General features: G+C 40.3%; 2 protein-coding genes and 1 long non-coding RNA gene across 4 annotated transcripts in view; all 3 read left to right on the top strand.

The window, feature by feature from the left end:
* The first annotated feature begins 2,290 nt into the window (after positions 1 to 2,290).
* On the top strand, positions 2,291 to 8,821 carry med18 (mediator of RNA polymerase II transcription, subunit 18 homolog (yeast)). Of its 2 annotated transcripts, none has more exons than XM_053631846.1 (3): positions 2,291 to 2,643; positions 2,772 to 2,851; positions 7,958 to 8,821. In XM_053631846.1, exons 2-3 carry the CDS (start codon positions 2,779 to 2,781, stop codon positions 8,509 to 8,511), a joined length of 627 nt encoding a protein of 208 aa, XP_053487821.1. In that variant the 5' UTR covers positions 2,291 to 2,643; positions 2,772 to 2,778; the 3' UTR covers positions 8,512 to 8,821. The 2 variants fall into 2 exon arrangements, with proteins under 2 accessions (XP_053487821.1, XP_053487813.1); XM_053631838.1 differs by having other exon boundaries at positions 2,292 to 2,544.
* A 4,797-nt stretch (positions 8,822 to 13,618) lies between these two features.
* Positions 13,619 to 41,301, top strand: foxo6a (forkhead box O6 a). Its single transcript, XM_053631824.1, has 2 exons — positions 13,619 to 14,355; positions 38,987 to 41,301. The coding sequence occupies exons 1-2, from the start codon at positions 13,882 to 13,884 to the stop codon at positions 40,574 to 40,576; spliced, it is 2,064 nt and encodes a 687-aa protein (XP_053487799.1). The 5' UTR covers positions 13,619 to 13,881; the 3' UTR covers positions 40,577 to 41,301.
* A 74,573-nt stretch (positions 41,302 to 115,874) lies between these two features.
* The window catches only part of LOC128611933 (uncharacterized), a 7,090-nt gene continuing 1,068 nt past the window's right edge, over positions 115,875 to 121,896 (top strand). The window contains exons 1-5 of the long non-coding RNA XR_008386647.1: positions 115,875 to 116,499; positions 119,658 to 119,707; positions 121,008 to 121,198; positions 121,338 to 121,374; positions 121,451 to 121,896. The exon at positions 121,451 to 121,896 is cut by the window's right edge and continues 1,068 nt beyond it. This is a non-coding gene — a long non-coding RNA (uncharacterized LOC128611933). The remainder of the gene's footprint in view (positions 116,500 to 119,657; positions 119,708 to 121,007; positions 121,199 to 121,337; positions 121,375 to 121,450) is intronic.

Here is a 121,896-nt window from a genome sequence, read left to right as displayed (position 1 = left end):
TCAGGCACAAGGCAGGGTACACCCTAGACAGGGTGCCAATCCATCGCAGGGCACAATCACATACACACTACAGACACATGCCATTCAACCTACCATGCATGTCTTTGGACTGGGGGAGGAAACCAGAGTATGGGGAGAACATGCCAACTCCGCACACACAGGGCCACAGTGGGAATTGAACCCCCAACCCTGGAGGTGTGAGGCAAACATGCTAACCACTAAGCCACCGTGCGCCCGCCAATAAAGAATAATCTTTCAATTTACAAGGACGTTTACAGGGGACCATTTCACAGATATCTGCATTTTAATTGTATATTTTTTTCTTATATCATGCCATATTATTTATACAGATGTATATATAAATGTCCTTGTGTTTTAAATGGAACAGAACCACACAGTTGAAAGGATGTGGCCAGAGATAAATAATAGGGCTAATTATCCACTCAAATCTGTACTTGTAGAGCTAGCTGACCAGGAAATCTTGGACAGGGAGGACAATCTTGTCAGATACTGTGTCTCCAACTTCACGTGCCAGCTATGTCATCTTGGCATGAGTCAAGTTGTGTAAGCTTGGAATGAACACAGGATTCCAGGTATGCTGAAAGAAACTTTATTAAAGCAAAATCAAGAGCTGTTTAATACCAACCAGTCTGACTTGAACCTATTGCTGCTCTAGGGAAAGGTATTCCCTATGTGTTGGTAGAGGGTGGATGTCTAAAGAAAATCCCAGAGGATCTGTTGCCTCATGCCAAGGAGGCAGCAAACCTTTATGACAGAGTTAGGCTCTTCACTAACTAGACATTCAACATTTGGAACAGATCCCTTCTCTTCCATGAGACAAAGGGCATGTGAGGAACACCACTCACATTTCTACATGTTATAACTATGCTGTGAACAGAGACTTCACATCTTTCAAACTAGCTTTGTTAGATCTTATCAACACAACCAGAAGATACACTTAACATGGACAATAATCATAAAAAGCAGAAAAGCAGAAATTACTAATTAGCAAACATTAGCTCTTAAACAGTTTAGTGAACAGAATTAATGTCCTCCAGAGCAGACAATGCATCAGAAAGGCCAGTGACTTCATAAACATTACTAAACACTTGTCTACATTTTAGACACTGTGTAGAAGTTTCCTGCCACTGCAGCACACACACTTTACATTCAACAAGGCTTCTGCATCAGACTGCATACATTGGATGCTGGAATGGTCCTGTGAAGTAAGATGTTCACAAAGTTTGTCAATAAAGTGACTGATGTTCCCTGTACTAAGAAATTTTTAGTCCATCTGTAACGGCCCAGTCTAGGTTGGGCCACACAGAGTAACCAGCTTAGGATTCAATGGATTGATCTTTAAATATTAAATGAGGTCGCCAGGAATAACAACACAACAAGGTTGTTCAAAAAGGTTATGGTATATTATATCAGACAATATATACATATAACTATACAAATGAACCAAAACAGGCATATCTTCAGGGTGGGCCAAGGCCAAAATAATAAACCAAAGAATTCTATTGTTTAGGTAGCTAGGTTACCTAAAAGGAAATGAAAGAAAAATATAGGGATTCTTCCCGATCTACCTAAACAAAGAAACAGAGTCAAACGGAACCCTCTCCCAAATGAAATGGCAGCCACACCCCTACTGCCAGTGAACTAAGTGAACATGTATATATATACACAAGTGAAGAGAATGTACAAAAACAATATAGGGACAACCAAACTCAAACTTGAAAAACCAGGCAAAAGTCAAAACCAGAACAGCAATCAAAATACAGCGTTAGCCACAAGAGCAAGCAACACAAACCAAACAATCTCCTAACAAGAAATCACACATTCTCACTCCGTCTTCCTCTTTAAAAATGGCCGCCAATCAGTGAGGTCATTCTGGAGGCAGGAGCAAGGCAGGCTAGGGCAGGCTGGAAAGTCTCCGCTTCTCATAACTCTCCAGTCGTAACTGGTATTTTGTTTTTGAATATTAAAACAAAACATGAATGAACACGTCATCGTTTGTTTTTCATTTATCAATTTTGAAACCAAAAAACAAATGAACGCGACTTACACGGACCTAAAACATTTTGCAATTTCAAATATTAAGTTGAAAATGTTAACATTTTACAATCTTATAATCATAGTTTATAACTCACTTCATCACGATATCCTAGAAAAGTGTATTCAGATAGTCGTATAATTTCATGTGTCGCAAAACAGAAAAATTACGTTTTGTTTTCACTTTTCCTCAACAGAACTTCAGAATATCTATTTTCGTTTTTTTGGACATCTTTCCCGGACCTGGCAACCCCGACCGATGTAAACTGAGCATGCGCATGATAAAGGCCGCTAAAATTAACCAGCTAGGTAGTTATCGTGTACAGATGGATTAATTTAACTAGTTGAATGTGGTGCGAGTTTTAGTCACGTATCTTTATACGTTAATGCTTTTAAATAATACAATTTTGTAATAGTCTTCCGTGGTGGTTGCTGATTATTTTTGACTTGCCTCACTGCACTGCAGACGGCGCGGCCTTCTCATCCTCGGTGTGTATTTAAGCGCTTGGCCGATCAGAGCGCCGTAACGCTGCAGGACACCACGCTGTGGTTCTGCTATAGGACTCTTCCGGACCAGATACATTTAAAGTGAAATACCCGTGCCATTGTTTTGTCTCTAAAGCTAATAAATAAGCATTTTTGGCTGTCTGTATTTTGGATGTAAGCGAGTTATCTTAACATCCTCACGGTGCTGTTTGCTTTTCTACACTGAACAGTTGAACAATGGAAGCTCCACCAGTCACTGTCATGCCTGTTACAGGGGGCACAATTAATATGATGGAGTACTTATTACAAGGTAAGTTACATTCTTTTCTTGATAACTGGTTTTAAAATTTATCTGCCACAGGACCCCCCCAGTTATGGTACTGGCGCGCCAGAGTGCAGCACAGTGTAGTGGTTTTCTTTCCCACATCTTTGACCCAGCTCTGCATTAATTCAATGATTTGGGAACCTCGATCTACCGGAATACAGAGCTGCCAACAACAAACCCTAGTACGCAGAAAGAGGGGAAAAAAACCTCTTGAAACCACAAAACCCCAAGCTTATGTAGATGGACCAGATGACAACACACTTACTGCGTAACTCGCAGATTCCTTACTCTGGTCCTGGAGGACATTATCCTGCACATGAGTGTTTATCTGCTCTAACAAAGCCACGTCAACTCAGAAAGGGCCACATATTTATGTTTAGCAGGACAAACACTAAAATGTACAGTTGCATTCAAAATTATTCAACCTCCATTGCAAATCAGGTTGATTATCAAAATTTACAGACTTTATGCTGTTTGCAATGAACAAATCAAACACAAGCAATTGAAATAGTTCAACACAAGTGCTTCAAGTGGTTTCCCCCCATTCAACTGAACAGGAGGCCATTGCTCATGAGGAATGGCCTAAGATTCCTCAGGAATGCTGTCAGAAGCTATGCATCTCATTTCCAGCAGGTCATAACAGCAAAAGGGTGCTTATTAAGTACTAAAGATGCCTGCCATGAAGGTGTTGAATAATTTTGAGACTGGAGAAATCATTGTAAGTTGCATTTTCAGTTGAATTTGGGGAAACCACTTGAAGCATTTGTTGTTTAGCTATTTCAATTGCTTGTTTGATTTGTTCATTGCAAATAGCTGAAAGTCTGTAAATTGACAAACTTGGGTTGAATAATTTTGATTGAAACCGTATGTTACAAGGGGCACTCAAGTACCAGGGTTGGGAACCTGTGGCATAAATGATAGACATGTAGCGGTTGAACTGATCTTTCACTGCAATATGCAGAAAAGTTTGCTTTTGTAATCAATTAGCTGAGTGTATAAGCTTACTATATACAATTATTGCAAAATTAACATAAGTGCATGTCTGGACTGCAGGCTGGTCAATGTCCATGTTATGTTGCACATTATATCAAACTATCAACTGTAGTGATATTTAAAGTTCATTTTATTTATAAACATTTCTAGGTCTAAGCATCAGTACAGTATAAAATTGGTCTTTCTGCTTCTATTATTGACATGAATGGAAAATATCAAAGAAACAACTTGTCTGCGAAACAAAAAACAATAAATATATTAAAGTAAAATTGACAGCCTAAATGCTATAAGAAAATATTAAATGGAGAGACACGGCATATCCTACCCTGTTCTTTTATTATTGAGCAACCTGTCTGTTGATTTAATGTGTCTGAAAAGTGAGGAACTAATGGGAATATGTTGATTCAATTATGTTGAACTGAGAAAATGTCTAGTGCGTAAAAGGGTGAGTATGTAGAGCACATGTTGTAAATAATATACTTTTCAGGTCTCCCTGTAGCTATGGCCAATGCTCATTTTTATTTTATTTATTTATTTATTTTTATATTTAAAACCTGATAAAGCACATGCCACCTTTTTGCATGGCATTTACCCATTTGAATATTCCCACTCGGATCCAGCCAGACTGTGTGTTTGTTTTGGTGGATGGGATTTTGGAGAGTATACACAGGTGCAGCTCAAAAAATCGTGGAAAAGTTAATTTTTCTCCTTTAATTTAATTCAAAAAGTGGAACTTTCATATATTGTAGATTCATTACACATAAAGTGAAATATTTCAAGACCTTTTTTTGTTTCAGTCTTGATGCTTACAGCTCATGGAAATAAAAAAAAAAATCTAGTATATCAAATTATTAGAATAAAGAATTTATAATACAGAAATTTTGACCTTCTGAAAAGTATGTTAATTTATGCATTTAATACTTGGTCTGGGCTCCTTTTGTACGAATTACTGCATCAATGTGGCGTGGCATGGAGGCGATTAACCTGTGGCACTGCTGAGGTGTTATGGAAGCCCAGGTTGCTTTGATGGCAGCCTTCAGCTGGTTTGTATTGTTGGGTCTGGTGTGTCTCATTTTCCTCTTGACAATACATGTCAATACAACAGTCAGGCGAGTTGTCTGGCCAGTCAAGCACAGTAATACCATGGTCAGCAAACCAGTTACTAGTAGTTTTGACACTGTGGGCAGGTGCCAAGTCCTGCTGATTTCCTTTTCCAGCATCTCCATAAAGCTTGTCAGCAGATGGAAGCATGAAGTGCTCTACAGTCTCCTGGTAGATGCTGCATTGACTCTTGACTTGAGAAAACACAGTGGACCAACACCAGCAGATGATATGGCACCCAAAATCATCACTGACTGTGGAAACTTCACACTGGACTTCAAGAAACTTGGATTCTGTGTCTCCTCCCTCTTCCTCCAGACCCTGGGACTTTGATTTCCAAATGAAATGCAAAATTTACTTTCATCTGAAAATTGATTGTGGTTGTGTGTACTGAACCAGACTGTGAGATTAAAGGCTCAGGAAACCTTTGCAGGTGTTTAGAGTTAATTATCTACTTAGAGCTCTTCTCAGGTCCACATTTCTGTATTATAAATTCTTTATTCTAATATTTTGAGATACTGGATGCTTGATTTCCATGAGCTGTAAGCCATAATCAAGATTAAAACAAAAAAGGCTTGAAAATTTTCACTTTAAGTTCCACTTTTTTTAATTAAATTACTAAAAAAAGAGAAATTTTCCATGGTATTCAAATTTTAACGTGTAAGGTTAAATTTTTTTGAAAAAGGATTGTAAAAAGTCCTTCATCACAGTTCACCTAGATAAAAAGTGAAAGCAACCACTAACCATAATAAATGCGTCTGTCCGACCTGCATCATTTACCCTTAAATGATTTGGCTTTTCCACCAGGTGAAATGTATGTGTTTGGGCTGCCAACTTAGCTGAAATAGTAGAAAAGTTTGTGTTCTGTATAACTCTAGGTTTAAAGACCATAAATGCTATCGCTAAACTGTAAATTTTGGCACCTCCTTTATAATGTATACATTTGTATGCAACTATGGCATTAATTTTCCATCAAAAGTATTGTGGTCATGGATCAAAAAATAATAAGTGTGAATCAAACATTTAAAAACGCATGTAAAAATATATTGTATAAAACTGAAACACGAATTAAAAATTTTCTTAATCGTGCACACAATCATGTTTTCCTTGGTTATATTACTCTGTTTTTTGTGCTGTTTGATATTTTCTGCTTTTTTTGAATGTTTATGCTGTTTTTCCCTTCGCACTTGTTTCCATGTTTTCCGTTTGTTTTTCCAAATGTTGCAGTTCGAGTTTCATGTAAATCAGGGTGGGCTTTAGCGTCACCATTGGTCCACTACAGCTCCTCCTCTAGCCAGTCAATCGAAGAGGGGAGTTGATGTCACTCCATTGTGACTCATGGCTGTTGTGTTCATAAACATACGTAGACGCCGCATTGGCTGCTGGATCGTAGGTCAACATCGCCACCGTATTAGTCCGGGCAACAGTAAGTCTCAGATTATATTATAGTTTATATTATAAACTAAATTGCAAACTGACTTTTATGACAAGCTCCTCATTTAGGCTGAGCGACTGACATATTTTGCATCTTAATGTAGTTAGTTGGCTAGTTACCTTTTCTCACACTATGAAGGTTTCCCAAAGAGAAACAGTTGAGGCGGTGGGAAGGAGCTATTAGAAGGGAAGGTGCTTCCGCAAGTGAGTCTTTCGTACTATGCAGTGAACACTTTGAGTAGGAGAACGTTGACAGGACAGATTACGGACTGTCAGGATTAGGGATGGAGCTAAACCACCTGACTACGGTTTCCCCACTCATCTCCAAACAGTATCGATATGCTTTAATGATTGAATAGCTCGTCATCAAATTGTGGCTATTATTATTATTATTATTATTATTATTATTATTATTATTATCACCACAAATGTTTTTACCACCGTAACTATAAATGTTTTACCAGGTCCATAAAGGATTATTTTATAATTATCTTTGTAATTGTTTGAGTATATTGGTATCCTTTTTGTGCTCAGAAAATATAGAAAGCAGACTGACTGCCAGTGTCTCACTATTTGACTTTTATTTGCCGATTTTGTTCCATTTGTATACAATGATAGTCTATTATTAGTACTTAAAGATGCCCTATTTCATTTTCTTTCAGTATTTAAAAATGAACAAGCTTTAAGAGTTCTGACCTGGAGCACAAGCAAAAGCTAAAAGATGGGGTTGAAGACAGAAAAATCCATTTTCACAATGGAAAAAACTTCATGCACAGTTCATGTACATTACATTATATTACATTAAGGACGTCTCAGCATTTATTAACCAAGAAAAATAAGCCAAATCTATGCTTGACAAGTGTGAGTTTTCACAGGCCTGATGACAATTAATAATTTTTTCCAAGTTTAACTATCTAGATTCTAAGTAACTGGAGACTTTTTTTTTTTTTTGTACTCCATGTAAATCATAAACCATTGAAATTGTTTGAGAAATGTAAATGTTATTATGCTTTTTATCCAGAAAAATCCAGCTCCCCCCATTTACTTCTGTTTGTTTATAGGGCAGTCTTGCCTGGATCAATATGGTGGTGACGTTGACCTACGATTCAGCAGCCAGTGTGGCATCTACGTATGTTTATGAACACAACAGCCGGGAGTTGCATTGGAGTGACGTCAACTCCCTTCTTTGGTTGATTGGCTAGAGGAGGAGCTGTAGTGGACCAATGGTGATGCTAAAGCCTGCCCTGATTTACATGAAACTCGACTGCAACATTTAGAAAACCAAGCGGAGAATTAGGAAAGGAGTGCGAAGGGAAGCATTCAAAAAAAGAAAAACATGAGCAGAAAATGTCAGAGCACAAAAAAAGTTTAATATAACCAAGGAAAACATGATTTTGTGTGTGATTCAGAAAACTTTGAATTCATGTTTAATTTTTTTGCAATATAATTGTAAATGCATTTTTAAACGTTTGATTCACGCGTATTATTTTTTTGATCCGTGACCACAGTACTTTTGACTGAAAATTAATCCCATATGCAACATTTTGCACTTTCTTTCCTCAGGCAGTGTACTGGACCAGTCTTTGGACAGTCTGCTCCATCGGCTTAGAGGTTTATGTGACAACATTGAGCCAGAAAGCTTTGCCGATCACGAGCTTGTATACCTTCTGAAAGGTCAGCAGGGAAATCCATTCATCCTGCGAGCCAGACGGTCACTCGCTCACCCTACTGCTCCCTGGCACCTACGTTACCTTGGGCAGCCGGAGGTGGGTGATAAGAGTCGTCATGCCTTGGTACGGAACTGTGTGGATGTCGCAGCCTCACATAGTCTGCCTGACTTCCTCAATGAGATGGGCTTCCGAATGGATCATGAGTTTGTGGCCAAAGGGCATATTTTCCGCAAAGGGGCCCTCAAGGTGGTTGTAAGCAAACTGTCTCGAGTGCTTGTGCCAGGCAACACGGAGAACACTGAACCTCTGTCTTTGTCCTACCTAGTGGAACTTAGTGTGTTGGCACCAGCTGGACAGGACACAGTGTCTGAGGACATGCGTAGCTTTGCAGAACAGCTTAAGCCACTGGTACACTTGGAGAAAATCGACCCCAAAAGGCTCATGTAGGTGCCAGAAACCATCCTGACTGAACTTGGAGTGTCAGTTTGAATTATTTTGAAGAAGGTGGCATCACTCTAAATATCAAGTCTTGAAATAGTAAAGTGTGCTAGATTGCAAGGTGTGTTTAATTTACAACTGAATAATTTATCCATGCCAACAGAATGGTACTTTTGTAAACGATTTGCTTTCTATGGATAAAATATGCAATTTTGGATATCAGTGTGTTATTTAGTCTTTTCAGTAGTTTGACTACAGGAGGATGTAAATGTTATTTTCAGAATTAAAAAAAAAATATGCCTCATTTACTATTGCACAATTCCTGTTACAGATGCCATTTTTCTATGTTTGTTTTTACACTGTTTTTGCACTAGGTGGCTCTCTTATCCTGTTTGATACTTTTCCTGTTTCCTCATTGAGTGGCATGTCTTTTATACCTCACAAGTGAGAGATGCAGTTGCTATGGCAATAATTAGAGATCTGCACCCCAACCCCCCAGTATCTCTAATTAGCTTTCTCAATTGCTTAATGATACATCGACCTGTGAAAGCTCTTCTTTCTTCCCTGTCAGAAAAGTGGAGATATTTTTTTTCTCTTATCTGCTCTCATCTCCACTATTAACTCATGAGAGCTGACACCAGAGATGGCAGCTAGAGATGAGGCCATTACTCTTCCGGTGCTCCAACTGGGATCCCACTATTTAAAATGTATGAGAGAATTTACCATTAATTCCTGTTTTAGTACATACACTCATTTGAATGGAGATAGAAATTACTGGAGTGCTCATGTTTGTCTCAGATGAATTGAATTGATGTTGGCTTCCTTTCATAAAGAGGTGGGTTGGGTATGTAGTATGTATGGTGCTGCAGAATCCCATTGGCCCTGTGCTGTCTTGTTAGTCAGTTTCATACCACCTTATAGTCATGAGTGACTTTAATGATGCAAAGCTTTAAAAATATTTTTTATTTTTTGTTTTAAATTCTGAAAGAGTAGTACTTTAAATAAAAAACAACAACTCACTATTACTAAGCTTGAGTACATTTCTCCTCAGTTGTACAGCACTAGGTTGTATTGAATTATTAAAGTCACATTTAGAAGTATTTTTTTTATTTATATCTTAAAATTAAACACTTAAGCCTGATTAGATCTGATAACTACTTCCTGCAAATGAATAGACTTAAATGCATTCACTTTTCACCTTTAATAACACTTCCTGTATTATCAGTAGTCCCTATAGAGCATATTTCCATATGCTGTATCTTCAGCTTATGTTAATGTTGCCAGAATGGAAATTAATATTGCACTGGGACCAAAAAGTCCCTTCACCTGTGAGCATATACTAAAATGGTATCATTCCAAATTTCCTCCTCCCTTGGAAGCTCGATCACTGTGCTAGTGTTATATTTGTGAATGTGGTAAGAGGTGTGTGAGTGTATCACATGAGTTAACTCTCTCAATGCCTCATGTGTGAAGAGTTTTTAAAAACATTTTTTTTTTTTATAGCAGTCAGCTATTTTCAAACTTGTCACCTTGTTTTAAATGAACCTCCCCATGCATACCTTTCATCTCGGAGCTGTTTGTGAATATCGGGAGTAATCAGTGCCAGTATTGCTAGCATGATTAACTGAGTGTTGCAGGTCCACTCACTGGGAGTATGTATAGGGGCATTATGTAAAATTGTGCATGCTATAGGTAGATCTAATTAAACCAGTCCGTACAGGATTTTGCAGAGTTTTTGTGATTTTTGCAGCCAAAAATGCTGTAACAAACCACCCCGAACCCCCCCCCCCCAACATTTGCGATGCAACTTGTAGTTTTTTTGTGTGCTTTTTTTGCAGGATGTGTTGACACAGTGGTGTTTGTTGGTAAATGAGTCCTTTTATCAGTACTCATGTTCGACGCATACGAGTTGAAGAGGGCTTTGTCTGAATGCATGTTGTGATGATGTCACATGACGTGTCTTGGCCCAAATCTGTGGAAAATCTGCGGTAATTTGGAAACATTGCAAGCTCCAGAATATTTCGGTCTTTACTTGATTGTGTGTTAATTTCTACGATCGCGAACTCACTAAATCCTGTAGGGACTGTTAAATGTGTTTTTGTCAGAAATGTTTTCATGATTAGAAACTGATTTGTGAAATGAAGTCTAACTTGAAGCCATTATACCATGAGATTAGAAGTCTGCTGAGTGCAACACTGTTTTGGTATTCACACCCAAGCCAACCCTGCTGGAATGTCTGGTAAGGAGTGTGTGAAGCAGTATTCCTGAAGATGCCTTGATGCTCAGACGCTGCCCTGGTCTGCAGCCTCCACAACTAGTGCACTATACTCCTTTTGACTTGGGCTTTCAATTTATGCATTTATTTCAGTCAATAATCCACAAACAGGTTCACTTTAGTGGATTATTGCACATACTTGATTCTTATCTGACTATCTTAACTGGGTCTACTCCAATAATTTTTCTGCATCTCTCAATACACCCCATGGTAAAAGTGCCTTTTCTAATCTAAATATTCTTTTGTTTGGCATGTTATTAGATGCAGAAAATTCAGATTGTGGTTTGCTAAATTCTTGGTACCCAAGTCCCAAGAGAATGCTGAACTCTAGGTTGCATATGACTCATCAGAACACCTCATACCTGTTCTATGTTTAGCATGTGCAATAACACAGTTGTAATTTCCTAAGTAAATGGCACCACACATTGAAGATTCAGTGGGTGTATTGTGTAACTGAGTGTGTCCAAATCGTAGGTGTGTTGGGTGAGGGTGGGTAAGAATTCATGCGTGTGTATGGACGTAATTTGTGGATTTAAGAAGTGGTAACTTTTGTCACTTGTGGAATGTCCAAGTGCATTATGTTTTACCCTCAAAATACAGATCTTTCATTATATGTGAAGGAAACAAATATTTGCCATCTTATCAATTCTGAATAATGTTTAATATTAAATAATATCAAGTAAAATGTACATGTATGCTATAGAGGAAGGTGAAATTTTTCATGCAGTGGTGTTTTTTTCCAGAATAGTTTACATATAATTTCCATTGACTATGCAATATTTTGTGACTTGGGTCTTTATTTAAGACATGGGATATTTGGGCATTAAAAAAAAAAAACCATCGCAAATTGAGTGTATTTTGTATCATGGGAAAGGCCTGTGTGTGTCTCTCTCTCTCTCACACACACACGTGCATCACTTATTCATAATAATAATCATTATTTAATTGATTATTAATAATTTACTTGTCATGCATGACAAAAACAAATCAAAAGATATCTTGATATTATTCTGATGCTAAAATTGACAAGCAAGGAAAACTGACATGATCGCAGAATTGTAGTTAGTTCAATTATTTGTGATAAAAATGTTAAGGTTAATCTTTTTTTGTGGAAACAGAAATCTTATTTAAAGGTGTAACAATTGGCTTCTGTACATTGGCTTAGATAAAATACCTGTATGTTCTATAGAAAACATAGAGAAATTAAAGAGAAATAAAATGTTAATTTGAATACAGTGTGGTGACTTGGCTACAGCAGTGGTATTTGAAGTCACCACCTGTAGGCCTATGTTCGGCTCTTAGTAAAGCTACTGTAACAGCAAATGTTTTGTAAGGTTCTTGTTTCAGTGGTCATTACCACATACACATTTTCTGAAAGTCTCAAAATCTAGACTGCAACAATTAAAATTAACCCTGATCCTCCCTATATAAGAACAGACTCTGGAGATAACTAATCCATGATGATCTCACTTAAATCTGTTTATCAAAAAACTGTAGACTATCCCGGTGAAATATCCAGCTTGGTGGTGAACTCTCTGTACCATCTCTTCACACCAATGAAGGAACAGACCAAGGTCTGATATGGAGCAACAGCCAGTGTGCTGAGTTAACTCTGCTGCTTCATTTTTCTACTTGTCCTGATGGACTCAAATAAAATTGCTGTTTTGTAATGTGGCTGATGGTTATCAAGCACAGGCACCGTTTGATCCTACAGGATATACACCTATAGTAACCTGCAATGCTGGTGTAATTTCCTCTATACAATCTCAGAAAAAGGGTACCAGACTGTATCCTTATCGATGGAGTCAGGCACTCAAGGGTACACATTTTATAACTCACCTGTGTATACCTCGAAAGATGAATGTCGTGTACGTTTAAAGCTTTACTCTATAAGCTAATTATGATCTATCTATATGTCTTAAATTATTTTACCCACTAGGTAAACATATTAAAGGTATAAAATACAGTATGTAAATTGAGAGTACCAATCCAGGGACAAAGGAAGGTACAGTTTAGTACTATTTTTTTTTTAGGCATACAACTGTAAATAATAATGTGATGTTATAGTACTGTGTTAGATACGCTCGCAAGCAGTTTGAGAGGTCTTTAAGTTCTCTCAGTGGAGCCACTCAGGGCATGCATGCTGTTCGTGTGATTATAAAGACCGTGGGAGAGACGTCTGTGGAAACTTCCATCACCCAAAGCTCATGAGTGTAAATCTGGGATTTGTTTGACGAAGATGTACAGACCGTCATCGATCGAAACATCTTAAAGCATTTGTTCAACATTAATCTCCTCCATCGGAATAGGTGGGCATGGCCTCGCACCCTCCTCACTGGCCAATTATGGGCGAGCTGCGTTTCTTCAACTCCACACCGCCGGTGCGTCATCCTTCTACAACCGCCAAAAGGGCCGAGCGTAGCGGCGCGTGAACGGGATCTCAACGGACCAAAGTGATCCACTGAAGAGAGGAAGACCTGCTCAGGCGATAAAGAGTCTTTTTAAACTGAGCTTTTAAACTAAGAGGAACCTGGACTGGATTTGAGCCACGCAGTTGTCTCCATACACAGGCTAATAATGAACGCATGACTGTGCATACTCCACTCAGACTGAAGAATTTCTAATGGGATTTCGCTCTGTTCAGTGGCCATGGCATAATGATTCATCGAGGACTTCTCCACACTTGACCTTCTTAATAGAAAGTAAAGATGCAACTTTTCAGAGCGCTTAGGATCAATCACAGCCTGGTCGCATCATAGATATCATCTGTTGCTGCAGCCGGTTTAATTAAAAACCCAAACAGATTACAAAGCTCTTCAAATCACTGAGTGCATTTAATCTGGACTGACTGTAGCGTGAATGTGCTTGGTGGATTCATTTAACTCTTCGTATTGTCATTTTAGCAGGGGGGAAATGGAATGTCTAATATTGTCTAATCGAAGATCGTTTCTACGTGTCGGTTTCTGAGAGCTGTCAGTTGGAGATGCCGTGTTTCTTCGCTTGCCGGTTCACTGTCCTCCCACTGAAGTAGACATTTCGGCTCAGGTGTCGGATAGTGTGGACGCCGCGGAGTCACGCTTCCATCGAATTTACTGCTGTGGACGATGATGGTGGAGGACGAGGAGCTGGATGCGCGTGCACTTGACCTGGACTCGGACTTAGAGCCGCGCAGCCGGCCTCGCTCGTGCACCTGGCCACTGCCGTGTCCTGAGGACTTCCCCGCGGCCGTAGAGCTCAACGGAGCTCCTTGTCCACTGCTGAAGACGGAAGCCGAGATCGGCCCGCCGTGCAGATCAGGGAGGAAGAGTGTGAACCCCGCCGAGGTGAAGCGCGAACCCGGAGCCACGCCGTTGCCATGTATGAGCGGCGCTGCACTCGATGTCGCCGGGCAGCTGCGCAAAGCCAAGTCCTCACGACGCAACGCGTGGGGGAACCTGTCATACGCGGACCTGATCACCCGCGCCATCGAGAGCACGCCCGAGAAAAGGCTCACCCTGTCGCAGATATACGAATGGATGGTGCGATACGTACCTTATTTCAAAGATAAAGGAGACAGCAACAGCTCGGCCGGATGGAAGGTAAAACGCACGTGCACGCATACGCAGATTTACTAGGGTACAAGCACCAAGTACACGTTCTTCTTGAATTCTGCATTTTGGGCTTGCATCTGTATTGTATTTTGTTCCTTACTCTCTTAGTCTATTAAGAGAGTTAGTTTTTATAGGCTACTCCAACATCAAGCATAAAGAACACTAGAAGTTTGTCTGTCGCTTGATCTGCCTGAGCATTACTGAGATGCTCAGGAAGTAAAAATATTTTGTAAAGACAACGATAGTGTCAGAAGTGCTTGGGACTCCTGCGGTAGTATACTCATTGTATTGTGGAGTATCATTAGCAGTCATTCTTACATACACACATCACACTGCCCTACTTGAACACATTTTACAAATTATTTATCACGTGTAGTCTTTTTTGTCTTAATAATTAGTTTCAGAGGTCCAGGTCTACACTACAATAAAGCATACTCATCATTATCATTGTTATTCTTTAGCATCATTTGTTTGCTTTAGATCATATGTTAAAACATTTTGATTTCCACAGCCAACTATAGCGGACGACTAAGCAGTATACTAAGAATTCTACAAACCATTCATTAAACAATCAAACAAACAAGCAAACAAACAAAACAAAAAAACAACAAACATTAGTGATAGGTTGACTGTTCTGAAAATGTCCACTGATGGGAGACAAATGCGCATTGAAGACCCAACCATGACCACTGCACTGTGGCTCACCGCTCTGTGGGCTGTGGGAAGAAAAAAGACCTGAGCATAACTCCAAACCCATAAGTGTTCAATGGACTTGTAGTTTCCTTGGCTTAGGCACCTGGGTCTGATGTAAGGTTATCTAGTTTAAATAATGTGTGCTGAGGTGTGTCTACAGGTGTCTGAGCTCCATTATCCCTTCACTGTGACAAGACACTGTACTAGTCAACCACAGAGTGGCCTCCATATCTTTAGCACTACTGTCCCAGTGCAGGCTTGCGTAAGGGCAAATTAAGGGGTTTACCACAAGCACTGTTAGTCTACTACTGCAGCAATTTTTAGAGCTTGTCCAGACATAGCCTGAGCCCAGGTAATGAAGGTGATTAGGCATGCTTTTAAAAGCACACTTGTGCTCAGTTATAGATTTGACCCGGTTTCCGGTAGAAAAAATAGGAATAGTGTTTCAAAAATATACCCTAAACACAGACATATAGGCTGCATACTGTAGGGACCATTCAAACTGGCATTTCCTAAGTAGTGTTGACTAACACACTCCCTTTTTGTGATGAGTAACTCATTGGTGATTTATCATTGATAATCTATCTTAGTTAAATAGCACCAAATTACTCCCTGAGATCCTTCTGTGGCAGTTTATGTATGATTAGCACTTCAGAGGCAGTGGACCATATTCACTATAAGAAGAACACTTGAAAATGCCTTTAAAAACAGCATGCAAATAACAGTATAATAAGCCATTCTGAGAAGGTTCTGGATTATTTTCTTTGACCGTGTGGACCCTAAGAGTGTAAAGTACATATTATGACATTGCTACCATGGAAAAAAAATCCTGTTAAATAATTTCATTACGAACTTGACCTATGTCCCTGTGCTCTGGTTTAGTAGGTCAGGTGTATTTTTGTGTATAGGTACCAGTAATCATGCCACATCAGATTGACATGTTTTCTCTTTTGTTTGTGTTACATTTACACAGTTTGAGACTATGCAAACCTACAGGTTAGCAAAGCGCTTTCGACAGCCAAAAGTGGCTCTCTGGAATTCCTGAGATTTGAGCTCAGAACCTTTGGATTACTGGTGCAGAACCTTAACCACTGAACCACTACTATTCTGTTTGTGGTGGTGTAATTATGTTGACCATGTGTTAGTTGAGCCCTACTGACACTGCTGAGGAAGTGGTGTCGTATTCTGTAGACGTATGTGTAGGGGGATCCTCTGATCAGTGTGACAGCATGCCATCGCTGCGGATTATGTGCTGCTCACATGTTTTTTTTTGTTTTGTTTTTGTGTGTACCAGTGCATGTGTGAAGGAAAGTATTTAAAAGAAAGAAAATGCTGTGGATATTTGTGAGAATGCAAGTGTCAGATTAGTTAATTGCTTTTGCTGCAGTGTACTGTGATTTCTTTCTTTGCAAATATCTGAAATTATTGCCTTAACTGTGTGTGTGTGTGTGAGAGAGAGAGAGGGAGAGGGAGCGTGCAAGTGATGAAGTGTATGAGTGTCTGACCGCTGGTGTTCTGGTGCCAGAGGATTGCAAGTCAGGTCAGAGCATGTGCCAAGCAGTCAGTCAGACGCTCTAATCTGAAGTGACGAGAGCGTTATTTATAACGTGTCTTTAGGTATGAGCACAGGCCAGCAGTGCAAAGGGTCAGCAGCCTGCCATTGCATGCAGTCTGTCAAAATGAGAGCAAGCAAGTCAGTTAGAATAGAAAGAGTGTGAGAGAAGGAGAAGGAAACACTGAAACACTGATGGGAATAAGGAGTCTATTTTAAATATTCTAATAATTTTATTATTGATATAATAATATTTATTAATTGGTAGAGTTATGATTCTAAATCTAATTCAGAAAGACATGATGCAAAGAGATATATGGGATATACGTTATTGTTTTTCAGTGTAGATCTTGCGTTTGCTATTTTGGTTCACCATAACCCGAAGTCCATGCCTTTATGGTGTAATATTTACAAGTCATACAAGTCATGTTCGCCTCACACCACCAGGTTTGCAGGTTCGATTCCTGCCGCGGCCCTGTGTATGCAGAGTTTGCATGTTCTCTCCGTCCTGTGGGGGTTTCCTCCAGGTACTCCGGTTTCCTCCCCCAGTCCAAAGACATGCATAGTAGGCTGATTGGCATGTCCAGTGTGTCCGTAGTGTATATATGGGTGTATGAATGTGTATGTGATGGTGCCCTGCGATGGACTGGCACCCTGTCCAGGGTGCCCCATGCTCCCTGGGATAGGCTCCAGGTTCCCCTTGGCCCAGTATAGAAAATGGATGGATGGATAAAAACAATTATTGTAAATGGTCTCTTAGCACTCTGAAGTGGTTACACTGTGTGCGTGAGTGAAACTATAAGCACTGAAGCTCATTCTTCAGGGCAGGAATCAAAGATTAAAGATAGAAAGTAAGCTAAGGTCTTATCCATATTTTATTGGTGCTAGTGAGCAGAGCTGACAAATGATGAAGATGAAGCATCTAAGTGAGAAACAGAAATATAATTTCTGGTGAGTGTAATTACATTGCGATTATGTCATTTACTGAGGTTACATACTGTGCTCAAAGGGGAATATCAGTGGCTGAACTGGACTCGTCCAAGCCATGACACATAGCCCCTGGCTTCACATGGCTTCTCACTAGTCTTCAAAGCCACACATGGTGCACAGATTACACAGGATGTTGCAGAGCCAGAGCAGAACTCAGACTCAAATCCCTGTTCTCTGTAGTCATAGAATATTTGAGTTACTCATGCATATTTCATCTGTGAGTAATTTGACTAGATTAGACTCTATAAAATGCACCATTCTCTGCTTAGGTTTAACTTATTAGCTTTAATTTATTTAGAACGTTAAATATTGGTGCAAACACTAAGAAATGCAGTGCAGAAAGTGATCCAGGATCAGGATTTACAGATTGTTTGATCAGGATTTGCTCTTGCATTCTGAAACAGCTTGATTGCTGCTTTTTACTGCTGCTTCTTCCTTCATTTTTAAAATTATTGCTCTGGAGGTGTGTGTTGTGAGGTTTTGATGTGTCTCCTTAGATTTGGTGCTGTTTTTCTGGCTCTTTGGATTGGACTGGTGCACTAGGACTTTATGAGCACAATGTGGATGGAGTAACACATGTCCATGCCAAGCTTAGAGTGCAGCCATACTAGTAACTGGGAGATGGAAAGCAGGCAGGCAGAGAGGGTTGACCTTGGAGAGGGTGCTTAAGTTGTAATGACTGTTTTGGCCAAGTTGTCTTTGTTCACTTGCTGTATATGAAGTGTTATAATGTGTGAGGAGAATAAACTGCATTGTGCGCAAATTCCAAGAGACCAACAAAAGGAAGAATGTGTGGGCACATGCCAACCAGATGGTTGTACGCAGAACCCTGAGGTACACTGGACCCACAGAGCCATAAGTGTAGGCCTTGAGTGCAGTTTGCTTCTTAGCGCTTAACATTATTTTCCCAAGCTCTGCCTTTTACCCTGCTCACACACAGGCAGGAGTGTGTGAGGCGTCATAGAGAAGAAATTATGTAGTGCTTCAGAATAGTTTGGAAAGATCTGTCCAGTTATCCAAACCATCACTCAGATCCTGATGATTCCAGACGTCTTATGAAAAGGCTGTATGCTCTTCACTTTCTAACTTCAGTAAACTTTTAAACATTATTCTATTGAAAGGTGCCATGAAGAGGTCAGGAAATGTTTCAACTGGATAAGAAGCAAGGACAAGGTGTTCTGTCTATGAAGGTGGATGATTTCAATAAAGCCTTAATTTGCTCCTCAGTATATGTTCAGACTAGGTGCAACTTAAAGGGATTTGGGTGCAAAATGGATTAGAGTAAAATCTGTATTTAGAAATCTAAAGAAATCGAAAGTATAGGGCATTTAAAAAGTGTGTGCCTATGCATAACAAGCAGACAGAACATATACAGTGCCCTTCACTAATTATTGCACACCTATATTTAACAAAGATTTTTTTTGATAAACCTGTGTTTTGTTTTATCTATCTATCTATCTATCTATCTATCTATGTATATGTATATATTAACATACAAGGACACATTGCATGCAAGACAGATAAACAGTGCAATTGTGTTTTACATGTAGAAGTCTCTGTGAACTATTGAAATGTTTTTGTGGTTCCCATCTCTCCGTCTGTGATTTTATCATGACCTTTCACATAGTTGGTCTTGAAGGCTTCTTTTGTGTGTGGGCATTCTGTGGATATTGAAGGTTGCACATTTCAGCCAGTGGGTGAGTGCCTGACGGGAGCAAGTGTTTAGATGTGCCACAATGTGTGTGTGTGTGTCTCTGTATGTCTGTGTGTGTGTCTGGGTGTGTCTGTGTGTGTGTGTGTGTCTATGTGTCTGTCTGTCTGTCTGTCTGTCTGTCTGTGTGTGTCTATGTATTTGTCGGTCCATTGAGTAGGCTGTTACCTACGTCTATGCGTGTGTGAGAGACAGAGGCACTGTAAGTGCATGTGTGTATATGTGTGTGCACCTGTATTCATGTGAATGTTTGTATGTGTGTGTGTGTGTGTGTGTGTGTGTATATGTATGTGTGTGTGTGTGTGTGTGTGTGTGTGTGTGTGTGTGTGTGCGCATGTGCGTGTGTGTTGATGGGCTCAGTGGGAGACTGGGTCCTGGGGGAATAACTCTCGTTAATAATTCAGACGAGGCTCATTATCAAGGCAGTGCAGATTTCTCCCTGATTTCACCTTAATTGCAGGCAGCCTGCTCCACTCAGGCAGTCTGTAGTCACGCTGTGCTCTCTTGCTCTCTCTCTACCTCTTTCTCATTGAACACACTCAAATTTATATACATATATGCAGATTTGGAATGAAAGCCTATGAGGATAAAATGAACAGTGTTCTTTCTAATTGGACGGTATCTATATTATTGTACAACTATATAAGGATCACAGTCCTTTTTATACATAATGGCCATTATTATGATGTCATTAGTAATTAACAAATTAGCATTAAATAAAATGGTTGTGTTTAGTAATTGGTTGTAATTCTAATCAATAACCGAATAAAATCTGTGACTTTTAGGATTAACAGATGCTTAGTATCTTTTCTGGTGATGCTCTTCCAGAACTGGAATGGAGCAATTTTTGGCTTGTTTCTGGGTTGTATTCAGTTTCTTAAGTCTTGTATTCAGTAAGATCTCAAGTTAAATACATGTTTAATGATGTTCAAGCCCCCCCTCAGCACTATGTTAGCACATACAGTACAAAATTTTGAGCAGTTAAGGTGCTTTCATACACTTAAGAATTCATCCTGCTGCTGTCTTTGGTACTCACAAGTGAGAATATTTTATTTGCAATCATAGATAACTGTGTCACCAGGCTTTTGAGAAACCTTATATTTTGTCTAAGTTTCTGATTTAGCCTCCTGATAGTCTGCAAGAATTGATGTTTTGCTGAGAATAAACAGCATGCACTACATATAAATCCTTCATTCAGATTCAACTCAAATAAATGACTGAGCAGCCAATTGTCCGATTAATAAAAGTCTTCTGAAATTAGGTGCTATGTACAAAACGGATTCTAATGTGGTTGACCCAAACAAATGGATCAAGTCCATATATATATAAAATGTGTGTGTGTGTGTGTGTGTTTTCTTGACCTGATTTTCTACATATATGTGTATGGGAATCATATAGTGAAGATACTTTGCACTTTAGGGAATATACTGCTTCAGCATATTCTCCTTATTGCATGTCTCAAGCCCATGCGTGGAGACCTATGAAAACAGTTCACACGGTAAAATTTTGACCTTTTTAATTTATTTGTAATTCTAAAATTAAAAGTTCTCTGAGACTGAGATTTGAAGTCTGTTTACCCACAGAAATTCAAACACATTCATTGATTGTATCTAGAAGCAATTGACATAATATATATTAAGTTAATTTGAGTCATTTTATTTAAACATAACTAACTATTAATTGATGCGCTGAATACGTGGGCATTAGCCTACAAGTTTTGCAATCAAACATGGTGTAAATGATAGGAGGACAGTTAATTATCTCACCTCCGTAGCCCGGGTTTGATTCCCGGGCAGGGAACCCCAGCCACTGGAGGTTGTACTCAGTACCTGTCCCAAGCCCGGATAAAAATGGGAGGGTTGCGTCAGGAAGGGCATCCGGCCAAATCAAATATGCGGACCATTTATCCGCTGAAGCGGACCCTGCCATAGCGCGGGAATAACGCTAGGAAGTAGAAAGAATTGTACTACTAATTCTTAATTGTTTAAATCTGAATATTCAAGACTTAAATTGCAAAATGGTAAGAGGCCCATCATATACAGATTTACTCTTTCAAAAAATATTTACAGCATTGAGAGTTGAGGCTCTAACATTTCAATAATTTACTCTTAAGATACTTTATTGTTTTCTTAGCTAGCCAACCTCATTTATTATGCTAGCTTTATTATTATCTTCTAAAAGTGTTCTAGCCAAATTTAGAGAGCAGAAATATTTTGCCTACAACAGAAAAAAACATATTTTTTTGTCAAAATAGCTATTTTTACTTAATTTGTTATGTTACTTCAGAAGCAACATGTAGCAGGTTTTCCCACATTGCCTCACATATGTAACATATGTAACATTTCTGTGTTCTTCAGTTAGTGTTTGACTTAGACTTGAGGTAATCACAGCTTGTTCCTTCTTACAGATTCTTCTGTCTTCTTACAGAGACGAAATGATGGAATGACTCCCATTCTTTCTTCCCAGACGTCCACAAAATCAGTCCAGCTACTCATGTAGATGTGAAATTACATGTCATGCTAATCCACAGAATTTTTAATCCTCTGCATTCCTGGCTCAAAATTTGCACAAGATGCAGTGTTGCCATGACTAAGTACAAGTGCATCTCAAATTCAATCACAATGGTTGAGAGTCTACCAAAGTTCAGATTCCACGCACAACATTATTGAGCTTCTCTGTACCCATTGCCAGCTAGGTTCTAATTATCAGCATGTTAGTACTCACATGAACACTCATGTATCAGGGAAAGAATGTGGAAATCTGAGAAAGTGTGAAATGATCGTAGCAGCTTGACAGCATGCATTTGGGAGCGCGCTGAGATGTGTGGATTGATTCAGACCCAGCGACATGGCTTTCGCTCGTAGGATGCTGCTGAGTGCTGATTGATGGCTATTAATGTGTCTTGTGAGGAACCTGAGGTGATTTATGCCTTAGAGAGTGCCATATCTCACGCTGCTCTCCTTTCCAGATGAAGCATACTGACAGGCTTAGGAAGGCTAGGCACACTCGCCAAGGTGATGTGCAGCTCTCCTATGTTATGTGAAATTCTGAACCTGGGTTCATAAGAATACCTGAACTGAAGCTCTGGTCTAGGATCAGCTATGACTCCATCAGATCAGGCATCATTGATTATGTGCGCAGCAGCTTAACTGGAGCAGAAATAATGCATCAGTTCAGATCCTGTACTCCAGTTGCAGGAGTGGGAGAGGAATATGAAGTGTGACATCTCAATGTCAGTCTGTATGGTAGAGAGCAGGCCAAGGGAGGGCATGTTGGCTGTGGTTAATATGAGAACTGTTTACCCTTGTCATCTGCTGACTCTGCGTTCATGTTGGTCTTTCTCCTGGGTTGAAGATAATATGTGCAAGGAAGGACACAAGAACTATCGGATAATCCTAGACCTGACGCTTGCTGTATAGATGCAGATTTGTACTCCTGTGTTAAGTAAGCCACATAAATAAAAATAGTTGGCTAGGAGCACATTTAGAGTAACCAAAATAGAGTGTCTGGTTCAAGTGTCTGGTCCACAAACTATTCACTTTCCTGGCCAGCAAGTCCAAACATTTGGTAAATATCCAGTAAACTTTCATGATTGCTTTAAGGTGGCCATATGTTGAATGTTGAATACAAACCAAACTACTCAACACCAGATCCCACATATCTATAGCAAGATTTGCTATTTTGGGGACAGCTGTAAAATTGCTATCACCCACAACATCCAAACCCCTCTAAATGGTATTTTTAAAGTCTGCTCTATTCTGTGTAGCAAGCAGTTTGATTTTGTTTTATGGATGTGTAGGAGCAATATTTAGCAGGACTAGTGGGTTGTGGATGTGGCATGTGGTCAGACTTGGGTAAGGGAGCACAGTAGGAGCCAATGTCAGACCTATTATAAGTGGGACAGTTTTTGGCATAGAAGGTGTAATCCATTGGAAGTGACACAACTGTGGTTTCACTATTTTACAGGGTTTGCTTCTTAAGGATTTAATGCAGTCACTAGGTAGCAGGAGTGTTTTGCTTAGGCAGTAGGTCACTATTTGGCCAGGGTGATGGTGGAGTAATTGGGGGGACATGGCGGTGAGTCAGATGGTTAAGACGTGGCAGTCCTATGTGGATTTGAGTGTCACTGTGGATGAAAGTAGGTCAGTATCTGAGCATATGTTTAATATTCTGACCATATGAACGCTAAACTATGAGACGACAGATAGCCCGTCATGAACCCAGCCTGTTTTTCGCTATCTCTATTCATCCTTCTGTTCCCTCTCTCCCTCACTTTCTTAGGCTTGTAGTCTCCTGTGTTTTTTCCCCTCACACTTTTCAGTCTCCAAATCTTCATCTTTATTTGTTTCCCCCTCTCGTTTAGCATTCTTCTCACTATTTCTGCGCACTCTAAGAATCTATAAATCCCTGACTCATCCATCTCCTTCATTCCCCCCAGTTCTCGCTCTGTTTCTCTCAGTCTCACTCCACTGCTTTCTATGTCTTCTTGCTGTCTGCTGGTTAGTGTGCAAACTCGAGACCCCTAAACCTACTGTGCATCGAATGTCTCGCTATGCTTCCACCTCTTTTCATGAGTGACATTTATGGACAGCTCCTGACAGTGTGCACAGTCTTCAGTGCTCTCTCCCTCTCTCTCTCTCTCTCTCTCTCTCTCTTTATCTCTCTCTCTCTCTTTCTCTTTCTCTCTCTCTCTCTACCCCTGAGATGCACCTCAGTTTATGTCTAGATAGGGTGCGTTGGTGACCTGGTAGTGCACAGTGACAGAGAGCAAGCATGTGTTACAGGCTCAGGGATTCTGGCTGCAGCCTTCTACTGTCCTCACGTTTTCAGTGATTTAGAAAGGTCAGGGCTGGGGTTGTCTCACCCTCCACACTGCCAGGAGGTGACTGCTGCTTTGGAGCAGGGTACTAGCCTAGGCTTCCAAATGCTCCTACCACTTTTTTCCTGTTGAGAGAAGAGTGGAGTTAGAAGAAATAGTAGGAGAGGGATGTGGATAGAGTTGCAGGTGAGGTAGAAGGAGGGAAATAGCACACTTCAAATCAAGTGTGTATCCATTAGTGAGCTCTTTCTCTCTCTCTCTCTCTCTCTCTCTCTCTCTCTCTCTCTCTCACACACACACACACACACACACACACATTATGGCACATCTACACACTTGCTCCCAACAGGCACTCACCCACTGGCTGAAATGTGCATGGTTTGTACACCAGACAACCAGATTGCAAAGCTTCCAGTATAAATCAATAATTAGATGAATGCAATAACAGCTCATAAAAGGAAGGCCTTGCGATTAAGCGCAAAATGGGTGATTGGCATGAAGTGATGGAGCTGTAAGGAAGAGTGGTATTTTGGGAATGCACAGTCTCCATTATGTAGGGAAGGCCATGGCTTGAGAATGGCAGCATGCATTTGTGCAATGTTAATCTATCTTCCCTAAGCAAGCAGGTTAGTGAAGAAATTCTCCAGTTCTCACAAGTGATTCAAACAAAAAGGCTGATGGGGAAATATAGTTCTCAGAAGAAAGGCTTGTGTTTTCAGATAGGAGGATCATTTCATTGTGTGCTTGCTTTGTGTGCGTGCTCATTCTTAAGTATGAAACCATGATGGCATATAGCACAAAAGGGCATGGAATAAGGGCAGTATCAGTATTGTGCTGCCATGAACTAGGAAGAGTACATATGAAACAGTGGTTCACCCGGAAGCTGTTTGAGTTTGTACTGATATGTGTGTGTGTCTAAAATGTACTTCAGTTGCTTGTCCTCTGGTACCTGCTGAATCATATGATGCTGGTGAAGCTGAAAGGGAATATACATGTGTGTTTTTTCTAACTTTTCTTCTTTTACTTGATCACTTGGGGCCTTCATGGATCGGACTTGTTTGTCCAGCACATCCCACAGATGCTTGTTTGGATTGAGATCTGGGGAATTTGGAGGCCAAGTTAACACCTTGAATTCTGTTTCATGTTCCTCAATCCATCCCTGAACATTTTTGCTGTATGGCAGGGTGCATTATCCTGTTGAAAGAGGCCACTGCCATTAGGGAATACCATTGCCATGAAGGGGTGTACTTGGTCTGCAACAATGTTTAGGTACATGGTACATGTCAAAGTAACATCTACATGAATGCCAGGACACAACGTTTCCCAGCAGAACATTGCCCAGAGCATCACACTTCCTTTCCTGGTTTGCCTTCTTCCCATAGTGCATCCTGATGCCATCTCTTCCCCAGGTAAGGACGCACAATCACTCAGCCATCCACATGATGTAAAAGAAAATATCAGACCAGGCCACCTTCTTCTATTGCTCCATGGTCCAGTTCTTATTGTAGGCTCTTTTGGCAGTGGAAAGGGGTCAGCATGGGCACTCTGTCTGGACTGCGGCTACGCAGCTCCATACGCAGTAAGCTGCGATGTGCAGTGTGTACTGACACCTTTTTATCATAGACAGCATGAACTTTTTCATCAATTTGTGCTACAGTAGCTCTTCTATTTGATCAGACCAGACAGGCTAACCTTCACTCCCCATGTGCATCAATGAGTCTTGGATGCCCATGACTCTGTCCTTCTTTGGACCACTTTTGGTAGGTACTAACCACTGCATACCGGGAACACCCCACATGACCTGCTGTTTTGGATATGCTCAGACCCTAGTCGTCTAGGCATCACAATCTGGTCCTCGTCAAAGTCACAAAGTCACACACGCTTGCTCATTTTTCCTGTTTCCAACACATCAACTTTGAGAACTGACTGTACACTTGCTGCCTATGTAAGGAGATAATCAGTGTTACTCACTTCACCTGTCAGTGGTTTTAATTATGGCTAATTGTTCTCTCTCTCTCTCTCTCTATCTCTCTCTCTCTCTGTGTGTGTGTGTGTGTGTGTGTGTGTGTGTGTGTGTGTGTGTGTGTAATTTTAGATCTTAAACTTTGTTTAATAAAACCTTTTGAATGGATTTGACCACTGTGATGAGAGATGGCTGTTTTCTGCTCATTTGACTGTTTAGTAATATATGAAAATATTAGCCATTATGTTTATTAATTGTGTTCATTTTGATATTTAGCATAGTCAAAGAGAGACAGGGAGACTAAATGGATTTACAGGAGACAAGATGTAGGTTTTGGAATGTCTTCTCAGCACCACAAAGAGCAAATTGAGACAAGGGGTGTGAGTCAGAAGAGAAAATATTGTAAACAAGCAAAGTCAGAGATAAGGGTAGTAGAAAGAAAGAGGGAGAGAGAGGGAGAAGAAGAGAGTCACAGGAAGCAGTGATTTGGAGTAAGCTCAGAACGGTGATTTATATGATAGGATAAAGGGATGAAGAGAAATGGGTGGTGGAGACAGGCTAGTATAAAGTGAAAGGGGAGGAGAGTGATGATTGCGTGACTGAGAGGAAAGTGCATAGCTCTGTGTGTAATGCTCTCAAGTTAGATATTAAAAGGAGCTTGCCTCCTCTCCAGTCCTCCTCGCTCTCTCTCTCTCTCTCTCTCTCTCTCTCTCTCTCTGTGTATGTGTGTCTCCCCCTCTTTCTTCCTCCTGCTACCCCTCTCTGCTCCCTATCCATCTGCACTAATGATCCACACTCCCTGCCACACGGCCAGGCTGAGTGATGCCCACTGACAGTATCACTCAAGTGGAAACATTGCAGTCGCTGGCCAGAAGACGATTCTTACACACACACACACACACACACACACACACACACACACACACACACACATTGACCAATTCCCCAGTTTCTTAATGACAATACTGTATTAGGCGCTGTTGCGATACTGTGATATGTCAACACACTGGAAGAGGTGATTTAATTATAATGCAAGTAGTGAGAAGCATCTCTATACCAGACAAATTGGCTGTAACTCACTTTGGATATACAAAATTTTCTCTATCACAGACTTTAATGCAAAAAGAACTATAATAACTTAATAATAAGTTATTTTTAATTTATGTAACAAGAATCAGCACTAACAATTACATAAGAATGATATAAGCTTTTACAAGAACACATTAATTATAAATTCAACAATTAATATAATCTATTGTCACAGACATGTTGTCAGATTAACCTTAGTTATCCTAAATTTCATCATGGTAATCATATCAAACAAAGAAGTCAGCAGTACTCAATCACAAATACAGAAACTAATAATAACATAACACTTATTACCAAATATTAGAAAATTAGGTCAACTTAAAGATAAAAGAAACAGTACTGAACAGTAAACTAAACATAGACAGCAGATTTGATATTCTCTCATATAAAATGAGACATGCATATGCAGATCTTTCACCTTTCTCCTATTTTTCTTATGGTAATGGTTCTCACACCAAAATTCTGCACAGTGACCTGACATTTTTGGAGAAAATACTCATGCTCTAAATTCAATTGAAGTCAATGAGACAATAAGCCACCTAAATTATCACATGTTTATATGTGTTAGTAGAAATTCATCCTGTGGTAATGCATAAAAGGTCAAACTTGCACCCATGTGAAGGAGCTCTTCATCCAGATGTATTTTACAGCTTTAGTTTTCTTCGTAGTTGTAGTCAATTATGTAACTTATAAACTCTTCTATTGCTTGGGTTCTGCAAAATTGAGCAACATTTCTCAAACATATTCACATGTATAACCGAACAAATCTCAATAATGGCTAATCTAGAATTCAAACTCAATAATGCCTTGAGTGCTGTTAATGACAACAAAATTGAGTGTTCCTGTTCTGTAATAGAGAGGTTAGGCAAGAAACCTTGAAAAGAGACACACTGTGACAATGAGTCATGACATGATTCTCACAACCTCGGAAACCAGATAAGCAATCCATAATAATGCTAGTATTAATGTTAACATCATGTCTTATACATATATTCCTGAGTGGCAGCGGGATGGCTAATTGGCTCATTTAAAAAAGTCAAAAAGATCAAAAGTTTTTTGCCTGTGGTATCCAGAAGCACAAAATTGGGCAACCTTGTGAAAAGAAAAAAACATAATCACAAAATAAACATAAAAAAAGAGGCTGAATAAGCTGATGTTGTCTTTTATTTAAAATGACTAATTGTACAGTTTTAACGTGTTTATCATGTATTACATTTACATTTATCGCATTTGGCTGACACCCTTATCTAGAGCAACGTTATTTACAATTGAGCAGTTGAGGGTTAAGAGCCTTGCTCATGGGCCCAGCAGTGCCAGTCACCTTCTTTCGCTAGTTCAAGGTCGCATGGAAATATTGTAACACCAGTGTTACCTGCTCAGAATTTACATGCACAGCCCTGACCCAACCAATTCCAGTAGCATGCCTCATAACATCAGTTCTTATGAAGTTATTCAGCTTGCTTGTTGATGTACATTTATAACCAAGATGTGGTAATGGCCTCCACCTGTTTCCTGTCTGTGGCACAGCAAGGCTCTTGGTTCCTGCTGAACTGCATGACAGTTGAGGAGATAAGCAGAAGGTTTGAATTTAGGTCGTGGCAACTCTTTTCTCCAGCGTGCGTGTATTTGTGTGTGTGTGCGCGTGTGGACCCCGCATCCATTGGCCCCTATGTCCTAATCCTGATTTGGCCTGTATGCTAATTGAGAGACATGATAGTTATAAAATAACCCATGTTCCCATGCTTCATGTGCATATTCATAATCCAGAGCTGCTCATACTCAACACATGTCCCAGCTCTGCTGCTGCCCTTGTCTGCGCAGTTAGGACCAGATGTATCAGAGGCCTCCTACGCGTGGCTCAGTTCGCTTCTGGGAAATTGGAAGTATGTCATTCTTCACTAAGCTTCCTTTCGACTCTCTTTATTGTGCCATCTGTCAAACTGTGTCATGCATAGTGAATGTTATATGCATCATATTATAACGCCAGATATTAGTGAAAATAATGTAATCACAGAAAACATCTCAGACATGTTCACTTTAGATAATGGTTCAAAATTCAAAAAGTACTAACTGTACAAAAGTATAGTTCAATATCAATTAAATCACATTTATTTATATAGCACAATTAGAGACAACAAGTGTCAGCCAAAGTGCTGTACAACATCATGAGGCCAATTAACTAAATAAATGCAAATAAAATTAAACAACAACAACAAAAAAAACAATAACAGGCAAAACTACAGATTAAAAGACAGGACAAAACAGAAGACTCATTACTATGGCGTATACTACAAACCCTGGGAGAATAAATAAATTTTTAAATTTAATTTAAAAATGTCAAATGTAAGGGATGCCTATATAAAAAACGTAAAGCCTGGTTACCTGGAAAAGTTAAAAGTAGATCTTGAAGCTCTGTAGAATGAGAACAGAGGAGGTCAGTGATGTAGTTTGGTGTCAAATTGTGCAGAGATTTAAAAACAAACAACTCTTTACCAAATGACTAATTAGGCCAATTGCCTCCCTGAAATTTTTAGTTAAATCCCTGAAGTATTGCAAAACATTTATTTTCACCAGTTGAGTGAACTTAAAAGCCATCGTTCTTGAATCTGTGAAGCCAATTAGATCGAAAATCAAGCAATATATGTATGATAGGTGTGCTACTAGAATCCAGTCTAATCTCCATTCAGATTTATTCTGCTAAAAAAAAAGAATTGCACCTGCTTTATATATTCCCATAATTAAATATAATTCACTGACAACTTTACATACAGTATGTTCCTGGCTTCTTTTTTGCTGTGCATTTGTACTATAGAAGAAAGCTATCCTGCTTTCATAATCACAATACTTTGCAGAGACACTTGAGGCACCTCATGTACTTCATCTGCAACTTGCTCACACATGGAGGGTGGCACTAATCCAAAACTTAGAATTAGTTGTCAGTTTAACTTTTGGACTTGAATCATTATCTTTTTATTAATATGATAATCCTCAATAGTACATACATTTGCTTTTGCAAAATATATTTCTTCAACTTACCCCTGTTCTCAGACTGTCCATTGTATTCTAACACTTCAAATCATCCATTGTGTTTTATTGGAGGGAGATGTTGATGCTACATCAGTGAGGTAGCACCAAGAAAGATGCAATCGCCATGTCATGAATCGCCTTTAACATACGCAAATAAACCTGTTTGTCTCACATAGCTGTTCTGTGTAGTTGTTCATCACCTTAAAACATCCATATGAAACATTAGTCCACGACATTGTATTAATGATGACATTGAACATTGGAACAGAAATCTATGGTCTTAAGCCGCTTATCGTATTGATGACAACATACGGACCACTAGGTGGTCCAGATACTATGTAAGAGCAGTGGTTCACATCAATTATTCTCTTTGTCCTTGTCATTTTTAAACCATACCAGGACTGAGTTTTGCAAGTTTCATAAATGCTTTCCTACCTCTTCTCTGATAAAGGTCAAGGACTGTGTTCAGGAAATAGTAGGAGAGCTGACATAAGACCAGATGTCCCTCTGTCTATACTGTAAGATAATCAGTTAGAATTAATTCAGGAACAATATTGTTTTTCATATTCAAGCTTCTTGAATACTGTGTGCATGGAAGTTTGCAATGGAGGCAGGAGAAAGAGGGTTGGGGGATAAAGGGTTACAGCAGCATAAGATGACAGGAATAAGACTGTCCTTATTAAGTTTTAAGGAGACTGTAAAAGGTCGAAGCATGCCCCAACATCCATATCCCGCCTCCTGAAAGCACCACCCAAATCTCCTTTACCTCTCCATCAGGCGCTCCTGTGGGGCCATTAGCCATTCACATTCCCTCTCATTAGAGCAAGAGTTTTACTTAAGCCATTGGACTCAGCAGTCTGCGGCTGCAGCACACATTAATATTTTAGCAGCTCCTGTTGAGGAGCTGAGAGCCAATTGCCCCTTTTGGAGTATAGAGCATCTACTCACTCACCCTCTTTCTCTCACTTATTCTCTCACTATTGTTCCTTTTCCATCTTCCATCTCTGTCCTCTATATCATACAGGCCTCTTTTTTACTGGTCCCACACTCTTTTGCCCCTCTTCCTTTTTCTCATTCTCTCCCTCATTCCACTCCCACCAAAAGACTTTAACACAAAGTAACTTAATTGGGCTTTTTTTGTGTCTACAAATGGCTAAAGAGGGGTATCTATTCATTTCCCCCACTTTTTGTCTTTAAACGGATAAAGAATAATTGCTTTCTTTCCTTCCTCCTTCCTATCCCCTATCTTTCTCACAGCCTCTACTAACTTTGGACCAGCTGGTTGAAATCTGAAATTTTATCTAATCACTGTGATTTAACAGCCAAGTGTGTCATTATCATGACATGCTGATTAGGTCATACTTAATGAGTGTTTGAGAATACGTGACTTATCAATGAGCCCAAAATTGGTCTTGGGGTATTGAATGAGAAGAGCAGAGTCAACTGACCACTGCACCTATCACACACTATTAGTCTAATAAAATTGGGAGTTGTGTCTCCTATAATATTTTAACATGTAATTATTTGATCTGATACAGGAACTAAAGAAACTCCAACTGTTCCAACTTATTTATTTATTTTTAATTTGGAGAACCATTTGTTGGGATTGTACAAAGATTATAACTCAGCATTTCAGTATTCATCTCAACATAACATCCATACACACATCCATCTATCCATCTTCTATACCACTTATCCTTCCTTCAGGGTCACAGGAAACCTGGAGCCTATCCCAGGGAGCATTGGGCACAAGGTGGGGTACACCCTGGACAGGGTACCAATCCATCGCAGGGCACAATCACATACACATACACTACGGACACTTTGGACATGCGAATCAACCTACCATGCATGTCTTTGGACTGGGGAAGTTGTTTGTTTTTAAACCGGAGTACCCGGAGGAAACCCCCGCAGCACGGGGAGAACATGCCCGCACACACAGGGCCACGGTGGGAATTGAACCCCCGACCCTGGAGGTGTGAGTTAACATTAAACAACAATGACAACAATAGATTGATAGCAGTGAGGTAACTCCTTCTAATGTGTAACTGATGTGCCAGAACAGGGTTCCTTTAACATGTTCTGTACAATCTATGTATAAAAGTAAGTTATTACACAGTACAGGAATGAAAAGAAAAGAAGGTTCTTCAGGAGTGTTGGTGATCACATGATTCTGTACTGGAGTTTAAAAATGTTCTCTAAGGCCCATTTCCATTAATGAGTTTGAACAGCCACTGGAAAGAAACTGTTCTTATATCTGGTTGTTTTAGGACTCAGTGCTTTGTTGCATCTGCCAGAAGGAAGAAGTTCGAATAAGGATCATTTTTAGCCATTCTTAGCTTTTATAATGCCATTGTCATGGATCACTTAGTGAAATCCTGTTTCAAGAGGAATAGGAATGGAAAATGCTTCAAGAGATCTGCTCTGAATACTGCACAGGGATCAACTCAGACTCTCAGTGTGAGCTGTATGAGCATGGAACAGAAACAGAGATTATTCAAGGTATTTATTAAAGTGTCTGAAATTAAAACCAGTAATTGATAATGATGGGAGAATTATCAGTTGGTACATGCATTTTATTTATGTATTTTTTACTGGATCATTCTCCTAACTTGGGTTCACAAATAAAATACTTTACCAATGTATCATAAAGATTTATCTGCAGTTAAATTTTTAATATGTTATTTTTGCTCAGCTATCTCTGTATGAACTTGAATGTTAATATATACTTTATGTTGTTATAGATGGTGAATTGTACATCATGTACTTGGAGATTCAGTATACCTTTAATTCCCACCTCTCTCTCTCTCTCTCTCTCTCTCAAAATGTCTTTTACTTAAGTAAACTCCCCTGGTCTGCCTCCCTTCCCCCAAATTCCCCCATGTCACTCCCTTGGGGAGGGATAGTTGGATGGGAGAGAACTGGCTGCTATGGCAACAAGAGCCCTCCCTTTCCCATGGGTCTCCTTAGCAACTGGTCGCTGGGTACTTCTCCTTTAAGTGTGCCCCGTGTGCCAGGCTTGTGTGTGCATGTATATGTTGATTGTGTTGCAGAGTTTGCTGCTCACCAATGCATGACCTGGTCATCAGCTGCATGTGTGAACATGCCTGTATGCTGCTCCTAGGTTTGCTTTATTTCTAAGAAGGTGATTTTGAAAGGAGTCAAAACTGCCTGGCCAAGTCATCAGAATGAATTGCAAACACATATTCATAAGGGTTTGAGTTCATCTAGCTACCTGAGTCTTTGACTATAGATTGAACGTGCGTGAGTGCGTGTAAATGTAGGGGGTCCAAGCGTCTGATTGCAACAGCGTATTCCCAAGCTCTGAAACTAAAACAATTAAATCAGTGATTGTATAAATTTTGCATGCTGAACACATGTCTTGCAAATGAGTTTCCTGCTCTGGTGAAATTAAATTAAACCCAGAGAATGATCTGTATTAAAGTCTGATCAGAGGTGTGTGCTGACCTTTAGGATGTGGGAAATGAAATTCTTATGACTATAAATGAGATTATGATGAGAGAGAAGGAAAAAAGGCTGCCTGCATTTGTCCTATTGTTGCTTGTCCATTTTTATGTGTATGGCAGATGAAGGTTGCAATATAATCAAATCCTTGCACACTGCCTGTGGGCTATTAAATAGACCAACCTTGCACACGCACACATATACACATACACAGAGCTGTGCACTGATACTTACTTACAGCCTTTCCTTGTAAAATCCTGCAGTTAAAAACCTGTTCAAAAATGTGCACGACTTAACAAGGTATATGGCAAGCACTGTGGAAAATGTGAGTCGAGTTCACAAAGAAGGTGTGTGGGCGTGTGTATGTGTGTGTGCACATGGTTGGAGCAATCAAGAGCTCCCACAGGTGTACCACTCCTGCACCTGTTGTGTGAATACTCCCTGGGGGGTGGAGGGAAGGTCTGGCGTGATCTGGCAGACCAGTGCTGGAAAAGCTGCCCTCATACTGCGCTCGTGATGCACACCCAGCTGATTTTGACTGGGCTGGAAGATGCGAGGATCCCAGGTTGCTCCTTGCCCTGTTCCACAGATAAAGCATGGCTACTCTTGTGCTGGGTGGGGGATTTTCCGATCCCCTGTCCAGCTCTCAGATGCTCAGCTAAGCTGGCACTGCTATTTTTATCCATTCAGCCCACGCAGGCTTGTATCCACACCCAACCACCCGCCATCCACCCAGCCTGCAGGAAACACAGCCTGGGCTCTGCAATTATCACACAACCAAGCAGGAATCACCCACCAACCCCATTACCCTCACAGCAGAGTGGCTGTCAGTTTCTGACCACAGAGCTGGCAGACATGTGCATCTCCGTTTTTGTCTCTGCCTTTAAATACACCATATTTACACAGAATTTTGAGAATATTGTGTTATTTCCAGATGATGTGATTGTATGTACGTATATTTTAGAGACAATTCCTTTCAAGCTTTCCTATCCACATAATAATATATGGTAAATTGTAAATAATATTTTGGCAGATTAACTAAACTAATTGATTTAATCTCTTGGTGATTAGATACATGTTTTACATATTTCGTCTGTGTATGCTGTGTTGTCAGTTGAACAGGCAAATTCTTTTTCCTTCGGTTACTGTGCTAACTGCATGAGCTGAAGTCTGGATTTCTATGCTCCTTGTCAGAATCCCCCTCCCTGTGAGAAACGTGTGAATACATTTACCCCCCAGTTTCCATTAATCTGTGTGCCACTGCATTCTTTATTTTCCTTCAAAGGGACAAGCCCAGCCGTGACATCAATCACAGGATGTGAATATTTATCCGCTGCTAATTTCCATCAATAGCCTAGAGACAGGCTTTGCTGACAAAACTCATTCCTGTGCTGAACAAAACCTCTTGCATGAAGTTGCCCCCATACACCCACCCCACCCCTGTCTTTGCTGTTAAAAGAAAACATTTCACAGTAAATGCAGTTAATAGTACCCTCACCCCCACAACACACACACACACACACTTGGTGCTTATCAAACTAATGGGGTGTATAGAGAGACAGTACTGTATATAATGGCTGATGACATATGAAATGGCTTAATAATGACTGGTTGAAGATCCCTAGTCTTGTCTGGCAGATGCTGCTCTGTGTGTTATGGTATAGCAACTTTCTTTTGTGTGGTAATATTATCTGAACTGAGTGAGAGGTTTCATTCCTTTGTTACATGCTTCTGTCTCAATCTCATCAGGCTGTTCTTTTAGTTGTGATTATATACCCAGCAAGTTGGACCTAAATAGTTTGACCTGTTTCATGGGCCCACTTGAGTTAACAGTGGGAGGTAGCAGATTGAAGCGGGAGGGAGTGGTATTTGTGGAAGGCAACTCCATTGTGTCACTTAGATGGTTCTCACAGTGGACCCCAAGCTGTACCCTCACATTCCCACCCCATCCCCCACACATCTGCCCTCTATGCCAGTCTGAAGGGGCTGAGTGCCTGCCTAGAAGCAATGGCATAGGGGCAGATGGCACACAGCCAAGCTTGTGAACTGGGTACTGTCACAGATCTCACGCAAAGCTTCATACTGTCTGATAGAGTAGATGTGATCATCACTAGAAGATTCATCTTGGCTCTTGGTGAATACAACCAAGGGAAGTGGTGACTGAATTTCCTTTCATGCCACCGTCTTTATTCTTATGGCATGGATTTCACTGTCCTGCATAGTTTAAACATTTAGGGCAAAAGTGCAGGACAGCGGGCCTCCTTCAGGCCAGCCATTGAAAACTCTTTCCATCTTGTTGTCATGGTGTTTCCTGATGATTATTTTGTGTTGACCCTGAGCTCTCAAAAACTGGATTTTATTTTTGTCAAATTGGTTGAATCCGTTCTTAATGTTGATGTTCCCATTCTGAATATTAGATGAAACTGGGTGGGGGTGTGGCATTGAGCAGGAATCTATTTGAATAGGGTACATAATGGGTGAAAAGAAGGACAAGAGGAAGACAGGGAGAGATTAATTCTCTGTTCTGATAATGGGTACAAAGCAAGGCTTCTTGAAACAGGAAGTCTGAACCTTTGGCTCTAAACATATGCATGCTCTTGGAAAAGCCCATTTAGTGCCAAGGCCACCTGTGCTTTGGAAAAAAGTGCAAACTTGTCAGACTGGGAGGTTAGTAGGTCTTAAGCTCTTAATCTTATGACAAAGAAGACTTGGGTGAGGAGGTGTGGAGATGGAAGCTGCATCACTAATAGAACTATCAGGATTGTAGTCCCTAATGAGAACCGAGTTCAAACACTTTCAGAAAGGGCCAACTGGGATGTTGGACTCGTTTTTCAGTTGAGCAAGAGCTGTCCTCAAGTCTCTTTGTTTCCTGATTGTGTTGTCAGGCACTGGTGTATGTGTGCATGCAGTTAATTAACAGTGTCTGAAAGTGGTTTATTGGTGGGAAAATAGGTGAAGGCTCTGATTTTACGGCCCTTGATATAGGCTCTGAGCTCTCTTTTAATAGCAGTGGGAAGCATCGCTGATACTTAGCTTATACCTGCTCCCTAGGGATGTAAATGGAGTGTGTGGGCCTTTGTACACAGATTGAGTGATATATCTCGTTTCGTTTATGCTATACTTATTACATTAAGAAATATAATATATTAAACAATTTAGTAGCATTCAAGAACTTGATTATTTCAAGTTGATTATTTTATATTACATCATCATCATTTCTGCACATTATAGTATCTTCTCTGCAATAGGCTGGAATCACAAAGGTAGCAGGGCATGCACTTCAGCCCTAACAGTGGGATCCACCTATCTGGGAGTGCCCATGAGTTAACTAGGATTAGACTATGATTGTCTGGGATTATGTGGAATGGAGCAGGGATTAATGCTGATTGCCAGTTTCTGGGGTGTGAGAGGTCTGGGATGCCCAAACAGCCCCTGACTCATCTTCTGATCGTCTGATTTCTACACACAGAAAGAAGCTTGCAAAATGATTTAGAAGATTTTAGCACAAGAATGACAGACAGGTGTCACAGTCAACATAAGGAGCATAACTGTTTCAGTACATGAGGCACAACAGAAAATATTATAATAATAATAATAATAATAATAATAATAATAATAATATAATCATGATGGTCTTTGGTCTTTGGCAGAGATGATAGAACAGACAAATATTTTGAGTTCAGATGCGATTAAGTCAATGAATATCATCATCATGAATAGTATTAGCATAGTGGAGATGGACAATTGGACCTTAACCTGTAGTGCCACAGTAATGATATTTTGACTCTCTTGTTGCTGATGTTCTGAGCAAGTCCTACCACAGGCCTGGTTGCTTGATGAAAGGCTGTGGGGAGCTCAGGTGCAGCTTCAAAAAGCAACTCTTTCCTCCTCCCTCTTCATAAGCAAACCCCACAACAAATTCGTGCTTTATTTTGTGTTCACGTTTACCCTGTTTCCATGGTTACCCTACTCAGTTGGAGGTGCTACCTTGAGGAGCCATTCTTCGATCACCTGACAGGAGATGCTGATTTATTTATTTATTTATTTATTTGGTCTTTTCATTCAACCACATCTTGGTAGTACATGCATACACTGAGATTTTTAAATAAAATATGGAAACATATTCCATATTATTTAAATCATTTAGAATATGTCTCTATATTTTATATCGTAATCATCACTCCTTCGCTTTCTGGGAAAACACATTATTAAATGTGTCTTTCTGGCTACACACACTATAAGTTGAAACAATTATTGTTAAATCACTTCCCAGCACATGTGGGAAACATGCAGATTGGTTGTGATATAAGTGATCAGCAATTAAGAGTATTATTTTTTAATAACTAGTTAAATGTTGCACACTTTTTATATGCCGGATTGTTTCTGCCAGATTTGTGCAATAAATGCATCATCAAATTAGCAACATTGACAATGTATTTTTTTTACAAGACACACCCAGAAAGGTTCCCAGGTTGGTTCAGTTGGATAACAAGTAATGTTGTATGTCTAGCCCTATATCTAGCAAATGGAAATATGGTCAATTTAATTATTTCAGTGCATGCACACAATAAGTGTTAATATGTACACTTCAGTGATTTCCCTAGATATAGTAGAGCAGTGTTTTACTGTTTTACTGTGCAACCTACAGCTAACAGTTTGAGTGTTAACTAAATTGCAAGACTAAAGACAGTAGACTTGACTCAAACTTCAGCTTGGAGACTTGAGACCTGACTTGGACTTGGGAAAGTGACTTGTCAGCATGTGCATTTCTTTCAATTTATTTGGCTCTGGATAAAGAATTAATAAAATAGAATGTAGTCACTTGAATGTGAGGGAGAAAGGAGCCTCTCTGGGGCAAATATAGGTTAGAGGAGTAGAGAGAGGGTGAGATGTGGAAAGCAGATAGAACAAGAGTAAGAGGCTGATTTGTCTGACTTTATTACTTGCAGTCAGCACTGGCTCAACTCAACATATTTCCTTTCTCAGACTGGGAGTGGGGGCTGGCGATGAGCCAGGCTGGCACAGGCTTCAAACACAACCCAAGCCAAGCACACTGAACCATGGATTAGCTGACATCCACACCAGTCTGAGGGAGGAATCCCCTAGTCACAGACAAAACTCAGTCAATAAACAGAATACATGTCAGCCAGTCATCAATAGCTGCACTACAAAGAAACTGAGCAATGAAGTCTTTGCAGGATGACTGCTTCTATGAAATTCCATGTGTTCAGAATGAGTGAAAAAAAATCATAATATTTCCTTTAAGATGTTAATAATCTGTCCTTTCTTTTTTTGTCTTTTCACATACAGAACTCCATACGCCACAATCTGTCACTCCACACCCGCTTCATCAGGGTGCAGAACGAAGGCACGGGGAAGAGCTCCTGGTGGATGCTGAACCCTGAAGGGAGTAAGGCTGGGAAAGCTCCCCGTCGACGGGCAGTCTCAATGGACAACAGCACTAAGTACCTGAAGTGCAAAGGCCGTGTAAACCGCAAGAAGGTGGTAGGCAGAGCAGTGGTAGGCACAGTGGGGCAGGGATTTCATGGCTCCCCAGAGCAGGCTAGTCCAACAGGGAAGCCTGTCACAGGACCAACAGGTGTTGGGGAGGAGTTTGAGGCATGGACTGATCTCCACTCTCGGACTAGCTCTGCAGCCTCCACATTGAGTCTGTCACCCATTATGGTAGAGGAGGAGTTAGAAAACCCAGAGGAGGGTAGGTTGTCCTGCTCCACTTCCCCACACATCTACCCCAGTCCCTCCAGCACTCGCTCGCCTGTGGCACATTGTCCACCTGTGGAACTGCCACAGCTAGCGGACCTCACCGGAGCCATCAGCTTGGAAGAAGGTTACCACCACCAACAGCCCTCATGCCACAAGCGCCCTCCCTACCACTACAGCAGTGGGTCAAAAGTTCAGGGCTCCTACAGTAGCCCAGCCTATGGACAAACAGGCCTGGGCATGCTGTGCCATCAAACACCATTGCAGACTATCCAGGAAAATAAGGCCTCCAGCTTTTCTGGCAACATGCAGACTTACTCAGGCACAAACACCCTGCAGAGTCTGCTTACTGGAGGCTCACAGTACTGTGCTAAGGACATGATACTTGGCCAGGACCATGAGCCCATGATGGTTCCTTCCAGCAGTATGGTGGGCAATTGTCATAACCATAACTCTGGGCACACCCACAATGGCACACATGATCGTAACCCTGCTCACAGCCACAACAGCAACCACAGTCTCAACCAATCACACAGCCACAGCTCTGGTTCAAGCATAACCAATAACCCCACTCATAGCCACAGCATGAATCACAGCATGAGTCACAGACTGGGCCAGAACCATCAGCCTCAAAGCCATGCTGTCCTTGCCCAACCCATCAGTGGCCACATGCAGTCATACAGCCATAAAGCTCCATACTTGTACAGTCCTCCAGCCCATGCACACCTTCCTGCCTCAACCACACTGCCCCCAAACCCTGCTGGAATGCAGGGCATCTCTCAGGACTCTTGCCACCTAGCCACTGCCCCACACCCTCACCCCCGCTACAGCGCCACATACCCAGGTCCACACCAGCAGGCAGTGGCTGATGGACCATACCATCAAGCTCAGGGAATGGGGGGAGGAGGCAGTGGTTACCAAGGGTACCACCAACCCCATCATGGTTACCCTCATGAGCGGCTACCAGCAGACCTAGATCTGGACATTTTCCATGGCAGCTTGGACTGTGATGTTGAGTCTGTTCTCCTCCATGACATGATGGACTCAACAGAGGAGATGGACTTTAATTTTGACTGCTCTCTGGTGCAGGGGATGGGTGTTGGGATGGGCATGGGCATGAGCATGGGACTTGCAGGCCCACAACAGAGCCACAGTAACCAGAGTTGGGTGCCTGGCTAAGAAGCAATGCTTTCCTATGAACATTATAAGAGATCAAACTACCTTTAGGCCTGCTTAGAGCAGGGCGCACCGCTTCCTTTCCAGGGAGATGCACTGTGCGTGACAAAAATCAAGATGAAAAACCATAGTTTCAGTTTCTAAGTTTTGTCTTACTCTGCCTGCTCATCTCTGTTTCTTTTCTGAAATGGCCCTCTGTTAGACTCTTTCTGCTTAATGTTAACCCTTTGCTCTTGCCGAATGAACCGTGATGACAATCTCAATTGTGTTACCCAACATTGCCTTCTTCTCCAGTCAAAATTAAATGCTTGAGCACTTTAACTGCGTAAAACAAATCCATTTCTTACTCTGACAATGTTGAGTTGTTGCCTGGATGGCAGTATCTGTAGCTGGCCTGTTTCATTCACTTATGGGTCCAGTATGCAGAAAAATGTAACAGATTTTTTTTATTCAAAGAGGTTATTCAGCTTGCATAATAAACCAATTGAAAAGTCCAAATTTTTCAACTGGGTGGAATTTCTGATAGTTATTTTCTTGAACGACCTTATGGACATCACTTCTGTTGGAATAAAAACAATCAGGCGGTGATTCCTATTTTCTCCCCCCTCTTTCTCACTCTAATTCTCTCAGTGAGAGATGTTAGAACTCACTCACCTTTTTTTCTCACCGATAGGTTCAGCTCCCCTGCCAGCCCAGACTGGCCCAACATCCTTCACTGGCCCATTAACGGCTTGATTGAAATTCAGCGTCTTGTTTTTAATCTCCAAAGTGATGCTGCAGTGATGCATCATTATTGCAGATTGAATACCCCCCCGCCCCCCCACCCCATCACTAGGTCTCGTTTCTCTCTCACATATGTTGAGTGATGGGCATGATTAACACAGTCATCCAGCACACAGCAAGTCAGTACAACTGTCTGTTTGTCCATAATAAGACACACACTCACACAAAAATAATTTGTAATAGAAAGAGCAAGGCATTAGTTTCTATTATTTTCATTTATTAAATTGTTAGAGTCCCTTAATGGCAGTTTGGTCTTTCTTGTGCGTGCCGAAAATGGGAAGTGTTGTATTATAATCCCATGTGATGTTTAATTTTGAGGTGCTATGAGATAGACATGCATTATTTTTTTTAGCATTATTTTTTATTTTATATGTCAGTAATCAGAGATGAAAATGACAAAAATAAATAAATCAGGTAAACATCAACATAGCCTAGGATTTTGCCTTATTTTCTGTGTTGTAAAAAATGGGGGAAAAATGAAAATGGAAAAGGGCTTGCAGTGATTTGTGGCAGTGGCTACGTCAGTGAAAGAACCATTCTCTCTATAATGACTCCTCTTTCCTTCTCCTTCTGTGTGTCTGTGTGTGTGTGTGTGTGTGTGTGTGTGTGTGTGTGTGTGTGTGTGTGTGTGTGTGTGGTCTCTATAGCTACAGCTCCTTCTAAACTTGCTCCTTTCCTCCTTAAGTACGGCTGTGCTCCATAAAGCAGTCGGGAGGGAAATGGGGCATGTCATTATGGCAAAAGGTCAAGGATAACTTACTCCATCAACCCTTCCACTCAAATAAAGCTACTCAGCTGGCCCGATTTTTGTGACGCTAATCCATAACCCAGTGGGATATCCTTAGTACAATTTTTGTTGTCATTATTTAATATTTGCCCCTGTCCTCTGATATGTCAGACTACACACTGCTTTCTCTGCTATGCCTATTAACCATAATCTTGTGCAAGCTGTCACTGCAGTACCAGCTACCTTGATTCATCAGACATGCTTAAAAGAAGCCGTGTTAATGCAGATATCAGAATAGTAAGCTCTAATATTAAATATTTAATATATAACAGCAGTCTTATAATGTTATTGTATGGAAGTGAGGACTAACTACAGGTGCCTCCTTCCTTCATTTTGTGTGTTTAAGGGATTGCTCTTTCTTTACTGTTCCATGACCTTTTATTTTGTATAAAAATCTATATATTGAGAATATTGTATTAAGTTTTTAAAGATGAAAAAGGATATCTCTTTCATTGTTTCTTTTTTTTTTAAGAGAATGTATCTCATCATTTGGTGACTGACAAATAAATGAAATCAAATGTTAAACATTCTGGACGATTTATATTTTATTTTATATGGCCTTTGCACATTTTGTTATTGTTACAGTAGGTGTTATGGTGTAGCTTACATTTTTCACCCATCCACAAATGGGTGCATAGTGTATAACAGATGTATTTTTAAACACTAAAACATTATTGAGGAATATATAGAAGAAGGTTAGTATATAATCTGCATAATGATACTAAATGCAAATAATGCATAATGTTACATGCAAGTAGGTCTTACATGCAGTTCTGCATGCTAGTTCACAGATGAAAAACAGAATGTTGAAAATTAGGTCTGCATTATATGGTACAGGTATTGTGTACCGGTGTGGGAAGGTGGGGGTATGGGTACATTGGAGGTGAGAGTCTAAGTGTCTAATAAGGCTTGTTATCGCATCTGAAGCTGTAGGTTGGTCACAGCTGTCACAGTCCCATCTGAGGCGTTTTCACAGAGGGAGAGTGCTTCTCTGCACAGCTATACTGTCTGCCCCTAGGGAGTCTCCCTCCTCCCACTCCAGCGGAGATGCACGCTTTTAATTGACTCAACTTCGGCAGTACATCACTGGGGAGAGAGAGAGAGAGAGAGAGAGGTAAGAAGACAATAGGTAGAAGAGAAGCACATAAGAGCCATGTCTGATTCTGCATGGATTGTCATCCTTCAGGATTATCAATTAGAGATATTTTTTAGACTCCAAAGTCAAGAGATATTAACATGTACCTGATATTAGATGAGTTTGCAATCCTGACTATTTAACATATGGCTTTCAGCAATAGAGCCACTAGATGTCAAAGATCATTAACTTACCTGAATAAGCTTAGTGGAATGCTCTTTTCCTTACTGTTAAATTTTGGCTGATGTGATGAGATCACATCAGAGTGTGCTATCACATCACATCAGAGTGTGCTATCTTCACAGCACATCAGTTGTGAGACAAGGTGAGAACATATCAGTAATGCTGTTTGGTGTTGCTCCCATGTTCACAATCCCTCCGTAATCTCTTTCTCACTCCTCCCTGCTTCACTCTGGAGTCTTTAATCTCAAGATCACACGCTAGGCCACGAATTTGTCTGACTAACACATGCACATACAGGCTGTCACAGCAGCCTGACTAGCACTTTTAATTACTTACTGATTGTAAAGAGTCATTAGAGAGTTAGGCTAAAGGCAAGAGCTCCAAAACATACCAGATCATAGGAGATATAACACGGCAAATACAGGCATAGTCATTGGGAAGGAAAGCATTTTGCATTTTGTATCTGGATTGTATTCTTATAATATTTTCTCTATTTGCATTTACACTCTGGCAGACTTAAATTTGCTCATTGCATAAAAAAGCTCATTACATTCAAACATGCATACTTCTTTTTTTATTAAGTTACATTAAGAATAAGTGACAATGATTTTTCATGTCTTTTTTTAATCTCAGTAACATTCTAAGATCCTCCAAATTCAGCAGTCATGAAGCATTTGTGTGACTATTAGGAGGGGTTTTGGTTGTCAAATGAAACTTGGAGAGACAGATTACATAAATTTACACTCATTTAACATAGCTAAAATGCATCTCAGACCTCGTGAAGTGGTTGAATGATCAGAATTAAATCTGTTTCAAATGCATTTTGGGTGCATTTCCATATTCTCTTTTATGTGGATAATCTTTCAAATATATTCCTGGTACACAAGACACATGAAACACACACGTGTAAATGGGGCCTGAAACACATTTTAACCAGATGTAATAGATATGTATATGCACCCTTTTTGGGTAAAACACTGTAGTTGGTATGACTATCCAAGGAACATATAATGGTAGCAAATCAGGAGTCAGTCGTACAAAACCTAGAACAGCCTCTTCTCATACCTGCTTTACATGGTAAGCAGTTGGAGGATGGGTGGAACAGTAAAGACACTGGTTTTGATGACCATGATAACAAAACTGATCCTGAATGAGTTCAGAATATACAGTCATGTGAAAAAATAAGTACACCCCATGGAAATTGTTGGCTTTTTTTTTTTTTTAAATATTTGGACAAGCAAACATTTGATCCTCTTTGAAATAGTGCCAGCCATTTGAATTATGTGCCATTTGTAGATTATTTTCATTACAGTGGAATGACATATTTCAAATAATTTGGATATCTTTTTAAATCCCTTGCCAGACTCATAGCCACAACCTTTTTTTCCCTGAAGGCCTTATAGAACTCTTTAGATCTTGGCATGATGACACAACACACCTCAATAACAGAGGGAACACCAGACAATAGATATGAAAGGGGTTTAAATAAGACAGGTTTCATCTACTCCCTGATTCGAATTTTATGGATTTGAAGGTGTGGTAAATGTATGGGGTGTACTTACTTTTTCCATGTGACTTATCTGGTATTTTTTTGATAGTTTAAATTGTGAAAATTACTACAAAATATCAATGAGTGTATCACCTTTGTTAAGAGGCACTGTTTCAAAGAGTATCAATATGTTAAAAAAACAACAACAACACAACGATTTCAATGGGGTGTACTTATTTTTCACATGACTGTCCCAGACAAAATTACTCTAATAAAACTAAAAGAGAGGAGAAAGATGAGGTCTGAAGAGTAGGATTGTAGAAAGTAAAGTTAGAGACAGAGAATTTGTGATTTCTGTGTGTGTGTGTGTGTGTGTGTGTGTGTGTGTGTGTGTGTGTGTGCGTGTCTGAACACAGGCAGTCGTGGTATGGCTAATGAGGCCTGGAGTGGTGAGTGTGAGTGTGTGGGTTGCCAGTGTGTGTGTGACTGAGGTCCATTATCCAGAGTGCAGTCTACCCTGACCCTCAGCAAGCCTGTCACTTGGAACCAATGGTCCTTTACACATACAGAGAAGGGGGTGTATTCCTTCTCATTCAGCCCTGCAACTTCACCAGCAACTCACACTGTTTGCTAACAATCTCTCTCTCTCTCTCTCTCTCTCTCTCTGCTCCCTGCTCAACTCTCTTCCTGATCTATCTTTTTCTTCAGACTAGCATGCTAATAATTTCACAGTACATACACACCCAGAAGCAGATGAGTGCTGAATAAGCCTCAGAAGACAGAGTTTGATTAAAAGCGGGAGTGATCCAGTGATGTTTGCCAAACTATAACATGGCTCAGATGAACACCAGGCTTGTCTTACAGTCTATACATCAACTTCTGTTGCTATTTACGTAATCCATAGCTTAATTCCCACACAGATACAGGACATGTAAGCAAAGTATGACTTTGAAGATCTCTGAAAGAAGGAAAGCACAGACATGATTTTTTTGCTATGTCAGTGGTTTTAAAATGTCCTGTTGGGTGCTTAACCTGACTGCAGGGATGGGGGGAAAGGGGAAGAGAGAGAGAGAGAGAGAGAGAGAGAGAGATTGTTGGGATGGGATTTGAAATGAGATGTCTCATGTCTTTGGGGAGGGTATTGACAATTCAATATAACAGTGTATGTGTGTCCTTAACCCTCATGTTCTGTTGAGATTTGCTTCACTTCCTCATTGTTTGGGGTCACTGTTACCCCAATGATTAAAGTGTGAAAATCATAATTATATTAATGAAATAAACCTTTTTTCCTGCTTAAATGTTCCTTTCCATTTATCCTGTGCTTATTGAACTGATAAAATAATAGAAATAAGTGTATCAGTGACTCTTACATTTACTGAAGTAGGAATGTGCATTTCAGAAAAGCAACTACATACAGAAATAACCATCATTTCTTAATTTACACAAAATAATGAGAAAAATATAGCTGTATATGTTCTCTATGTGTTATTGAACAAATATAAATATCCCTTTTGTTTGAAAAAAAAAAAAAAATCACAGAAAAAGCTCACAGTTTTCCAAAATAGTAACATTACTTGTGGTTGGGGTCAATTTGACCCCGGTCAGATGTCATTGATTTTTTTTTTTTTTTTTTTAAAAAGGAAAAGAAAAATTAAATAAATTCAAAAGTGCTTTTTGTTACTACACACCCACTAACCAGGCAAACTAACTGTGTGCACATTTACAGTACATACACATCGTCTGGGCAACCAAATATAGCCAAATGTAAACTCCACCCCTATGCCAGATAAGGTAGAGACTCAAAATGTTTCCCAGGGATTTACAGGTGTATACCACAGATTCTCACAGATGCACCCTTCCCCTCTACATAGGAACATTGCAAAATGTAATTGTGTGTGTGTGTGTGTGTATGAGTGAGAGAGAGAGAGCATGTATATGTATGTTTGTGTGTATGCATACATGTGGGAGTGAGAGCATGTATGTTTGTTTGACACACCTGCGTACATCAGAAACATTATCATTAAGTAAAAAACACATTTCTGAAAAGATCTTATGTAATTAGGAAAATTCATGAAATATCAGGATAAAAAATAATGATGCATATGTTGTTGTTGTTGTTTTTTTTTTACTATTAAAAGAGGGTCTGGGGTCATATAGACTCCAAACAGAAAATAAGGGTTAAATGCTATATTCACACACTTTCACACATTCTCCCATCAAGAGTATCCACATACGTATATTCTTGCAGAACATCTATCACACGCATACATAGGTACACAGCCTAGCTTGCCGTGCTTCAGCTGGTACTCTTTGTAATTCTCAAAGCACTACTGCGCTCCTCTGCTGCAACTGGCAGGGGCCGAGAGAGTCAGTCTAGACTCAGGTGATAGACATCTCATTAGGCTTTCACACAGCACCACTGCCAAGCAGGCAGGTAATAGAAGAAGAGTGAGAGAGAGAGAGAGAGAGAGAGAGAGATGGGGGAGGCTACTCTGACTCAAGGATGGAGAGAATGAGATGATGATAATGACAATAATAGTGTTGAAAGAGGGGGGCTTTCCCAGAGACAGGCTCCATTTTTCTACTATCACCACCATTTCCAGTCTTAATTAATTTCTCACTCATCATTGGCGGCATTAGTGCTTCTGCCACTCCTGGCCCCTACTCCAAGACTCGTACTTCCCTTCCTGCCTATAAAGAACTAATTCTCACCTAAGAACTGATCTCTGTCATTCACAGGCTCCATTTAGCCACACTGTGCTCAAACCCTCAGTGATGATAGGAGGGATGATAGGATGATAGGAGGGAGTCAATATTACACACACACACACACACACACACACACACACACACAAACACACACACATACACACCTCTCCTCCTACTGTAATTGCTTAGGGAGGGAAATACATGCATTTACCTTTCCATTTTGAAGGTCAGGAGTTGGTAGGAATGGTTCTGCCTTAACCTTGATGTCAACTGACTGAACAGGAAAGGTTACAGCCATAGGTCATTTCTGCCTTTTTTTGAGCTGCTTATGAGAGTAAATGTATATTATCTCTTCGCGCGGTTGCATTGGGATGACTCCATCCACTATTTTTACCCAAGAGTGGCCTGGGTGGAGCATTTCCTGACTTTGGTGTCATGCTTCAGGGTGTCCTGTGTTCTCAGCAAGGACCACCAGGACCCTCTTTGGCCCTTAGCAGCATGAGAACAGAGACAATCTGTACTGGTAAATGAGCCCCTGAGGAATACTGCACCCAGCCAGATGTGTCTTCCAGCTGTACACTCTACTTCTCTCCTTCTGTTTCCTCTTCTCTTCTCTTCTCCTCTCTTCTCATCTCTCTCCTTACCCCTATATATATATATATATATATATATTATAGTATCGCACAAAAGTGAGTACACCCCTCACATTTTTGTAAATATTTGATTATATCTTTTCATGTGACAACACTGAAGAAATGACACTTTGCTACAATGTAAAGTAGTGAGTGTACAGCTTGTGTAACAGTGTAAATTTGCCGTCCCCTCAAAATAACTCAACACACAGCCATTAATGTCTAAACCGCTGGCAACAAAAGTGAGTACACCCCTAAGAGAAAATGTCCAAATTGGGCCCAATTAGTCATTTTCCCTCCCCGGTGTCATGTGACTTGTTAGTGTTACAGGGTCTTGTGTGTGAATGGGGAGCAGGTGTGTTAAATTTGGTGTCATCGCTCTCACACTCCCTCATACTGGTCACTGGAGGTTCAACATGGCACCTCATGGCAAATAACTCTCTGATGATCTGAAAAAAAAGAATTGTTGCTCTACATAAAGATGGCCTAGGCTATAAGAAGATTGCCAAGACCCTGACACTGAACTGCATGTTGAACTTCCAGTGACCAGTATGAGGGAGTGTGAGAGCAATGACACCAAATTTAACACACCTGCTCCCATTAACACCTGAGACCTTGTAACACTAACAAGTCACATGACACCGGGGAGGGAAAATGACTAATTGGGCCCAATTTGGACATTTTCACTTAGGGGTGTACTCACTTTTGTTGCCAGCGGTTTAGACATTAATGGCTGTGTGTTGAGTTATTTTGAGGGGACAGCAAATTTACACTGTTACACAAGCTGTACACTCACTACTTTACATTGTAGCAAAGTGTCATTTCTTCAGTGTTGTCACATGAAAAGATATAATCAAATATTTACAAAAATGTGAGGGGTGTACTCACTTTTGTGAGATACTGTATATAGTATAATTTAGGCAAATAGGTTTTTTATTATTATCAATGCCAAACATTTAAAGCATTGAAGAAGTTATATGCTTATTAATTTAAGTTGACAATTATGTAGTGTTGGGTCCGAGTCCACATTTGTTGAGTCTGAGTTGAGACCAAGTCCTTAATCAATCAAGTCCGAGTCCAAAATGGGCCGAGTTGGACTTAAGTCCAAGTCCTTAATGGCAGCGTCTGAGTCGAGTCCAGCCAAGTCAAGTCCAGCCAAGTCCAGAAAGTAAATAAATTGAAAAAAGATTTGAAATTGTAATTGTAAACTCAACACTGAGCTGTTAAATTAATATTTTAACTTTCCCAAACCAATGGCAACATAAATGTAACAAACTATACCACTATTACTTACTTATTAATATACCACTGCCTTTTAATATTTTTATTTCATGTCATCAGCCTCAACTAGTTTCCTATCAAAAATGGTTTCAAAGAACAAAAGGGATATAGAGGTATATGTAGAACTTATTATATTAGAAGTTTATGAAAATACAAATGAACCTGTATTGTTATTGTATCACACTATATTGTGTCCTCCAGTTCTAGTTGACATTTCACTTATTTGATGCCTCTCCCTCACAGTTATATAGGCTGAGAGAGAGAGTTCGGAGTAGAGTTACATTTAGCAGCATGTCATAAAAACAAGCTTCATGCTTTATTACTGCTTTTAATCTGTCTATGAATGACAACAAACACATTTCTGAACACAGCTCTGTTCTTGTAACTTTTTTCATTTTAATTCCTAAAATAAATTTAAAAATCCCTATTAGCAGGGTTTATGATATTTATAACATTAAGAAATACATTTCACATTCAAGACTGGAATCACCAAATGCTAATGTTTAGGGTTGGCGATATGACTACAATCTCATTTCACGATAGCGATACGTTTTCTCAGGTAGGTCTATCAGTAGTATTCAAGTGAGAAATACTACAGAAATTATATAGAGCAATTAAATGTAAAATAAAATAGACTTCACTGTATGACATGTACAGTGATTCTTATTAAATTTACTGAAGTTATTCAGTCAAATGAGTGATTGAGTGATGTACTCTTTGTCTTTTGTTGTTTGATTAACATTAATGACACAGACAGCAGCAGGTTTATTTGACTGCTGTCACTTTAAGACCTAATGCACAGATCCAATATACTGTATTGACACACCTCTGATTTTCCCTCCAACAGTTTACATTCACTTAAGACATAACTGACTGTGTTTGCATGAATACTCAGCCAGACCTACATTTTGACATGATGTGTGTGTATTTATTTGACCGTCCAAGAATAATAAGCCGCTAAAGAGAACTCAATTCAGTACTCGCATGATGAGGCAGCTTTCTATGCATGCGTTTCAAGTGTGGCAGGGAGACAGTCATTAATTTTTTGTTATCTTAATTTTATGCTGACATCCCACCCTGCAAAAACTCATTTCAGGTAGGTAGTTCCCCACCACTATATCTATCTATCTATCTATCTATCTATCTATCTATCTATCTATCTATATATATATATATATATATATATATATATATATATATATACATACATACATACATACATACATACATACATACATACATACACTCATTTTTAAGTGTTTTGTTGGCAGTCTCAATGCTAAATGTGCCATTAAAATATGTACTTAATATGTACTATTATATTATATTCAACTCATTTAGTCATGTTTTTATTCTATTACAACCTTAAGCAAGTCTACAAGGTGTTTGGCCTCCTCAAGTAGGACATCAATAGAGTAGCTCCTTAGCAGCTAACCAGTTACTTTAAATAATGTTAGCTATGCTAATGAACAAATGACACCTGCTAAACACACCTTAACATGTTTTTTTTTTTTTTTTTTTACAATCATTTAACCCAGCATGGGCAATCAAAACGTCACTGTTGAAAACTTGCAAAACGGTTGTTATTTTTGACTCCTAAGAAGCACGGGTACACTTTAGTCTAGTCTGGGGTGAAGTGCATTTTGTAGTTTCTTTTTTGTTTTTCTGGACACTCTGCCATGACGCTGCATAACACTGCAGTGTTACTGAACTACAGTGATTCACTAACTGATGGATGAACTGAAGAGAGAGAGAGAGAGAGAGAGAGAGAGACAGAGAGAGAGAGAGAGAGGGAGAGGTCGATTTTAAAGCCAGCCCACAGAGAAAACTAATAGATCTAGCTAACAGAAAGAGAGTCCAATCAGGATATGCTCTCTGTCACTCTCTCGCTCTCGTCACTCGCTCGCTCTCAGAAAAATACATTTCTGGGTCATTGTATATAATTTGCGGCCATCAGGCAGCCGCTATCAGTATACAGGAGACTCCTGAAACGTCCAGGATAGGTGGGATGTCTGTTTGTATTGTTATTTATTTTTTATTGTTCTTTTCATGTTACACATGACACAGACACGACTGTACTTTTATGTAAAAAATGTCTGTCAAGTTTGAGTACGAATTTACCTGGAGTGTGTGACAAGTCTAAGCTCGTTCATAATTGGACTCGAGTCCGGGATCGAGTATCCCAACTCTACAATTAAGTTTTGTATTAATTAATGTGGCAATATGATAGTTACAAGTAACCAAAGCAGGTAAGCTGAAATATTCAAGAAAATGTACCAACCTGTTGCTAAGAAACAATGCCACATATGTAACCTTTCAATACAACTAGATGATCAATTAACCATTTGAAAGTGACTATTTAAAGATACTTAAAACAAATAAGAAGATTCATTGCTACTCTCTACTACCAAGTTTCTCTCTTATGAAAAGACATTTCCTGCAGTGTCAGTATCTAAACTGCCTCACTTCTTTTCAGTTATATATCTGCCCCAATTTTTAACCAATTATGGAACACTAATATCTGCATTAGATATTATGGTTGAGAACAACTGAAAAATAATAATTTAATTTGTTAAGTTATTTGTTAGTTAAGTTATTCACAACATAACGCCAGGGTTATTATACAGTCCCCTCCGAAAGAATTGGAATGGCAAAGCCATTTGCTATACACTGATGACATTTGGGTTTGAGATCACAAGATGAATGTGAGATGATAGACCAGAATTTCAGCTTTCATTCCTGATATTTATATCTAGATGTGTTAAAAAACTTAGAACATGGCACCTTTTGTTTTAACCCACCGATTATAAAAGTGATGAAAAAATATTGAAACATGTGACTGACAGGTGTTTCTTGTTGCCCAGGTGCGCCTTGTTAGATTGATTGTTTAAACAATCAATAGCTCTGGTTGTTTACTCTTGGGTTAAGCACTGGGTTTTGCCTCTGAAGACTGCATTTGTTGTTAAAAAGGATAATGTCATGTAATGAGGTTTTGGACAGGTGCAATCGCAGTTAAGAGCTTTATTGAAGAACATATAATTCAGAGGGCAAGGCAAAACAACAACAAAGACAGGCAGAGGTCAGGCAATCAGGGAAACCGGCTAAAGCAGGTAAGGCAGAAATCAAGGTCAAGGGTAAAGCAGAATCATAACCAGAATAACAACACAATAGCAAGGCTTGGTAAATGACAGACAATAGCAACTGAGCATATTACTTTGTCAAGACATAGTAACTGAACAATCTCTTATATAGTGTGGTATGAATGTGATTGAGAACAGATGTGTGTGATTAGTCCTCAGGAGAAGGTTATGTGTCTGTATGTACTCTTGGGAGTTGTAGTTGTCGGCCATGTTTGTAGTTTGCGGTGCGTTCTGGGAAATGGAGTTTCTAGTTTGTCTTGACATGACAGAACCCCACCCCAAAACACTCCCTCCCCCGGCGGTCCGGGCCCTCTAGGCAAAATATTCACACAGCAAAATGTTCACACAGCTCTCAAGTCCCAAGGCAGGCATTGTCCTACAAGTGGCAGGTTCCTAGAGGAGCTGAGGAGCAGACTTTAGGCGGGGGCAGGTTTGCTGGGATCATTAGACAAGACCCAGGCTGTGTTGTCAGCTTCAGAGGGAGGCTTGACTTGGTGGGTCGTCTTATCAGCCTTTCTTGAGTGTGGAGTGATGGTTACCGCACCACCAAATGGGGGGAAATGAAGCTCAAGGTGGAGCTCAAGGGGGGAGTGACGTTCATCATGCAGCTAGAAGGGGAAGTGACCCTCTCCGTGAGGCCAGAGGGGGGTAGCAAAGTTTTCCGCAAAGCATGAGGGGGGAGCAATGTCCTCCATGGAGCAAGAAGGAGGAGCGACATCCTCAGCTGAGCAGGAAGGTGGAGCGATGTCCTGAGCAGAGTGTGAAAGTTGAGCAATGTTTGTAGAGAAGCCTGGCATAGTGACACCCGAGGCTGAGCAAGGAAACAAAGTGGGGCTCTTGGCCCAAACGGTAGGCGGAGCAACATCCTCAGCTGAACAGAGCAGCTGAGAGGCATCCTCAGCTGGACAGGGATGCTCAGCGATGTTCTCCGTTGACTCTGCAGGATGAATGATATCCACAGTAGGGGAGGGAGAGTGGGGAAAGATCTTACGCATGGCTTGGGAGGCCATCTCGTTGGCCTCCAACAGGAACATTTCTTGGGAGGTTATCTCGTCAACCTAACCTCTAACAGGAGCTCTGCAGGTGAGACTGCCTCTTGGGTCTCAGGCTGGAGCTCTGGAGTTGAGGTCGCCACATCGACCTCCGGCTGAAGCTCGGCAGAGGAAACCACCTCATGGGTCTCAGGCTGGAGCTCTGGAGATGAGATCACCACGTTGACCTCTGGCTGGAGCTCAGCAGGGAAGACCACCTTGTGGGTCTCAGGCTGGAGCTCTGGAGATGAGATCACCACGTTGACCTCTGGCTGGAGCTTGGCAGGGGAGACCACCTCGTGGGTCTCAGGCCAGAGTTCTGGAGATGCGGTCGCCATGTTGACCTTCGGCTGGAGCTCTGCAGGGGAGACCACCTTGTAGTAGGTGGTGAACAGCCTTGCAGTTTCGTTCATCAGACTGGTCCTCCCCAAAAAAATCATCCAGTTTGGGGGTGTACTCTGGACTCCCAAACTCCTTTATCAATAGTCCCACAAACAGAGGTACATTGTTAAGTCTATTGGATTCTGTACTGGCCAGATGCTCCATCCACTGGTGGGCTTGGCCAACAAGCCATGAACGTATTAACCCCAGCCACTGCCTCTGGTCAGGCTCGAATATAATATATAATTAAAAATATAATTGACAGTCGAACAGAAAATACTCAGGAGAGCCGAAAAATCCATTGTAAGGCTCTGGGACTCCATGGCAATCCACTGAGGAAGGTTTATTGAGTTGAATCTTGGTATGGTGTTTTTTATTACCTTGGTGTGACGTCTCCTTTCCTGCTGCATCCATGGTGAGGGCGAAGTAATCTATCATATAATGAGGTTTTGTACGGGTGTAAAGTTAAGAGCTTTACTGAAGAGCAATAAAGAGGGGAAGGCAAAAACAACAACAAAGACAGGCAGAGGTCAGGTGATCAGGTAAAAAGGCTAAAGCAGGCTGCCAAGATGCCAAGATACTGAACAGTCTCTTATATAGTGTGGTGTGATTGTGAATGTGATTGGGAATAGGTGTGTGTGATTAGTCCTCAGGAGAAGGTGACGTGTCTGTGTGTACTCTTGGGAGTTGTAATTGTCGGCCATGTTTGTAGTTTGCGGTGCATTCTGGGAAATGGAGTTGCTAGTTTGCCTTGACATGTCACATAATCCAACATGAAGACCAGAGAGCTGTCTATGGGATAAAAGCAAGCCATTCTGAAACTGACAAAAGAGAGAAAATCAATCAGAGCCATTGCACAAGCATCGGGCATAGCCCATACAATGATTTGGAATGTACTGAAAAAAAAAAAAAAGAAACCACTGGTGTACTAACAACCAGACCTCAAATAGGTTGTCCAAGGAAAACAACAGCAGTTGATGACAGATACATTGTGAGAGCTGTGAAGAAAAACCGAAAAACAATAGTCAGTGACATCTCCAACAACCACTCGGCAGGTGTGATGGTATCCACCTTTCGAAGAAGAATTTGAGAGCAGAAATATAGAGGCCATACGACAAGATGCAAACAACTTATCAGTAGTAATAATCAGAACGCCAGACTGGGATTCACAAAAAAATTCAAAAGTTCTGGAACCAAGATTAACCTCTACTAAAGTGATGGAAATCTCATCGGTCAAGCATGGTGGAGGTAGTGTCATGGCTTGGGCTTGCATGGCTGCTTCTGGAACAGGCTCACTGACCTTTATTGATGATCTGTCTCCCAATTTACAGAGAAATGCATCCAATCTTTTGGCAGGAACTTCATCATGCAGCAAGACAGTGATCCAAAACACACAGCCAACACAACAAAGGACTTCATCAGAGGAAAAAGTGGCAGGGTTTAGACTGGAAAAGTCAATCACTAGACCTTAATCCAATTGAGCATGCGTTTCACCTCCTGAAGAGGAGACTAAAGGGAGAAACCCCCCAAAACAAACAATAATTATAAGAAGCTGCATTACAAGTCTGGAAAAGCATCACAAAAGAAGAATGCAACAGCTGATGTTCAATGCAACAGGTCACTGGCTTGCAGTTTTTGCAAGCAAGGGATATGCAACCAAATATTAAGTGTTATTTATTTTAATTGAATCCCTGTACTGTATGTTCCTATACATCTGCTCACCTAAAATTGACTCCACTAAAGGTGCCATGTTCAAAATATTAGGAAATGAAAGCTGAAATTCTGATATATCACCTCATATTCATCTTTTGATCCAAATGCCTTCATTGGATAGCTAAAACAAAAGAATTTGCCTTCCTGTTCTAATACTTTCAGAGGGGACTGTATCAGTGGACACAAATTTTAAACCAGTAGCAGAGTTAAAATTGGACTATTCTTTGAGAGGAACAGACTCACTTTCATGCTCAATTGTTAAGAGCGAGCAATGTGGGTTGAAGGCTTCCTTTGATGTTCCAAAATGATTCTTTCAGACTGAAAAATGTAAGATACAGCTTAACAGATCATGCTACTTTCATTCCAACTAATGTTTTGTAAAGCTGAACAAAATTTTGTAGGAATGACAATGATGAAGCCAATTGCATATGATTATGTATTCTTAATTGTTAGGCACATACTTTAGCTGATCCATTTATTATTTAATATTTGTGCTTGTATTTATTTATTTATTTATTTATTTATTTTACATCATTTTTAAAATATGTTTTCTACTATTAGGTGCATTTTGGTTAAAACAAACAGTTTTGTTTGGTATTTGGTCATAGATATTTAACCTGAGGATCATGTTGTATAATAATGTTTTATAATGGTAATTAAACATTATTAAACTCTTTGCAGTGTTTTTTCTGGATGTATCTTTTTACATCTGTCTTTATTGGTAAGTCAGCTCTTACTTGTGGAATGACTTCCAGTTGGTACAGTTATATGAGTACAGTGATAGTGGAATGGATGAAGTCCTCCAGTTTGGGAAAGGAAGCAGTCATTCAAAAACGTCAATCATTTTCATATTTTAGTAGAAAAATATATTTTCTCGCTGTTCTTAACTTCTGACCTTCAGCAGCATTCCATATCATGTCTGGGAGAAAACTAGTGAGTGTTCATTAAAGAAGAGAGTGAAAGCAAGTGAGATTCTGTTGGAGGAGAAATGTCTAGGTATTTCTGCATTTCAAAACTTCTTTCTCTCTCTCTCTCTCTCTCTCTCTCTCTCTCCATTCAGTGAGCTGGGTGAATAATTGATAGGCATGAAGCTAAAAGTTTGATGCTTTGCTTGTGGGCACATTTAACCTGCAGGGGGCATGCCTGTACCCACTGGCAACTTTCACACTGCCAGGGCCTACTTTATAACACACGCACACACACACACACATACCCCCCCCCCCCCACACACACACACACATGCATTTATGCAGTGTATTGGGGGAAATGAGCATGTACTTAAATGCTCTCGGGTCTGTCTTTGGGACAGTGTGAAGTGTCATAAAGAGCCTTACAGAAATGTCATGTTGGCAAGAAGGAGTGCCTGTCTCCTGCATGATTAGATTTTTAATATCAGTTACATTTGCACAAATGCTGCATCTGAACTTGCTTTTCCATCAGTGTCCACATGTGTGGGCTTGTATGTAGCTCTTTGTGGGGGGTCAAATGTAATTATGATTGTAGGAATATGTGACAATTTGTGACAATGCGTGGGAGCATTTGGCATGAAAAAATGAACTTTTTTTAAATATCTGAAAGTAGGAAAAGATTTTTATTTAGGTTAGTGTTTGTTGGATGTAATATTTGGTACATATACATGTTAGTGTATGTTTCTCTCAGCAACCTGCTCTGGCTCATGCGCATTCATGTCTCATGATTTATGTATGCCCGTTATACATGTTGTGATTTAGTTTATCGCTGGAACAGACAGTATAAAATATGTTCAGCTAATACCATGCTGTGTTGAACCTTCCTACTGTGTTCCATTGTGTGGGAATGTGTGTGTCACACCCAAGTGTATACATGGGGGAGGGGTGTGTGTTATGCCATCCTGCTGATATGGTATGGCATGTAGGAGGAGGAGATATGTGTGTGTGCTTTCGAGTTGTGTTTTCTTGTTGTCATTCGTAAATATGCATACATATTCATCTATGTGCATACATTTGTATGCACAGGGATGAATGTATTTTCATCTTGGTGAGTATTAAAACTTCATTAATACATTTCAGTCACTATACAACAAGTATAGTTTCAAAGGTTACAGCACTACAATATTTACTATTGAACATAATAGAGCCTCCTGCATTTATTTTAATTTTGAGCTGCAATCAGTATCATAGGTGACTTAAGCCAGTAACATTTGGTAGGATGCTTTAGAGTACACAAATATCCCTCCAGCATCACTTTACAGACCAGACCAAAATGCATTTAGAATTTTTTATTTCATTTTATTTTTTTTTTTGCACAAGGGATGAGACACTATCTGACATACACCCTGTGTTTTCCTGATTGCTATTTGCCCAAGCCCTAGCATAGATTAACGGGGGGAAAAATGGGATGAAACTACTTTACACTGTGATGGGAAGTTGCTGTGTAGAAAATGTTTTAGTCTATTATAAATCACCATGCTATGACTCCTGTAGGACTATGTGTTTTACAAAGTGTGTTATGTTGAGCTTGGGAGGATCACAGGTATCCATTTTTGGTTTTTGGTTTGTGTGTGTGTGTGTGTGTGTGTTTTAATAATGAACATTCCCTTGTGAATAAATCCAATTCCAAGAGTGATCAGGCTTGGAATTTATTTATTAATTTATTTTCTTATTGGCGACTTTCATTTAATGGTGGAGGCTGGGGGGCTGGCTATGTTGCAGGCGGGGGTTTTGCAGGAAGTCTAATTTAATTTGGTTATAATCTAATTTGCTTTGATTAAAAATTTATGCAAATCCCTTTCAGCACAGGAATCAGTGAAGAGAAGCGACACTTCTCTCTCTCTCTCTCTCTCTCTCTCTCTCTCTCTCGTTCTCTCTTCATACCTTGGTCTCTTCTCCCTCACCACAAATTAACAGTAAAGTGATTACAGAGTTTTTCAGGTCCTAATCCATTGGAGGTTCTTAAGTTCTTCAGCAACATGATCTAACCTAAAATACATTGCGTATAACATACTACATGCTATCCGGAACACACAGAACACACATCAAAATATGTGATTAAAACCTGTTCACAACATATACTTAACACCATGTACAGCTCCAGTGAACTGAATGAAAGACTGTGAAAAGGCATTCTAATTATTATGAAGCAGGAACTGTGCTAAGGACATAACTGGCTAACTATTGCATTATACTGAGTGTAAAAGTATAACCGTCTTGTAGTCACTGGGTACAAGTAAAAGGCCCAATTAAATGTAAATTAAAAAAAAAAAAAAAAGGTTAGAAAAAAAGTTAAATCCAGAAAAGGGTTTAAACACCTTAAAGTTGTTTTGGTCTGTTACTCTTTTAGAATGCTTAAAGGGTCTAACTATAATTCTAAAATGGAGTGCTTCCATATCAGAAAGGGGTATAAGTTGAACCCCTTTAAGGAACTCAAGTACCCTTAACTACAGTGCTGTGAAAAAAATATCTGATTTCTTCTGTTTTTGTGTATATCTCATACTGAATTGTTTCAGAAATTAAAACATAATCTAAGAGAAAATAAAGGCAATCTGAGTAAACACAAAATACAGTTTTTAATCATAATGTTATTTATTGAGTAAAAAAGTTTTCCAATACCAGCTGGGCCTGTGTGAAAATTTATTTGCCCCGTAGATACTAATTCCCCAAATCTATGAAAATGCATTCATAATGGGGTTCAGCTGGACTACACGCAACTAGGCCTGATTACTGCAAACCCTATTCAATCAAATAAACACTTAAATAGAACTTTTTCAACAGCATGAAGTTGGTTAAAAGGTCTTACCCAGTAACACACTATGCCAAAGTGTGTTACTGTGCCACACTATGCCAGAAAGAAATTCCAGAAATGATGAGGAAGAAGGTGATTGAAATACATCAGACTGGGGAGGGTTACAAAGCTATTTCAAAGGCTCTGGGACTCAAAAGAACCACAGTGAGAGCCATTATCCCACAAATGGAAAAACTTGGCACAGTAGTGAACCTTCCCAGAAGTGACTGTCTTTCCAAAATTCCTCCAAAAGCACAGCAGTGACTCATCCAGCAAGTCACAAAAGAGCCAAGGACAACATCAAAGGAACTACAGGCCTCTCTTGCATCAATAAAGGTCACTGTTCATGACTCCACTATCAGAAAGACACTGGGTAAAAATGGCATGCATGGAATAGTTGCAAGGCGAAAACCACTGCTAACCCAGAAGAACATTAAGGCTCATCTGAATTTTGCCAAAACACACCTGGATGATCCTCAAAACTTTTGGGAGAATGTTCTGTGGACTGATGAGTCGAAAGTGGAACTGTTTGGAAGACAGGGGTCCTGTTACATCTGGCATAAAACAAACAGAATTCCACAAAAACCTTCAGAATGGTGGTAGCAGTGTGATGTTGTGGGGATGCTTTGCTGCGTCAGGGACTGGGAAACTTGCAATCATTGAGGGAAACATGAATTCTGCTCTCTACCAGAAAATCCTAAAGGAGGATGTCCGGTCTTCTGTCTGTTATTTTTAAACTCAAGTGCATCTGGATTATGCAGCAAGACAATGATCCAAAGCATAGGTGTATGTCCATCACTGAATGGCTCAAAAAAGCTAAATTAAAGTTTTGGAGTAGCCTAGTCAAAGTCCTGACTTGAACCAATTAAGAAGCTGCAGCAGGACCTTAAGTGGGCAGTTCATGCTTGAAAACCCTCCTATGTGGTGAACTAAAGCAGTTCTGCAAAGAAGAGTGGGCCAAAATTCCAGCACAGTGCTGTGAAAGACTGATCGCCAGTTATCGAAAGCTTTTGGTTGCAGTTATTGTTGCTAAAGGTGGCACAACCAGATCTGAAGTTTAAGGGGGCAATTAGTTTTTCACATTGATGATAGGTTCTGGATAACATTTTTGCTTCAATAAAAAAAAATAAAAACAGTGTTGTTTACTCAGGTTGCCTTTGTTTTATGTTGTATTTAGTTTGAAGGTCTAAAACTATTTAGTAAGAGATATACACAAAAACAAACAAACAAACAAAAAGAAGAAATCAGGATGGGGCAGATACTTTTTCAAAGCACTGTATATAAATATACACTATAAGTTATACACCACATTTATTTTTTAATTTACTAACCACTGTATATAGTCATAAACTACCATAAATACATAAAATAACTGTTTATCATAAAATGTTTATCTCTATTTAGCCATTGTGTGTGTATGTGTGTGTGTGTTTGGTGTGTGTGTTAGTGCATGTGTGTGTGTGTGCATGCATGCATCCTAGAATGTGCATCGTCAGATGCAGATTGTCTGAGAGTGACTTTGCCAAGTCTCCGATGTCTCCCTGAAGTTACCATCCCCTCTAGCTGCTTGCTGGTGAAGGTCAGAGCTCTTCTTGCTCTTGTTCCCACACACACACACACACAAAGAGTCTCTTGACCTCCATTGTGGCATGTCTTCAGAGCTTCAGTGTCTCTGGGACCATGGTACCAGGCACTCTGGTTTCCCTCTGGCCACTGACAACCTTCTACCATCATCTTAGCCAACACACTGCCTGTAAGTATGTCAGCCGGAGGGCTCTGAATGTTTCTATGTGAGTGACTGGGTGAGTGAGTGAGTGAGAGAGAGAGAGAGAGAGAGAGAGAGAGAGAATATATACATAATGAGAGAAAGCATCCATATGCATTCACCTGTTTTAACCCTTGTCGATCGTTGTGTATACTATACTTTAAAACCTCTTCTCTTACTCATTTGTCCACTCTTGCTTTGTCTGTACCTTTCTAACTATCATTTTTTCACTCTGTCTTTCCCACTGAGTCTTTACCTCTCTTCTTCTCAGCATCTCTTTCTGCTTCGCTCAGACAGATGCTGAATCATCAATTGCCCTCTGGCTCTCTCAGCACCCTGAGGGTGCCAGGAGACGAATCACTATGCCACACACAGACACACATACACACACACACACACAAATGATTTACAACTGGACTGTGTAAACAGGAGTTGGTAGGTCTGTAAGTCTACTTCATGGTTACAGATAAATACAGTAAATGCAAGCATACCAATGCACAGAGAGGAAGGAAAGATAAGAGTGAGTGAGTGAGAGAGAGAGAGAGAGAGAGAGAGAGAGAGAGTCACCTGGGTACCACCTATGTTTTGATGGGGACTTAATTCTTAGTTTGAAGAATTTTATTTGTGTCTGTACTGATTGGCTTGAACAATGATCAATTTAACTCAATAAGCCTTGGTAGAAACTCAAGGATGGAAACTAAAACTATGTATGATAATAATGAGTCTTTTATTGGTCACACATACATTAGAGCACAAATTCTTTTTTCTTTCCATATCCCAGCATGTTAGGAGGTTGGGGTCAGAGCACAAGGTCAGCATTGATACAGCGCCCCTAGAACAGAGAGGGTTAAGGGCCTTGCTCAAGGGCCCAACAGTGGCAGCTTGAACCCCAACCTTGTGATCAGTAACCCAGAGCCTTAACCGTCAAGGTAACCTTGCTACAGTGAGAGTCAAAAGTTTTAAACACCCAATATTTCAGCACTTTTGTATAAATTACCCTACATTTTTATAAACTTAACCCAGAGATTGGTATAAGTGAACCAAGAAGTGTTTATTATTGATTGCATAGCAAATTAAGAAATGTTAGAAATAACTTTATTTTATTTGAATAATGTAGAACAAATCTAAACAGACAAGGGCAAAATCATGATTACATACACTAAATAATTATGTACACAATTATACACTTGCAGCACACCACATATTTATGTTTTACAGTTTTTATTAGATTAGATTAGATTAGATTAGATTCCTCAAATGGAAGGTGGAGGAGCACAAGGTCTCTAACATCCACCAACTCCGTGATGTCGTCATGGAGGAGTGGAAGAGGACTCCAGTGGCAACCTGTGAAGCTCTGGTGAACTCCATGCCCAAGAGGGTTAAGGCAGTGCTGGAAAATAATGGTGGCCACACAAAATATTGACAGTTTGGGCCCAATTTGGACATTTTCACTTAGGGGTGTACTCACTTTTGTTGCCAGTGGTTTAGACATTAATGGCTGTGTGTTGAGTTATTTTGAGGGGACAGTAAATTTACACTGTTACACAAGCTGTACACTCACTACTTTACATTGTAGCAAAGTGTCGTTTCTTCAGTGTTGTCACATTAAAAGATATAATCAAATATTTACAAAAATGTGAGGGGTGTACTCACTTTTGTGAGATACTGTAGATAGATAATTTATTGGTCCTCAAAGAGGAAATTTGTTTCCACCGTGGGTGCGTAGAAAAACAAAAACATAACATCATACATATAAACCATCACAAACAATCAGGCATAGAGGGGAGAAGGGGACAAAAAGAAAAACATCAGGATCATCATACAACAAATGCATCTGGCATCACAATGGCTGAGTACCTATGTGTTTAATGCTTGTATAGCCATAGGAACAAAACTCCTACCATAGCTGGCCTTTCTGCACATGGGTGGTCTATACCTGCAGCCATAAGGAAGGGGGTTGAAATATTGATAAAGTGGGTGGTTTGGATCATTTAAAATTTTATGTGCCTTCCGGAGCATATATGAACTGACACAGTCCGATAAATTGGGGATGGGAATACCAGTAATTTTTCTCGCTAAATTAGTTATTTTCAAGAGTTTGTTCTTATTGGTTACTGTTAGCATATGGAAAAAACAAATGGCACCATACATAGGAACCGGTTCAATAATACTTCGATACAGAAGAAGAAGCAGACTAGGCTGAACAGATAGATATTTAAGTTTACGAATAACTGTGAGTCTCTGTTGACAGCACTTGTAAATACCTAGAGTGTGCTGATTGAAGTTGAGATGTTTATCCAATTCAATACCCAGATATCTGAAATGCTCTACCCTTTAAACCATCTCTCCGTTAATGGTAATACTGGAAGGATGGGTCAGTGTTTTGGAAGAGCTAAAAACCAGTTCCTTAGTCTTTTCGATATTAAGGTGGAGAAAGTTATCATCACACCATGTACTAAAATATGCTATAGAGTGTTGATAGTCCAAAAAAGAATCATTGTCCTTATTAAGCAATGCAAGAATGGCAGTATCGTCTGCATATTTAAAGTAATGACTGGTGGTGACTGGACTCTGACAGTCATTTGTATAGAAAATATAAAGAAGCAGACTAAGTACACACCCCTGAGGAGCACCAGTGTTGTGAACAATAATGGGCGATAATGCATTGTCCACCTTTACCACTTGTGGTCTATTAGAAAGGAAATTATATATCGAGTGTACTAGTGGTGATGGGACTTGCAGACACTGAAGTTTCCTGATTACCTGATGACGCTGAATTGAGTTAAAGGCGGAGCTAAAGTCAATGAAAAGAAGTCTGGCATAGTTTCCAGGAATATCCAGGTGTTGAAGTAGACAGTGCAAGAGACAAGCCACTGCATCCTCTGTACCTCTCTTCTGTTTATATGCAAATTGGAGGCAATCCAAAAAGGGTGAAACATATGGAAGCATAATGTTTTGAACCATTTTCTCAAAGCATTTCATTATGATTGAAGTTAATGATACCGGCCTGTAGTGATTTAACTCTGTTGGATGAGGTTTTTGGGGAACAGGAATAACAACTGATGTTTTCCATGTTCAATTCAATTCAATTCAATTTTATTTGTATAGCGCTTTTTACAATAGACATTGTCTCAAAGCAGCTTTACAGAAATATCAACATGGTATACAGATATTAAAGGTGCGAATTTATCCCAACTGAGCAAGCCACTGAGTGGCGACGGTGGCAAGGAAAAACTCCCTAAGATGTTTTAAGAGGAAGAAACCTTGAGAGGAACCCGACTCAGAAGGGAACCCATCCTCATCTGGGTAACAACAGATAGTGTGAAAAAGTTCATTATGGATTTATATGAAGTCTGTATGGCCTTAGGAGCAGCCGTAGTCCCAGCAGTCTGGAATTAGAGAAGATTTGAGCTCCATCCAGAGGCAGAAAGGATCTGGATCTCTAGTATCTCCATAAATTCATGTGGGGCTCGGCGAAAGGAGAGAGGGAGAAAAAAGATTATTATGACTGCGAAGTAGTAGAACAGAATCTAGTCAGGGTAGGCTTGAGTAAACAAATACGTTTTAAGCCTAGACTTAAACACTGAGACTGTGTCTGAGTCCCGAACACTAATAGGAAGACTGTTCCATAACTGTGGGGCTCTATAAGAGAAAGCTCTTCCCCCTGCTGTAGCCTTCACTATTCGAGGTACAGTCAAATAGCCTGCATCTTTTGATCTAAGTAGGCGTGGCGGATTATATAAAACCAAAAGGTCGCTTAGATATTGTGGCGCGAGACCATTTAGTGCTTTATAGGTTAATAAAAGTATTTTATAGTTAATGCGAGATTTTACTGGGAGCCAATGCAGTATTGATAATATCGGTGTGATATGGTCGTACCTTCTAGTTCTAGTTAGGACTCTAGCAGCTGCATTCTGGACTAACTGGAGCTTATTTATATTCCTACTGGAACATCCAGACAGTAAGGCATTACAGTAATCTAATCTAGAGGTGACGAATGCATGAACTAGTATTTCCGCATCATGTAGTGACAATATGTTTCTTATTTTAGAAATATTTCTGAGATGAAAGAAGGCTATCCTAGTAATATTATCTACATGAGCATCAAATGATAGGCTGGAGTCAATAATCACTCCAAGGTCTTTAACTGCTGCACATGATGAAACAGAAAGACCATCCAGAGTAACCATGTGATCAGAAAGATTACTTCTAGCTACACGTGGGCCTAATAAAAGTATTTCTGTTTTATCAGAATTAAGTAGAAGGAAGTTAGTTAACATCCAATGTCTAATGTCCTTTACACAATCCTCAGCTTTACTAAGCTTCTGTCTGTCCTCTGGCTTCGCTGAAACATACAACTGTGTATCATCAGCATAACAGTGGAAGCTAATTCCATGTTTACGAATAATTTGACCTAGGGGTAGCATATATAAAGTAAAGAGCAGTGGGCCTAAAACAGAACCCTGTGGAACTCCAAAAGTAACCTCAGTACGCATGGAGAATTCACCATTTACATCTACGAACTGATAACGATCGGTCAGATAAGACCTGAGCCAGGAGAGGACTGTTCCCTTAAACCCCCATGTTACTGGTATTGTTGAAGTACAAAGTGATCGAAGAAAAAGAGAATGAAGAATGGGGGTTAATTCTAGAGCGCAGTTTTTCAAGACCCGACCTGGAATACCACCTGGCCCGGGAGTCTTATTCAGTTTGCACTTAATAAACTGGAAATAGACATCCTGCTTAGTTAGAATTGACTCATAATCCAGCTCTTGAGAAGGCAAAGAATCCAAAAGGCTATCACACGCTGCTGAAAAATCAGAGGTATCATAATGTGCATAGAAATTATTAAGATTAGCAGCAAAGGTGGTGGGATCTGGTACAGAAACAGTCTGTTTAACGGCTTGTCCAGTAAGAGACCTGACTCACTAAAAAGCCTGTTTGGTGTTCATATTTGCTAAGTCCTTCTCCAATTTGTTTTTATACTTCTTTTTAGCCTTAAATATTTCCGTTTTGATGTCCTGGTGAATGATTTTGAGACCAGCAAAGTCCTTTTGCTTAAAGGCAAGTTTTCTTTTGTGGAAAAGAGATTTTAGAGATGAGTTGATCCAAGGATTTGAATTTGGGTATGTTCTAGTAGTCTTTACCAGTATCAAGGAGTCCATACAGAATTTAATGTAATCAATGATAGCTGAAGTCTGCTCATCAAGCTCTCCCTCAAAGACTTCCCAGACTGTACACACAAAGCAGCCTTGAAGGCATGCAATAGCATCCTCCGACCATTGAGGGACGCTGTGTATTACTGGCCTGCGTTGTTTCAGCCGTTGTTTGTAAACAGGAAGTAAATGGATAACGTTATGATCTGCTAATCCTAGCGGTGGGAGAACTCTAGCTTTATAGGCTTCCGTGCTTCCGGGATATTACTGTAACATAAATCTATAGTTTTATTAATTCTTGTTGGTACATCTACATATTGATTGAAGGTTGGCAATGCGTAATCAAGCCCACGCCTGTTGAAGTCACCATGAAGCAGTACTGGAGCATCCGGGTATTTGCTGAGCATAGTCTGTGTATTATGCACTATCTGCTCAGCCGCTACCTTGACATAAGAGTCGAGAACTCCCTGGGGAGGTAAAAGGCACGGACAGACAGGGTGAGTAGCTCCAGGTCCGGATTACAAGATATCCCTTGTACTTTGATGTTAGTACACCACCGCGAGTTGATGTACATACACACATCACCTCCGCGCTCTTTCCCCAAATGACTGGTTCTGTCTGCCCGAAAGATCTCAAAACCGTCCAGGTTGACCTCGGTATCCGGGACAGACTTATCCACCCAGGACTCTGTCAAAGCGAGAACACATGCCTCCCTGAACGATACATCCGTGAGACATTGCACATGCAATAAGTCCATTTTGTTTTTCAATGAACGAATGTTTGAAAGGACGATTGAGGGTAGTGGAGGTTTAAAAGGACGCCTTCTAAGTCTGTAACGCACCCCTCCTTGCCTTCCTCTTTTCCTCTTTAAGCCAGTTGTTAATGTTATATACAGGGGAATGGTGATATATGGGTTCAGTTGGCAGTGGATAGAGTTACGAAGGAGTAGAATTTCCTCCCGTGAATAGGCGAGTCCATTCCCTGCTCTGACATCATTTAATTGAATATTCCAAGCAGCGCAGTCACTAACAATCCATGCAATTATAGAAATAATCCAAATCCAACTTGTCCAATTCCCCATGATGTTTCAGCTGTAGACAAACAGACAAACGACAACAAACAAACGCACACACAACGCACCGACCGTGCCGTCACAGCTAACGCATGCGCCAATCCCCCGGAGAAGCATTTGTTTGTAATGACAGCTTCAAGACGCTTCATGTATGAAGAAATTAATTGGCCGGTGTATTAAGGTGTGATTTTGGCCCATTCTTCTAAAAATATTGCCTTTAAATCTTGTTCTATTGGATTCAAGTCAGGTGATTGACTGGGCCATTCAAACACCTTGATTTTTTTTTCTCTGAAACCAATTGAGAGTTTCCTTTGCTGTATGCTTTGGATCGGCGTCTTGCTGGAAGGTCCACCCATGTCTCATCTTCATCATCCTGGTGGATGGCAGCAGATTCTTCTCAAGAATCTCCCGGTAAAGGGCTCCATTCATCGTTCCTTCAATTATATGAAGTCTGCCAGTACCATGCGATGAAAAACAGCCCCACACCATGATGCTTCCACCTCCAAACTTCACTGTTGATATAGTGTTTTTAAGGTGATGTACAGTGCCATTTCTTATCCAAACATGGTGTATAGTATGATGGCCAAAAAATTCAATTTTGCTCTCGTCTGACCAGACTACACTCTCCCAGTATTTCATAGGCTTGTCCAAATGAGTTGTAGCAAACTTTAAACTAGCTTTGAAATGCGTTTTCTTTAGTAATGGACTCTTGGGGGGAACGTGAGCAGTGGAGTGCATTGCCTATTGTTTTCTCTGTGACGATGGTACCTGCTGACTCCAAGTGTTTCTGGAGCTCTTTCTGAGTGGTCCTTGGCTCTTGTGCTACTCTTCTGACTCCCTGGTCAGAAATCTTACGAGGAGCTCCTGTGCGTGGCCAGTTGATGATGGAGTGATGTTGCTTCCACTTGCGGAGAATGGCCCCAATGGTCCTTACTGGAGGATTCAGAAGTTTTAAAATACGTCTGTATCCGATTCAATCAATATGTTTTGCAACAATGAGGTTGGGAAGGTCTTGGGAGAGCTCTTTCCTTTTACCCATCATGAGATGTGATGAGATTCCTTGTATGACACCTTGGTAACAAAAAGCTTTTTTTATGGACCATAAATTTACTAACCCAGCTGAGATTAATTTGCACAGATAGGAGGTATAACTACTCAAAGATTTCAGCTGGTTCCTTGCCTTACCTTGCCTTGGAGAACTGCTTTTTCTTAGCGTGTTCAATACTTTTTTCCTGTGTCATTCCACTTTATGACACATAACTTTATTTATGGACTTTAATGTTGTGAATTCTTTATATTTCCGGATTTCTTGAGTTAATACTGATGTCTGGTGAAAATTTGATGTGAATAGCCTCATTGGAAATATATTTACTGAAAAATTTTTTGACACGTTCAATACTTATTTCTCCCACTGTAAGTACAAAGCCAACAAAATGCAGTTAACATCTAACCAAAAATGCAAAACAGCAAGAAGTATTAGGTGTAAAAGGCAAGAGACTATGAGGTGGGGTGGTAATTAATGGCAGTTAATGCTGGCAATACATGTGCATCTTTTATCTATAGGCTTAATGGGTTTACCTTCCAAGTGCACATGCCTTTAATAAAGCACTCATAGTCCCATTAGGATCTGAGAGAGTACAGTTCCACAAAGATTCAGGTTTCCTTATTTAATTACTATTCTGTATCATTTTGTTAGGCTTGGTGTCTTTTGACTGGCAGTGTAGGTATATGACTACTTTTAGAATAACTGTCACAACAGTAAAAATAAGAAAACACATGGCCCACCTTACACTTGTTGAAAAACACAACTTCCCTGAATTAATTAAATTATTTAGGACTGACCTTATTATCAAATTTCCCTGGGCTTTTGAAGATTTTCAGTAAAAAACCTTTTCAGTGATGCAAGTTTGTATATGCCAACTGCAAACAGATTAGGCATATCTTTTATCCACAACTTTTCAGACTTAACCCCTATGCCCTTCTTAGCCTCTCAGTTGGACTCAGTATGAACCAAGTGGCAGCACCAACAAAATCAAATGTTAATGTTAATGTTAGTCAACACACTGAAGAAGCATGGAAGAAACATCAACCAAGAAATAATATACTAAACTTGTATTTAATTGATTTTAAAATAACCACATAAGGAACAGTTAACAACACACCATTTGGCAATTTTATAAGTTTCCAATCTGAACTTTCCACATTGTGTAAAATGGTAGAATTTTTAGCTCTCTCCAAGATCATTTTGAACAAGATCATTTTGATTAGATCTTTGTTCACTAGTTGATCCAAGCAATATGTTACTTACAAGTCATTTGGTCTGCAGGCAGAGTATCTATGAATATTGGTATAAATTGAGAATTTAGTATGTAAAACAATAGAAAACCTGAAAGTAACGTTGCAACTATCTGCCACCTGATTTACCCTGTGGAATTAGAAGCCATAGAGTCAAGTCTGAAGCAATTATCTAACAGATTACTTCTTGGGTTTGACACTACAGTGAGAATTTCACCATTACAATAAACTCTCAGAGTTAACATACATAATTAGTGACTGTTTTTGAAAGCAGCATAACAATCTCTGACTGTCGTGACACTTTTATACCTTTGTCTTTTCTTCATAAATACCACAGTCCTCGCAATTTATTTAGCATTTCACAAGAGAGACCGCAACTCATTCTACTCATTATTTTATTAGGGTCTATTCCTTTTTACCTTTAGCCCTCATCTTTATTCATTTTTTTGTTTTTGTGCTGTCTCTCAACCAGTGTTCTCCAATTTATTCCTGTCAAGAAGTCCTGTACACTTTCACACACCTATCTCTTTTCTTCTCACTCATTCCTCACGCTCCTTCTTTCCTATTCCCCCCTCTCTTCCTACTGCTTTCTCTCACTCTCCCCCTCTCTGTCTCTCATCAGGCAAATGCAAGAATAGAATAGGGGAAGCCCTCTCACCTCTCTATCCATGTTGCAATATTAGCATATTCATGAAGGAGCCTATACATTATACATGAGATCCTGGGGGGGGGGGCAGGAGCAGTATGAGACACACAAGCACATGCAGACACACACACACGCAGACACACACACACACACACACACACACACACACGCACACATATGCACACATAAACAAGAAGACAGAGAAATAGTGGAGGCGAATGTGATGTGAGTACACGTGAACAGAAATAAATCTGCAGCAATGTGTACAACCTTAACATTGAATAATAAAATAATAGATGGATTTGTTGTGTTTAGTATTTCAGCATTACTGGGCAATTTCTGTACATGATTGCATGTATTTTAAAGGTAATTGGAATAAGATATATGAAAATGTAATTTATGTCGTGTAAGTGATTTTAATGTATTTAATTTATTCCATACATTGTAATTTAATGGAAATGATGTTGATGACAGATCATTAAATGCTATTTTAATAGTCCATAATTAGTAAAAGTGTACTGTGGGGGGATGTAGTAAAGGGTGGGACATAGAAGGCCACATTATCAGCTAGAATGTGAAACAAGGGATGTGCAGTGCATGGCAGCATGTGGCTGAATATGGGCTAATTGTGGAAAATGTCTGTGGAGACTGAAGCAGCCAGAGCTAACAGCTGAGGGGAAAAAGGTTAATGCTGCAAGCTCTTCTCATAAGAAGCTGGGCTGCCTCTCAGGGACTCTTAAGGAGAAGAGAAGCCATAGCAAACAGACACGCACACACATTTGCTTTCTCTCTCTCTCTCTCTCTTTCTCTCTCTCAAACACACACACACACACACGCGCGCGCGATGAAAGCTTTCAGTATATGTGGGTTATCTAAGTAGTGTCAGATGTAATGCAATTCAGAGGAAAATTTATGACTATTTTTAATTGTCTTTCATTAATAAGGCTGAAGTATGAAGAACACCAAACTATTCTAATCATACCTAGAGAATATCTCATGATAGAGATAGCATCTTTCAGTTCAGGAACAATAGTCAGAGCAACAATAACTAACCCTCACAGTTAAGGGTTTTTTTTTTTTTTTAGTGAGGCCAGGTGGACAGTCTTGTATGTGTGACTATGTTACTGGAGTGTCATCATAAGGTAATAAGTCACTTTATTCAAAAAGAAGAGAAATGTATTTAGGGCTGTCAAGAAAGAAAGAGCTCCTTCCATAAGCACAAATACATACACACACATGCACAATTAGCAATTGCTGTTTCCTTTTTCTTAATTAGACAGAAAACCAGAGAGTGAAAAATCAGAAAAAGACACTACTTAAAATCCAGAAATAAGAAGGAATTATTTTGTCCAAGTTTTGTTTGTTCTGTCTTAAACATTTGACAAACCAAATGGAAATACACAAATTTCCTTCCTGTGCAAGGCAAACATAACATTATTTTGTTTAATTTACTAGCTTTAGTCTCGTGTAGCAGTGAGTGTGTGTGGGAGTGTGTTACTGGAGGTTGTGTGTTCAGGATGGTCTCTCCTCGACCCTGGTGACTGAAGTTAATATCACATTACTGCTGTAAATTCGCCAAGTCAAACTCCCTCATTAACACTAATAAGACTGCAAGAGGTCATGCTTCAGCTCAATGCAAACTCTGCAAACTCCCAGTTGCCCTTCCACACACACACACACACACACACACACGTGCGTGCATGTACGTACATGCTACAAGAACTTCATTCATCATGTCCTTACCAGACTGTAATCTTCATTTAGTACAAAGCCAGTGTGTAGAGTTTTATTTAACTGTTAATAAACTAGAAAAAGGCAGTTACTTTTTCAATAAACTATAAATAAGAAGTCTTAAAAATGAGGACAGTTAGGACTGTAGCCAGGCCCTGAACAACACTTGCTACAACAAAAGTGCTTGAGAGAGAGAGACAGAGAGAGAGAGAGAGCCAGACAGACAGACAGACAGACAGTCTCATGTGCCTCATGTACTGGATAAGAGTGTCTGCCAAATGTCATAAATCTGAAATGTGAATGTAATCTAAATGTTACATGTTATATCAGAGATACTGACTACAATACTAGTAAAGTCTGTATTGACAGAGAGTGTAAAGACATTACAGAATTAGACAATAAATAAAATCAAGTTATCTGAAGTTGTTCCACAAATCCAGGTGAAACAAGATGGTTTCACTTTTTACAAAAGGTTCCAAGTAGAAGCCCTTTTAAAAGGATAGAACCATTAGCCATTCAAATTAAAATTCATATATTTCCTATTTTTCGCTTGAATTGTGACGTTTTCTTTACTGCACATTCACATGAATTGTGTGAGCATTTAAGAATACTAAATAATCAAAAGGAGATAAAATTCTATATAACAAGTATATATTAATATAAGATTAAGTTATATAAAAAATAAATGATTAAAATTTATAAAATTATGTTCATCTACAATATATTGAAACACTATAAAAAAGAGAGATACAATTATTTTCTGTGTCTCTCTGTCCTCAATTTGGGGATCTGTAATTGGTTTCACTTCTTGGTTTGCCAGAATGGCCTTGAGGGGTGGCAGCTAGTTTTTTGAAAGGGGAATTGAGAAGAAGAAAGGTTTTCTGAACTGGTATTCACCTGCCTATATTAAATTTGGATAAACTATTAAATTAAACAATTGTATATGATGTAAACACATACTCTATAATGTCTTAATGCAACCTTTGAACTTATTTAATTATAAATGTATAACAAGACATTTTTGAGTCTCACCGTTGAAAGAGATAATAAAAGAAAAAAGAATATGTGTGACTAAGAATACATTGTTTGTTGAATCAGTACAGCATCCAGGATTTACCATATTTTGTCAGTAAGTAAGTGAAATGATATATCTTAATGGAATATTTGCCAGCTTCAAGATGACCATGAATTAAGCCTTAAGTGCAGGATCAATACAGATAGAAGATGGTAGGTTTATTGACTTGCTATTAAACCACAGCCTACACATTGTTCCCGTCAGAGTTATCTACAAAAAAGTCATTACAAACCAACAGAAACCAAAATAAATCTAATGTTTTTAGTAGTGTGTTCAATGCCTGTGTGCAAGGAAGCAGGAAGTTTTCTCAGGAGCACAGCCCAAAGTCTGTCATTCTGAGTGTGTGTGTGTGTGTGTGTGTGTGTGTGTGTGTGTGAGAGAGAGAGAGAGAGAGAGTGAGAGAGAGAGAGAGAGAGAGAGAGAGTGTTGTAACATATGATTACAGTTCCCAAAGAGTAGACAGGCAATCTTTAAACTGTGTTTCTTCAATACGCACATAGGCTACTCGTGATGTCTATCTCTCTTTCTCTGTCTTTGTGCACCCCACACATATCCAACCCCTCATTCCCTCTCCTATTTCAGTGTTTCACATCACTCTTGGAAGTAATTGAAGCCTTGCACTCAGTTCCTCAAAAATCAACAATCCTGAAACTGTTTCTTGCACTACTCTTTTCTCAAATCATGTTCTGTTGAATCTCTGCTCTCTGTCAATCTATAGTGTTATCAATGCTGCTGAACTCTGAACCTTCTGTCTAATAGTCATTAGGAGTTATGGTTAGAAAGATATAGTCTCATAGGTGATACTGAATAGGGCAAAATTCACAACGGTAACTGGAACAGTAGTCATTTCTGAGAATAAATGTCAGGAAAATAGCATTTAACCATCCCTGGATACTGCTTCTGTCTGATTACAGTCATTCCCCTCTCCATCTAATAGGCCTTCTCCTGAGTTAATTTCCTGTCAACATTAATCCTGAATGCAGCATCAAAATCATAAGTCTACTTTGTACATCTGACATGACTTGTAATGCAAATCTTCTATGTACTTATTTGGTAACTTTATTGTCTACAGATTACAATGTTACTCTATGATCAGAGTTTGATGGGGCATTTTGTTATTGGAAAATAATCAATACCATAATCAATATTAGTGAGTTACCACAGCAATTTGCCAACACTGCTATTTATTAATTAAAGAACAACACATTGCACATTAGAACAATTTATAGTTATAGTTAATGTTGTGGAACATCCATGAAAGTAGTAGTTCCTGATTTCACTTATAGCACATTATAACAGCTATATATAGTAATTCCCTCACCAACCTTCTCTCTCTCTCTCTCTCTCACTCTCTCTCTCTCTCTCTAAGTTAATAAGGGGGGGGGGGGGGATAGCTTGACATGTTACTGTAAAACCATACAATACAAAGTACTGAAGACTTTCCCATGGCAGAAAACTCCAGAGGTCTCAGGAGGCTCCTTTTAAAAATGCCAAATAAATGTCTCCTTGGAGAAAACTATACCATATCAACAATTATACATGTTTTTCAAACCATTTATGTGGAGCCTTTGCCATACAAGTCCCTGTGTGTATTGTTACTATAGGAATGATAACGTATTAGAACAAGTGCATTAATACATGTATAGATGTATAAACCTGTGATTTGTCTTGCAGCTTCAACTGTAATCAGAGCTGTGCTGTTATAGAAAATTAATCAACACCTTTTGACTAGACAGATTCAAAAATATAGTACCGCTGTGGTATCAGCTTATTTAATTGTGTATAACTATGTGACTGTTTCATTTAAGGAAATGTCATAAAGCAAGTGAATCCAGTCCAGTGTCTGCTCTTTTGTTCCTTTTGTTATATATGGAGTCTTTGATGAAAGAGAATGTTGAATGTTGAAGGCAGTATACAGACTCTCAGTGTGCGCACACACACACACATTCACATTCATATACACATTCCTTATGAGAAGCTGTGTGTGGGTGCAGTTAGCTTCTCCTTTACTGGAGCGATTGGCACATGCTCAGCTATACTAGAAGAAGGGGGAGAAAAATAATTGCCCGTTTTGGAGAAGTGTAATGTATAAAATCTGTGTGTAGCTCAGCGCAGCTTCAAAAGGCCTTTGCGACAGCGCCAGGGAGTGAATGTTAGTGTGGAGCGTTTAGGACTTCAAACGGCTCACAATCAACAGCCTTACAGAGAGCTCCCTCCATGTTCTTCACTGTGGAGTGAAAATAACCTACCTAGCTCCTCTGGAACTTCAAACAAGTCATCATGAGAGAGAGAGAGAGAGAGAGCGGGAAGAGGGGTGGGGGTTGCAGAGCTGAGCTGCAACTTAAAATGAAGAGGAATCAGAGAGAAGGCAGAAAGGAAACAAGCAGCATGCTAAAAATTTTACAAATGTTTAGCTGATAAGTTTTTCTCTGGTTCAGATTCAGGATGTCCATTTACTCAGAGTAAGAATGGTTCACTGAGGTGTCCTGGGCTCATGATGATGCACCTCAAATTATGTTTCCATGCCTACTTTTAGTTCTCATTTTTAACATCAGGTATATTTGAATACTTTCTGCAGCTTAACACAATCAAAGACCTAAACATTAAGAATTATGGACAGTTAGAATGATTTAACCTTTGCCTTTGTATTTTGTGATTATTACAGAATACACATCCTAACCTTGGGTTAAAAATATTTTTTTTATGGTTTAGGGTTGCATACTTTCTCTCACTTACTGAATTTCATAAATGGAGTGAGTAAATGAATAGGTAGTCAAGACATGGAATATCTGTGAGTGAAAGAATGAATGTCATGGCAGGTAAGTGAATGTTTATGCAGGTCAAATGAGTGAACAGTTCAATAACAAAAAGGTTATTTGTCTCAAAATATTCTGTCATCAGAATACTCAGATTATTCCTTTGAATTAACGCAGTGGTCACCAACCTGTTCCTGGAGATCTACCTATTTACACCTGTTTACACCTGTTTTTGTTGATCAAGAACTTCTTAAGGCAATGATTAATTGGTCAGGTGGCCACGGTTATGGTTGGAGCTAAAGTCTTCAGAATGGTAGATCTCCAGGAACAGGGTTAGTGACCTCTGTAATAATGGCTGGTCCTGATATTAGATGTGAGGGGTAAAATCAAATAAATAAATAAATAAATACAGTGGGGGAAATATGTATTGGACAGGTCAACAATTATTTCAGTAAATATATTTCCCATGAGGCTATTCACATCAAATTTTCACCATACATCAGTATTAACACAAGAAATCTGGAAATATAAAGAATTCACAACATTAAAGTCCATAAATAAAGTTATGTGTAATAAAGTGGAATGACACAGGAAAAAAGCATTGAACACGCTAAGAAAAAGCAGTTCTCCAAGGCAAGGTAAGGAAAGGAGCCAGCTGTGTTACCAAGGTGTCACACAAGAAACATCTCATGATGGATAAAAGCAAAGAGCTCTCCCAAGACCTTCACAACCTTATTGTCGCAAAACATATTGATGGAATCAGATACAGATCTATTTCAAAACTTCTGAATCCTCCAGTAAGGGCCATTGGGACCATTATTCACAAGAGGAAGCAACATCACTCCGTCATCAACCGGCCACGCACAGGAGTTCCTCGTAAGATTTCTGACCAGGGAGTCAGAAGAGTAGCCCAAGAGCCAAGGACCACTCAGAAAGAGCTCCAGAAACACTTGGAGGCAGCAGGTACCATCGTCACAGAGAAAACAATAGGCAATGCACTCCACTGCTCATGCTCACCCCGCAAGACTCCATTACTAAAGAAAATGCATGTCAAAGCTAGTTTAAAGTTTGCTACAACTCATTTGGACAAGCCTATGAAATACTGGGAGAGTGTAGTCTGGTCAGATGAGAGCAAAATTGAACTTTTTGGCTGTCATACTACACACCATGTTTGGAGAAGAAATGGCACTGCACAACACCCTAAAAACACTATACCAACAGTGAAGTTTGGAGGTGGAAGCATCATGGTGTGGGGCTGTTTTTCATCGCATGGTACTGGCAGACTTCATATAACTGAAGGAACGATGAATGGATCCCTTTACCAGAAGATTCTTGAGAAGAATCTGCTGCCATCCACCAGGATGATGAAGATGAGATGTGGGTGGACCTTCCAGCAGGACAACAATCCAATGCATACAGCAAAGGAAACTCTCAATTGGTTTCATAGAAAAAAAATCAAGGCATTACAGGGCTCTACAGTTACGACCATTTCACTCATATTTGTGACTGAAAAGTTCTTTGTGCGACTGTGAAAAAATATTTAGGAGCACCGGTGCGAGTGACCTGTTCGGAGTTGTATAATACAATCCGGATAAAAACTACAAAATGCATCTACACCGAGCAACAGTTGCTTTCACACTGATTTTCATCACCTCAGTCAGACGAACAAGTGTGTAAATACTGCAAAGAAGCCATTATGATGAAGAGTAACACTGTAAATCATCTGCTTCTCTCAACTTCCCAATCTCACAAACCACCATCTTTTATTGATCACGCAAAATGACCTGCACCTGTGACCTGCTTGTGTAGACACAGCGGTAAATTAATAATAATGCTAATGCAACAAGGTGGGTTTTAATTCAAACTTCTTTATTAAATAATTCCTCACCAATCATAATCAAGAGTAGCAACTGTTCAGTCTGTAAACATACAGTACGCTACAGCTCTCCCTTCACCAACGCTAATAGACATTCACTTCCGTTAAACTCAGGGTTGCCAGATATCACCAGAAAAGTCAACTCCATTTTCCATGTTTTGATTCTATCCCCAAAAATAACGCAATATTATCAGCAGACATGGCAATACTGTACTGGCGGAACCCATCTAAAACTTATAAACAATCGAAACTAATAAAATGCAAAGACAAAAAATGTGCGTAGTTATAAATAAATAATTTAATATAAAAAAATAGATATTATAATAACTTCATAAAATATAAATAAAATAAGAAATTAAATGATGTTTAATTACTATGGGTTGCATTTAATGTCAATTTGACATTAAGCTTAATAGGCTATTTCCTTAGAAGGCTATTAGCCTTTTTCCTAATATGGATCTGTCACGAGTTCCCCTTTAAGCAGCGCGCTGTGGAGCATGTGAGCGCGCGTGCACGAGCAGGTGCGTGAGCACCTGCTTTTCCCTTGTTGACAATCGTGACATTTCGACACGTGCATTTGTTTATGTTTCTGTTATGTCTCCTCCCCGTTCTGTCATTGGTTGTTGTTTCATGTGTGTCTGAATTGCCCTCAGCCGTCAGCAATTACAACGCTGATTATGTCCGCATATATACCGCGCGCCTCCCAGCACACAACGCGGAATATTATAGTTGAGTTAGAATAGATAAGATATCGCGATAGACAGTCACATGTCACGTCACATGTCACGTCACATGTCACGTCACATGTCACGTCACATGTCACGTCACATGTCACGTCACATGTCACGTCACATGTCACGTGTCAGTTTAGTTCACGCTGGTTTCTCCGCTACCAGTCCCTCGCTGTAGTTTATGTTTCATGTTTTGTATCTCGACCCTGTTTTCTGTGACCGCGACCTTGATTCCTGCCTAGCCCTGTGTATGCCTGTTTGCCGATTGCCGGACCTCTTGCATGTTTTGGATTACGTTTTGGATCACGTTTTGGATCACGTTTTGGATTTGTCTGCCTGTCTCTCTTTAAATAAAACTGTTGTTTAACCTGCGATTGCATCCTACCTTATCTCCGTTGCGTTATGAAACGTGACAGAATATTCCGCCGTAACATGGATGCAGCAGGAGGACAGGGGAGACATCACGCTACAATGGGAGTAGCAGGACAATACCTTATCGGGAAACGTTTGGATTACTGGCCGCATTTCTTGTCCGTGCAGTTCCCTCAGCGGTACGCCGTTGAACTGCCGCCAGAGACAGCGGGATTGGGGAGCTACCCGCTGGAGTTCCTCTTCAGCTGCCAGGAATATTTCTGCAGCCTGGTGTATCCCAAGCCTACTAAGAGACAGTGGATCGGGTTCTTGGTGTCCAGGTTTTGCGGTCCGGCCCGTGACTGGGCGGAGCAGCTGGTGAGCACTGGGTCCTCTGCCCTCCAGGATGTCACTCAATTTGCAGAACTTTTTATGGAGGAGTTCATGCAGCCAGGGCAGCTTCATGGTCTGGATTTATTGGGGTGGAGAGTCAATGGACAACCCCAGCCTGACCTGCCATTTAACGTCTATTATGAGTTGACTGACAGGTCAGCCTCCACCGATCCGCTTCAGGTTCCGGCCAACGTGGAGGAGGTGGCACCGACATGCATGTCTGAGGGCTGCAGGAGGGAGACCAAGCTACAATGCCCTACCTGCAAAAAACTGGGTCTCCAGGAAGCATTCTACTGCTCTCATGAATACTTCAAGAGCAGCTGGCGGGAGCATAAGAAACTCCACCGGAGAGCCCGTGCAGAGATCCAGCCCGGGGTCAACAGGGTGACCTCGGAGCGCCCGTCGGAGGTCTCAGCATCTGAGCCCCAGCCAGAGGTGAACCTGGCGACCTCAGAGCTCGAACCTGAGACCCACGAGGAGGTCTCACCCGCCGAGGTCCAGCCAGAGGTCCACATGGCAGCCTCAGAGCTCCAGTATGAGACCTATGTGGAGGTCTCAGCTCTGGAGCTCCAGCCTGAGGTTAACCTGGCGACCTCAGTTCGAACCCGAGACCCACGAGGTGGGCTCACCTGCCCAGCTCCAGCTAGAGGTCAACAGGGCGGCCCCAGCCGGAGGTTAACCTGGCGACCTCAGAGCTCGAACCTGAGACCCACGAGTTGGGCTCACCTGACCAGCTCCAGCCAGTCAACAGGGAGGCCCCAGCCCCAGAGCTCCAGCCTGAGGTTCAGGAGGGGGTCTCAGCACCACAGATCCACTGTAAAGCCTAGTTACTGTTCCAAGTGTCTGTTAACCCGGACAACCAAGCCCTGCTCAAGCCCAAGTCTACTTACACGGCTGACCAAGTTCTGCTCACGCCCAAGTCTACTGACACGGCCAACCAAGTTCTGCTCAAGCCCAAGTCTACTGATATGGCCGACCAAGTTCCGCTCACGCCTGAGTCTACTGATACAGCCGACCAAGTTCTGCTCACACCCAAGTCTAACGACACGGCCGACCACGTTCTGCTCAAGCCCAAGCCTACCGACCCAGTCGCCCAAGTTCAGCCCATGCCCAAGACTACCGACACGACCACCCAAGTTCTGCCAAAGCCCGAGTCTGCTGACACGCACAGCCAAGTGTCTGTTGACACGGACAACCAAGCTCTGCTCACATCCCAGTCTGCTGACATGATCAGCCAAGTTCAGCTTGCAGGCTCCACTGAGCACGTCGCTCTGTCTTCCTGTTCAGCCGAGGACGTCGCTCTGCCTTCCTGTTCAGCCGAGGACGTCGCTCTGCCTTCCTGTTCAGCCGGGGACGTCGCTCTGCCTTCCAGTTCAGACGGGGACGTCGCCCTGTTTCTCTGCTCTTCTGAGTACAGCGCTCTGCTTTCCTGCTCTACCGAGAACGTTGCTCTGCCTTCCAGTTCAGCCGAGGACGTCGCTCTGCCTTCCAGTTCAGCCGAGGACGTCGCTCTGCCTTCCTGTTCAGCCGGGGACGTCGCTCTGCCTTCCAGTTCAGACGGGGACGTCGCCCTGTTTCTCTGCTCTTCTGAGTACAGCGCTCTGCTTTCCTGCTCTGCCAAGAACGTCGCTCTGCTTTCCTGCTCTGCCGAAAACGTCGCTCTGCTTTCCTGCTCTGCCGAGGACGTCGCTCTGCTTTCCTGCTCCGCCGAGGACTTCGCTCAGCCTGTCTGCCCGGCTGTGGTCGTCGCTCCGCTTTCCTGCTCCGCCGAGGACGTTGCGCCGCTTTCCTGCTCCGCCGAGGACGTTGCGCCGCTTTCCTGCTCCGCCGAGGATGCCGCTTTCCTGCTCCGCCGAGGACTGCGCTCTGCTTTCCTGCTCCGTCGAGGACGTCGCTCTGCCTTCATGCTCCGCCGAGGACTTCGCTCAGCCTGCCTGCCCGGCTGTGGTCGTCACTCTGTTTCCCTGCTCCGCCGAGGACGTCGCTCTGCTTTCCTGCTCGGCTGTGTACGTCGCTCTGCTTTTTTGTTTCACCAAGAACGCCGTGCGGCCTCCAGGCTCTGCTTGGGACATTCTGCCCAGGGGGCCGGGGCCGCCAATGGAGATGGATGTTTCATGGCACTCTGGGAGGAGTGCCCGGGGGGGGGTTCTGTCACGAGTTCCCCTTCAAGCAGCACGCTGTGGAGCATGTGAGCGCGCGTGCACGAGCAGGTGCGTGAGCACCTGCTTTTCCCTTGTTGACAATCGTGACATTTCGACACGTGCATTTGTTTACGTTTCTGTTATGTCTCCTCCCCGTTCTGTCATTGGTTGTTGTTTCATGTGTGTCTGAATTGCCCTCAGCCGTCAGCGATTACAACGCTGATCATGTCCGCATATATACCGCGCGCCTCCCAGCACACAACGCGGAATATTACAGTAGTTGAGTTAGAATAGATAAGATATCACGATAGAAAACCACAGTCACAGTTCATAGTTTCATGTTTAAAGTCATAGTCATAATCCATGTCATGTTTCATGTTTAGGTTCGTTAGTTTAGTTCACGCTGGTTTCTCCGCTACCAGTCCCTCGCTGTAGTTTATGTTTCATGTTTTGTATCTCGACCCTGTTTTCCGTGACCGCGACCTTGATTCTTGCCTAGCCCTGTGTATGCCTGTTTGCCGATCGCCGGACCTCTTGCATGTTTTGGATTATGTTTTGGATCACGTTTTGGATTTGTCTGCCTGTCTCTCTTTAAATAAAACTGTTATTTAACTTGCGATTGCATCCTACCTTATCTCCGTTGCGTCACGAAATGTGACAGGATCATGCTTGTGTTAGTCTACTTTTAATTAGGGCTCTTTATTGTTTAAGAAATTTAAAAATAAATATTTTATGCTTGTTTATTTATAAATCAACCAACAGTATTTCTCATTGCTAATATTTTAATTCAATTAACAGTGACCATGAGCAGATAGCTTACATTTAACTGTTTATGACATACCTCCTGATTAAAGCTTAAACAAAAAAAGATTGGTATCTGGATCAGTATAAGTTGTAAAAATCCTGATCAGAGCATCCCTAATGAACACCATTAAACTAAAGTGCTTTGCATCTGATGGGTAAATGAACTCACCCAATCACATCCTATATGAGATTATTCAGATATATACACACAGCGGTTCTATTCTAGAACCATGACAGCGGAAAATGGCTAATAGTGTAGTTTTAAATATATTTAAGAGGAGCAGACTTCAAAGACTGTACATTGAGGTTTATTTTATTTGTTTACAAGGTGGAACAGGTTAATGTTTTTTTTTTTTTTTTTTTTTTTGCATACAGTCTGTAAAATTAACTGAAAATATTACATTTAATTTATCAGAAGTTAAATTTATTTGTCATGGCTCACACTATGTTCCTAAATTCTGTCATAATTGACAAGCTCAAGTTTTCTCATGCCTACTTGTGTGTTATATTGTGGCACATTAACGTTACCATCTCTAAAAAACTAAGCTTCAACCATGCTCCTAAATTTTTGACTGTACTCCTAAATTTTTGTAATTAGGAGCACTCCTACAATAAATTGTTACCGTAGAGCCCTGCATTAGAATGGCCCAGTCAATCACCTGACCTGAATCCAATTGAACAAGATTTAAAGTCAATATGTTTAGAAGAATGGACCAAAATCACACCTGAATACTGCACCTGATTAATTTCTTCATACAGGAAGCATCTTGAAGCTGTCATAACAAACAAAGGCTTCTCCACTAAGTATTAAATAAATTTCAGTTAGCGTTTTCAATACATTTTTCCTGGGTCATTCCTCTTTATTACACACACCTTAATTTATGGCCTTTAATGTTGTTAATTCTTTATATCTTTTTTTTATTTCTTGAGTTAATACTGATGTCTGGTGAAAATTTTATGTGAATAGTCTCACTGGAAATATATTTACTGAAAAAAATGTTGACGCATCCAATACTTATTTCCCCCCACTGTATATTTTATAAATATACAATAAAGACAATTTTTCACAGCCTTCTTTACCAAGGGTGCCAATATTAGTGGATATATTGTATATACTCAGTGTATTCACTCAATGTAATAACCTGACATGGCTGTCTGATAGTCTGGGCTAGAAAGAAATCGGTCTCACTTCTTTATACCATTTTAGTAGTTTTCTTATGACTTTTGGTGGTGCTGTTGCACTTGGTTCCACAAAAATCTTCTTTAAGACATTTGTTAATAGCAAATAATCTGATGTGGAAGCCAAAATATGAGCATAATTTTGATTTCTTGGGGCCCTGCTAGCACATTTATACCAGCCACCCCTGCTCATATTCTTTCTTTTTTTTCTTTCATTCTTTCTTTCTTTGGCCCTCTTTCCTCGCCTTGTCCTTGATTATTGAATGTAACAGTTTGTCTGTGCCTCTAAGTAATAGTTGATTTGCATGCAAATGGCACCGCCTCTTAAGATTAAAGAGCCTGGCAAGAGAAATAAACACAACTAGTCAGCCTCTGTGGATGTGTGTGAGAGAAAGTAAGCATGTGTGTCTGTGTGTGTGTGTGTGTGTGTGTGTGTGTGTGTGTGTGTGTATATATATGCTTGAAAGGGTGAGGAATAGACAGAAGAAGGTCTGTGTGAAAGAAGAGAGATCATGGAGAGAGTGAATGTCACATGCAAATGAATTTCAGTTAATGACTAATGGATCTCATTCATCTCTCTTTTTTCATTCTCATCTCACTCGCTCTCATTCCTTTTAAACTGTGCTGCTATAACTTCATCATCATCAGTCCCATAATAATCTCTCTCACTTGAAGTCTCACTCCTTCTATAGGTCTGTAACATTCTTTTTCTGGACGTTACCCTCTCTTTTTCAGATTACATTATGCATTATCCTATACGTTCATTTGGATAATTATTCCATGTATCAACTGCATCTCTCTCTCTCTCTCTCTCACTCTCGCTCTCTCTCTCTCTCTCTCTCTCTCTCTCTCTCTCTCTCTCACACACACACACACACACACACAGACACACACACTGCTATTTCTTCTGCAGAGATCTGACAGGCTCTGCTTAGAGGTGCAAGTATCCCCGCTGAGACTCATGGGAGGCAATGGGAGTCTGAGCCCATTCCCGGGACGCCCACACAGCTGTGTACAGAGCCAACTTGCCCACAGAAACACTGGTGTGACAATCAGATGGGGCATCCTAACCCAGAACTGGCCCACATAGCATGAAGTGAGTTTTGATATGTCTGTGTAAGAAAAAGAAACTTGGGAGCTAAGTGTTTGTCTGTTAATGTTTGAAAATGGCCTCTGTATGCATACAGTTTGTGTGTGTGTGTGTGTGTGTGTGTGTGTGTTGGGTGTGCATGTGTGTGTGTGCATGTGTGTATGTGTTCATATATGTGCATGAGAGCCGCCAACCCCTCTCATCCACAGGCGCCGTGATATTGCGGCACTGCAAAATGAAAGTCAGCCACCAGAGACTATTAGTCTGGGGAGAGCAGGCTTTTGCTCAGTCTACCCAAATAAATAAGAATTTTTGATTACAGTAACAGGCCCATGAATTATGCAGATGTGGGGATGATGCAGTGGAGATGAAAGATGGGCTCTTTAACCTTTCACTGATTCACCACCGCAAGTGCTGCTAGCTAGATGGTGCCCTCTCCTTCCACCAAACTGTCTGGCCATGAATGGATCATGATGCAGAGTGGCTCTCAGAATGACCCAGCATTGATCATACTATGGACACCTGGATTGGTTTTAATAGAAAACTCCTGTACTGCATTTTGAGATTGGTTTTTTTTGCATTTTGATATCAGTTTTTCAACTGATATCAGGCTGCAATATATTAAATGTATCTGCATGACCAAGCAGCCTTATTTTACACCTGATGCATTCTCGCTCTTACACTCTTACACATAACAAGGTCGTCTCAGTTGCTCTTTCCGAAATGTTTTAAATACACACATGCATTCCCACATTCCACTTAATGTTTATTTAGCACAGACAGACAAGAAAGAGAGAAAGAGAGCACAACTAAAATAGACAGCATACTAGCTATTGTAGTCAAAGCTGTTAATCAGCTCAATATGTTGCCTGTCTGGAATGTGTGAAGAGGAAAAGGACAGGATACAGTACATGCACATGCACACACACACACAAACTCACATACACACACACAAACTGCCCCAAAGCAAATGTGGCAATGATTATGGTAGATGGAAGATTACTTGATTCGACTGTCATTGTTCCTTACTCTAAATACCTAGTGCTTATTTTGAATATCAAGTTGAACTGATCATCCATTGTTTCCAACAAAATGCTGTTTAATACATTTATTTAAAAATAATTATATGAAGCCTAAACAAATCTCATTAAGGACAACAGTTATAGGTCATATGACAACATAAATTTTTCACATTGCCAAATCAGTACAACATGATTAAAGGAGTATGATGAAGACAATGTGCAGCCAGCAGAAATCAGCTAATCAAATGCATCTGTTAATTCTGTACTTGTCATCTAATCAGGGTTTGGTAAATAAAGTTTGTGTGTGTGTGCATGCTTTTGTAAAGGGAGTCCCTTAAGCTTGGCTAAAGACCATCTCACGGGTGCAGGCAGCATCTGGAAAGAAAGGATGGCAGGAGAGGAGAGACATGGAGGGAGGAGGCAGAAGTTTAAATACACCTGCCTTGTAGTGCTTTTTCACACTCAAATGCCTGGGTATTATGGGCATATGGGCTTTGCGTCATTCAAACTGTATTTAACTTGGATGCATACATACATTTATCATAATGCTCAATTACATAGGATGTGACATATAGCAAATATAATACACATAATGAATATCACACCTGTGTCTTCTCTCTACTTTTATAGCAGTCTCAATGCCTGTTGGTGATTTGCTATTCTATATGTTTACATACTGCATACTGTGCCATTCATTTGAAGAATTTGTCCTCAGCACAGTTTTCTTAATCGTTCCATTTCTTATGTCCTCCTTTGTTCATGTTAGACTTTTCTTTCTGTTGTCACTTTACTGTACTAATGAGTGTCATAGGATAAATACATGACTGAGGCATCATCTTTCTTCCTGATAATGTAATAACTTTTGTTAACACATAACTCCTGCAAAATGTACAAGGTATTATCCATGGTTGATTGCAGCGTCAATTTGGTCTGTATTTTGACTCTGACTTGCCTTTATTTGTAACCCCTTATGATTAATCATCACTGATCTTACAGCATAAAAGCACATGTGTGAAAGGAGCTTTATAGACCTGATTCATCTCCTGCACACCCACCCACTCGTTCACCCACCAATTTACCCACCCAACACACACACACACACACAATAGCATAGTATAGGTGCTGGCCACTTTAAAAAAGGATACATATGGAACTGTTTCACACCCAGACTTCACTAGTATTTCCACCCGTCTCACTCAGTGCCTTTAATAGAGTTCTGCGGTAATGTTCTGGGCTAATAGCGGACAGCCGAGCATACTCTAGGCCTGAAGCTGGGTTTAAGGGAGTGTCAAGGTTTTATTTAGTCTCAATTACAACTCCATATTCAAGTCAGTCTGTGGTCTAGTGGGTGCTGCTAACAACGATATTAGTCAAGAAGTACAGCAGTTGTAATCCTCCAAGGCCCATTTCAGAATTACTGAGGATTAAGGTGCAGAATGTGCACAATATCCTCCTTGTTTGACTTTGGTTTGGCTGGCTTTTTCAACTGTTTGGTGTAAATCTTGGTGCCCTTTGTCCCATCTATTGTTAAACTACTAGCAGAAGCCATTCAGCAATCCTGGATATAAAAATAAAAACCACTAACGACTCTAGACACTCATTTTGTTAACAGAATACATGTTCATGATCCTCATTTTTTGACTGATATTTCTGAATTCCATTCCTAATGTGCTAAATATCAGGCTAATAATTTATGGGGGACTATGGGGAAGGTTAATTATTATATGGGGGAAGTAAAATATTATATATTTATATCACCATCAATCATGCCAAAATGTAATTTCTAATTTGAGAGATTGCTATTAATAGCCATTATAATCATTATTTTATTTATTTATTTATTTATTTATTTTTAAAAACAGTCTCAGAAATCTTTAATGGCCAGTGCTGTACAAATTGCTTGAATGGTACATTGCAGGGGTGTAATGCAATGCCACTACCTGTATCTTTATTGCTCCAAATGTCTCCAAATATCTGTACTCAGCTTTGAACTTAAAATGTATATGATCTAAACAAAAAGTCTGTTTTTAATTAAATGTGACCATCACCACGTTCCTGGAAAAAAAAAAAAAACACTGGGGGAAAAACAGTGCTGATGGAAAAGAAGCTACTTTAAAAAATATAACCGAAAATAGCAAACTGCAGAACATACTGTAACTTTCAACCTTATTTTACCTGAACATCTACAGTTCCTCCACTTCATGTACATCACTCGAGTTTGTAACTGGTCTCAACTCGATGCCCTGTGGAACTTTCTGGAATGCTTTCTATCTAAAGTCACTGATTAAGTTTGGTAACTATCTTACAAAACAACTATCTCTTTCACAAATCAGAGAACTATTGATTATAGTTGACAACAATAGCCACCTAATAACATTCCAGAAAGATCAGAAACATTCACTGGACATACTGTTAAAATCTAATATGAAGCTGAGACCCAGTGCTGCTGCTAGTCACAATCAAATCCTTTAATTGTCATTTCATTCTAATGCCTGTTTGATTTTCACATAAGAATTTCCTTTTATAGTGATGAAGAATGGAATAAAACAAGCATAATGAGCTTAACTAAAGTTTTTTTTCCCCCCAGTTAATTTTCTGACAACCCAGCTGAGATATGCAATACAGTAGATCAGCTGCTTTGAGTGAGAAGCCGGGACAAGTGGATCTTTGTGGTAGTAAGTTCACACTTCTGCCTGAGGCTTGGTGCCTTTTCTTCCATTTGCCTGTGCTCACCTGTTACCTGGCCCTGCCCATTACCTGCTTCAGTGGGCATATTTAGAGTTCTATCACACCATCAGTGGCTCACATTAAAAGTGAAGCATGGCAGAATGCAGACAGAAAAAGCCTGTTTCTCTGGCTGAGGAGCTACAAAGTGTTTGGATTTTGCTCCTTTTTTCCACCACCAGTTCAAAACCACTTTATAGTCCTGATGTTCTGTTGCATAAGGCATTCATGTGTAATGCACAATTTTTTTTCCTTTCACAAGCACACACACCACTAATGCCAATTCATATAAATAGGTCTGTAGAGCGTGTGTATGTGCATGTATTCATAAATGTACCTGAATGCAGGCCTTCTGTGTGCAAAAAAATGAGTGAATGACCCATTTTGTCCCTCTCAGCAGTCATTCGGGTGTTGGTAAGTGGTATGATAGGCCATTTTATCTCCGTACAGAAGATCAGTAAGGTGTGGTGGAAGAATGGTTATATTAACAGGAGCTTTTCCAGGACTAGTGGTCTGAACAATGTGAACAGTGATGGAGGCTGGTGAGTGTGGTGATGCGGTGCAGAGGAGAACACTATAATTAGTGTCAGCTCCCTCACAGGGGTGTGTGACGCCAAGGTGCATATTAAGAAAAATGACATAGCGGACAGGGAATGAGCTAGACAAAGAGAATATCAAGCTGTCATTCTCTCTAACAGCACACACTGACCTGCACAGAGTCCACTGATGGCTTGAACATGTACAAGCATGAAAAATGTAAGGGTTATACAGTGAGGAAAACTAAGACCTTATTGAAAAAGTGTGACATATGTATAATATTATGTATTATAAAGACAGCATAGACAGTTTAAACCTTTTTAGTACATTTCAAAACCAACTTTTTTTTTTGTAAATTACATATTTTTCAGATATACACTTTTTTTTGCACTAGATAGCTTCAATGAGTTAAAAAATAAACTCTTGACATCCAAGAATTATTGCTGACATCTACAAAAATTAATTTTATATTAGTAACATTTTGTACTTATCTAGACTGTATATTTTCTATTAGCTAGCAATTAGTATACAATCCTCAGTGTTAAGGTGACAGTAAAGCTAGTTTGTATCAGCAGAGTAGTCGGGCCAGGTTATATTTGAGAGATTAGGAATGTAGCTATTGCTAGAAAACTATGTTGTTTTGATTTGTTTTCAGCTACTAGAGCAAATTTTATTTATCCAAATATTATAGCTATATATGGGTAGCTTGATTCAGAAGGATGAATATCCATTACAGCATGATATCCCTTAAAGAAGAGATTAATGATAAAATAGGTTAAAATAGGCCTGTCAGATAGGATTTATTTCCCCCAGAAAGTTTAATGTTTCAGATGTTTTGGGCATTCTGAGAATGTTATTAAATAATATATAAAGAATAAATTATGACTAAGTATGTGAGAGTGAGTGGACCTCCTCAAAGGTGATTATTTTTCTTTATATTATGGTCTGTCTTTAATACTCTGATTGGCTGGAAGGTATGCGGTACCGTATATACCACAGGTAGTTCCGGTCAACGATAACCATAGTAACATACAGTTAAACTCACAGCTTTTTATTAGTATAGACCAGAGTTGGGTATAACGCATTACAAAGTAACTTGATTAAAGTTACTGATGTCAATAACATTACATTACTTGCATTACAAATTTAAGAAAGCAATATTAAGTAAAATGCATTTTTACGTTTTGCGTGGCTGCCAGGGGCGTAACCTGGCTTTTTTTCATTAGATTTTTTCTTTAGCCCAGGAAACCATGCATAAACGCTGGTTACGTATTTCCGGTAGAATCTCAGCCAGCAACTTTACTTCCGTATAGCGGTCATGTAATATTGGAAAAGGACTAGAAACTACGTTTCCCATCAGCCACTGCACCATGTCACGTCTTATTCACCTGTTTCATGTTTAGCTCATTAGCACTGGTTTGTGTGTGTGTGGTCATGTTCAGCTCTGCGCTGTTGTCTTGCGTTGTTTGTTCTGTCCACATGTATCACGTTATGCTCGTCTCTGATCCATACTGTATAAGTCTTGTGTTGTGCTTTGTTTGTTACTTCATTAAATGTTTTACTTATATTCTGCAACTGCATCTGCCTCTAAGTCCAAATCGTAACAATAGCACGTTCCTATAGCGAAGTGTACTATCGGCAAAACTCTTTCATACGATTAATTTTACAACGATTAACCCATTTTATTATTATTATTATTATTATTATTATTATTATTATAGTAGTAGTAGTAGTAGTAGTAGTATCGGGGTTTGGGAGGGTTACTTACAAATGTATTCCATTGCAGTTACAAATTACTTCATAAAAATGTAATCAGTAATGTAATCCAAGTATCACAATATGAAAGTAATGTAATCTGGATTACGTCAAGGTCACATATGTAAATAAAGTCAACAGAAACGCAATATGATCTAAAATACTTTCATTTGGAGCTTATTTTAGAGCTTTAAAACATGTTAAATGTTTGGATTTGTTTTAAGAAAATAAATAAATTTGTTGCTCACCTGAGTCACAACTGGCAAGAGAGAATCAGAACTATAATCATGCAGCTGTCTATTGTGTTATGTCAAAAGCAGGTTTCCAGACCAAAAAAAAAAAAAAAAAATCTGTTAATGAGCCATTGGCTCCTATAAGAAAAAAATGATTTTTTTAAGTGCCACAGAAGACTGCATGATCTTGCATTAAAAAAATAAAAATTAAACACTTACTTTCAGTCATCCTGTTGCGTGTGTGTGTGTGTGTGTGCGTGTGTGTGTCCTCTTTTACAGCATCAGCATTTTCATCCAATTTCACTTAAAGTGGGAACTGAACATCTTTTCCAACATGAGAACTGTATACAGTCCCAAAGAATTGTTCTTTACACAGAATCTGAGCCAGTGTCACTGACCATAATTACGTTAGCATCACTTGGCCACTGATTGTAGTTTGTCTTCCTCCTCTGTTCCCTTTCAAAGGGAACGTTGCATTTAGCATAACACTATGGGAGTGACCCTCGTGCCCGACCGGCATCTGAAGCTTGTGTAAAATCATGCCTATTTATAGGCCCTCCATGATCAGGTGACGTGGCAATTAAGCGCGTCGTGTAATATATATATATGGCACCTGTGAACCGTGTCGTCAGCCTTATTATCTTCAGCGAGACTGCATGTCGGTTGGTTTTGTAAAGAAACAAAAAGACGCTTCATTTCCTCTCCTCTCTTTTCTTTTCTCAAAATTTCTGGACATTTCTATCCCTTTAAAAAAAAGAGAAGAAAAAAAGCAATGAGCGAGAGAGGAAAATATGAGTGAGAGAATTCAGGAAGTGTGTTACATGCTTCCGTTTCGTCACGGGGAGTAGTGCACACTTTCTGTGTGAAGTGTCTAGGGTTGGAGCATGTGACGGCAGCCCTGGAGAGGTGTCTGACCGCGCATTATAACGCCTACATTAGGCAGCTCTCTTCTCGGAAGCTGAAGCGAGTTGGATTTCAGAGCCTCGTGGATCTGTAGCAAGTGGTGGCTTTTTGTCTTGTGGTGTGAGGAACGCCAGCTAGACCCAGTGAACTGTGTAATAGCTACAGTCCTGGAGTTGTTACAAGGACATTTCTCAGCGGGGTGGGCTCCTTCTACAATCAGGGTTTATGTGGTCACCATTTCGGCCAGCCATGCCCCTGTTGATGGAGCCTTTGTGGGGCAACATCCTCTAACTTCGAGGTTTATGCATGGTGTCAGGTGGCTGAGGCCCATCTGCAGGCTACGCATACCTTCCTGGGACCTTCTGTGGTCCTGGAAGGTCTGTCAGGTGCTCCATTTGAGCCCTTAGAGTCAGCCTTTGAGAAGCTTCTGGCTCTAAAGGTAGCTCTTCTGCTGGCCCTGACATCTATCAAGCGAGTAGGAGATCTACAAGCTCTCTCAGTTGCCCCTTCCTGCCTTGACTTTACCCCTGGATTAGCCAAGGCCTTTCTGTATCCTAGGCCAGATTATATTCCTAAGGTGCCTACATTTGCTGCTCAGCCTGTGGTGTTGCAGGCTTTCTGCCCTCCTCTGTTCCTCACACCGGAACAACAGAGAATGCACCTGCTATGTCCAGTAAGGGCTCTCTGTACTTACGTCCACTGCTCCGGCCAGTGGCGTAAGTCGGTGCAGCTGCTGGTCTGCTTGGCGGCGACAGTAGAGGTGATGCTGTGTCGAAGCAGCGCATCTCTAATTGGATAGTGGAAGCAATCTCTATCGCTTATGAGGTGCACAGTCTTGCTATGCCTCTGGGCATAAGAGCTCATTCCACTAGGGGGGTTGCCTCCTTGAAGGCTTTGTCCAACGGGGTATCCTTACAGGATGTGTGTGCTGCTGCAGGGTGGTCTACGCCACACACATTCATTCATTACAGCCTGGATATTCATTCTGCTCCGGGCTTGAGTGTCTTGCAGTGACCGTCAGGCTTGGGTCTTTTTTATAGGCTGTACTCTCGGTATGACGGAGTCGGTATTCTCGTTCCCATAGTGTTATGCTAAACGCAACGTGGAGTTCCCTTTGAAAGGGAACATCTGGGTTACGCATGTAACCCTGTTCCCTGAGAAGGGAACGATATGTTGCGTAGCTTTGTCATACCGGGGTAGGCCTGTGAGTTGCGTCTTCTCTTCAGATAATAGAGGCTGATGGCGCGGTACACAGGTGCCTTATATATCATGCATCGCGCTTAATTGCCACGTCACCTGATCACGGCAGGCCTATAAATAGGCAGGATTTTACACAAGCTTCAGATGCCGGTCACACGTGAGGGGCACTCCCATAGTGTTATGCTAAATGCAACGTCTCTTTCCCTTCTCAGGGAACAGGGTTACGTGCGTAACCCAGACGTTTTGATCCCGATTAAGTCTTCCAAGGTTGAATTGCATACTTTTTATCCTATTTTAAACTGAAAAGCCACATTCACACTGAGCATCCAGAACTGGTAGGACAAGCAGTATCTCAACTAGATACATTCTGCTCAAAGCACATGCTGTGTCGTTGTCATACATCTTGCGTACATCAATTTTTCTTCATTAGTAATATCTGAGAGGAAAATTTGGTGAAAGGCAGCTCTTCACATGCAATCATATAGGTGGTATTGATTTTTATTTTTAGCTCCTTCCATTCAGACTTGTCATGTAGTTGACATGCACGAGACATACTTGAGCTAACGGTGTGTTATGTGGAGCACTCTGCGATTACATAGTCATGAGCATTTTTATGCTCATGACTATCGCCCTGTTTTCTCACAGTCTCCTTCTGGAAACGGTTTGTTTGGGTAATGAAATCCGTTTTCCCCAACATTTCTTTATCCGCTTTGAAACAAACGTCACAAAACATTTTCTGTGTGTGATGATCATACTTGAGCAATGCAAACTCTTGAATCCAAGAAGTCTTAAAATGCCTTTCTGCACTTTTACTTGGGCATTCATTGATTGGCACCAAAAGATGATCCTCTATGCCTCTGGCACAACTGGAACCTGCTTTTTTATTAGCAGATGTGCCATCAGCATTGGTGCTCAACAGAGATGAGGATTGTTTAGAAAAAGTCTGATATTTTTTGTTTTGACATGTCTTTCTGATGCGGAACACTGATCCTCGCTTTCCCTGTGCTTATTTTGGTGCTCTGGATGAATTTGAACTCTTTGTTTTTTCCCCTCTGAATCTTTCATGCTCAGTGTTTCATTTTGTTATGTCAACACAACAAATTATGTGACAGGCTACTCCTCACAGAACACGCAATTAAAAAGACATTATATGCAATTTTTCTACATTTTGATATAGGTGGAGGAGTTGTCGGTGAGTTAAAGATTTTGTTTGGGGCGATTTTCTGTTTCCGACGATGAGTTAACACTTACAAGTTACTGTATTGTTGATTATGTTTTTTTTTTAATTTTTTTTATGATGCATGTTTTTATGCATTGCAATGTGTTTGAGCTTATTTATATCTATCTAATTAGATAAATAAATACAAATAATGCAAAGACAGGCATGAACTGTCAGAAACAGAGACTTAGCTAGATTCGCTAGTCGGGTATAGCATGAGAATACTCACCTTCAAAGTTATCGATGTAACTCACAATATATAATTTGAAGCCCTTCTCCTAACAGCTGACTGCCTCACAATACAATTAACTTCATTCACGGTAATCTCGGGAAGCCCTTTTAAACAGCAAGTGTAATATGTCATACTCTCCTGCGCCATCTTCACACAGTTATCACCGATAGCGAAAAAGACTTCCGGCACAGCACCGGATGTAACTGAGCTGGCTGAGACAAAACGCGGTAACGATTATGAATAGAGTCCATTCTCCACTTGGAGCAGTTTGTCACTATGTAACTGAATGTCAGTAAAAGAAGACGGTGGTGTTGTAATTTTATATCTTCAGTGAACGAAGGCGAGACCAATCAGACAGGGTTTACAGGACAATACGTGGAAATACTCATGTCTTATTGGCCCACAGTTCTCAATTCTGCCAAATGCCAGCTCACGCAGTCAGTGTGAGGAAAAATGTGTGTATATATATATATATATATATATATATATATATATATGTATATGTGTGTGTGTGTGTGTGTGTAATTTTAGAGCACTACTTTATCACTGTGATAAATAAGCGGGCAGAATTCTAGCTCTAACAACCCGTATAGAAAGCAACTAACAAAAATTAACCATTATTTTTATCTTTTCAGTCAGATTTTGCACTGGAGACATCAATGACAGCTTTAACTTTCAGTGCTGGCAAGTAACCATGGCATAAGAGGGATGATTTACGGCTAGATGTGCATTACACGATTTTAATGCACCTCCGCGGAGGCAACCTCTGCTTTCGCGTCTGGTGGTTCTTTGCCACCATGGCATGCATTAAAATCATGTAACACACACCTAGCTGTCAATTATCCCTTACTTAACAGCATGCATGGTCATAGTTTATTATGACTCAATCTAAAAGTATTTTATTCCTCTGCAAATTATTAACAATTATAACTTTTAATTTAGGCTATTCATGATCGATATACTGTGCTTTTTAACCTTTTGTAGTTACAGTACAATGAATGTTATAGATGGTCCATGAACATTTAGGTAGTTAGTTCCTGTTGAATGAATGAATGCCTTTTATTGTCACTATACACATGTACAATGAAATTAAGAGCCACTCCTTTTTGTTCCGTGCAAACGTAGTCGCCCACCACTAGCCTGAATGATTATCATCCTGTGGCCCTCACTCCAGTTATCATGAAGTGCTTTGAGAGATTGGTTCTTCAGCACATCAAGGACTACCTCCCCCCAGATTTCGATCCTTTTCAATTTGCTTATCGTGCAAACAGATCCACAGAGGATGCTATCGCCGTAGCTGTCCACTACGTGTTGAGACATCTAGAGCAGCAACAGAGCTACGTCCGGATGCTTTTTGTGGATTACAGTTCAGCTTTTAATACAATAATTCCGGAGATTCTCATCACCAAATTGGTCACCCTTGGCCTCCCCTGCCTCACGTGTGCCTGGATAAAGGACTTTCTCACCAACCGGTCCCAGACAGTGAGACTCGGACCCCACTTCTCCTCCACTCGCACGTTGAGCACAGGTTCTCCACAGGGCTGTGTGTTGAGCCCCCTCCTGTACTGTCTCTACACATACGACTGTAGACCAGTCCACAACAATAATCTTATCATCAAGTTTGCTGACGACACCACAGTGGTCGGACTCATCTCAAAAGGAGATGAGGCAGCCTACAGAGAGGAGGTCCTAAACTTGGCAGCCTGGTGTTCAAAGAACAATCTGACTCTAAACACCAAGAAAACCAAGGAACTCATTGTAGACTTCAGAAAACACAACACTGAGTTGGCCCCCCTTTTCATTAATGGTGAGTGTGTGGAGAAGGTCCACACCATCCGGTTTCTTGGCGTCCTTATCTCTGCAAACATCTCCTGGACTGTTAACACTTACATTATAACAGCTATAATCCAGAATCCAGAAAACACAAACCCCTCTGTCCTGAGAAACCTGCTGACTGTTACAAAGTGCTGACAACTGAAACAAAAACAAATACAGAAAGTTTCACTATATCAATGATGATATGTTTTTCTTTTTTCTTTCTTTCTTTTTTTTTTTTTAAAATTTTATCTGTTTATTATTAGCCTTTGATTATGTCAAGACAAGAGTCCTTGTGCATGAGCTTTTACTATAGAAATGATAATGTATTAGAACAAGTGCATTAATATAAACCTATCATTTGCTTTACAGATGGTACTATTGACAGAGCCTTATTACTACAGACAATTAATAAACAGCTGCTGACTAATTCAACAACGCTGTGGTATAATAATAATAATTAATTAAAAGTATAAATGCACCTAAATTGTTACAACATTTTTGTAAGAATATTCACAATAACATATTTTTTTTGTCCAGCTGGCGATATTGTATGAGGAACATTAAAGGAAATTTATGAAGCGACCATTATTTAAAGCAAATGTTTTAGAACACTGGAGGAAGGTTTTTGTGACTCTACGTTCTTTACGTTCTAACCTTTTCCTAACATTCTCTGTTAGCTGGGACATAAATTGTGTGAGTCCTATAGAATGCTCTAAACGCTCTAAACCTTATCTAATATGCATGTATGAAGGAATATATCTAAATATATATTATACTAAACATGTGACATGAACATTTTCAAACCTGAACATTTTGGTATACTGAATCCAGGCCTGAGAGAGAGAGAGAGAGAGAGCATGCAAGGGCAAGCCTAGCACAGTTGGCACACAGCTGCCACCCTATAGCTCCCCAAGGCTTTACTCTGCTCTGATGGAGAGAGGAGAGACCAAGGGGGATGGGTGTGTGTCTGTAAGTGTGTGTCTGTACACTGTACTATTCACGTATGTGCATCTCTTCACCTGTGCCATTGTTTCTTTCAGCTCATGTCCTGTCTCCTTGCTCCCCTCCCTTCTCCCTCCTCAGACAGATGAACATGGGTCTGATGTGCTGTGGCAGTGAGACAGGGTGGAGGACTGTCTGCCTGTCGCTGTCTCCATCCCCCTCTCTCGTGGTTATTTCTGTTTCGCATGCAGTCTCACCCATACTCCCACTCTCTCTGCCTGGCGCTCCTGCTCTGATCTTGCCCTCCATGCAGGGCACACCCACCACTAGCCTTGCTTGACCCTTCTGCGCATCATGAGAGAGAGAGAGAGAGAGAGAGAGAGAGAGAGAGAGAGAACTAGTCAGATAAAGAGAAATTGACTAAGAGAGAGAGTGTGTGGTTTAGGGTGGGGGTTTCTCCTCATTAGCTACACACGCGCAGCAGTGGGAGCTTTTACAGGCCTGGAATTATTTTACGCTTGGGCTTTTTACTACACCACAGGGCGGCTGGAGTCTGCCATGCAGAGCTTACTCTTACACTGTCTCTCTTTTGCTCTCTCTCTCTCTCTCTCTCTCCCTCTGACTCACTCACTCTCGCTCTGTCTCGCACACCAGTCCAGCCAGTGCGGTCAGCATACACAGACAAACACAGAGGTGTCAGGCCATGAATTAACAGCTGGATGAAAGTACATAATGACACCCACACCAACATTTCTTTGGATTTTTGCATGTTTGCATCTTTGTTTCTCTCTATCTTGCTCCTTCTTTTAAATCTTACAGGTAATTTCAGTTATCTCATGTCTGTCTATTGCCCACATGTCTATATATAACACTCAAAAAATACACCAGCATTTTTTTCTGTCTGGCTTATTTCTATCTAATTCATTTGTACAATGACACATTTCTCTGTACTGAGAAAAGAATGGAAAATCTGTTCACTTGAAACTCTTATAATGGAAGTCTAAGGGAAGCTGATGAAGCAGTCAATAAACATTTATACAAAACTTATTTCTGCTCAATTCATTATTCTGATTAGGCACCAAATCAGAAACGTGTTACTATATTTCCATTCCATCAATTAGTGCTAACTATTTAGCTCGCTTGTTTTTGTTCGCACCAAAAGTACCCCAGTAATGTTCATAAGACACATCATCTTCAGAAACTGGAAGACTCACACTCCTGTGTCCTCAAAGCTCCTTTACTGATTAAGACGTGCAACAACACACCAGGGTAAAAAAAAAGTCAAACAGTGCGACACAGAGAGAGTGAATACTTGTCCACATGCCAGATTCTTAATAGGGACACATGTAAGTCATTACAGAAACACTCTAGGCTTTTTTCTGTCAGTGTGACTCTCCATGTGAGTCAGTGTATTTTTTAGAAACATAGAAGAAGAGAGGAGTTGTTTAAAAATGCAGAGAGAGACATAATGATTATAGGCAGCACTCATTAAAAACATCTACAAGTTGCAGTTAGGGAGGCCGAGCTCAAAGCAGCAGTGCAGACAGTCTCTTTCAGAGTTGGATCAGTTGGATAGAACTGTTTGAACATGGGATATGCTGTGCACCACCAGCCCCCCCCCCCCCAACCCCCACCACCCACCAAATCTCTCTATCTCTCTCTGTGATCCTGGCTATCTGAGACAACCTGCATGGATGTGGTGACTGAACTTTAAAAGTTGTTCATCCATATGGCAGTAGCGTGGCTAGCCAAACAGTGCGCCCCTTTTTTGCCAAGCTCTTTGTACGTGGCAGGAAGTGCAAATTTGCCACCACTCTGCTCATTTTCCTTTAATCCTTTCATCTCTCTCTCTCTCTCTCTCTCTCTCTCTCTCTCTCTCAGAAGAAGAAGAAAAAAAGAAGAAGAAGAAGAAGAAGAGCAGTGGAAGTTGTGAAGGGCTTGGTGGGGAGTGCAGAGTATTGAAGTTGTGTCACGTCGGAGACGGTGAGGCTTGGAGAGAACAGCGTTTGGTCTGAAGAGCTCAAAGTCCCCCCGCAGGCACTAGTGCCGACTCTCTCCCCTCTTTCTTGCCTCTTCCCAATCCCAGTTTCCCTTTCTCTGATGCATTTCTCTACAGACCTGTGTTCTCTTTTTTCAGTTGCACTTTTTCTCTTTTCCATTCATCTCTTGCTTTAGACAGAAATCATTACTGACTGTTCTCTGCCTTTAGCACTCTCTGTGTGTCTGTCTTTCTACATGTCTGTTTGGTGCAACATCTCTTTCTGTCTATCTCTGTCCATTTCTCCATTTCTCATGGTGTGAGGACAGAGGGTTTATGGGCGAGGAAGTTCTGAATAAAACATGGCCATGTTCTGCAGATGCCCTTTTCATGATGACTTTTGAGCTCACTCACTTACACCTCACCTGACCTTCTTTACAAGCTCTGATGTATCTATGACTGACAGACTGTCTGAGTTGACAGCAGATCTCTCACTGCTTATTGCGTTTTCCCTTCAAATATGCAACACTAATTGGATTGCATCCTGGAATACTATGCTTGCGTGTAAAAAAGTAAAAAAAATGTTGTGTTATATGGTGCTTACAATTTTTTAATTGCTTATTGAGTGTCCCAACAACTGCCAATATACTGTCCTGTTCTTATCCCAGAAGTCTTTTTCATGAAATGTACATTCTGAACATCCTTTCAGCACACTCAATAATAGTTTTCTTTACTGTTCTGCGACTGTATACTGTAATGAAGGGCTTTCCAATTTAGGGGTCATGGCATTATCTGGGGTCACTTGATTTACAGATGGGGTCATGCGAGAAACTCACAATTTTCTCTTTTGTTTTATTCATTTGTTTTACAAATTATTACAAAATGGTACTCTAACTATGAAGACAGAATTTCAATTTAACCACATTTCATTCATTTAAATGAAGAGTGTACATGCTATTTTAGTCGTTTTCACTATCCTGACACACTGCACTAGCGTAGGAGTTCAGCAATAAAAGTGGAAAAATGTCCATCTACTTTTGCTATTTCCTCAACCACATCAAGTGGGTTTCACATCAACTGAAAATGAACATGAAAATATCCCTAAACATTTATTGAACATGAATCTACAAGCATGATGGTAAATAATAAGTAGAAACCAAATTGCCAATGGGTGGTAGAAAAATAATATATAATAATGTATATTTTGGGGTGGTTTGCACAACAAGCTTTGGAACCACTGCTGTAATGCTATATAATCCCACTATCCAATATCTACTTGAAAAGAGGATGGGTTCCCTTTTTAGTCTGGTTCCTCTCATAGTTTCTTCCTCATGTCATCTCAGGGTCTATGTCTATTTTTTAAAAGCACTTTATAAATAAAATTGAACTGAATTAAACTTTTTGACAGTTTTTCCAAACTTTTCTTAGTACAGGTAAACCTGTTGAAATTCTTGTCTGTGGCAACTGCACATACACTGCAGTGGATTGAAATGATTTGGTCAACTGTTTTCTGATTTCTACCAAATTCATATTCCTCCAAATCGAATGATCAGTTGTTGATATTGAAAAATGGTGGCTTAAATTTTCCAAAGTCCAAAAGTTACATCAATATTTATGCAGGGAAATCTATGAATAGATTCAGAGAAGGGCTAAGCACCTGCTCAAATGAATTTTCTGGGTGTGCAATTCAAATAATGCAACTCATTAATAAAAGTTGCCTTTAGAAATAAGCTATGTCTCCAATTAAGATGGTGATTCTTCGATCTCCATGCAAAAAATCCTTTTCATAGATGATACTATTAATTAATTTATAGTGTCATGTTTATGTATTGATATTGGCCTCAAATGGCATTTTTTGTTTGTATTTACATCTCAAAGCATACATTTCAACAAGACATACTGTGTTTACATCAAACTGTCAGCTGGTGGAGCTGGACCTAATATTGGTCTTTGCTTAAGTTCAAGATCAGAATCGTGCATAACTGAGACATACCCATTTCAGGTAAATTCTGACTAAACTCATGACTCAGCTAAAGAAGAAAAGGACAGCTGATTTGAGTGCTTCATTCTGTGTGAGATTAGGGACATCATATGCTTCAGTTTGGATAACATTGTCCTGGTATAGTGCATGATATAATGAATTTCTCTACTAGACATGTGAAGGGTCTGTGAGAGAGCTGGTGTCCTGATAGCCTGAAAGTGATATAATTACACAGTGTATGGATTCTTGAGGGGGTGTATAGAAGGAATGGTGTAATGGAGGCAGAGAGATGGGTTTAAAGTAGAAAGTGAGGCCTTTCCAGACACAGGAAACTCAGGGGAGAATGGTAAATTATAAAGGCATGGAGATGAAGACAATGAGTTGATGAGTGAACAACCTTGCTCACAAATATGGTTGCAATCGTTTGGGGTTTTTTTAAATTAAATTCTCGCCATTACTCTCTCTCTCTCTCTCTCTCTCTCTCTGTACCTCCACCATTCATTTCAATCCCATATTTAGACACAAACAGCTCTCAGAGGCATAGTCTTTCCTAGCCCAACAAGATCCCGCCTACTTCCCTGTGTTCCAATGTGTTCTCTCCCTCCTGTGTGTGTGTGTGTGTGTATGTGGGCTTTGCACTTCAGTTCACGCCCTACCTGATTGAAGATTGATGTCACCTGGTTCTCATCTACTCACCCAATCTGCAGCATTTATAAGCCCCATATTTTTCAGCCACTCATCGCCAGACTGTTCCGGCATCAGTGTTGTACACTTCCGGTGTTCCTCACGTTTGTTTACGCTTTACTGTTTTGTCTACACTGCCTGTCTGCTCATTCTTGGCTCACTTCCTGCCATGCCCAGCCCAGCCTTGCCTTCCCCATGGATCTCCTTCTCTGCACTCAGCTCACTGGCATGAGTTCAAGCCCTGGTGGACCTGAGCTCGAATCCTAACCCTGACAACTCATTATCACACTTCTTTCCCATTCACCCCAGTTTCCACTACCCTTCAATAAATCCTGTTAACTTTCAGTCCTGTGTCTGTGTTCTGCATTTGGGTCCCCTCGTCTCTGTGTTTCACATAACAGAACAATCTGGCCAATATGTACCCAGCAGAGCCAGCTCCCCTGCAGTCAACCCTATCCCATCAGAATCAACATGATCTACAGTTTTGCGCACTCACTGAGAGCCACCAGGCCATGATGAACCAGCTCAGCCTCCTCACCCACCACCTAAACTGCAGACTCCACCAACTGGGCCAGACACCCCCTTGCCCCAGCCCAGTCAGCCTGCCCTGGTGGTCCAGTCTGCTGCTGCCTCTCCCAGTCCACCACAGCGGGAAACACATGTCCCGGACCCTGAACCCTATGCGGGTGACTTAGGAAGGTGCAAGTCCTTCCTCTTCCTGTGTTCTCTTGGGTTTGCCCAGCGTCCCTTAACTTATGCCACCGATAAGGCTAAGGTGGCCTACATCTGGGACAGGCAGCCAAGACTATAGTCCTCCCTCATCTCCTTCACCACCAAATTTTGGAGGGCTTTTGGCCACCCAATCCAGGGAAAGAAGGCTGCCAGAAGCCTGAACTTCCTCCACCAGAGGCCCCGCAGTGTGGCAGAGTACTCTGTGGAGTTTCAGGTCCTGGCTGTTGAATCAGGCTGAAATGAAGAGGCTTACTCCTGCTGAGTGGGAAAGAAGATTCCAGACAGGCGTGTACTTCTATCGTGGCCAAACAGGCCAAGCCCTGGCTACCTGCTCCTTGAATTAAAAGGGGGGGAGTCACCAGCAGAACAGGAGCTATTGGTGAGCCAAACAGCTGCCACTACTGACCCCCATCACGCTTTCAGATTCCTGCCACTCTGTGCTACAACCGGCTCTCCATTCCCCTCCTCACACTTATCAACTCAGGTGCCAAAGATAACTTCCTGGATAAGGAGTTAGCATCACATTCCGGCCTACTCATTGGGTCCCTGGATCCTCCCATTACTGTCAATGACCTGTATGGGAAATTCCTGACCCGGATCACCCATCACATTGCCCCATTGCTCCTTGTGCTTTCCGAGAACCACCATGAGATGGTTCAGCTGAACCTCATCTCCTCCCCAGGTAACCTGCTGATACTAGGCTGTTCTTGGCTGAAAAGACACAACCCCCACATAGATTGGTCAGCTGGGAGGGTCGCAAATTGGAGCCCTTTTTGTCTCTCTTCATGCCTGAAATCACCCCTTCCTCCCACTGCGGCTAGACTCATCTCCACCTCTACCAGTGTTGGCTGGTCAATAGGGGGCACTGTGGCACCACCTCTTCAAGTTATCCAGAGAAGAAGGCTACTTAAACATGTTAAATATAAGTTAAATATATATTGCAATATAATTATGAATTAAAATTACTTTATTGTACTATTCACCTGGTAGTCATGTTAGCATTTATTTAAAAAAAAAATCAACATTGTCTTTTGTTTATTTCTGTGTGCAGGGTGCCGGCAAAATACGTTGTTTGTATGGCCTAAAAACTTTTGAAAAGCAGGTGAAATTGAAGTGACTTGAGGCTGCTCTCTAATTGGCTTGCTTCAAATTGTCCTTGGGGTGCAGCTCATTGCACCCCAGACACTCCCACTTTTGTTGTTACTGATACAATATTGTTAAAATTTTTTTTTTTTACCTCATGTTTTTGGACCATTTTCAACGACTCTCTTTCCCACTGGAAGAGACTGTTAACAACGTAGAAATAGGCGCAAAATTTCTTCCAGATGAAAGAAAATTCAGTTTTATCTTTACAAAAAAAAATTCAGTTTTATCTTTCACAAGGCTTTCAAATGAAGAAAAAAAGGATAAAGGGACTTGATCGACCCACCTTACAAATTCAGCAGCAGTCAAGTGATACACTTGGGTTTCTCTGAGAACATTTTATTGCAAACAGAGTTGGCTAGCTGGATGCGATGTATGTCATGCATTTTATTGTTTTTCTTGTTTGCTGTTTCAAAGTCCTGTGGACAACGACAGGGGTACAAGACTTAAAACATCTTTCTGAAAAATGCAAACAGCATGAAAGTAGCTACAGCCATCTTGACAATGCTATGAGGTTACAGCTTTTTTTGGGAAGTTTAGCATTGCTGAATAGCTAGATGGAGGCTACAGGATTGGCATTAGAAAGCAAGGGCAAAATACTCCACTGACCTCTAAACCATTCATATGGACCCATGAGTCGGAGTCAGCCTTCTCCAAACTGAAAGAGCTGTCTACCTCTGCCCCTGTGTTGACCCCTCACTGCAGGCATGGATGCTGTGCTCTCCCGGGAACTCCATCCCTGACCAGAAGCTCCATCCATGTGCCTTCTTCTCACGCCACCTCTCCGCAGCTGAATGTAACTATGATGTGGGGAACCATGAGCTACTAGCTGTAAAGTGAACGTTGGATGAATGGAGGCATTGCCTTGGGGGGCTGAACACCCATTCATTGTTTGGACCGACCACAAGAACCTGGCCTACATCCAGTCTGCCAAGCGTCTAAACTCCCGTCAGGCATGCTGGGCCTTGTTTTTTGGTCGATTCAATCAAACCATCACCTACGATCTGGGCTCTAAGAACACTAAACCGGACCTACTCTCCCACCAATTTGCCCTAAATTCAATTCAATTCAATTCAGTTTTATTTGTATAGTGCACAATGGACATTGTCACAAAGCAGCTTTACAGAAATATATAGATTTCAAATCTAAATTTTCAATTGATGAATTTGTCCCTACTGAGCAAGCCAGAGGCAACAGTGGCAAAGAAAAACTCCCTGAGATAATATGAGGAAGAAACCTGGAGAGGAACCAGACTCAAAAAGGGAACCGATCCTTATCTGGGTGACACCAAATAGTGTAAATTTAAATAAATCTCTTCCATATCTGTGTGCTACATGATAAAACAAAGAGTGCCACTATGTAATCAGGAGCTTCACCCCAGTCTCAACATGAAGTCTATTCCGGTGAAATCATGAACTGTCCACCAATGGAGACCTGGGCACAAAGTCTGTTTGTGCAAATGTAGTCCAAAACCATCACCACAAGACATCGCACCAAAACTGCCTGCATCAATTGTAGTTTAATGCCATCTCCACAGTTCCAAGTGTCCCCAGGCTGTCCATATGGGGCCATCCTCAGCAACAGTGACTGGCCTCCAAAGCTATGAGAACTCCAGAAGCAGGGGAGAGCAGAACGGGTCAGGCCCACTGCTACCCCGGAGGCAACATGTGTAGAGTTTGTGTGTGATGATTAGACGTTGGTACCATTCAATCTTCGCAGATGTTGGCATCATCTAGAATCTTCATTGATGTTGGTTCTGAGCTGGAGCTGGCACATTCATTAATTACCTCAGGATGGGCATCCTGAGGTAGGAACAGGAAACAAATAGGGAAGGATTAGCATGGCTGCTGTTCATTGCATTTCAGGCAGAGATGACTATGTGCATTTGCTATTGTTTTTTCAGACATGACTGGAGTACATGGTTATGAGATGCATTATGTGAATGCTAGGCTAAAGAAATGTGTTTTTAATATGGATTTAAACTGAGAGAGTGTGTCTGAACCCCAAATATTATCAAGAAGGCTATTCCAGAGTTTAGGAGCTAAATGTGAAAAAGTTCTACCTCCTTTGATATCCTGGTATTATCAAAAGTCCAGAGTTTTATAACCTTAAAGAGCATGAAGGATTGTAACATGATAGAAGATTGGTTAAATACAAGGGAGCTTGGCCGTTTAGGGCTTTATAGGTGAGGAGCAGTATTTTACAATCGATACGGAACTTAACAGGTAACCAGTGTAGAGATGATAAAATTGGGGTAATATGTTCACATTTTTGTGATCTGGTAAGGACTCTAGCAGCTGCATTTTGGACTAAGTATAGCTTATTTATTGAGGATTCAGGACAACCACCTAGCAGTGCATTACAATAATCTAGTCTTGAGGTCATGAATGCATGAACTAGTTTTTCTGCATCAGAAACAGATAACATGTTATGTAGCATGGCAATATTTATAAGGTGGAAGAAGGCTGTTTTTGTTACCTGGGAAATATTATTTTCAAATGACAGGTTGCTGTCTAATATAACACCCAGGTCTTTAACTGTAGTGGATGAAGTAACCGTACATCTTTCTGAATGCAGATTGTATATTAAGAGCTTTTGTGTACAGAAAAATCCCAACACCATCCTCCCTCTCTTCTGTTTGGTGGGCGTTGTCACATGGGAGATGGAGGTGGTGGTCAGGAGAGCACAAGGCATCCAACCTGATCTAGGTAATGGTCCTCCTGGTTGTCTGTTTGTCCCTGATTCTGTATGTTCCCAGGTTCTCCAGTGGGGTTACTGTTCCCGATTTGCCTGCCAGCCCAGCTCCAATTGCACCCTAGGCCTGCTGAAGTGACGTTTCTGGTGCCCGACCATGGAAGCAGACACCCAAGCCTGTACTGTGTGTGCTAGGAGCAAAGCTTCACACCGGCCTGCTGCGAACCTTGCATGTTCCCAGCCTCCTCTGGTCCCATATTGTGTTAGACTTTGTCATCGGTCTGCCTCCCCGCAAGGTAAAACCACCATCCTGACCATTATAGATAATTTTCCTAAGGCAGTACATTTTATTGCTCTCCCCAAGCTTCCCACAGCCCATGAGACTGCAGACCTTGTGACTAACCATGTCTTCAGACTACATGGTATCCCCCAGGACATAGTGTCTGACCGCAGACCCCAGTTCATTTCCCAGGTATGGAAGGCTTTCTGTAGTACTCTAGGGGCCCCAGTGATCCTGGCGCATCCACTCATCCTTCCATGTGTCCCAACTTAAACCACTTCACAACAGTCCTCTGATTCCCGCCTACTGTGTTCCAGTGTTGTCTCTCCCTCTTGTCTCTGTGTGTGTGTGTGTGTGTCTGGGTGTAGCACTCCAGTTCATGCCCCACCTGATTAAAGATTGATGTCACCTGGTTCTCATCTACTCACCAAATCTGCAGCATTTATAAGCCCTGGTTTTCAGCCACTCGTTGCCAGATTGTTCCGGCTTCAGTGCAGTACACTTCCGGCCATCCTCTCATTTGTTCTCTGTTATGCCCAGTGTTTTCTTTATTGAGTTTCCCTATGCTTATTCTGTCTGTTTCTCCTCGTGTTCCAAGGTTCATTGCTAGTGCTGCCTGTCGGCTCACTCTCGGCTCACTTCCTGCTACGCCCAGCCCCGCCTCACCTTCCCCGTGGATCTCCTCGTGAGAGCTGGAACACTCAGCTCTCACACCACCAACCAAACTTTGAGCCCTGGCTGTGCACTTGTCTCTCACCCGTGAGCGATTAATCATCGCTTCACACATACAGTATGTACATTTGATGTATATTTAAGATGCATGTGCTAAAATATTAGACATGTTTCAGTCAGATACTTGAGGGCAAAAAATGCAGTTAGGAATTATTGATAGTGACAAACCCTTACAGCATGAACAAAAATATCAGCCTCACACTTCCATCTCCCCAGCTCCCCATTTTAATCGATGCATGACAAATCTAACGGCCTCACTAATATCATCCCGTTGTCGCTAGTTTTTCATGAGGAGACATTTCTCTGACGATAAACATCTGCACTGGCTTTAATGATATGCTGTCTGAGCTCCACTTGTAATAACTGCTGTTCAAAGGTCTGAACAAAATGATGAATTAGCCAGGTTTGATGCAGTGGAGGCTGCAGAGAAGCTCTCCTTTCTTTAGCCAAGGCAGGGAGGCATCAGTGCTGGCACCTGACAGCTCCACCTATTATTTGATGATGGTTAGGGGGTGCTTTTTGCTCCGCTCAAATTGGATCCTGTCTCCTGGAATGAATTATCAAAGGCAGTGGGGAGGATTAATAAATCATCAGCCTGTTTTCTCCCTCATGTTATGTTTATTTCACAAACTGAATGGCTCCTCTCGTTCTGCCATGCTGTCTCTCTCTCTCTCTCTCTTGCTCTCTCTCTTGCACTCCCACTTTCTGTCTTTCCTTTGAATATCAAGTAGCTTCCTCTTTGCCCCAGTGCTGCCTGCACAGGTGACAGGGATGATGGGAAGTGCTCTTGTGCATGCGTGATGCAAGTTTGTGTGAGTGTGTGTAGTATCACTGAAGCATGACGTGTCCTCAGACGTTGTTGGGAGCACAAGCACTGGCTAGCGCAAGTCCGCCGCTACCATTTCTCCTGCTAGTGGCAAGAAAGGACCGCCAGGGTTCTGGTCCTGATTAACAGTCTGTTATGTCCCTTCCTCATCAAGGGTATAGGGAGTGGGAAGGTCAAGCAACTGAAGAAACGGGGGTGAAAGAAAAATAGAGTATTAATAATCACAGACTCCCAGTGCATCCTAAATATTTTATCACTTCCAGCTGTTTGATGTTATGGAGGCTCACTAGATGCTACACTCCCTCCCCCCACCATTCCCCCACACACACTCAGACCCACACATACACTCACTAATATCTACATAGTATACACATCAATAAGGGTCAGCATGAGTTCTTGCTTGGTGTGTGCCCTTTCATTCCAACATTTCTACACAACAGTACATTCCATTACTAATCACCTTAACTCATATTCCTCCATTTTCAGCTTCTGGTTACAGACATATAAAGAGGCACATGAGAATTTCTGTACACAAATGACAGATTGTTACCATTTTAATGCTCTCAGTTGTATGAAGCTTAATAATTGTACTTGAACGCAATCTTATAATATGAAGTGCATTATCATTATTTATGTGCCAATAAATAATCACACTGATCATTCATTATGAACCTTGAAAATAATTTGAATGATAAACATTTACATGTGTCAGTTTCTTGTTGGGTAGTGTTGAGTGCTTCTTAGTCTTCCACAGTTTTTGAATGTTCTCCACATCTGGGTTTCCCCCAGCCCCAAGGGCCCCCCCTTAAAAAAACAAAAAAAACAAGGCAGTAGTTAAATTGGCTACTTTAAATTACCCCTAGGTGTGAATGAGTATGTGAATGTGTGTGCATAGTGCCCTGTGACAGACTGCTGTCCGATCCAGTGTGCATTCCAGTCACATGTTCAGTGTTCATATAGGCCTTGGATCCTATAAAGGATAAAATGGTTACTGAAGAGGAATGATTGAACGAATATCTTAAATATACACTATTTTGCCATCTCCATTTTTGTATAATATGTTTTTGTATAAGATACATTTTGTTTTTGCCTTCATGCCTCTATCTGTATACAAACTTTTTCACTCAACTGTCCAGTGAACTGTCAGGAGCAAGTTTCTTTAAAAAAACAAACAAACCGCAGTGGTCAACAGAAACATATAAATATTTTCAGCAACTGTGACGTGGTGCTGGACTAAACTATGAATATTTTCATGCCCTAATATTTCTCAACAGTGCTCCAATCAAATTAATGAGGAACTCAGCCCAAATGCATCAGGACACACTTTTTGGTGTTTTTTCTTTATAGGGGGAGAAGGTGGCTCTGTGGTATTGCAGTTGCATGCTGGTCTACATGTTGTGAATTCAGTTCCAGAACTCTGTGGTTATCTTTGTGTCCTCCCCAAAACTGTTTTTCTTTAAAGCATTATTAAACATGTACAGTATTCAAACAGCTTTAACAAATGAACAAATTTGCAGGCTGTCTGTGAAGAATTACTGCATGGAGCTTTGCTATAAAACAAAAAAAAAAGAAAAGAAAAAAGAAATGTCATGAAAGGGAGAGGCAGCCATGAGGCCTGCAGTACATCTGGATCCAAACTTTCTCATTTCTGTCTCTGTCCCTATCTTCCTCCTCTTGTTTTGTCTTTTGGTCTCTAGCTCTATATTTCAACAGGATTTTTAAGCACACAGGGTGAACTGGCTAGCTGATAGATGGAGGACTATAGGGCAGGAATATGACGGCTGTTGGAGGGCATGCTGGGTTTATTTATTGGAGTGAGGCTGTCGGGTCTAGTGTTATTAATAACAGTGATAGACTGGACCTCACATACTCCATCATACACAGTGTTGTTTCACACACACACACACACACACACGTGCACACACACACACACACACACACACACATAAACACACACATACATACATACACACACACAAAACCAGAGAACTGGTTTATTGAAAATAGAATTTTTTTTATTTATATATTGGCTGGCTGTGTACATGCTTATCCCATGATGCATGTGCATTAGTGCAATATATAGAGAAATATGTAGAGACTGTTCTTCAGGTGACTGAGAATGTCAATGCAGGATGTGACCAGACTGCCATCAGGAACGGTCACAGAGTTCTACATAGAAAAGGATATTATATTAGGCTTGTAGTGCATTAACTAAGACATGCATATTCGAGAATTCAGTGTTGCAGAAATCACAGGGACTGGTCTCTGTATCATATATCCTACACAGAGTCACGGGGAGTCTGGAGCTTATCGCAGGGGACTCAGGCCACAAGGTGGGGGACACCCTGGAAGGAGTGCCCAGTCATCACAGGGCAGGTCTAAAGATATGTGGAAAAAAGTGATATAGTCAAATGCATCATCCTTTACCATATTAACAACATGTGAGTGACTGCATGTGTGGCATACACCATGACAGTGGGACAGCCATGACCTCTAAAGTGAAAGGTCTGAAGGCTCTGGTATGCAGGGCATTTTGCTAGCATGGTTTGGGTCCACTTGTCCCCCTAGTGGAAATTATGCTGTAATTTAAAAAAAATTTGCAAGCTCCTCTGAATATTATGAAGTTTGCTTGATTTAGTGTTAATTTCTGCACTTGTAAAATCAAGAAATCCTAGAGGGATTGTGTACTGAAAGGAGTGCTCTCAATTCCCCCATCTACAGGGCACAAGGGTGCACCTAATGGTTTAATGTTTATGATGTGATTGTAAATCACAGGCTATGGCTTTGTGACCAGATCTCAACTTAATTTAGCAACACTGGGGACATGCACAAACACAATGTACAGTACTATGCAAAAGATTTAGGCACATGCAAAGAAATGCTGTAGAGCAAAGATGTCTTCAAAATAATAACATTACATTAAAAAAAAAAATGCTGTAAAGAGCAGTAAACAGTAGTAAATGAAACAAAGTCAATATTTGGTGTAACAAAAAGATAAAAAATAAAAATAGTAGTCCTAGGTACAATTAGTGCAGGTTTATAAGGAAATGAGCTGTAAGTTTTATTGAGCATCTTGCAGAACCAGACACAGTTCTTCTGGAGACTCTGACTGTTGCACTTGCTTCTTATTTTTGCAACAAAAACAGCAGCCTTCATTGTGTTTTTTTTTTGTCTGAAAAGTGGTCTCTTATGTAATATGCTGCTTTCTTTAATGACATACAAACATTTTTCTGTAACATTTAATTTTGTGCCAGAAAACTAATGTTTGGGAATCTAAAATGTTTTTGTACTGACTTGATAATGTAGATAAGAATGTTGATAAAGTCATAAAATAAAAAAATCTATAACAAATTTCATTCTAAAAAAAAATAGGGTGCCTAAAACTTTTGCACAGTACTGTATATACTGTTGTGATTGTGTGCCCTGCAATGGGTTGGCACCCTGTCCAGGGTGTACCCCGCCTCGTGCCCGATGCTCCCTGGGATAGGCTCCAGGATTCCCCATGACCCTGAAAAGGATTAAGCGGTATAGAAGATGGATGGATGGATGGATGTATATACTGTATACCATAGCACTTCACTGTAGTTAATATCTTTTATGGTTATTATAGTTCATACAACTATTGTTTGTTTGTGATCACATTAAGCTGGCTTTAGATTTAGGATTAGATCATTTATGCTAACATTTAGGTCAACATCTTCACAAGTATGGTTATACAAGTATCCCTCTTTCTCTCTGTCTGTCTGTCTGTCTGTCTGTGTGTGTGTGTGTGTGTGTGTGTGGTATGCCTCTCCAGAAGGACCCCAGATCAAAACCATGCCCCCCCCCCCATCTTCAGCCTCCATCTCTGTTTTTTCTCCGCCCCCTCACTCATTAAAAACTGCAGCTCCAGCTTCTACTTAAATCCCACTTGCCTAAAAATATTAATACATGGGTCAAAAAAGACTTCTTTCTACACCATGCCATAACAATCTATACATCAAAATAAAATTTTAATTTCCCATTTACAGATACATATGGTAGACCATACAGAACATATGGTAGACACGCAGGCATGCACGCACACACACCCACACACATACACAGCCACACACATACACACACACACACTCTCTCTTTCTTGGCCGTGAAAGGAATATAACGATGGCAGGACTGTGGGGCCTTACACACTGCATTGCTTTCAAGAGATCAACACATGTGAGAGCACACTGAGATTCAAAGTGCTGTCACAACAGTTAGTTCAGACTAACAGCTTCAGCATGATGGCTAAATAGACCTCTAGTTGATGAGTATGAATGGCAGTCATAAAAAAAATCTTCAAAAAGACCCTTGATCTGTTTCAGTAAAGTGAAGGAATCACATAAGTGTACTGTGTATGTGGGTTTGTTTTGGCCCTGCACTGCTGAAATAAAATGATGATTAGGACGTAATCGACTATAAGGAATGAGACAAATTACCATGAAAAAGAGTACACAGTTGCTTTAGCAGGTTGCTTCTGGTCGTTGTCTTCTGATATATATTCTGAGAGTAATACTGAGCTGTAAGGCATTCAGTGTCATCAGAAAAATTAAAATATTTCAGAATTCACCCCACTGCATGAGTGTATCATAACACACAATAAAGACAGGAGAGACCGTTTTATATGAAGCCAAACATGGCCATGCCAAAATGTTTTATGGCTGAGTTGGTATGCACGTAGCATATTTATCACAGAAGAGCCTCTGGACAAAGTGAAGCCATCTTTATCTGCATGCCAAGTTTTTAAGTGGTCATTTCTCAGTTCATTTCTAAATAATTTCTAATGATGACCTCTGCTTTTCATGATAGGCCTTTTGGGGTCATAAAACAACCTGATTGAATGTGTAAAAGGAAAGCAAGAGTGACCCCTGCTGCAAAAACAGGGATTGTACTCAGAAATTATTTCTACTGTCAGTCAGAATCGTACTTTTCCTTTCTTACCTTTCCATTCTTATTTTGTAACAGGCATTATGATACATGCATTTATATCTTATATTCATCAATTCAGTATTGAGTAAAACTGGATTTGTAGGATTTATTGTGTATCAGTATGTCTCATTGAGTTTCTAGGGTATGTGTATGTGGGTATGTGTGTATTGCCTGTTAATGACCTAGAGTAGAGTGACGTCTGCTATGGCCTGCTTGATGCGATGGGGCCCGACAGGCGTGAAGCAGCTCAAATCAGGCGTGTAAACAGCAGCAATTAACCACTTTTAGTATGAGTTTACTCCACATTGAGCCTAGAGAAAGAGGGACACTGATACAGAGACTTACTTAGTGCTCCTATCACTATCACTAAGCATGTCAGTAGCCTCTACTGCCTACCGTTGTTTGTGCTAAACCCATCAGAAAGAGTGGAATACGTTGTAGTATGAGAGTAGTAAATATTTTTATAAGCTTAATGTAAGCTTTAAGTTTATAAGCAGTGTTGTGTTAGCCTGCATAAAGAACACTGTCCTTGAGGCCTGTAGGCTATAGAAGTCCACAATTAGTTCTACATCTACTGATATTATGATTAATTTTATTTTAATGTTTGTGAGGTGTGTAAAGAAAAATGATAAGACACAGGTAACATTGGGGAATTGGGGAAAATGCTAAGAAATAATTTTAAAAAAGCTTTCTCATTTTAACAGCAGCTCTATAAGTCGATTCATCTGCTGCTAAAATAATTGAATCAGAATTATTGCTCACTCTCTAATTGAAAAACATATATAGAGTACATTTTCATTACTGAAGTGTATTGAAGAAAGTATTATAAGTATTCTAGAATATTATATATTAGTAGGCAAGTCTTTTTGACAAAAGCAGACGTAATAGTCACCTAAACCATCCCAGAATGCATCCCAATGGCCAAAGGGAACCAGCCGCCAAACGTGACATGCTCAACCAAAACTAGCTCAAAAAAAGTACACTGAAGTAACTGCTGTGTAGGGGGGAGTGGGGTCAGTTGTTACAGGGCTCAGCTGTAACACTATCAATTGCTTCAATCAGCAACAAGCTACAATGGTGTTACTCACTTGCACATGCTCACTTGCATCCTCTGTCTGTCAGCAAAAGAACAGCAACTTAATCACAGCCCTGCAGAACTTAACTTAAAAGGTTGATTTTGATACATGGACTGTTAATCATCCAGGGCTGAGCCCGGATTCTTCTCCATCAAAAAAACTTTTTACAAATGTACTTCTAAATACGCCCTCTTTTTCCCGGACATGTCTTCTTTTGCGGACCTTAAAAAAGCTTTTAAATTTGACAAAATGTACGGAATTCAGCTTTAGTTTCATTATGACGTGCTTGTGCATCATGTGTGCATATATTTGCATTGCTTTAACCCCCTCTGTAATTCCCGTCTTCTCACACACCAATTGGTCGATTATAAAATGCTTGCAGCAACTACTGGCCAAATTCCTGCCTCTCAACCTTTAGCCAACTCTCAGCAAATGCACAAAGGTGAAGCGCTGTTGTGTACTGCGTCAAACAGTTGCTTGACAATCGCAGAAAATGACAGATGTCCTGAGTCGAAAAAATGCCCATGGCCATATAAGGTCATTTTTATGTTATCACATTGCTTCGTATTACATAGCCATTCAAATGTGTAAATGATGGCGGAAGACACACTCATGGCATCTAATATTTTATTTTATTCCATGGACATTCAGAAGAATCTAGGAAAAAATGTCAAACGTGGGCAGAGTGAAACCAATTTTATTTATGTATATTTCTGTGATGCTAATAGTGTGTCTGCACTCATAGTAACACTGTTTTGAACGCTATTAAGACAACAACAACAAAAAAAGGTGTGCTCTTTTTGGAAAACCACAATATGGTCACCCTAACGTTTGTGCTGTAATGTTACCTGCATCAGGGACAGTGATTTTTATTTATTTATTTATGTGTTTGTTTTATTAAAACAGATCCAAACATTGAACATATTTTAAGCTTAAAATAAGCTCTAAATAAAAGTATTTAAGATCATATTGCTTTTTTCTTGAAATTATTTACATATGTGTCCTTAAAGTAATCCAAAACTAATCAGATTACATTACTTTCATATTGTGATACTTAGATTACGTTACTGATTACATTTTTTATGAATTAATTTGTAACTGTAACGGAATACATTTTTAAAGTAACCCTCCATCCCTGGCTGTATGGGTTTAGCTGCTACAGTGCCATGCAGAGTACGTTATCTGTCCTTATTATCTGCTCATATCATGTTCATGTAACCTGGAACTCATATAGACATTTACACACCTTGTTTTCCTGCTCAGCATCAGAGTATGTTAGTGTTTCAGTTTAAACCCCTTTACTGTTAGGTAAAAAAAAAAAAAAATCCATTTGTCCCCTCACACTAACTGACTGTGAGCTAGCATTTTTGAGAATTAAGACCTGTCAGCCAATAAGATGGGAGTATTTCCATGTGTTTTTCTGTAAACCCTGTCTGATTGGTCTGAATATAATATGCAACACTTGGTTCACTGAAAAATTACAACACTGCTTTTACTGACCTTCAGTTACGTAGTGACAAACCGCTCCAAGTGGAGAATTATTCGGGGCTAAAGAAAAAATCTTCAGGGCAAAACATGATTTATTTTAAAATGCATTTTACTTAATATTACAGTAACACATTATTTTGTAACGTGTTACTAAAGTTACTACTTTGTAACTCTGGTTACAACTGACTCCACTCTCCCCTAGTTCAGTAATAATAGTGGATGTAGTAAAATACTTAAAGTTAATCACAGTACAAAAAGTATCAGAGAAAGCGGAAACCATGCACCTGGCAACCCTAGCTCCGTTTCCACCTACGCACGCACGCGCATAAATTGCACGCACTTGCCTACTATTAATGAATCCCTTAACACATGCACTGTTAACAGCACATGAAAAACGATTTACTTCTGAGTTTGCTGACAAAACAGTGTAAGTAGTGAAAGAAAATGTAGGCCTGCAATATTCTGCTTTTTTCTTTCTTTATTTTTTAAAATCTTTTCTTTCTTTCTTTCTTTTTTCATATGGACATTGGGCAAACAAGAATCAATTTGCGGTCATTCTCGTTTTGTCCACTAGGTGGCAGTAGGTAACGATTTCGTGGTGAAATGGTACAGAAGAAGAACTGTAGTCAAAACGTGAATTCTTCATCAACACAAACCACTCGCTTGGGAGTCATGAGCTGCTTGTGGATGTGTAATGTAAGTGTATTCTGAGTGATATAGAGTGAGATTTAACAACTAACCTAAAACACTAGAAAAATCTGAAGTAGAAATCTGAGAACTTGTTAACGTAAGATCCATTTTCTATACTGTTTATCACCCTGGAGCCTATCCCAGGTAGCATAGGGCACAAGGTGCACCCTGGACAGATGACAATCAAACTCACAATCACACACCCATTCATACACTACAGACACTTTTGAAATGCCAATCTGCCTGCTGATTGTCTTTGGATTGGGGGAGGAAACCAGAGTACAGGAGGAAACAGGGAACATGCAAACAGGAAAGATGCAAACTCCGCACACATGGGAGGAATCGAAGCTCCAACCCTGGAGGTGTGACGCGAATGTTCTAACCACTAAGCCACCGTGTGCCCCTGCAGGGAACCTGGAGCCTATCCAAGGAAGCATGGGGCACAAGGCAGGGGACACCCTGGACAGGGTGCCAATCCATCACAGGGCATGATCTGTAATTGAAAGATAGAATTGAAAGTGTAATTATGCTTCATTGACTATGTTTACATGGACAGCAGTAATCTAATTATTGACCTTATTTTGAATAAGACATTATTATTATTATTATTATTATTATTATTATTATTATTAAGGTGTTTACATGAATCGCTTTTCCGTTCTTGTTCCTATTTTACATGTTATAGAACACAGATCGATTAATGGCACACGTCATTGTGTCCCCACGCCACGCTGTCCGACATTCTCTCCAGAATTTCATGCATTAACATACAGTTTTGTCTGTTTCATTTTTTTATTTGACGAAATCTGCAAGTGCAGTTAATTATTTGTCATGCTGTACGTGCAAATAGACAGCTGCTTGAAGCCATGGGCTGCGTCCCAAACCACATACTTCCCTACTATGTATTAGCTCAGTGGTTTTCAAAGTGGGGGCCGCCAGGGGGTGCCCGGGGGGCCTCCACAATTTGGTCAGAGCCACCAAGCCCATCCCTCCCACTAGTATGTTTTCTCTTTCTCACTCTCAGACAACCACGCACACACACAATCAATTCCTAATGTAATGTAATGTAAAGATGTGAGATGTAATTTTTTTATTTATTTATTTTTTAAAAAGGGGGATATATTCAGAAGTCTGTATTTTTAATGTGTTTTAAAGACATCTTGCAAAAGGGGGGCCTTGGTCAAATGTTAATGCCATTTGGGGGGCCTTGCCCTGGAAAAGTTTGGGAACCCCTGTATTAGTTGAAATACATGTATCTCTCCTACTATATAGTAGGTAAGTACGCGGTTTCGGATGCAGCCGTGCTCTCTTGATTGCCGTCAAACGGTTGAGCACTGCCGTGTGTATGTGTCCTGTCGCAAAATGCGGTGAAAACTCTCACATGACGTTAAGAGTGTGATTAAGGTGTTTATATGTCTGTAATGCACGTCGATAATGCAACTAAAACAGGAATACTACAAATGTCTTAATTCGATTTGTGTTTACTTCGAGTATGACTTTAGTCGGATAAAGGTAATTAATAATCGCTGTTTACATGGTAGTTTCTTAATCAGAGTATTGTCTTAATCAGGTTAATATCAGATTATTGTTGTCCATATAATCGTATTGAATGTTGCACTTTTCAAAAGAGAAATGAGATTTTAGCACGTAGTAAAGTTAGCACAGGTAACCAGTTGTTAATAATTTCTCTGCATTATGAGCCAAGGCATTATTGTATTATTTTTAAAGTCTACTTTTACTGTTGAAAAGTTGAGCCCTACATGGATGAAAAATTTGCCTCCCATGCTTTTGCCACCCTGGGAGAGATTGTGGTCAGTGTAAGAATTGTTAGAAACAAAACAGACAGGTAAGATGGCAAATTACACACACTATCCTGGCTAACATATAACACAGGTTTTCCTCTTTTCATATATTTGCCTATTGGACTATTTTGCATTGGCCAAATGCACATATTTTTCTGCAGTGTGAATATATTGGTGACTGAATTAGAGGTATGCTGTTGGTTATTGCTTTGTGGAGAAAAGTGAATGGGAAACTTCTACCAAGATCCATGTAGGTCCTTGTCCAATTTTATCCAGAAAGGGCCGGTGTGGGTGCAGGTTTTCATTCCAATCAAGCAGAAGTCACACCTGAGTCTATCGAAAGCTAGATCAACTGATTAAACCGGTGCAATCAGGTATGGCTCCTGCTTATAGCCATACTGACCCTTTACGGATAAGATAGGACACCCCTGCTTTAATCAAACCTAATTTGAGGTGCTTATTACATATTTCTCAAGATTCAGTTTAGACAGCTTGATGACTTGAATTGTTTTTGTCAAAAATGCCTGAGGTTATTAGTTCATAAGATTTTGGTCAATATATGCTAGCAAACAAGTGGAGCTGTAATAATAAGCTAACATTTGGACAACAAAATTTTTGAGAATAAAATGAATTTCATTATAGCAAGAAAGGCGGTTGCTTATGATAATTGGGTGACTACACGGCTGTTGCTTCTTCTACAGTCATATTGGCATACACTTCAACCGTCCTGATTTTCCCAAAGGGTCCTTTATTTTTACATGTTGGTATTTTACATATACCATCTAAGAAGGAAGCTGTGCTCAGGTGCTGCACACCAGCCCTGAAGCAGTTTGAAGGTTTTGCCTAAGGGTCCAACACTAGGAGTCTGACAGTTTGGACTGAGTCTTGGATTTGAACTCATTTGTCTTAATTTGTCTTATAGGCACAGAACCATACAATGCTACAAGTATACTGATACACAATTCTCAAGGTTGTGGATTATGTTACAGACATCTGTTTAAAAAATATATATATTTGTTCTTTTCAAAAATCTGATTTTGTTTAATAAGCACCAGTAAGCCTTCAATCAAACATATTCTCTTTGGTGAGTCTGTAGTCATACCTGCAATGATGTATTCTTACTGACCACACAGCATGTCAGCAATATGGTTATAGGAAACTTCTGTAGGGTATTGCAAATACTATCTAGGCAGCAACCCCCATATTTCTGTTAGCTGTGGTTATTTTGCGCTTAAATGCATTAAGCACATGTCTTTAATCATCTTGTTGTGGTGATTAATGGTTTTGTCCTGGAAATTCATCTCATGTTCCTCTCTCTGTGTGTGTGCTTTAAATTGCTTTTTTTTTTTTTTACTTCCTCAGCCCAGGAGATTCAAGCTAAAAATAGCTAATGGGAAGCAAGGAGATAACAGGTAGACATTACTTGCCTTTCTTTTTAGTCAATTGCCTTTGTTCATAGTACATAGTGTATAGAACATTGAAAAAGTATTTGCTGATCCTGATTTCTTCTGTTTTTGTGAATATCTCATCTCATACGAAATTAAAACAAAACCTAAGATAAAACAAAGGCAACTTGAATAAACACAAAATTCAGTTTTTAAATGATAATGTTATTTATTGAAGCAAAAAAGTTATCCAATACCAACTGGGCCTGTGTGAAAATATATTTGCCTCCGTAGTTACTAATTCCCAAAATCTGTGAAACTGCATTCATAATGTTGTTCAGCTGGACTAGACACAACCAGGACTGATCACTGCAAACCCTGTTCAATCAAATCAACACTTAAATAGAACTTTTTGAACAACATGAAGTTGGTTAAAAGGTCTTACCCAATAGCACGCTATGCCGAAGTAGAAAGAACTTAGAGAAATGATGAGGAAGAAGGTGATTGAAAGACATCAACAAAGCTAATATCAAAGGCTCTGGGACTCACTGACACAGTGAAAAAACAGTGTAAGCCATTATCTCCAAATGGAAAAACTCGGCACAGTAGTGAACTTTCCCAGAAGTGGCCGACCTTCCAAAATTCCTCCAAGAGCACAGCAACTGCTCATCCAGCAAATCACAAAAGAGCCAAGGACATGTTGTATTTTGTTTGAAGATCTAAAACTATTTAGTATGAGATGTACACAGAAACAGAAGAAATCATCACTTTTTCACAGCACTGTATATAATGCTTTGTATCTGCTTAACATTTTGATGGTTGTTGCTGTGACATTTTCTATAATGTGTCAGTAGTTAAGCAGTCTTCTTTTTCCATTGGAAAAAAAATGCACAATTAGATGACACGTGTCATCAAAGCAAAAAATATTTTAAAATTGTGATGTTTTGTGATCATAGCCTTTCTGTAGTAAAATTTAGCTCACTTAAAACACATTTTGATGTTTGGTTTGTATATTCTATATATACAAGGAAGAAGGCATTATTATACATTCGCAATAATTAATGTTTTTCCAGACACATCAATGCTTTTTTTCTATAAATGTAAAACTTCCAGAGTATCTTAATAAGATATTCAAAAGGTTTACTGTCATTGTAGTCTTGTAATCTCGTTTTTGCTAGAGAGTTTTTTACTTTTCTTAACTAAACATTAATACTAAGGAATAAATGTTTAACCTGTTGCAAAATGTCTGAGGCTGAGATTAGTGTTATTGTATTTGCATACTAAACAGACTTACAAACGTGTGTTGTCAATGTTATTATTGTTGCAGAAATGAGAGTGCATATTTTGATCTCAGCTGCTCTCAGCCATACATGTGACAACAAACAGTACTTTGATTTCAACTGCTCGCAGTCGTTCACAAATAACCATAACCAATAGTATCAGCAGTGCCTTAACTACTACTCAAACTGGGGATATGATCAGAGCGCAGGCCACCGGTCATAACACTGCTATAATTAGGTAGGTTCTGTCCTCCGAGTTTACCTCTAATTAGATAAATGTGAATACATTTTAATTTACACCATAAATACTCGAAAGTTACTAGATATTTGCACAAGCCTAGATGTTAATATGTAAATTATATTTTCCAACATTTTAGGTTTGTGAAGATACAAGTGAAGATGATTGGCTTGAAGGTAAGTGCCTTTCATCAGTTGTGTCAAATTACCCATCTTTTAAATGTATAATCTATATTTGTTGACTTTCCTTCAGACCCCAGTTTAGACTTGGATGTGGTAGAAACAAACAGACAGTTCATGGTGGACAGTAAGGAGCTCTACGTGCCCTTATAGACTGCCATTGGCCTCCTTTTGAATTTCCGGACTCTCTTGAATACCCTTCTGAATACTCCATAGAATGAATAGACAGACTGTGTATCCTCTTGTATGATAGAAGACTAATGTGGTCCCTTCAGAAGATCCCGTGTGAAGGTTTGAGAATGGAGTTTTAAGCCATCTTCTCCAGTGCCCTCAGAAATGGGAGTGAGTTGAAACAACAGATATCTGAAACCTCCAGATTTTGTTATGGTGGTGGGTGTATTATTGTCTGCTGACCATGTTAAAGGGTATTTCATACTGAAATTGCTTTTTGTCAGATCAGATGATGTTTGCCCCAAACATCCTTTGTACTATTGCCATTATCATTATTGTAAACAATAA

The sequence above is a fragment of the Ictalurus furcatus genome, chromosome 1 (assembly GCF_023375685.1).
Source record: "Ictalurus furcatus strain D&B chromosome 1, Billie_1.0, whole genome shotgun sequence".
Lineage (NCBI taxonomy): Eukaryota > Metazoa > Chordata > Actinopteri > Siluriformes > Ictaluridae > Ictalurus > Ictalurus furcatus.
The sequence above is the reverse complement of the archived record's forward strand: the minus strand, read 5'-3'. Positions and strand labels throughout refer to the sequence as shown.

Excerpts from the sequence above, each read along its gene's own strand:
- med18 (XM_053631846.1), top strand. The coding sequence starts at position 2,779 with ATGGAAGCTCCACCAGTCACTGTCATGCCTGTTACAGGGGGCACAATT. Across the intron at positions 2,852-7,957 it reads GATGGAGTACTTATTACAAG|GCAGTGTACTGGACCAGTCT; the intron begins GTAAGTTACATT and ends TTCTTTCCTCAG.
- foxo6a (XM_053631824.1), top strand. The coding sequence starts at position 13,882 with ATGATGGTGGAGGACGAGGAGCTGGATGCGCGTGCACTTGACCTGGAC. Across the intron at positions 14,356-38,986 it reads ACAGCTCGGCCGGATGGAAG|AACTCCATACGCCACAATCT; the intron begins GTAAAACGCACG and ends TTTCACATACAG.